General features: G+C 42.6%; 1 protein-coding gene and 3 long non-coding RNA genes across 5 annotated transcripts in view; 1 reads left to right on the plus strand and 3 right to left on the minus strand.

Moving 5' to 3' along the window:
* Positions 1–45,200: 45,200 nt before the first annotated feature.
* On the minus strand, positions 45,201–51,772 carry LOC135573408 (uncharacterized). Its single transcript, XR_010464730.1, has 2 exons — positions 51,129–51,772; positions 45,201–45,428 (listed from the first exon to the last, which is right to left on the minus strand). It is a non-coding gene; the product is annotated as an uncharacterized LOC135573408 (long non-coding RNA).
* Positions 51,773–64,351: 12,579 nt separating this feature from the next.
* Positions 64,352–73,480, minus strand: LOC115134431 (uncharacterized). The gene is made up of 2 exons (XR_003864333.2): positions 73,393–73,480; positions 64,352–64,569 (listed from the first exon to the last, which is right to left on the minus strand). It is a non-coding gene; the product is annotated as an uncharacterized LOC115134431 (long non-coding RNA).
* A 13,625-nt stretch (positions 73,481–87,105) lies between these two features.
* LOC115134433 (protein Wnt-7b-like) lies at positions 87,106–120,608 on the plus strand. 2 transcript variants are annotated; one of them, XM_029668390.2, is made up of 4 exons: positions 87,106–87,748; positions 95,111–95,337; positions 112,545–112,816; positions 118,451–120,608. In XM_029668390.2, the coding sequence occupies exons 1-4, from the start codon at positions 87,675–87,677 to the stop codon at positions 118,928–118,930; spliced, it is 1,053 nt and encodes a 350-aa protein (XP_029524250.1). In that variant the 5' UTR covers positions 87,106–87,674; the 3' UTR covers positions 118,931–120,608. The 2 variants fall into 2 exon arrangements, with proteins under 2 accessions (XP_029524250.1, XP_029524249.1); XM_029668389.2 differs by lacking the exon at positions 87,106–87,748 and adding an exon at positions 89,790–90,179.
* Positions 120,609–134,346: 13,738 nt separating this feature from the next.
* Positions 134,347–137,023, minus strand: part of LOC115134779 (uncharacterized) — a 2,882-nt gene continuing 205 nt past the window's right edge. Inside the window, exons 1-2 of the long non-coding RNA XR_003864375.2 lie at positions 135,012–137,023; positions 134,347–134,834 (exon numbers count right to left, since the gene is read on the minus strand). The exon at positions 135,012–137,023 is cut by the window's right edge and continues 205 nt beyond it. This is a non-coding gene — a long non-coding RNA (uncharacterized LOC115134779). The remainder of the gene's footprint in view (positions 134,835–135,011) is intronic.

Genomic DNA, 137,023 nt, shown 5'->3' on the forward strand with positions numbered 1-137,023 from the left:
ATGTTGTACTGACTCAATATCAAAATGCGTCACTTTTTACCACAAATAGCTTAGATTTACTACATGATTAATACGGAACGAATACATATTTGTACATATATTGATTAGATAGTAATTGATATCACAAAATAGGAGTGAATATCAATCGGGTAAGAAGAAATGACTCCTAACTTAAATTGGGCTATACAAAATAAACTGTTTAAATTTACCAAGCACATGAACAATTCAAATCCGCTTCATTATTGTGTAATAATAACACATTGTGGTTTATATATATATTTTTAAAGCTAAATTGTAAGTCATTATTTATTTGCCTGCCAACAAAAAGGCTGAGAATATTCCCATGATTGAAATTGCAAAAAGGATGAGAACAAATTATTTACACTTATTATATTGAACAGGGATTTTGAAAAACACATTTTCAAAATAGCATATTTTCCAATAAAACATTTATTCAAAGGAAAGAAGCTCCTGCGCACCCTTCAGGCAAAGTAGGACTCATCTATTTTCATGCCAACCTGTTTCACATTTCCAATGCGCCTGCAAAGCAACGAGTAACACTCCTTTTTTATTGAAATACAATTTTTACAAGTACAAATAATCATTGGATTTATGAAAATGAACTGCACAGGATCATTTGATATGGTAAGCAAGGCTGCAAATGATACGTATTCACTTACTACTGCAAAACGTATTAACATTTTATCAAAAACATTTAACACTTTAACATCTACATCTTTATATCTGAATTTATTGATCTGTGAAATTCCAGCAAACCAATATGCTGGCAGTCATTATGTAATGAGCTATGTGATAATCAAACCATGTATTGATGCTTTCTTTAGACAGAGATGCTTTTCATAAACTTGAAGTTTCCAATGAAAGGTCAAGGTCAAGGTATTTTGGTATAAAGTACAAGATTCAAGATTCATGAAGATTCATGATTCAATGTGAGCTTATAAATTGCTTTCATGCATAGAGTACTTCAGAGTTCAGTCATTCAAATACTTTAAACTATTTTACCATTGGTTTGCAGGGGAATATTCCAGATAAGTCATTTTTTGTTACATCTATTGCATATGTAAGTACTTACGCTATTACACAAATAAATGATTGTCCTTTTATCATCCAACTTCTGTTGCATTTGGCTGGTTCTCGCTGTGTTTAGTCACCTCCGTACGCAAAAACTTTCATCCAAAGCTAATAGGGAGGGACTCTAATACATAACTTCACAACTTACATACATATTATGTGAAATGAAACATAATAAACACACAAATAAACAGTGACCCGAATGTACAGTATATGGCCTTCAACATGTAAGAGCAAAGACAAATAGATATGATATTCCATCAGAGCTAAACTCACCTTGCTGTGCCTCACCGGATTCTGAGAAGACAATGAAAGAGAAAGGGAGAAAGAGGGAGAGAGGGAGGGGGAGGAGAGAGAGAGAGAGAGAGAGAGAGAGAGAGAGAGAGAGAGAGAGAAAGATTCTGCTTGAGAGCTTGCAAAACAAAATGGATCCCATCCGATATCAGATCTCAAAATGGACAACCTTCAGAAGCGGGAAACACCCAGATTGTAGGGACGACTCCTTATGCGTTTTGTCCAGAAGAGATAAAGCTTTTGTCAAAATGGATTTTTCGTAGCAGGTTAGGAGAACTTACGCAGCAGGTCGGGAGAATTAACGTAGCAGGTTAGGAGAATTAGGTTAAGGTTAGGAAAGGGGTTAGCTAAAATGACAAAAGCTGTATACCATCTAGACATGACCCTCCTCATGGCCCTTCGGGAAGCCGATATTGTGTGGACAGTACAGTCTAAGTATAGCAACAACACCACTATAGCAAAGGTCAGAGCTCCTCAACATAAAAAAGGCTATAACATATCAGGGGGTAGGTTGAAAGTGAATTTATCTTGACCTTGAGCAGAAAGGTTGACAGGAAATTCAAAATGAAAAATGACCTATGCAGCCTTTTCTAAATGAAGTTGCATGTTAAATTCTACAGTATTACACTGAAATGGATAGACATGAGTACGGTTTTCACAATGAAGATTACATTGTTATTTTATCTGATTAAACACTAATGATTTAAGCTCATATGATTTGAAATATATTTGAATAACATCAAGGGACCATTATATTGGGCCTTGTTGCCCATTCTCAGCTAAATCTAAACATTTATCAGTGATCATCGTTGACATGACGCAACAACACGTATAAAAATGCATTATTCAAAGACAATGCACACTCTTACAAAGAAAAATCAACTAACCTTAACTTACGGTAAAATACATAGATTCGAAGAACAAACACCAACAGAAAAGCAAAAAGAGAAATTCTCCTGATCTGTTGATAAAAAGTAAATTCTCCTTTCCCTCCATGCTTGACCACCACTACAACCAGTCGGTATGTGTCTGGAACCATGGTCTCCTTTCCCTCCATGCTTGACCACCACTACAACCAGCCGGTATGTGTCTGGAACCATGGTCTCCTTTCCCTCCATGCTTGACCACCACTACAACCAGCCTGTATGTGTCTGGAACCATGGTCTCCTTTCCCTCCATGCTTGACCACCACTACAACCAGTCGGTATGTGTCTGGAACCATGGTCTCCTTTCCCTCCATGCTTGACCACCACTACAACCAGTCGGTATGTGTCTGGAACCATGGTCTCCTTTCCCTCCATGCTTGACCACCACTACAACCAGTCGGTATGTGTCTGGAACCATGGTCTCCTTTCCCTCCATGCTTGACCACCACTACAACCAGCCAGTATGTGTCAGGAACCATGGTCTCTTTTCCCTCCATGCTTGACCACCACTACAACCAGTCGGTATGTGTCTGGAACCATGGTCTCCTTTCCCTCCATGCTTGACCACCACTACAACCAGTCGGTATGTGTCTGGAACCATGGTCTCCTTTCCCTCCATGCTTGACCACCACTACAACCAGTCGGTATGTGTCTGGAACCATGGTCTCCTTTCCCTCCATGCTTGACCACCACTACAACCAGTCGGTATGTGTCTGGAACCATGGTCTCCTTTCCCTCCATGCTTGACCACCACTACAACCAGGCGGTATGTGTCTGGAACCATGGTCTCCTTTCCCTCCATGCTTGACCACCACTACAACCAGTCGGTATGTGTCTGGAACCATGGTCTCCTTTCCCTCCATGCTTGACCACCACTACAACCAGTCGGTATGTGTCTGGAACCATGGTCTCCTTTCCTCCATGCTTGACCACCACTACAACCAGCCGGTATGTGTCTGGAACCATGGTCTCCTTTCCCTCCATGCTTGACCACCACTACAACCAGTCGGTATGTGTCTGGAACCATGGTCTCCTTTCCCTCCATGCTTGACCACCACTACAACCAGCCGGTATGTGTCTGGAACCATGGTCTCCTTTCCCTCCATGCTTGACCACCACTACAACCAGCCGGTATGTGTCTGGAACCATGGTCTCCTTTCCCTCCATGCTTGACCACCACTACAACCAGTCGGTATGTGTCTGGAACCATGGTCTCCTTTCCCTCCATGCTTGACCACCACTACAACCAGTCAGTATGTGTCTGGAACCATGGTCTCCTTTCCCTCCATGCTTGACCACCACTACAACCAGCCGGTATGTGTCTGGAACCATGGTCTCCTTTCCCTCCATGCTTGACCACCACTACAACCAGCCTGTATGTGTCTGGAACCATGGTCTCCTTTCCCTCCATGCTTGACCACCACTACAACCAGTCGGTATGTGTCTGGAACCATGGTCTCCTTTCCCTCCATGCTTGACCACCACTACAACCAGTCGGTATGTGTCTGGAACCATGGTCTCCTTTCCCTCCATGCTTGACCACCACTACAACCAGCCGGTATGTGTCTGGAACCATGGTCTCCTTTCCCTCCATGCTTGACCACCACTATAACCAGCCGGTATGTGTCTGGAACCATGGTCTCCTTTCCCTCCATGCTTGACCACCACTACAACCAGTCGGTATGTGTCTGGAACCATGGTCTCCTTTCCCTCCATGCTTGACCACCACTACAACCAGTCGGTATGTGTCTGGAACCATGGTCTCCTTTCCCTCCATGCTTGACCACCACTACAACCAGCCGGTATGTGTCTGGAACCATGGTCTCCTTTCCCTCCATGCTTGACCACCACTATAACCAGCCGGTATGTGTCTGGAACCATGGTCTCCTTTCCCTCCATGCTTGACCACCACTACAACCAGCCAGTATGTGTCTGGAACCATGGTCTCCTTTCCCTCCATGCTTGACCACCACTACAACCAGCCGGTATGTGTCTGGAACCATGGTCTCCTACATCCCTGAGCTCCCCCTCTGAGGAGAGGTCTGCTAGCTGCTAGTACACCCTTCACACAGGCTACAGCCTGGGCCACTCGCTTTCATTATTCCTCTGTGCCAAGCTAAGAGCGGGCGAGCCTGGCATTAGAATGGCGCTGTGGGGGTAATTCTGCCCGCCACTACCGAGAACGAGGACCACTCTTTGCCATGTCACAGCACCTTTGCCGGGCATATGGACAGGGCCGAGAGGACTCCGAGAGGATTTCCCGGCAACCAACCGAACCTTAGGCGCCCAATGGCTGCTACTAGCACTCTCTCTCCCGCTTCTTTACACACTCTCCATGTGCTTTTTCTCTATTTCAGTCACACACACACTCCCTGTTTGTAAAGTGGCTGTTCCACTGGATGTCATAAGGTGAATGCACCAATTTGTAAGTCGCTCTGGATAAGAGCGTCTGCTAAATGACTTAAATGTAAATGTAAATGTCTGTTTGCTGTCTCTGCTTCACAACACACACCTCTTAACACACATACACTCTGCATGCTCTTTCTCCATATCTTAACACACAGACTGTGCTTCCTGTCTACTTAGAACACTAACCAAACCTAAATCGCTCACTGTCTGGCAGATACATTGCCACTGTCTTAATCTGACGTGGCTTTATTACATGGGGGGGGTGGAACTAAGACTGTGGAACTAACACAGTGGAACTAACAGTGGCACTAACACAGCATATGAAACTGTGTCGCAGCAGCAGGTCCAGTTAAGAGGTGCCGTTGCTGTTTCATGAATGTTTCTGTCAGCTGCTGGTCTAACAGTGGCAGTGGGATGAATTACAGCAGTAACACTCCACCAGTGTTAACAACACCTCCAGAATGAGCTCATTTCATTGAGGAGAAAATCACAGTTGAAATGGATCAGAATGAATTTGACATTTCATTTCTGTACCAGGCAAAGACAGTAGATCCCGAAATGACTGTTGCAGGGCGGGTGCACAGACGTTTTGGGGGAGGCATGTGCTCAAACAAGAGGGCACACCCAAAACAGTTCCCGCAACCGCTGTCACAGACTTGTTGAGCAATTATTACCTTTAATATTTCATTGCATAAAATCAATAGGTTAAATACACTGAATGTACAAAACATTAGGAACAACCTTTCTAATATTGAGCCTCAATTCGTCAGGGCATGCACCCTACAAGGTGTCGAAAGCATTCCACATGTTGACTCCAATGCTTCCCACAGTTGTGTCAAGTTGGCTGGATGTCCTTTGGGTGGTGGACCATTCTTGATACACACGGGACACTGTTAAGGGTGAAAACCCCAGCAGTGTTGCAGTTCTTTGCCTGGCACCTATTACCATACCCTGTTCAAATTCACTTCAATGTTTTGTCTTGCCCATTCAACCAGTGAATGTAGCCTACCATTCCTATTTCCAACTTAACTCCGTTTGTTGCCACTATCATGTATTCTACCTGGCTGAACCTTTGATGAGGTCACTTCAGGTATGCAGCTGCTGCTCTACACTATCCCTAACTATAAACTGGGTGGTTTGAGCCCTGAATTCTGATTGGCTGAAAGCCATGGTATATCAGACCGTATACCACGGGTATGACAAAGCATTTATTTTTACTGCTCTAATTACGTTTGTAACCAGTTTATAATAGCAATAAAGCTCCTCGGGGGTTTGTGATATATGGCCAATATACCACGGCTAAGGGCTGTATCCAGGCACTCCGTGTTGCGTCGTGCGTAAGAACAGCCCTTAGCCGTGCTTAAATAAGCCACTAATGAGAGAAAATGAACAGAAAATGGTGAGAAATGCTCTAGCCAAACAGACATCACCTGAGCGCAAAGTCTGTTTGTTGTTGACCGTTGAACGAGACCTTGTATTTTTTTTGTGTACCTTTATTTAACTAGGCAAGTCAGTTAAGAACAAATTCTTATTTTCAATGACAGCCTGGGAACAGTGGGTTAACTGCCTGTTCAGGGGCAGAACGACAGATTTGTAACTTGTCAGCTCGGGGATATGAACTTGCAACCTTTTGGTTACTAGTCCAACAGTCTAACCACTAGGCTAACCTGCCGCCCTAAAAGCTGACAGTGTTTTTATATACTTTTGTTTTATGTTGGATCCTGCTGCTCTGTTGGGCATAGTTGCTGTGAGCGCTGCTTTCTGTCCCGGGATCCCTCCCGAGAAACACGGAAGCCCAGCTAGCCTAGCTGGCTCGGCGGTCTCAAATGGAGGTCGCTATTGAACATGTTCAACCTTTACTAACGACATGCCACTGGCTTTGAGTAAGGCCAGTGTGTCTGTGTATGCGGATGACTCAACACTATATACGTCAGCTACCACAGGGACTGAAATGACTGCAACACTTAACAAAGAACTGCAGTTAGTTTCGGAATGAGCAGCAAGGAATAAGTTAGTCCTAAATATTTCCAAAACTAAAAGCGTTGTATTTGGGACAAATCATTCACTAAACCCTAAACCTCAACTACATCTCGTAATGAATAATGTGGAAATTGAGCAGGTTGAGGTGACTAAACCGCTTGGAGTAACCCTGGATTGTAAACTGTCATGGTCAAAATATATTGATGGAGTAATAGCTAAGATGGGGAGAAGTCTATCTTTAATAAAGCGATGCCCTGCCTTCTTAACAACACTATCAACAAGGCAGGTTACAGGCCCTAGTTTTGTCGCACCTGGACTACTGTTCAGTCGTGTGGTCAGGTGCCACAAAGAGGAACTTGGGAACATTGCAGTTGGCTCAGAACAGGGCAGCCCGGCTGGCCCTTAAAAGTACACTGTGAGCTAACATTAATGACATGCATGTCAATCTCTCATGGTTCAAAGTGGAAGAGAGATTGACTTCCTCATTTACTTGTTTTTGTAAGAGGTGTTGATAAGCTGAAGTTACCGAGCTGTCTGTTTAAAATACTATCACACAGCACAGACACCCATGCATACCCCCACAAGACATGCCACCAGAGGTCTCTTCACAGTCCCCAAGTCCAGCACAGACTATGGGAGGCGCACAGTATTACATAGAGCCAGTACTACATTAAACTCTATTCCACATCAGGTAAATGATCCAAGCAGTAGAATCAGATTTTATAAACAGATGAAAAAAACACTTTATAGAACAGCGGGGACTGTGAAGAGACACAAACATAGGCACAGACACATGCATACACACACATGATAACACACGCACTATATACACACGTACACATTGATTTTGTGTTGTAGATAAGTGTTAGTGGAGTATGGGCCTGAGGGCACACACTTAGTGTGTTGTGAATTCTGTAATGAATGTATTGTAATGTTTTTTTTAAATCGCCTGTCCAGGTGTGACTGGCTTAAAAAACAAAAATGTGTGTGTGGGGGGGGGGGGGGGGCACCAAAAGGGCACTTTGGAGTCTGGAAGGGAAAGGGGCATGTGCTCTGCAAAGGTAGAGAACTATCTGTGCACATGCCTGTACGGTTGGATGAGTGAGGAGACTTGACAACGTGGCAATGTTTTGGTGAGCAATTCAACGAACGGAGTGTTTGTTATTAACTACTGGGCTATTGCGTGACATCAAAGTACTTTTAATATTTTTTTTTCTTGTGAAATAATATAATGGTCAATTAAAAAAGAGCATAAGATTCAGCATCACGGTTCAGCGGTGTACAATTTCTGTGCGGCAATCTGCATTGGGTGTAAGTTACCAACATTAAAAAAAAGTAAAACATCAAATTAAACTAAACAGCAAAAAACATTTTAAGTCTCCATACCATATTTTACAGTATCGTCCCAAAAACTCTTAAGATAAACACGTCTGTAATTTTCAATCCCTGTAATTTGTCTCACACTATAAATTAACCCACTAGACATACACCCAGTGTGAACTAAACCACTCTGTCTGTCTGTCTGTCTGTCTGTCTGTCTGTCTGTCTGTCTGTCTGTCTGTCTGTCTGTCTGTCTGACTGTCTGTGACGGAAAGGAGATGACTCCTTGGCCCTCCCATCAGGGTGTGGGTAGAGGTGTGGACAGGCTATCCCAGTCGGCTACATGGCAGCCCCTGACCTCTCACACCACACAGGGGTCAGGGAGGGGACATGGCACTGTTTGTACGGAAAACAGTTCCACTCCTGCATGGCACAGCTCCGGCACCAGCTGTGCAGTGACAGCAAGATGGGCTGGAGGAGCGTTCCAAAATCCACACTTATTTGGACAGAAAGCGAAGGCATCAGTGCAGTGTTTCGGAGGAACTGCTGAGGAGAGCATTTTTATGGCCCATGCACTTAACAGTGTGCGTGTGTCCCCACGGTCTCCTTACTTACACTCTCTACCCCTCCCCAACTGACTCTGACTCTTCCCCAACGGAATATCTATCTGTCATCATTCACTGCCAAAATGGCAGATATCCATTGGATTCAATTCTTGAGAAATCCAGCTCATTGGACTCAGGAAACTGCAGGAAAGCACCTTTGCTGAATGGCTGAATGTTTACATCAAGTATAGGACCAAATGAAATATGCAGTATTACATACATTCAATGTTTTTAAAGCAGGTGCCGGAGATCAAAACATATATGCTCAGTGAAATGTAAAGAGAGACTCCAATGCTCCAATGTACTTTGACGATTTGAATCGTTAGGTCTTTATTCAGGTCAGATCCGCGTCGAGACTTGTTCAATAAAGCACATTGGAGCATAGAGTGCAGAGTGCAGAGCAGAGTGCAGACGGCAGAGGCTCATAGTGGCACTAACTCTCTTCCTTTCTGACAGGCTCATACCAATTTGCTGTTTCTTCAGCTCTCACAACTACAGGACAGGAGGGTGAAAAGATAGACGGCTCCACAATGACAGTGTGAAAACCAGCAGCTCTCAGACAGTCTGCAATCCCAAGTGTGCCTTTTGCCACAGTAATGGGGGTGATAACCGGGCATGGTACCAAACACTAATGCCCATTCAGTTCACTTAAATGTCAGAGACGGGAGAGGAGGAGAGACAAAAACTAGAGCGCATTCATATTTCAGGACAGCAGATGCTGTAGTTCACTGTGACTTACTGTGAGAGCTGCACACAACAAGGTCCAAGGAGAGAGAGAGAGTGTGAGATATAGAGAGATAAACTGAGAGATAGGGAGAGTGAGAGAGCAAGAGAGAAAGAGGGGGGAGCGAGAGAGCAAAACTTGAAATGTACATAGCGAGAAATTGAGACTAAATCACTTAACAGTAATATAGCTCACTTATGCATCTCTTTATTTAAAAAAAGTGAGTGTTTAATCATTTCTGCTGCAGACGTAACTCTGGCAGGGAGGGAGTGGGGTTGGGGGGCTGGGGACGATTGGGGGTGGAGTTGGTTGACGGAGAGAGAGATTGGTATTTTTTTCCAGGGGTGAAAGGCGGACGGTCATGTGTGCAGAGCCCATGACAAAAGGCTCTTTTATGTGCAGCGTATGCAGATAGAGGAGGCTCCTTTGTGTACAGATGGAGATCCCATGCCTGAATCTGCCCGCGGTCGAAGGGAGGGAGGAGGAGAAAGGGAGTGAGAGAGGGAGGGGTGGGTCTGGCATCGAGTGCCATCATCTGCCGGCCATGGGTAGGAAGGGAACGAGGCGGTGTAGTAAAGATGACCTGGGTTACCCTGTCCTCATGCCCCAGCCAAGTTCAGATAATGAGGAATAACTGGGGTAAATAGCTAAAGGCAGTGTTATATTCGAGACCACCTAAAGCAAGACCGATTCAAGACCAAGACCAGAGTGAATTGCATAATTCAGACATTTGGAACCACACAAATACATAATCATAACATTTAAAACTATATAAATATATATACACAAATAAGACTCATAAATATCAAAAATAAGTAACTAAGACAAATATAAACGTATTGTAGTATATAAATACAAATAAAAGATATAATCAAATGATTACACTATTACCCTATTGCTAACAACAAACACACAAATAAAACTAAATTGCACAAATCTTACATCACACAAATACACAAATAGAATAACACAGTTATAAAGAAGAGAACCTGATTATTACTTCAAACAAGAAACACACAAACACTAATTGCATTAGTTCTGTACAAAGTTAGAGGTGCACTATTTGATAGATTCCTCCGCTCCCCCTACCTCGGGGTTCCAGTGGGGAGATCTGAGGTCAACCTACCTCCGCCCCCTCCGCATATTGTACTTCTGAGTGGGAGACCATCCCAGGCAGTAGCCTGCCTAGCTCACAAACAAGAATCAGGGCGCCCACTCTGACAAGGTTAATTGACCCACAGTCCTACACGGTGAAATTATATCACTGATGTGACGTGAAAATGAGCAATAGAAAACCGATCACGCAAATGTCACCATTTGGAATATACAGTGGGGCAAAAAAGTATTTAGTCAGCCACCAATTGTGCAAGTTCTCCCACTTAAAAATATGAGAGAGGCCTGTATGACAGACAAAATGGGGGAAAAATTCCAGAAAATAACATTGTAGGATTTTTAATGAATTTATTTGCAAATTATGGTGGAAAATAAGTATTTGGTCAATAACAAAAGTTTATCTCAATACTTTGTTATATACCCTTTGTTGGCAATGACAGAGGTCAAACGTTTTCTGTAAGTCTTCACAAGGTTTTCACACACTGTTGCTGGTATTTTGGCCCATTCCTCCATGCAGATCTCCTCTAGAGCAGTGATGTTTTGGGTCTGTTGCTGGGCAACACAGACTTTCAACTCCCTCCAAAGATTTTCTATGGGGTTGAGATCTGGAGACTGGCTAGGCCACTCCAGGACCTTGAAATGCTTCTTACGAAGCCACTCCTTCATTGCCCGGGTGGTGTGTTTGGGATCATTGTCATGCTGAAAGACCCAGCCATGTTTAATCTTCAATGCCCTTGCTGATGGAAGGAGGTTTTCACTCAAAATCTCACGATACATGGCCCCATTCATTCTTTCCTTTACACGGATCAGTCGTCCTGGTCCCTTTGCAGAAAAACAGCCCCAAAGCATGATGTTTCCACCCCCATGCTTCACAGTAGGTATGGTGTTCTTTGGATGCAACTCAGCATTCTTTGTCCTCCAAACACGACGAGTTGAGTTTTTACCAAAAAGTTATATTTTGTTTTCATCTGACCATATGACATTCTCCCAATCTTCTTCTGGATCATCCAAATGCTCTCTAGCAAACTTCAGACGGGCCTGGACATGTACTGGCTTAAGCAGGGGGACACATCTGGCACTGCAGGATTTGAGTCCCTGGCGGCGTAGTGTGTTACTGATGGTAGGCTTTGTTACTTTGGTCCCAGCTCTCTGCAGGTCATTCACTAGGTCCCCCCGTGTGGTTCTGGGATTTTTGCTCACCGTTCTTGTGATCATTTTGACCCCACGGGGTGAGATCTTGCGTGGAGTCCCAGATCGAGGGAGATTATCAGTGGTCTTGTATGTCTTCCATTTCCTAATAATTGCTCCCACAGTTGATTTCTTCAAACCAAGCTGCTTACCTATTGCAGATTCAGTCTTCCCAGCCTGGTGCAGGTCTACAATTTTGTTTCTGGTGTTCTTTGACAGCTCTTTGGTCTTGGCCATAATGGAGTTTGGAGTGTGACTGTTTGAGGTTGTGGACAGGTGTCTTTTATACTGATAACAAGTTCAAACAGGTGCCATTAATACAGGTAACGAGTGGAGGACAGAGTAGCCTCTTAAAGAAGAAGTTACAGGTCTGTGAGAGCCAGAAATCTAGCTTGTTTGTAGGTGACCAAATACTTATTTTCCACCATAATTTGCAAATAAATTCATAAAAAATCCTACAATGTGATTTTCTGGATTTTTTCTCTCTCATTTTGTCTGTCATAGTTGAAGTGTAGCTATGATGAAAATTACAGGCCTCTCATCTTTTTAAGTGAGAGAACTTGCACAATTGGTGGCTGACTAAATACGTTTTTGCCCCACTGTAAGTGCTGACAACAAACTGGCTCCCTATTTAAAAAGAACATGGAGAACAAGCTATGAAGGAAAAAAACCTATGATGAAAATTACAGGCCTCTCTCATCTTTTTAAGTGGGAGAACTTACACAATTGGTGGCTGACTAAATACTTTTTTGCCCCACTGTATATTTCCATGACTGATCAAAACTTGTTTTCTCATGGCTCTCTCTTGTTCGTCTGCAGCAGACATATGGTGAGTAATATGTTTGGAACATCAATTCGCAATAAAATCACAGTATTGTATCGCAATACATATAATCGTGAGAATCGAGAGGACCCTGGTAATTCCCAGCCCGAGCTCCCACTGTCACACTGTCTGCTGAGAAGACGTCACATCGTCCTTGTCAGCATCATCCACCAACTGACGAACACACACACACACGCACACACACACTGACGACGAACACGCTGCACAGCACAATACAGCACAGTGCAGCGTACAGCACAGTGCTGGAGACAGACACACCCCTATCCTGTCAACACACCATGTGAAATAGAGCACACTGCTTCTTCACTATATGGGTTCTATCGGGCTGCACTGCAGCAGACAGAAGAAGTACAACACACCAGCAAACCCAAACAAACATATCAACCCTTGTGTATGAGGTCCCGGCCACGCTCAAAAAAGTTCTCAGAGACTGGCATCCCCATGCGCACATGCAACACGCACTTGCACGCATGCACACACACATGCATGCACATGCACTCACACACTAGCAACACACAATAGGGAGCCCATAGAGCTTGGCAAATTAAAGGGATTAGTTGTGTTTGTCTGAGTGCTGTCTTGGTTTGCTGGCCTGGCACCAGCCTCCCTCACCCACCATGTCCAGCCTGTCTGTCTGTGGTCTGTCTGTCTGTCTGTCAGCCAACAGGGCAGGAATGGAAGGCTGGCACACCGCACACCTCTCTCTCCACTAACTGATCCCCAGCTGGCACCCTGGATGCCAACAAAAGTATTTCAGACCCGTAGCTCTATATAATCAACAGAGCGAGAGAGAGACAGAGAGAGATGGAAGGTGGGGAGAGAGAGAGAGAGATGGAGAGAAAGATGGAGGGAGAGAGATAGTGAGGGAGGGAGAGAGAGAAAGACAGAGAGAGGGAAGGAGGGAGAGAGAGACAGAGAGAGAGCGAAGGAGGGAGAGAGAGAGAGATGGAGAGAAAGATGGAAGGAGAAAGAGAGTGAGGGAAGGAGGGAGAGAGAGAGAGAAAGAGAGAGATGGAGAGAAAGATGGAGGGAGAGAGTGTGAGAGAGAGAGGGAAGGAGGGAGAGAGAGACAGAGAGAGAGGGAAGGAGGGAGAGAGAGATGGAGAGAAAGATGGAGGGAGAGAGAGTGAGGGAGGGAGAGAGAGAGAGAGGGAAGGAGGGAGAGAGAGAGAGAGATGGAGAGAAAGATGGAGGGAGAGAGAGTGAGGGAGGGAGGGAAGGAAGGAGGGAGAGAGAGGGGGAAGGATGGAGAGAGAGAGAAAAGAGGGAGGGAGGGAGGGAGAGAAAGATGGAGGGAGAGAGGAAGAGAGTGAGGGAGGGAGAGAAAGATGGAGGGAGAGAGAGGAGAAAAACACTCTCCTTGGCATGTGTTATTTTTCTAGCCTGCCTCAATTGACCTGTAAACCTTTGTGACAAATGCAAATAGCCCTGACTTGCTCACACAAAATACTGAAGGCTATTCAAATGAGCTTGCGCACACAATAGCAGTCTGCCTAGTCTCAGAACAGGGTGAATATACGGTCTAGGGCTGAATGGCACAATGTGTGAGAGCCAAACGAGGGGACGCTGAAGAGACTCAGAGAAAGAGAGAGCCTTACCAGGCTGCCACAGAGGTGCCAGTCTCTATATTCAGCTTCCTCTCTCTTCTGCTCCCATCATTACACACACAGCCTTTTAATGGACCAGCCACACCTCTATGACAGACAGATGAAGGCCCTTAAGAATGGCGAGACAGAACTATATAGCTACTGGGTAGCAAAAACCTGTTGTGGGACTCTTTCAAAGATTTTAAAATACAAAACTGATTTTAAAATATAATACTGTGTAGTGAATCTGAAGATCTGTAGATTGGGTTTAAAATAACTTGTGTTTCATCCCAACCTGTGTTGGAAGTTCCAACTTCCAGTGTTGATAGGATACATTATTCAATTGCATTAGGACTATTATTACATTATTCATCTTTATTGTGCACATTTGAATAACGTGTGTAACAATTGAATAAAATTATGTTACATAGTTTGCTGTTTGTGTATTTTTATACGAACATTAGATTTAAGAACAAATTCAAAATGAATTGTGATTTAAACCTTCCTCCTAGCTACATGCTACATCACTGCACAATGTAAATTGCTCGTGCAAATCTTTCAACTTGTCCATCTTCAGGTATAAAAGTTGTCAGTCCTATGTAACAACGTGCTACATTGCACCTTCCTATGTCATTTTGATGGGGGAAAGAATGTGTCAAATGTATTTAATTCAATTCGGGCTGTGGTAAAGGCAGAATAGTAAAAATGTCAATCATATTCTCCATCGAAAGAAGTAAACCAAAGTTCTACATGTTGTTTCTTCTGGTAACTGTACAGTCCCATGTCTCTCTCCATGCTTCAGGAATGCTTAGGAGCACACTCAGCTTTTAGCCATCTTTCTCTCTCTTTCTCTTTTGTTGCTCCTCTCATTTCCACTCTCAGTTTCAGCCTTAGCAAGAGTTTGAGCTGAAACTTTGCAGGCAATTTGTCTGGCAGCCAAACTTCCCAGCATGCATTGCGCAGGCCTGGCTTTGTCCCTGTGTTAACTGTTAAATTGCTCGACTCGACTCAGCACGTGACAGAACCTTTCTTTTTACTCTCTAATACAGTTCTACAGTACCTACTAGACAGACACGCAATAATCACACAAAATAAATGTATTTGCTGGCACACATACTGTATCATCACTGTCTGATGAAAACCTAAATTTCTGCCAATTTTCTAATATTTTACATTTATTGAAAGCAGTAACTAATTTCAATGTACTTTCATGACTCTTATCTATTTACAAAAAATCAAAATAGCTTCTGAAATATCATAATTGTATGTTAATTAATGGGAAAAAACAGTATTTTTCTCAAATTCTGTATATAATAAATAATACAAAATAGTCTACTGAGCCACAGCATATGGTATACTAACAAAATTAGGAAATATTATGATTTATACTAATACATATGCTCAGAGAAAGAGATTTTGTTTAACAAATAATAAAATAAAATCTCAAGATAAAGGTCACACTTACTGGCACCCTTGTTTTCAATACTCTAGCACCCTCCCCTTGCGAGGATAACAACACTGAGCCTTTTTCTGAAATGTATTATGAGATTGGAGAACACATTGGGAGGTATCTTAGACCGTTTCTCCACATAGAATCTTTCCATATCTTTTGTCTACCCTTATGGACTGCCCTCTTCAATTCAAACCACGGTATTTCAATGGGGTTCAAGTCCGGAGACCGAGATGGCTATTGCAAAATGTTGATTTTGATGTAAATTAACAATTTATTTGTGGGCATAGCACAGGTTCCAATCCAAGTGCCAACTCTGTTTATCAAAACCTTGGCGGTGCTGTGGTCGGAATAAATTAAAATAGAGCTCTGTGAAAACCCAGGTGTGGAATGTAATTCACAATATTTTACTTTGAAAAGCATAATTGACCTTAATTCAATTAAAACAGTCATGGTCTCCTGGATGTTTTTGTCTAGTTGCGGTGACAATACTGTAAATCTACAAGTAGTTACTGTATTTTTACAGTTAGATTCAGTTGTTAAGGGACAGACGATAATTAGTTGGGACTGAACCTCCCTTGGGATTTGAACTCATAACCTCTGCACTTGACATAATGGAGATGGGCAAGAACACATTTCTGGACTTTGCCGTAAAGATTAAATAAATATAATGAACAAAAATATAAACACAACATGTAAAGTGTTGGTCCCATGTTCCATGTTTCATGAGCTGAAATAAAAGATCTCAGATATCATCCATAAGCACAAAAAAAGTATTTATCTCAAATTTTGTGCACAAATTCGTTTACATCCCTGTTAGTGAGTTTATCTCTTTGCCAAGATAATTCATCCATCTGATCAGTGTGGCATATCAAGAAGCTGATTAAAAGGCATGATCATTACACAGGTGTGCTGGGGACAATAAAAGGCCACTCTAGAATTTGCAGTTTTGTCACACAACACAATGCCAAAGATGTCTGACGTTTTGAGGGAGTGTGCAAATACCATGCTGGAGGGTGCTGAGGAGTATTTATGTCTGTAATAAAGCCCTTTTGTGGGGAAAATCTGATTCTGATTGGAGGGGCCAGGCAAATGGTTCTCGAACTCATAACCTCTTGGTCGCTAGCAAACTCAAATGTCTAGGTACTGTACAGTACAGCTACACCACCAGATATGTGAGTGTGAAAAAGATATGGCCACAGACGTATAGGCAATAATGCATTTCTGCATTTTGCTAAAAGCTGCCCAGAATCAAGTAGATAATTGTCATGAAGCTGGTTGAGAGAATGCCAAGAGTGTGCAAAGCTGTCATTAAGGCAAAGGGTGGCTACTTTGAAGAAAATATATTTTGATTTGTTTAACACGTTTTGGGTTACTACATTTTTCCATATGTGTTATTTCATAGTTTTGATGTCTTCACTATTATTCTACAATGTAGAAAATAGTCAAACTTGAATGAGTACGTGTGTCCAAACTTTTGACTGGTACTGTACATGTTGGTTCTTTTGCTCAAGAACCCAATGGTCACTCGGACAGAGCTCCAGAGTTCCTCCGTGGAGATGGGAGAACCTTCCAGAAGCACAACCATCTCTGCAACACTCCACCATTCAGGCCTTTATGGTAGAGTGGCCAGATGGAAGTCACTCCTCAGTAAAAAGCACATGACAGCCCACTTGGAGTTTGCCAAAAGGCACCTAAAGGATTCTGAGACCATGAGAAACAAGATTCTCTGGTCTGATGAAACCAAGATTGAACTCTTCGACCTGAATGCCCAGTGTCGCATCTAGAGGAAACCTGGCACCATCCCTACGAGGAAGCATGGTGGTGGCAGCATCATGCTGTGGGGATGTTTTCAGCGGCAGAGACTGGGAGACTAGTCAGGATTGAGGGAAAGATGAACGGAGAAAAGTACAAAGAGATCCTTGATGAAAACCTGCTCCAGAGTGCTCAGGACCTCAGACTGGGCGAAGGTTCACCTTCCAACCTGACAACAACCCTAAGCACACAGCCAAGACAACGCAGGAGTGGCTTCGGGACAAGTCTCTGAATGTCCTTGAGTGGCCCAGCCAGAGCCTGGACTGGAACCAGATCAAAAATCTCTGGAGAGACCTGAGAATAGCTGTGCTCTCCATGCTCCCCATCCAACCTGACAGAGCTTGAGGAGATCTGCAGAGAAGAACGGGAGAAACTCCCCAAATACAGGTGTGCCAAGCTTGTGGCGTCACTCCCAAGAAGACTCGAGGCTGTAATCGCTGCCAAAGGTGCTTCAACAAAGTACAGAGGAAAGGGTCTGAATCCTTATTTAAATGTAATATTTACGTTTTTTTTATTAGAGATTTGCTAAAAATTTTCAAACCTGTTTTTGCTTTGTCAGTATGGGGTATTGTGTGTAGATTGGTGAGGGGAAAAAACTATTTTAGAATAAGGCTCTAATGTAACAAAATGTGGAAAAGGTCAAGGGGTTTGAATACTTTCCGAATGCACTGTATCTCCTAGATATAGGACATACACTTCAGAACAAACTTTCTTAAGATTATTTTCTGGGACTATATGTTGTTCGACTGAAAGGGCTGTCTCGCTTCTAGTCCTTAGGAAAACTTTGCAGAGCGATGTCAACTTACCAGCACTACGACCAGGAATACGACTTTCCCGAAACGGATCCTTTGTCCGAACCACGCAGGGCATTTGAACTGATTCCAGAGGTTGACCCAAAACAACACTGCTGGAGAAGAGGCAGACGGAATGCGTACACCACCAACCACAGTGGCTCGCACACCACCCACCACTTCCAAATATATTACTCGCTAATGTCCAGTCTCTAGGTAACAAGGTAGATGAAATTAGGGCAAGGGTTGCCTTCCAGAGAGACATCAGGGATTGTAACATACATTGTTTATGGAAACATGGTTTTCTCTGGATATGCTGTCGGAGTCGGTACAGCCATCTGGATTCTTTGTGCGTCGCGCCGACAGGAATAAACATCTCTCCGGGAAGAAGAAGGGCGGGGGTGTATGTTTCATGATTAACGTCTCATGGTGTAATTGTAACAACATACAGGAACTCAAGTCCTTTTGTTCACATGACCTAGAATTCCTAACAATCAAATGCAGACCGAATTATCTCCCAAGGGAATGCTCCTCGGTTATTGTCACAGCCGTGTATTTCCTCCCTCAAGCCGATACCACGACGGCACTCAAGGAACTTCACTGGACTTTATGCAAACTGGAAACCATATATCCTGAGGCTGCATTTGTTGTAGCTGGGGATTTTAACAAATCAAATTTGAGAACAAGGCTACCTAAATTCTATCAGCATATTGACTGCAGCACTCGCGCTGGTTACAAGCACCCGCGATGCATACAAGGCCCTCCCCCGGCCTCCTTTCGGCAAATCTGACCACGGCTCCAATTTGCTCCTCCCTTCCTATAGGTAGAAACTCAAACAGGATGTACCAGTGCTAAGGGCTATTCAACGCTGGTCTGACCAATCAGAATCCACGCTTCAAGATTGTTCGCACGGACTGGGAAATGTTCTGCGTAGGCTCAGAGAATAATATCGAAGCATACGCTGATTCGGTGACATGATTTTATAAGGAAGTGTATTGGAGATGTTGTACCTACTGTGACTATTAAAAATTGAAAAATAAGAGTAGCGAGGCTATATACAGTAGCGAGGCTATAACAGTAGTGAGGCTACATACAGGCACCGGTTAGCCCGACTAACCGGTGCCTGTATGTAGCCTCACTACTGTTATAGCCTCGCTACTGTATATAGCCTCGCTACTCTCGCTACTCTTATTTTTCACAGTCATTGTACTGTTGTCTTTATTTCCTTACTTACCTATTGTTCACCTAATACCTTCTTTTCTCTTAAATTCCACTGTTGGTTAGAGCCTGTAGGTAAGCATTTCACATGAATGTATAGTTAAAGTGACTATGCATATATGATAAACAGAGACTAGCAGTACCGTAAAAGAGGGGTTGGCGGGTGGTGGGACACAATGCAGATAGTCCGGGAAGCCAATGTGTGGGAGCACCAGTTGGCCGGGCTAATTCAGGTAGTATGCACATTAAAGTATAGTTAAAGTGACTATGCATATATGATAAACTGAGATGACCAGCATTGTTCCTGTACCCAAGAAGGCAAAGGTAACTGAACTAATTGACAATCGCCCGGTTGCTCTCACTTCTGTCATCATGAAGTGCTTTGAGAGACTAGTCAAGGATTATATCACCTCCACCTTACCTGTCACCCTAGAGCAGGGCTGGGCAATTCCAGTCCTCGAGGGCCTGATTGGTGTCACAGTTTTTCCCCAGCCCCAGCTAACACACCTGACTCCAATAATCACCTAATCATGATCTTCAGTTTAGAATGCAATTTCATTAATCAGCTGTGTTTTCTAGGGATGGAGCAAAAGTGTGACACCAATCTGTCCCCTGAGGATTGGAGTTGTCCACCCCAGCCCTAGACCCACTTCAATTTGCTTATCGCTCCAGTAGGTCCACAGACGATGCAACCGCCAATGAACACTGCCTTATCCCATTTGGACAAGAAGAATACCTATGTAAGAATGCTGTTCATTGACTATAGCTCAGCATTCAACACCATAGTACCCTCCAAGCTCATCATTAAGCTTGAGGCCCTAGGTCTCAACCCCACCCTGTGCAATTGGGTCCTGGACTTCCTGACGGGCCGCCTACAGGCGGTGAATGTAGGAAACAACACCTCCACTTTGCTGATCCGCAACACTGAGGCCCCACAAGGGTGCGTGCTCTGCCCCCTCCTGTACTCCCTGTTCACCCATGACTGCGTGGCCATGCATGACTCCAACTCAATCATCAAAATTGCAGACAACACAACAGTAGTGGGCTTTATTACCAACAACAGCGAGACAGACTACAGGGAGGAGGTGAAGGCACTCGGATTGCGGTGTCAGGAAAACAACCTCTCACTAAAAGTCAACAAAACAAAGGAGATTGTGGACTTCAGGAAACAGCAGAGGGACCCCACCCTATCCACATCGACGGGACAGCAGTGGAGAAGGTGGACAGTTTTAAGTTCCTCGGCGTACACATAATGGACAAACTGAAATGGTCAACCCACATAGACAGTGTGGTGAAGAAGGCGGAACAGTGCATCTTCAACCTCAGGAAGCGGAAGAAATTTAGCTTGTCACCTAAAACCCTCACAAAATGTATTTTAATTTTGGGGGCAACATCAAGGGATATTAACTAAATCAAATAGCAAAATGGTCCTTGGTATTAACTTCTTAAAACAATTCCATATAGCTTAGTAGAATCCCCCCTCTTATGGGTTAAATGAGGAAGACGTATTTTGGTTGCATGCATTCAGTTGTGCAACTGACTAGTTATCACCTTTCATGTCATACTAATTGCTTTAAAATTATATTAACACACTTGAAAATTACGGGTATGGTTGGGGTACAACAAGCTCACAGGTATACATACACTTAGGTTAGAGTCATTAAAACTTGTTTTTCAACCACTCCACAAATTTCTTGTTAACAAACTACAATGTTGGCAAGTCAATTAGGACATATACTTGTGCATGACACAAGTAATTTTCCCAACAATTGTTTACAGACAGATTATTTCACTTATAATTCACTGTATCACAATTTCAGTGGGTCAAAAATGTACATACACCAAGTTGACTGTGCCTTTAAATAGCTTGGAAAATTCCAGAAAATTATGTCAAGGCTTTAGAAGCTTCTGATAGGCTAACTGACATTATTAGAGTCGATTGGAGGTGTCCCTGTGGATGTATTTCAAGGCCTACCTTCAAACTCAGTGCCTCTTTGCTTGACATCATGAGAAAATCAAAAGAAATCAGCCAAGACCTCAGAAAAAATGATAGACCTCCACAAGTCTGGTTCATTCTTGGGAGCAATTTCCAAACGCCTGAAGGTACCACGTTCATCTGTACAAACAATAGTACGCAAGTATAAACACCATGGGACCACGCAGTCGTCATACCGCTCAGGAAGGAGACACGTTCTGTCTCCTAGAGATGAAAGTACTTTGGTGCGAAAAGTGCAAATCAATGCCAGAACAACAGCAAAGGACCTTGTGAAGATGCTGGAGGAAACAGGTACAAAAGTATATAAATCCACAGTAAAATGAGTCCTATGTCAACATAACCTGAAAGGCAGCTCAGCAAGGAAGAAGCCACTGCTCCAAAACCTTCATAAAAAAGGCAGACTACAGTTTGCAACTGCACATGGGGACAGAGTATGTACTTTTTGGAGAAAAGTCCTCTGGCCTGATGAAACAAAAATATAACTGTTTGGACATAATGAACATCGTTATGTTTGGAGGAAAAAGGGGGAGGCTTGCAAGCCGAAGAACACCATCTCAACCGTGAAGCACTCTGTCATGCTGATTGAGTTTGAATAACATACTGGAAGCTTCAAAAGGAGGGTGGTGCTTGGAATCATTGTTCTTCCTCTGTCAACCATGTTTACCTGCAAGGAAACACGTGCCATCATCATTGCTTTGCACAAAAAGGGCTTCACATGCAAGGATATTGCTGCCAGTAAGATTGCACCTAAATCAACCATTTATCGGATCATCAAGAACTGTAAGGAGAGCGGTTCAAATGTTGTGAAGAAGGCTTCAGGGCGCCCAAGAAAGTCCAGCAAGCGCCAGGACCGTCTCCTAAAGTTAATTCAGCTGCGGGATCGGGGCACCACAAGTCCAGAGCTTGCTCAGGAATGGCAGCAGGCAGGTGTGAGTGCATCTGCACGCATAGTGAGGCGAAGACTTTTGGAGGATGGCCTGGTGTCAAGAAGGGCAGCAAAGAAGCCACTTCTCTCCAGGATAAACATCAGGGACAAACTGATATTCTGCAAAAGGTACAGGGATTGGACTGCTGAGGACTGGGGTAAAGTCATTTTCTCTGATGAATCCCCTTTCCGACTGTTTGGGGCATCTGGAAAAAAGCTTGTCCGGAGAAGACAAGGTGAGCGCTACCATCAGTCCTGTGTCATGCCAACAGTAAAGCATCCTGAGACTATTCATGTGTGGGGTTGCTTCTCAGCCAAGGGAGTGGGCTCACTCACAATTTTGCCTCAGAACACAGCCATTAATAAAGAATGGTATCAACACATCCTCCGAGAGCAACTTCTCCCAACCATCCAGGAACAGTTTGGTGACGAACAATGCCTTTTCCAGCATAATGGAGCACCTTGCCATACGGCAAAAGTGATAACTAAGTGGCTCGGGGAACAAAACATTGGTATTTTGGGTCCATAACCAGGAAACTACCCAGACCTTAATCCCATTGAGAACTTGTCTCGCCTCTCCTCAAGAGGCGGGTAGACAAACAAAAACCCACAAATTCTGACAAACTCCAAGCATTGATTATGCAAGAATGTGTTGCCATCAGTCAGGATGTGGTCCAGAAGTTAATTAACAGGATCTTTTCAATGTTGTATTGTAGTCACCCGCAATCATTTTCGCCATCAGGTAAGTACTATTTCATCACGCAGAATGTTTATACTTCAAAAAATATATTCTTTGTGCAGTATCTACAATCTAAATGTGTTTGTCCAACTTTCCTGTTGTTTTTCTGTTTGACTTTGTATGGTCATTTATTTGACTTAATGGGATACTTTGGGATTTTGGCAATCTACTTCCCCAGAGTCAGATGAACTCGTGTATATCATTTTAATGTATCTATGTCCAATATGAAGGAAGTTAGAGGTAGTTTTGATTGCGAGTCTATGGGTATCTGCTAACATGCTAGTTAACAAGGTCCTTCAAACTGAAAGCAGACATAAAAATAGTATCCACAAGTTCATCTGACTCATTGCCAAAATCCCAAAGTATCTCTTTCAGGTTCATAGGTCAAATCAGTGGTCATGGTTGTAATGCAAAAAAAAAAAAGGTGAAATCAGTTACTGACACAGACATTGTGGCATAGCAGCAAGATCAGAATGCTGTGAACCAAGAGGTTGTGTGTTCAAATCTTAGGAAAGGTCATGTTGAATAAAAATGAATGTATAAATAAACATAAACAAACTTTGTATGTTAAAAGCACTGTGTGTGTATCATAATAATACATATATGTTTGCAGGGAATTTACCTGTGAAAATCCACATGTGAAATATCATCATGTCATGTGTTCCAAAAACACATGATTTCTCATGTGCAAAACATGTGGATATGTCACGTGAAATCAGATGATTTTCCACATGTGAAATCATGTGGTTTTTCCGCAAAGGCTCTGTCTGCTTGCAGCATCTGGTGGACACCTGCAACAGTGCAAGTCACTGGAGAGAAAGAAAGAAAGAAAGAAAGAAAGAAAGAAAGAAAGAAAGAAAGAAAGAAAGAAAGAAAGAAAGAAAGAAAGAAAGAAAGAAAGAATGAAAGAAAGAGAGGCTAATGTGTTTGCATATGGCTGGTTTTGATATGTGCATAGGAGGCAAGTTCAGTACTTCATTCAGAGGGAGCTGGTTTGGCCAGCTCAGTACTTCGTTCAGAGAGAGAGAAAACTGGTTCTAGAGCCATCTGATGATTAATATGAGGGCACATTATGAGACAGCACTGAGAATCTCTGTGAACATTCTTCTTATTAATCTTTTACCTGTATTGCTTCATTCAAGTCCATTTCATCTGGACTTCTTGCCACCCTCTGTAACACTGAAAAACAAAAACACACATCGTGAAATACAGTATCTAACCACAGCACAAAGGTCTTTGAACACAACAGTCAACGCTAACAATCCATTGGACGTAATACAACGGCACAAAGAGACAAGATATTTTCCCTTCACAACAAAGCACAATGCTCCATACTGCGGGCCAGTTCATTATGCAATAGCAAACCAAAGAAGCGCTTTCAAATGGTATCAGATACTCACGCGCTCTTTCATTTAACAAGGCTAACAGCTCCAAGTGAACCCGATCACACAAAGAGAGAGACGCTCACTGACACCACAGCAATTAGGCCGTACAGCTAATCTTATAGGGCACTTAGGACATCTTTAACAGCCGTCAGGGCACCAGGGTTGATGTGTCCTGGTCTCTCCTGGCCCGTGGGGCAGCAGGGTGACTGTTTTATGGCCGTGAGGGTGCGGGGTTGATTGTTAACACAGGGAAAGTGATCCCTGGAGTCAGGCCACTAAATCTGCTCCGTCCCTGTAACCATGGCAGCAGACAGGTAGTGTCTGGGTCACAGGGCAAAACATTGCCAGCCTCGAGCGGTCTGCCGTCGGTTAATAAAACTCTAGCTCAGTGTGAGCGAGGGCGCAGAAGCACACACACAAACAGACACAGCATGTGCACACACACACCCGTCTCGGGTGACTGGTGCCAGCTGACCTGAGGACAAACATTAATATACAGGGGAACAGGCTTCCATTAATCAACGACAGCTGAGTCATAAGGTTAGATGCCCATTTGAGGTCATAGACTCTTATGTACTACTACGTGTATATTCCAACATGTACATATCCAGCATGTGTTTGTCCCTGGTTCATTTGGGAAGATCATGGCAAGAAATAAGTGGAACAGTGTAATGGAACATTGGTTGACAACATGAGAGCTGTGACGCCAGACAATGACACAGCTACAGTTTTATTTTTTGTTAAATGACAGTGTTATCTGGAAGTAATAGATCACATTATACAAAGCAAATAGGTTCTCCTCCTCTTTGCATGTTAAGTATTCTTCAGTGTGCTTGGACTGAGCCCTGGTCTGTCTGTCTGCCCCACGAGAGACAGACATACGCCCGTGATTGTCTCTGCCCTTCTCTCGCCTCGCCTCGCCACTCTGTCTTCAGTTGCTATGAGACAGGCCGGCTCAAGCCAAGGCCTCCGCAATTCATTATTAAAAGGAACAAAAGCCAAAGCAGTGGACAAAGCCGTCCCGACCAACCCAAACCAGCTCCCACTTAACACACACATCACACTTCACTGTGCTCTCTGACTGACTGACATACAAATGGACAGTTCAAGGCCTTTACGTGTCTCCTTTTGAAAATAAATATGCCCAGTAATATACAGAGACACATCTCATAAATGACCACTACGAGAAGTCAATAGAGGGAGAATTCTGCACTTATTTCAATAACCTCTAACAGGCCTCCGATGGATATCACTTTGTCTCTTGCTGCTTAGAAGCCAGCACCTTTTCACCTCAGCTGGTTTTACTTCCTTATTACTTCTTTATAACACAGTATAAATGACACGGCTGTTTTAGGAAACAGTACACCATGCAAAAGATCACCCAATTTCATTCATAATCCAGAGTCTGTTCCCTACGTGATATTACTTTAAGAAAACTAACAAATGTAATATATTTTAGCTCTAACACAGCACAGTAAGACTGAACAGCAAATCTACATTTTATTTTTTACAAAATCACCTGTATTTCTGGCTTCTAGCCTCCTCACACCAGTTCTGTCTGGCGCCAAATGTCATTAAAGAAAACACACACATCTGAATCTGCATCTGTTTCTGTCCAAAGTAAGTGAGGCAAGCTAATGAAAAGCCTCCCTCTTCCTCCTCCAGGTCTCCAGACCTGCTCACTCACATGACAATCACTGTCTATGAAATGCCAGCAGAGAGGCAATCAGTCATTGTAATTAGTCTGCTTGCCATCCCTGTTGTGTCATAATTCAGACTGGGCTGGAAGGCTGGGGCTGGAGGCTGGGGCTGGAGGCTGGGGCTAGAGGCTGGCTGGGAGACATAGTGAGACACTAAAGACCCAGCTGTTGCTGACTGGGTCCACCACTGCCTCATCTAAACCCCAACACAGGCCACTCCCTCTCTCCCCTTTCTCTCTCTCTCCTTTCTTCAGTCTTATCCCTGGTCTCTTCTCCTCTCTCAGGGGGGGAGACAGCAAAATGATTTTGTGGTGGGAGAAGGGACTGACTCCCTCTCCCTCCCTCCCTCCCCCCTCCCTCCCTCCCTCCCATACCCTTCTTACACTTTCTTTTTCTTCTTCACTGCACTGCAGACATTTGTTTTCCAAACTGCTTGAGTGATAAGTGCATGAGCAGCCGATAAACTCAAGGTTCTTTCTGAAATCAAAGGCAACATCTTTAGTGTGGAAATTCACTTACCAAAAATAAAGATCTGAACCAAAACCCACACCACGTATTAAACATGTAATGTCCATTTGACCAACATTTAAATCCTTTTAAAAAAGGGGTGTTCTTCAAACTGCCTCTTAAACGCCAACTGACTAATTCTCCCTGGGCGCTGGATGGATGCAGACTCGGAGAACCAGCTCAGTTCCCCTTGGAATTCAGAGATAAACAGGAAGCTATGGCAGCATTCTACTGAGATTTATTTTATTTGCTTAAAGGACGTGGTTTGCCTGCTGTATCTTTAAAGGACCTGAAGTTTTCTTGGCAGTAAAACGAAGATCTGTGAGTTCAGCCAAAATAGACAATAAAGTAGAATGGAGAAACATGCCAAATTGCTGGGGCAATTCAGTCCAGAGACTCATTTTTCCAAAATGATTCACACTGGAAAGAAAAGCATTTCCCTGTCCTCAGATGAACTTAGTGTGCTCTCACTACCCCCTCTCTCCCTTTCTCTCCCTCGCTCTCTCTCCCTCTCTCTGCCGGCTCATACAAGGAAACGTTGAGGGCGGGTGGGAGAGAGGGAGGGAGGGAGAGTGTATGCAGGCACACACACACACACACACACACACACACACACACACACACACACACACACACACACACACACACACACACACACACACACACAGACACAGAGGAAAGCCTTCACTGCAGATTATTTGCTCGCTGCAGAATTAGGTCATGCACATAAAGGCCTGAAACACAGACACACAGATAAACATGCACTACTTTGAAAGGCCATTTTCAAAGTCATCGGAAAATCACATGGAAACCCAGCAAGAAAAGCACACACAGTAAAAACCATGCCAACGTAACGCGAACGGCCATTTCTAAGCACCCAGTACTGTCAGTAAAGTAACTAGTCATACTGTATGTGCTGAGCTTGGACTTTTCACATGTATTTGACTTGGACATTACACAACACAGAGACAGATGACTTTAGGAGAGGAGAGTGGGCTACACAGAGGATGTGCCCCACCAGTCAGCTATGGTCAATAGTCTGAGTCTGGTCTACGGGTTAGTCTGGCAACGCACATCATTCACCAGCTCTGTCTGTCTGTCTGTCTGTCTGTCTGTCTGTCTGTCTGTCTGTCTGTCTGTCTGTCTGTCTGTCTGTCTGTCTGTCTGTTCTCCACTGAAGGATGACAGTCAATAGTCAATTGTAGCAGGGTCAACGACCCCGAAAGCCGCATCACACTTTGTCATTTCCTAGGTGAGCCAGGGCAGGAACAGCAATGAAAATAGTTTGAATGTGACTTACTGGAAATGATGTGACATGGCTATGAAAGTTAAATACCAAAGCAGAAATACATATCTCAATATCTCACACACCAAATTATTTACATTAGTCAGCCATCAACTCAATGACATTCAGTGACTGATAAGTGTTTGGTAGCACGTGGGAGAGTACAGCCTCAGTTGATGAGTGAGTTCAACGTTAATGAGAGCGTACTGCAATGCCGGCTAATACTTGCAATTATATGGCGAGTCTAAGTCTTTATGCAAAAGGCAAATTAATACTACAGCCATCAACTTTCTGACCTACAGTCATAGGAAGCAACCAAGCAATCTCAGCTCTGCACTGTTACAATTGGCAGTACATATTAGTCAGCTTTTGTGCTGACACACATTATCTAGGTGTGGCAGGCTCTCAGGCCACTGACGTACTGCTAGTAAAAGTCATGTCAAATCTCAGGAACTATCAATTGAAAATAAGAATCTGCCAGAGCTTTTCCCAAAGCTAAATGAGGATCCTGAGAAGAGTGCATGTATGTATGTGTATGTGTAAAATGTATGTGTATGTGTAAGATGTATGTGTAAAAATGAACAGTTTAGATTAGATTGTTTCCCTTTGCGATGTGTGTGTGTTTGTTAATATTGCTATTATTATGTCTTGGCGGCCAGCAATATTCTCTGGACAGAAATCCCAATTCCCTCCCCTTCCCAACCTCGCCACGGCCTTGCTGGAAGGAGGTAACAGGGGAGAACAAGTCATTCGTACACAGACCAGAAGTTTACTGTTACACTCCCCTATGTATTTATTTGGACAGCGAAGCTACAACTCTGTACTCCGGCATTTTGGATTTGAGATCAAATGTTTTATATGAGGCGACAGTACAGAATGTTACCTTTTTTTAAAGGGTGTAGTGTTTTCGTACGTATGTGTTTTACCATTTATAAATAAATGCACTTTATGTTTCTAGGACCTCCATTTGAAGGTGTCATAAGTATTTGGACAAATTCACTAATAGTGTACACTTCTACAGTAATGTGGACGCTAACATGATTATGGATAATCGTGAATGAATCGTGAATAATTATGAGTGAGAAAGTTGCAGAGGCATAAATGTCCCCAAACATGCTAACCTCTCACCATTCCCAAATAACACGGGAGGCTAGCATTTTGGGGGGGGGGGGGGGGTGACATTTATGTCTCCCTTCATTATTCTTGATTCATTCATGATTATCCGCAGTAATAGTAGCATCCACATTAATGTAGAAGTGTTCCGAATCATATTCTATTCTTATTTAGTTTAAAAGTGACTCCAAAATGACAATACATTATTTACCATTCATTTTTATTGGGCACAAAATAATCTGAAACACAACTGAAACAAATTGCAAATGCATCCAAAAGGTTTGTAGTCACAAGCTTGATGTGGTCATTGCGTGCTAGGAATATGGGACCAAATAGGTTCTATCGCGAGTGACGCAACGATCTAAGGCACTGCATCTCAATGCTAGAGGCATCACTACAGACCCTGGTTCGATTCCAGCCTGTATCACAACCGGCCGTGATTGGGAGTCCCATAGGGCGGCGCACAATTGACCCAGCGTCATCCGGGTTTGGCCAGGGTAGGCCATCATGGTAAATATGAATTTGTGCTTAACTGACTTGCCTAGTAAAATAAAGGTTCAATAAAAAAATACTAACCTTGTGACTAAATTGAATACACTATAAGTGAATTTGTCCCAATAGTTATGACACCTTCAAATGGTAAATGGTAAAACAGATATGTGTGAAAATACCCTCAAATAAAAGGTGATCTTCTGTATTGTCGCCTCATATAAAACATCCAAAATGCTGGAGTATAGAGCCAAATGAAAGGTTTTAGCGTCACTGTCCAAATAAATACATAGGGGAGTGTATGTGTTAAGGCTTTCTTAGAAAGAGGTCTGGCTGTGTGATTGTAGGAAACATGCCCTATATTTTAAGATTATTCCACATCTACCAATGCACACCTGGCCATATGTGACACTGTTATATGACATGTTTCTCTCCCATCTTGAAGGCCCTCTCTAGTTTGACAAAGGTACACCATGTATACCTGTACTGTATATAAAACCTGTATACTGTACTTCAGTCAGAGGAATGGTCAAGGCCAAAGTTGCAGGGTCTTCTGGCGTTCTAGTTTGTCATATGAGCTTCATTCAATGAACTACTAAGTACATGTAATAAACGGATAACTACAGTAGCCTTGGACATTCTAAATGCACGCCTCAGACTTTTGAGCACACAGCATACAGCTACCTCAGGATATTGTGTTTGGTTACACAACATACACTGTACTACTGACTGTTTACACCATGAACTACCAGAGAAAGAAGGAGCAGCATGAAAATTCCCAATGTTGCCATCTTATTTTCCTATAGGCCTAATATACTAAGGAAATTAGTCAGGGAAACACAAAAATGTAAATGAAAACAATTATAAGCTACATTAACTGCATATTTTTCAATAACAAATGGCTAAAATTGTAAACAGTCAGAATCGTGGACAGTCAGAATAATGGACACTAATAATTAAGCAAGGCATCAACAACTAAAGAATCACAGTCCAATGTATCATTTTAAAGTATAGGCTATTTTCAACAAGAGGCTATTCTCATAGTGCAATACATTATAATAGGCTGGCCTACATTACAATGTAACTGACTTGCCTAGTTAAATAAAGGTTAAATAAAAAATAAAAACATGATTTTAAATAAGGAGAGAAGGCTATTCCACCTCAATCATATTTAAACCTTTGGTTTCAGCACCAAAGATCTAGGCCTACGTATTGCAACACTGTATTTCCCACATATTGCAACACTGTATATATTTTTTTAAACACATATACATAAAACAATGTATAAACCTTAGGCTATGTCAATAGCAAACATGCAAACAGTATATCAGTGTCCAATGGCAAGGGAAACACAACACTTACCATTTGTCCGTTGTTGTTATCAGGTCTCCCATCTGACTTCCACGTGTTAAAAGACCTTAATTAAAACCCAATAAAACATTTCAAGCACACCATTTTACGTGTAGTTGTGCTTTGTGTGATTTTTCGCGCGTGTAAGAGAGCACTGTACAGAAAGGAAACCGACGCCGACTAACGACGACCGACGATATAGAACCTTTCAAGAGGACGGGTTTTTAATCCCGGGGAAAGCTTCTCATCTGTGTTTTTTCCCCCCCATCCCGATTCGTGTTCACTAGCGTGATAGCCACGAGCTGTGCATCATGCACCGGCTGGCGAAACGGAACCATAGGCTGAAACTGCGGTAGTCACTGCACACAGTCACACATAATAATAAAAAAGTAACGTTTGAACATCACTAGGCGACCAATGGAGAGGTGTGATAGCCTATCTGAGCATGATCATGTCCGGCTCTCGGAATGATAAAGGACAGTTATGCATTACATATTTTGAGCCATAGAAATAGAGTAGGCTGACAGAAACCCCCAGTAGACAAACGTTGACGTCAGGTGCATTTTGTGTGCTGAATGAAAGGTGAAAAATGTTTTCTGTATATCGAAAATACATGTCTATACGTCTTTTACGGAAGTCGAAAAGACGTGTTTTCAGGACATTGAAATAAGGTGCATTTAAGGTGCCGAGTGAAAGGTGAAAATACGTGTTTCTCCGGATGTTTAAAATACGTAATTTACAGACGTTGAAAATATGTATTTTTCAGTCATTGATTGTATGGCCAAATTTCAACCGCTATACATTCTTAATGACGTAAGCATTATATCACACTCGTTGTTCCGTCCTCTTAATATAGGAAAGAAGAGCTGTAGGTCACAGCGTACTATATAATTTATAACATGCAAAGCCATCTTTATCAAAAGCTTTAAAACTAGCAGCAATTATGTTTAAAGGAGGCCAACCAACCGCTTTAACCAACAGACCACATTAATCACAATAAAATTCTCAGAAATGGTTACAGATTTTTTTGCTTGCTATGACTGTGATAAATTGTTGTTTATCTACCTTAGCTGAATGCATTGACTCGGCATAGAGCGTCTGCTGAATGACCAGAATGTAAATGTTAAAACAAACACTTGTAAAGCATGCTGGGTATTAGTTTAATGAGCTCCACCCCCAAACAAGTACACATTTGGTGGTGAGGACTAGATCCAAAGCTCACAAGTTTGAACATCACAGCACGGCACGGTTTAATTCATTAGAGTACAGTAGAGCACTCTATGGTAAAATACAGTAGCGTTTTATTCATAAGAGTAGAGTAAAGTACAGTATAGTTTAATTCAGTAGAGTACAGTACAGTTTAGTATAGTACAGTATAGTACATTTGAGTAAGGTAGGGGACAATACAGTACACTATACTTTATTTTCTTTACTTTACTATACTCTACTGTGCTCTACTATACTCTACTCTACTGAATAAAATGCTACTATCCTATATCATACCATACTGTACAGTATTCTACTGTACTCTACTCAGTGGTGTAAAGTACTTAAGTAAAAATACTTTAAAGTACTACTTAAGTCGTTTTGGGGGGGTATTTGTACTTTACTTTACTATTTATACTTTTGACTACTTTTACTTCACTACATTCCTAAAGAAAATAATGTACTCTTTACTCCACGTATTTCCCTAGCACCCAAAGTACTTGTTACATTTTGAATGCTTAGCAGGACAGGAAAATTATCCAATTCACACACTAATCAAGAGAACATCCCAGTCATCCCTACTGCCTCTGATCTGGCGGACTCACTAAACACATGTTTCATTAGTAAATTATGTCTGAGTTGGAGCATACCCCTAGCTATCCGTAAATAAATCAAAACAAGAAAAAGGATGCTGTCTGGTTTGCTTAATATAAGGATTTTTTTATGGTTAATACGGGTATGAAAAATGTTGTGATATTATATATTCTGAAATTGAAAAAAAATGGGTATTAAGAATTACCCTCCAAGTCCAGGAAAATTTACAAGCTGAACAAGCATTGTTGGAATGATGAATTAAGGGATCTATGGTCAGTAATGCACAAGGCTGAGTACTTATGTTTACAGTGTAAAGATAGGAATACAAGAGTGTAGGAAGGAACTTAAGAAAAAACAGCATGTTTGATAAAAGACTGTGCCTATTGAAACGGAGATATCAGAGAGGGCAGTTATTACACCTTGAGGAAATACAGACAAGAAATCCGCAACAGTTTTGGAGCCAAATAAACAAGTTAGGACCAAAACGACATTCCAATGGAAGAGCGGGGGGGCTGAACTCTGATATTACACAGGAGTGGGAGAAGGGGTTTGCTAGTTTGTTCTCAGGTAATGTAAATGTGACATATTTTGAGGAAGAATTTTATATAGACATATGTTCCCTAAGAACTCAAATGGAAAATACAACGTTAGAACCCTCTTATATATGTAACCCGTACTTAAATGAGGAGCTGTCTGTGGCAGAAGGTGATTGACGCTGCAAAAAAATGGGAAATTATTTGATATTGATGAACTGCCTAGTGAGGTTTAAAAATCCCCTAAATTAATTGATGTCCTATATGATTTGAGTACAGTATACAGCCATTCACTTGGTATAAGTCTATAGTGAATCCCATTCCCAAATCTTCAAAAAATTACCCAAGAGTGCCATTGAACTATAAAGGCATACGTTTATTAAGTACGGAATATAAATTATATTCATCCATCCTCAACAATAGGCTAATTACAATTTCATTACACCAAAACATTCTGGTGGAAGAACAAAATGTTTTTCATAAATCCAGAGCCTGTATAGATCATATCTTCTCAGTCTGTACAATAATCAGAAATAGATTACATGACGAGAAGCCTACTTTTGCATGTTTCATTGATTTCCAGAAAGTTTTTGATTTTGCAAATAGGGATCTTTTAGCCTATATTTTGTTGACAGGGTTTGATGGGAAATTTTATCAAGCAATCCACTCTTTACAAAGTACCAATTGCTTGTGTGTGTTAATGAATATCGTACAGATTGGTTTCCCACCCCCTCGGGTGTAAAACAATGAGACGCCCTATCACAGACTTTGTTGGCTTTGTTTATAAATTATTTGTCAAAAGAAATTAAACAGTTAAATATTGGAGTAAGATATGATGATGAAATGCTAAGTATCCTTTTACATGCTGATGATATTATTTTGAATGCAGAAACTGAACAAGACCTGCAGAACATGTTTTTTATTATGTGCAGTCAATTGGTGTAAAAGATGGAGACTCATGATCAACCAGACAAAAACACAGATAATTACTTTTAGAAAACCAGCTACTAAGATAAGTGTTTATTCCGTTTTGTTTTGGTGAAGACATTCTTGAGTTTACTAGCATTTATAAATATTTGGGTATTTTTATTGATGAACATATTACCTTTCTATATGCAACATCTGCCCTGGCCGACTCAGCAAGTAGAGCCCTTGGGGGAGTTATAGGACAAACTAAAACACTCAAAGATACTGGTTATGCTACATATTCCAAACTGTATCAGACGTGTGTGTGTCCTGTTCTGGACGACTCAGCAGGAGTGTGGGGTGCTAAGAGGTGTTTTAAAAACGAACATGTTCATAACATATCAGTATGTTACTTTTAGGTGTCCACAAGTTTGCACCTATATTTGCAATAAATGGGGATGTGGGCTGGGATCCCTGTGAGGTGAGATGGAAGGTGTGTATGGTGAAACTTTGGAATAAACTGTTGGATTTGCCGACTGCCAGAATAGCAAGTAACGTTTTCCAATGGGATCTATCCATACGGGGAAGCCTGGGCAACTGAAATGTCTGACCTTTTACAACAGTCTGACTATGAACATCTGTATGAAAACCAAATTAAGGGATACGTAGATATGATTAAAAAACAACTGCTGATGCAATCTGAAGCATACAAATGGATGGAGGAGATGAATCATAAACCACAATTGAGAACCTTTTGTTTGATTAAGGGTTTTAATTTGTGTGTGAGATGTATATTAGGTATAACCTACCTAAAAATAAGAGATCGCTATGTGCACATGTAAGATCAGGGATATGGCCTCTGCATATTGAAACAGGTCAGATCAGGGATATTGCCTCTGCGTATTGAAACAGGTAAGATCAGGGATATTGTCTCAGCGTGTTGAAACAGGTCAGATCAGGGATATTGCCTCTGCATATTGAAACAGGTCAGATCAGGGATATTGCCCCTGCGTATTGAAACAGGTAAGATCAGGGATATTGTCTCAGCGTGTTGAAACAGGTCAGATCAGGGATATTGCCTCTGCATATTGAAACAGGTCAGATCAGGGATATTGCCCCTGCGTATTGAAACAGGTAAGATCAGGGATATTGCCTCTGCATATTGAAACAGGTGAGATCAGGGATATTGCCCCTGCGTATTGAAACAGGTAAGATCAGGGATATTGCCCCTGCGTATTGAAACAGGTAAGATCAGGGATATTGCCTCTGCGTATTGAAACAGGTCAGATCAGGGATATTGTCTCTGCGTATTGAAAAACGTAAGATCAGGGATGTTGTCTCTGTGTATTGAAACAGGCCAGATCAGGGAAATTGTATCTGTGTATTGAAACCGGTCAGATTGGGGATATTGTCTCTGTGTTTTGAAATTGGTCAGATCGGGATACCGTCTCTGTGTATTGAAACAGGTCAGATCAGGGATATTGCCCCTGCGTGAAACAGGTCAGATCAGGGATATTGTCTCTGCGTATTGAAACAGGTCGGTATTGTGGTGAAATAGAAGAGGAAAGACTATGTAACTATTGTGACCTCTAAGAAATGGAGAATGAAACTAATTTGATCCTCTATTGCCCTTTCTACCTCGATATACACTTGCTCTTATTCCAGAAAGCACACCAGATATACCCTGGCGTTATGTAGCTGAGTGACGAGGAGAAATGTAAATGTTTTTTTGTCCATTGTGTATTTCCGTTTGCGGAATATTTACATAAAGCATGGAATAAAAGAAAAAGGGATACCTATAATGAAATTGTACAAATATTTAGCTTCTATGTGGTTGATGGTGTGTGTATATATATTGTGTAACCATTTCTGTTATAACCTGATCAGTAAACAGTAAAACTGTTGGTTCTCTCAAGGTCTAGACTATTTGCTTTGTCCTTGCTCTCTTCCCTTTAAAATAGGCTATTGCATATCAAACTATACACATATGAAATATTGTATGTGCATATAGCTTTTCCCATTTATTTAGTTTTGTTTAGGGTATTCCCGTAGGCCTAAATCCTGTCTCTCAAAACGTGGTTAATTACAATGACTATTACAATTATTTATTAAATATAAATGAATTATTAGACAAATTGAAACAATTATAAACTAACCCATTACAATTAAGGCCTATGCATGATTCTTTTTATATCACTGACCCCTTTCCCTTTCAACACAGACCTGTTTTAGGGACAATGCTGTCATACCATTCGTATGTTAATAAATTAAAGCACAATTTTAATTTACATGTGCCCAGAAACTCTTTAGTGAACAATGTGACGTGGTTTGTTATTTTATTTTATTTTCACCTTGAAATGCATCTCCTGTAAGAAATATGCTCTATAAATACAGTTTGATTTATTGATTGTTGAGTGGGAAGGCTTTAAAACATATTTGTGAAGGTATGAATCTTAAACTGTTGCAGTTGCTGATACATTTTCCTGGAAGAACTATGTTGACCAGGACTACTGACAAGAGACCTGAGATTTGATGAGATTTTCTAGATAATTGATTGTTAGTTTTTGAATGAGCAACTTCTTGTTTGGGTGGCAGGTAGCTTAGCGGTTAGAGCATTGGGCCAGTAACCGGAAGGTCATTGATTCAAATACCAAAGCCAACAATGTGGAAAATCAGTTGATGTGCCCCCGAGCAAGGATATTAACCATCATTTGCTCCAGGAGTGCCATACTACTATGGCTGACCCTTTGAAACAAAATACTTCACTGCACCTATCCACTGTATGCGACAATAAAACTTTGTTATTATTATTGTGCAAATGTGTGTCTTTAGTTGTAGTTTTATGGATACTATCTATACTTATACATTGTAGAATAATAGTGAAGAAATAGAAACGATGAAATAACACATATGGAATCATGTAGTAACCAAAAAAGTGTTAAACAAATCAAAATATATTTGAGATTTGAGATTTTTCAAAGTAGCCAACCTTTTCCTTGATGACAGCTTTGCACACGCTTGGCATTCTCTCAACCTGCTTCATGAGATAGTCACCTGGAATGCATTTCAATTAACAGGTGTGCCTTCTTAATGCGTTTGAGCCATTCAGTTGTGTTGTGACAAGGTAGGAGTGGTATACTATTTGGTCCATATTATGAAAATAACTGTTTAAATGATCAAAGAGAAACGACAGTCCATCATTACTTTAAGACATGAAGGTCAGTCAATGTGGAAAATTTCAAGAACTTTTAAAGTTTCTTCAAGTGCAGGCGCAAAAACCATCAAGCGCTTTGATGAAATCATGAGGACCACCACAAGAAAGGAAGAACCAGAGTTACCTCTGCTGCAGAGGATAAGCTCATTAGAATTAACTGCACCTCAGATTGCGGTTCAATTAAATGCTTCACAGAGTTCAAGTAACAGACACATCTCAACATCAACTGTTCAGAGGACACAGCGTGAATCAGACCTTGGTCGAATTGCTGCAAAGAAACTACAATTAAAGGACACCAATAAGAATAAGAGACTTGCTTCGGCCAAGAAACAAGAGCACTGAACATTAGAACGGTGGAAATCTGTCCTTTTGTCTGATGAGTCCAAATTTGAGACTTTCTTTGTGAGACGTCGAGTAGGTGAACGGATGATCTCCACATGTGTGGTTCCCACCGTGAAGCATGGAGGAGGAGGTGTGTTGGTGTGGGGGTGCTTTTCTGGTTGACACTGTCAGTGATAAATTGGAATTCAAGGCACACTTAACCAGCATGGCTACTACAGCATTCTGCAGCGATACACCATCCCATCTGGTTTGTGCTTAGTGGGACTACATTTTTTTTTCAAAAGGACAATGACCCAACACACCTCTAGGCTGTGTAAGGGCTATTTGACCAAGAAGGATAGTGATGGAGTGCTGCATCAGATGACCTGGCCTCTACAATCACCCGACCTCAACACAATTGAGATGGTTTGGGATGAGTTGCCAAGAGTGTGCAAAACTGTCATCAAGGCAACGAGTGGATACTTCAAAGAATCTCAAATATAAAATATTGTTTTTATTTGTTTAACACTTTTTTGGCTACTACGTGATTCCATATGTGTTATTTCATACTTTTGATGTCTTCACTATTGTTTTACAATGAAGAAATAGTTTTAAAAACAAAAAACCCTGGAATGAGTAGGTTTGTCCAAACCTTTGACTCTTGTATATTGTATATTGTCTGCAATGTCTATTTTAATGTTTTTAAATGTATGTACATTGTAAAGTATTTTTGTCTGTAATGTCTTTTTCGTTATGTATCGGACCCCAGGAAGACAGGTTGTCACCATTGTCGTCGGCTAATGGGGATCCTAATAAAATAAAATCAAGCAATTCAATTTATTAAATGTCAAACTTAACCAATTATTACTTTAACTGACAGGCCAAGCTGATGCAAATGTGTTACAGAGATGTTTATAGAGGCACAAATAGAGTACCTTCATTACAAGTACGCCTAAAGTCTACATACAACCGTTGGAAATGCTGCAAATCTTTCATGAAATGTGGAATCAAACGTTTTCTACAGACATTTTACAATATCTTGATCCATGACTACACAATAAGCCACAGTAGTATTTCAGTGACTATAGTTATGATTGTTGGTGTGTACACTGTAACTAGTACAGTGATTTTAAGCTACATTATGGCCAAATGTATTTAATCTATCATGGTTACAAGTTTGTCAATATCCACTCAGACTTTTTAGGACATGCACCCTAAATTAATTTATATGAACTATTATGAACTATTATACTATTATACTTCTCATTTTAAAAGGTTTCTACTATTGACAAGATACCTATTTGTTGTTTGTTTCAATATTCTATTTTCAGTAGCCATATTGATTTACTTAAAATAAGTCTGGCAAGGTGCAATTCAAACATTGTACAATCAATGACAAATGGGGGGGGGGGTCTCTTCAGTGGCCACGGGGAGCTCAGAGGAAGGAATGACGAGTCACACAGATATTTCTCAGCTTGCCTACAGTAACCTACACCTGTAGTACTGCATGAGCAGCCTCGTTTAAACCAACCAGGGCCCCGAAAAACAGGAAATGCAGGCCCTAGCAGACTTTTCCTGCAGGAGGATAAGTTCAAGGCTGCTTCTGAAATGGTACTACTTTAGTGAACAATATAGGACATAGGAGGTCATTTCGTGCAACTTCTCCCGTTGTTTACCACCAAAAATGTCCCCCAACTGGTACAACACCAGACATGTTTTCCTCCCATGCAGAGTGAATGTAAGTCCACTCAAGCTGCTTCATCATTCTGGCAGTAGTACTAACATGCCCAGCCACTTTAAACTGACCGACTCATGTTTTGCACTTAAATACATTATAATTTTGATCCTATTGTAGGACAAGACACACAACAACCCCGTTGACCGTAGCAGTGACATCGAGAGACAAGATTTAATGAGATTACCAAGGCAGAGTGTGACAGTCTGTTGGTGACGTCTTTTATCAGATTCCGCATTCAGGCAGCCATTCAGCCCCCTGGTCATGTGACGAGATCACTGAGGTTAGGAGAGGGGGATTACTTGGCGGGCCAGGGTGATCGGGTTCGCCCAGCCTGGGACTCAGGGCAGAGTTACGTGCTCTGTATAAAGAAAGATTGTAAGGACTTACAGAGCTAGAGGTTCTGAAAGGAACACACTGTCTCTCTGTGTTTGTCATGAAATACTAATACATGGGAATCAACCGTTCACATCGCTTTTGGATCATTCCAATGTCGCAATTCCTGACGCTCATGTAAAATCCTTTGTTGATAGCTATGCTTTTTCTTAGAACTGCATGAATGTGTCTTAATGTGTCTTAAGTTAGTCAGGTTGTTGTTGATGTGCTCAGGGTGGGTGCAACAGCCCTGTGGTGGTGTGACCGGGAAGAAACACTGGGGCGTCTCGTCATCACTGGTCAGGATTAAGAGGGTCTCCCAGACCTAAAGCCCTATAGCCGTAGTCTTAGCCGATGCTGCATGTGATCCAGGAACAGATGTGGTGGGAGAAAGCATGGATTTACGGAGTGCTGACACAGGCTCCACAGGGAAAGTCTACTTTGGAAGCTCCACAAGGCTTTGCTTTGCCCCACCATGCGCCCGCCCACCCCACAGCCGCTCCGGCTCCCTGCTTCCAATACAGTCATGGAGCCATCCGGAAGAATAAAGACAACTGTGGAGCGTCTTGTCAAACCAAGGCACTGCTGTCAACAGGACATGCTGTTGCATATTCAGGAGATTCCAGCTGTACATCAATACGTCTGCCTGGAATGTCAGTTTATTTCCGTGTTAAGCCTTGTAGTCAATGTTGCAGGAGCGAATGAACGCCAAGTACAGAACAAAATGAAAGGGGATGGAGATCAAGAGTTTCCGCCTTGTTGATTTCCTTGACGTTGAAATAGAAATAAACGTGAATTTAGACCTAATACATATTTGTTATGGTTGAATACAAAGCCTGTTTTTCTAATGCATGGACAGATGCTTCCCCTAGCCCCATGTGCTGTGCAGCTCTAACTATAGACAATGAGCTTCTTATACTGCCTAATCAACAGGTCAGACAACATGCTTACATACCAAAATGCAAAACCACTAGATATTTAGTTTAAGGATTACAACTTGCTGGCTCAGAGTTCTTACCTGCTATTCATGTCACTCATGTGAACACCAACTCTGGGAAGTGGTGAGGTCTATTTTTAACTGTGGTGAGATGTTTGCCTTAATTACCGCATGACCCCAGACTGTCTGGAGGCTCTATACACAAGTCACATTAAGCCATACTTACTTGTAAAGTTCTCCATGGCTTCCCCTTGTTGAGGAGATTATTGACAGGGCCACAAGTACAAAGTTACCGCTCTCTATTGAGTTTGGGCTCTCTGTCTGCTGCTTACTACTAATCAGTATAAGTGATGAAGGCTGAAATTGTGTTCCTTTAGTAACTCTGACATTCGCGTGAATTGCACGTTGATGGGAATGGTTTCTGCATACAACAGGTTGAATAACAAGCATCCCCATTTGGGGTTTCACCTGAAGAATCTATCTGCAATAACTGTCCCACCCACAGACCACAGGGGAGCGTTCTAACACCAGATTGCATGAAGATGAACAGGACTGTAAACCAAAAAACTGGCACCAGATCCAAGTTCTGAATTCAAATGAAAATCCAATCAACATTCATTTGTCACATGCTTTGTAAACAACAGGTGTAGACTAACAGTGAAATGCTTACAGTGAAGTTATTGGCATTTAACTTTCTCACATAAACCAATAAACACATCATATGCTAGTCTGTTAACTGGGAGATAGCATCTTATGGAAAACACGCTCAGTAGACTCCCAGCAGGGTCCCCTACATGGGGCTTCACCCCTGTCAATGACAGATGCATGAATGACTCAATATGTGTCTGGATTTGTCAACCTGCAAAGGCTTAAGCAAGAACCAGGGAGACAATAGGCAACTTGAGGGGAAAGCTGCGTAGCCATGCAGTCTAAACAAAATCTTATTGTTCCTGTTTTCCATAGCTGGGGGAGTGGGGGCAGACATTCCCTCCCCGAACCCTCCCTAATACACTCCTTCTCTGTCCCAGTGTCCCCACTGCCTCCACAGTCTCCACAATATGCTCCCCCAGCTCAAAGACTCCCTCTCCGCCCTCTCCCTCCCTAGTCCTCTGTCCATGCTATGCTCCCCACAGCCTTCTCTTCCCTCTCCCTCCCTCCCCAGTTTCTCTCCGCGTTACGGTCTGCCAGCTCTGAGGCAGTTACCAGACTGGTAATTAAACAGTGCCTCCTCTCAGTGTCTGTGTCTGTGTCTCCGTGGGGGGGGAGTCCCTCTCTGTAATGCACCCTATTATCTGCTGGTGGAGGTACTACCCTGCCATAATCTTCAATTAGTTAAATTCACGGCAGGCACGTTGGGTGGACCTGCCACTATCTTTCCCACGGCTCCTCATTTTCAATGCTTTATTGAATCCACCAATCACATTTCATCACAAAGGGCTCAACAATTTCAAGGGTCATTGAGACAAGGACACTCAAGGGAACAAAAAAAGCACCATTCTCCAGACAGCTAGGCTGCCCATAACCGCCGAAACAGAGCAGTACCCACATGAAAAAATACTATCGTATACTACTATGGTATAAATAATATTCTCTGTAGTGTTTTTTGCAGACTTTACTGTAGTGTTCACTGTAGTGTTTTTGCAGACTTTACCGAAATATTCAGTACAGTGTTCATGTTTCATTACAATTTTATTGAAAAGTGGTGTCAGAGTTTTGATTGACGCTACTCCCCCTTTTGTTTCATGCTGGCTGAAGACCTAGCTAGCCAGTAACTAGCTAACACCAGACACAGATGAAGACCTAGCTAGCCAGTAACTAGCTAACACCAGACACAGATGAAGACCTAGCTAGCCAGTAACTAGCTAACACCAGACACAGATGAAGACCTAGCTAGCCAGTAACTAGCTAACACCAGACACAGATGAAGACCTAGCTAGCCAGTAACTAGCTAACACCAGACACAGATGAAGACCTAGCTAGCCAGTAACTAGCTAACACCAGACACAGATGAAGACCTAGCTAGCCAGTAACTAGCTAACACCAGACACAGATGAAGACCTAGCTAGCCAGTAACTAGCTAACATCAGACACATATGAAAGGGGAAACATATAAGTGTCTTTGTCAAAGATGAAGAGGGTAAACTTTTAATTAATTCTAGTCACATTAGCGCACGTTAGCAACAACCGTCCCGATTTAGGGACACCCATCCCGTAGAGGTTAAAAAAGTGTAGTGTTTTTGTGGACTGAAGTGTTTTTGCAGACATTGCTGTAGTATTTACTACATTATTTCTTTGGCGGATAATACTGCAGTATTAACTATATCATACTACAACATTCTATAGGAAGTACTGCACATGATCGAGGGATGCTACAGTGTGTAGTATAGTATTCTACTGTATTCTACAGTTTACAATCAAATTATATAGTAAGTACTGTAGTATTTTATAGTAAACTGTAGTATTTTTTCATGTGGGTGCCTAGCCAGCTGCCTTGCTCTGGTCTTAGGCAGGCCTGCAATCTGGAGGCCTTGTACAGTAAGCTTATGTACGTGACCGAGACTGCCAAATAACAGTGCCACCTACCTTCCTCTGTATCCCAGGCTGTCTAGGCATGATATGAGGGGCTGGTTTTGAGGAGCTTGTCTGCAAAAGCAAACAGTCGAGTGAGCAGCCCACTTCCAAAATCACCACCTCCTTCTGGCCTCCCCCCAAAACAACAATATCTTGCTTATTCGGCAATACAAGAAAATCATCTACACATCATCTACATCAAACCAGGCTCCTCTGACAAGAGAATGTACGTGTATGTGCGCTGTTGGTGAGACAACCTGACTCACCTCAGTAGCTACCAGGTCGGCAAGGTGGTCATACCTTGCAATGCACAGGTCTTTGTATGAACGGCAACCATTCACAACATGTGCAACAGACTCCATTACATTTAACTCAGGGTGTAAAAATACCGAACGGATCATGGTTCGCAGGGTACTACAGTGCTAGGTTGTATCTTGTTGGTAGAACCAGCAGCCTTGCCATTCAATACACACAAACACACTCTCTTCATCAGCGGAGTACTTTTTCTGGTACCAGATACTCCCCTGGATTTGGCCAACAGGCCTCTAGGCTTAACTATACTCCATCACTTACTGAATTGATCAGTCTCAGAGTTTCACGTTTTAATGTCACATGCACAAGGTCCAGTGAAATGCCTTTAGGCTGTACTCTATTAGGCTATATAATACAGCATGACGCTCAATATGGATGAAATTCATAGAGTTTTGCTGATGAAGATGTTTTTTAACATGTCATACTTTAGGCTGTATGCCCCTTCATACATCAGTTGATTATTATATGGTTTTCATCTTATTACTGTAAATTGTATGGTAACATTGGCTTGCAGGCATGCACTCCACTATAATTTTGCAGGCCTCGGAATGCCCAGAAATCCTTTAACTTGGTGATATTAATAATCAGTCTTTCAGCAGGGCTCTCATGTTCTAGGAGTTTGAATGTTAAAAGGAAGTTGGTTCTGGATTGAATAAGTGGCAGTGTTTGGAAAGGAACACAATCTTTCCGTGCACCTCTTCACACAGCTATAAACCTGGCCTGGGTTAATATGGGAGAGCTCTGGGTTTGATGTGTCACTCAGAACGATCTAATGCCGACAGATTGTTTCCCAGTGAGGGAATACAGTGTTTCTGTCACTGCGGGACAAACACATGACCTGAATCTCCAAATCCTTCATATCAAAGGCTGTGTCCCAAATGGCACCCTATTCCCTATATAGTGCACTACTTTAGACCAGGACCCTATTCCCTATATAGTGCACTACTTTTGACAAGGGCACCCGTTTTTTTATCCTTCTGAAATTGTAGGACTTTGTCAAATCTGCATTTAGCATGATTTCTGTGTTAATACGGAGGTTAGAAAAATGATCTAAACGTTGTATATGTGAACACAATAGTAAACTTTGCGATAAAAGCACAACATTTGGCACAGAGGTAGATGTATGGACGCTGAAAAGGTATGGAGCCACCTCAGATTTGGCCTCTGGGGGTTGTGGCAGCCACCATAACAAAAAAATTATAAATACATATTTAGCTTACAGTCAACATATCTACACCAAGTCAAGAGTCTCATCTTTTAGATGCAATTAGATCGTAGTTGATAGCCCATAGCGTTCCAAAGTTAGAACTAAAAGTCTGACGCCACCAGCTCCCATGCCAGCGGCCATCTTAGGTCCTACTGGTATGTCAGATTAGCTCAAATCGCCAATTTCTCAGCCTCTGAGTATCACAGAAACGCAACACTTTGAATGAATAATGGACAAATAAATGTTCATAACGAGTGTCTGTGGATAGACATATAAATATCTGTTCAAAACAAACATGCAAAATCGTATATTACAGTGCATTCGGAAAAGTATACAGAACACTTGACTTTTTCCACATTTTGTTACGTTACAGCCTTATTCTAAAATGTATTAAATCTTTTTTTCCCTTCAATCTACACAAAATACCCCATAATGACAAAGCAAAAATGTTTGCAAATTTATTAAGAATAAAAAAGTTAAATACTGTATTTACATAAGTATTCAGACCCTTTACACAGTACTTTGTTGAAGCACCTTTGGCAGCGATTACAGCCTCGAGTCTTCTTGGGTATGACGCTACAAGCTTGGCACACCTGTATTTGGGGAGTTTCTCCCATTCTTCTCTGCAGATCCTCTCAAGCTGTCAGGTTGGATGGGGAGTGTCGCAGCACAGCTATTTACAGGAGGAAAAAAAATGATTTAATCAATTTTAGAATAAGGCTATAACATAACAAAATGTGGAAAAAGTCTAGAGGTCTGAATCATTTTCGAATGCACTGTACAGTATGCTTATTTTTTTATGGAATTTAAACCATTTACTTGAGTTACAAAAAGTTAATAAAATAAAAAGTGTAACTGATTTACTCTTTGCAATCATTACCAAATTGGGGTCAGAAATGACTTGTATGGTTAAAAGAGGTCATTTCAAGAGTTTTTTTCCCAAATGAGACGAAAGTGGGACAACAGCTTGGACTGTGTCCTCATATAAGTTCACTGGTTCATATACTCTAATTAAATCACTTGATGTGATTTTGAATCCTCGAAAAGGAGCTCTATCTTAGAAGATCTATGTCCTCATTAAATGTCACTGTTACAGATGCATGAGACTGAAGGATGGACAGGCAGAGAGCAGCTTAGGAAGATTATCATATTGCAGGTTAAAGTACAGATGCATAGAAGACTGAGACAAAACAACAGCTTGGACTGTGACCTCACATAGATTCACATTCAATTATAGTAATGTGCCAGCTGGTGACTTGGCCACTTATGTCACAAGCCTGGTGACTGTGCCCTCGCAAAAAGTCATGTTTAGTTTATGTATAAGACAGACCAAAGGAAACAGACAGCAGCCTAGGCACTGTGTCATAACTTTGTTGGAACAACCAGTGCACCAGGTCCTCACACAGGTTCATCAAGTTCAATAATTACATCTCAACCTGCCTATATAGCTGCTATAGGGTAAGCTGCTATTGTGCCAACAACGTTATGACACAGTGTAAGCTAGTGGTTGAGCCCTAAGGTGTACAGTGGCTCAGATTACATTATCATAATTATCATAGATAAAATACATCACATAAGCTACAGGCAGAGTTTCGCATAGATGAGTCATCTATTCTTCTCTGGTGGGGTTATCTCAGGTGAAGAAGAGATAATGCAGGCACACAGGGAGGGACCTTATCCAATGATGTGGCAGTGGCAGAACTTGGCCCTGTATGCCGTGGGTGGCTACATTAGCGCTCAGGCTGACAACATGGGTTGATACACAGCCAAAAGCCAGGACATTCAGACAAGTCAGAGGACTGTCCACTATATCAGTGGTTCCCAACTAGGGGTACTGACCCCTGGGGGTGCTTGGACTATCCAAAGGGGGTACTTGAGACCATAGGCCTACTGGTAAAATGCACATGAGGGGGTACTTCAGGGGTACTCTGGGAAGAGCAAGATTCAGTTTGTGGTCCAGTAACCAAAAAAGGTTGGGAATCACTGCTCTACATCAGGTTTAAAAAAATTAAAAAAAATTAAATCAGTGTTTTCCTGGGACCCAAGCACATCAAAACATGCCTGCTTTTGGGGGCCCTAAGTGAGATTCAGTTTCTAGACTAAGTTAACAATCAAAAGATTGTTAGCTGACACAACTGATTGAGTAACTGTCAGTAAGAGAAGAGGAAAAACTGCTGATGTACAACCACATTTTGAAATTGCACCTTGTGTTCTACTATTCTAAATCAATGAGAATGACAGATCTATAACTCACATTTCTATGTTGCCCAAACAGTTACATATTGTAGCCTTAAAGGTGGACTCAGTAGGGCAGATACTGTGTGTGACTATGAAAGCGAAGTCTTGTATCTCGGTCATCTGCGGTGCTGCTCGTGGCAACTTAATTTCACTGAGTCTACCTTTAAAGCTACGATATGTAACTGTTTGGCTGCCCGAACAAAATTCACATAGAAATGTGCGCTACAGATCCATCATTCATATGTTCTATGTGTGCTATTTCTATGCTTCCCGTTCTTCAGTTCAGTTTGGTGTCTTTTACTTTCATTTTTGTACACCAGCTTCAAACAGTTGAAAATACAATATTTTTGGTTCTGGAAAACATATTCCACAACGGTTTAGATGGTACAATGATTCTCTACACCACGCGTGCTTGTTTTCTCAGATCAACTGAAATTAGGCAAACTATTAGAATTTTTGCAACGAGGAAATGGCAGAGCGGTTTCTGCACAGTGCATCTTTAAGAAAGGCTGCTCTATATCCTTATTCTCTGCTTCCTGTGACCTATTTTAAGGATAACTCCATAGGCTCGCACACATCAGACCGAATGTTGACCTAGCGTTTGTTTGCTGAGGGATCATCCGCTGTAGATGTCTGACTGCAGACATTTTTCACATGGTTCTACAAGTAAAATCGGTGGGCACTCGGTTTGCAAATTACTTTCTGCGGCGCTAAGTACTCTCGGCCAGCAAACACTACTGGTGTGTCTGAGCCCTAACAGTGAGCTCCCGTAGGCTGCTGCCAACTGTCTCTCCTAGTTGTCTCTGCTCTCTCTTGTTTGTTACCCCTAACTACACAACACAACGACAGGCTTAGGCTGGTTGGCAGATGTGTCTTAACAAGATATCAAGCCCCAGTAATACAGTCAAATGAGCTCACAGACACTCTGGGTCATCACGGGACTCCACGGACTCGCTCACCCCTGGAAGTAGCAGCTCAGGGAAATCAAACGATTTGCAAGTTCTCTGCAGGTAAACAAATCATCCAAATAAACTGGAACCTCAGTTTTACTAGGCCTTCACCATAGCTATAACTCTGTTGTTTCAACACTTGAAAACTCACAGTGGTAGAAAAGAGTATTGAAGAGAATCATAAACAAGACCCCAATAAAAGTTAGACAGAAAGCAAATATGTATCACTTCATTCTAGACTTGGCTTGCACGTGCTTGAGGGGACTCTGTCTGTAATGTGTGCATACACGTGTATAAATGTACGCGTGCGTCTGCGTGCACGTGCACGTGTGTGTGGTATGGGGTTGTTCATCCTAAACAACCTTGATCTGTTCTTTCCAGTGGCATTTCCCGCCTCGTCCCCATGTGAGACTCAGTCCTAGGCTATAGCTCAGATCTGCTCCACTCCAGGGTATCCTCCAAGCATCAGACCCGAGATCTGCAGAGCCTGAGGCTCGCTGACTGGCCAGCTCCCAGCCTGGCTGCAGTCGTTGCACAACACTTTGCGTGTCATTTGTCATACCCTGTCATGAGCTGTCAAAGACGCCTTTTGCAAATGTCTAGCATTCTGTTTACCGATTCGTTGGCTTGGTGGTTTGACTGAGTTATCGTATTTAATTTGAGTTGAATTGATTGTTCATGTTAACTCCCTTTTGAGGATACACTGTGTTATAACTCAAAGGCAGGAGGACATTTCAATGTCTAAGTTGACGTGACATAACAGATCGATGACGTTGTATCCTTGCCTGTACTTACAATAAAAACCCTGCTTATGAAACTCACAGGCAAGACAATGGTGTAATGAATGGTTATGCTAAGCCTGCTGTGGATTTGTAACTGGGCTGAACAACACTCTCCCTCCCTACAGTAAATGACCTCTCTGAACGTACAGTATTGAGCCAGACACACCCATGGGTACACAATAGCATTACTGTATGTCCCATACACTCCCTCTTTGCACCCAGTGATGACAAACATGCATTGTACAAGTGCAGAACCAGAACACTCACTTCCTTTGTGCTGCAGACACTCACGGGTCCAGCAAGGTCAGAGAACTTTTGAGAGCTTCAAAACATTTAATCGTGTCAACAGAATCATAGCCATCCACTGTGTGTTTATGAAGAAAATGTGTTTTTCCCAAAATGATGGCTGTGACTATTACTGGTTTATGATTCTGTAGGTATGCTAATTATAAACAACAACGTAAAACTCTTATTTCCATATTACTTCTAACATTTGTTGTACGAATTTGGCTAATAATACTATTTATATTAGATCATCAAGATACAGCTATGAACCTTTCTCTAACATTCTCAATACCCAAAGAAATACCCAGAGCACCCATCTCACGCTTTAATTGTTGCATTTCCACACAAGTAGACTGTTGTAGACTGCTGAGTAAACTGCTCATTGGCCAGCTCATCCTCCTCATGAGGATGACATAATCCTTTATGAGGAAATAGCAGGCATTTTTGAAACGGTGTGTTTGAAATAAAAGTTTGAGGCGGGTTTTTTTTAAGTGTTTTTTTTCTCTCAAAATGTATGCTTTGGTCACAAATATGAGCATAGGATAAGTCAACAACACTATTTGGGTATGAGTTAATATAATATTCACTTTTAAAAGTTAGATTTTCACTGGACAGTTGCTTTAAGAGAGCATTCCCTCCCTCCCTCCCTCCCTCCCTCCCTCCCTCCCTCCCTCCCTCCCTCCCTCCCTCCCTCATTCTCTTTAGATCACACATCTGCCCTGCTGTGCTGGGCCCTTGCATCAGCGACAGAACTCAGTCTCCCCCAATGACAGAGACAGGAAGGACAAAGGGGTGGAGTAAGATGGTGTGCTATATCAGCAGAGCAGGCTCTTCACAGAGCAAAAACTTGAGGGGAAGTAGACAATAATTTTTAAAAATGTATACCAGGCACAGACGGCACATCGAGATGCAGAAACGGTATACCTGCTGTGTCTTTGTAATGCTGTTTTCCCTATGGGTCTCTGAACAATTCAAAGGTTATATCCAGATCACCCAAGCTTTCATCTCAGAAGTACTCCATTCAAGACAACTAAATGGGTTATGACTGAATACATGTTGAAAGGGTTTGATCTCACACTGCATGTTGGAATGCTAGATCTGAACAAAGGATGGAACACATCATTCAAACCTGCCAAATGTACAGTTGTTTTGAGCTGAGCTTCCAGCTGGCCCATATGATTAAAAGTAAGATCAAGTGGCTGGGCTAACACATTTGCTGAAAGTGATGTGGTTGACTAGGTTATGGCTCTGCTGAAAGGTGCCAAAACTAGATTGCGAGCGAGAGGAATTTGATTATGCCGGGGTAGTGGAGTGTGCACTTGTAGTACAGTTTTTGGGGTCATCAAAAGACCTAATTTATTGCAATCATTCAAAACCTTGTGTCAAGACACCCTCTGTACACTCAGAAAAAAGGGTTCCAAAACGGTTCTCCGGCTGTCCCCATAGGAGAACTCTTTTGGTTCCAGGTAGAACCCTTTTGGGTTCCACGTAGAACTATCTGTGGAAAGGCTTCTAGATGGAACCTAAAAGGGTTCTACCTGGAACAGAAAAGGGTTCTTCAAAGGGTTATCATATGGGGACAGCCTAAAAACCCTCTTAGGTTCTAGATAGCACCTTTTTGTCTGTGTACTACCAGTATTGTTTCATGTCTGGCAGACAATTCATTTCAGCTATTTAGGGACGGCAGGGTAGCCTAGTGGTTAGAGTGTTGTACTAGTAACTGAAAGGTTGCAAGTTCAAATCCCTGAGCTGACAAGGTACAAATCTGTCATTCTGCCCCTGAACAGGCAGTTAACCCACTCTTCCTAGGTGTCATTGAAAATAAGAATTTGTTCTTAACTGACTTGCCTAGTAAAATAAAAAAGTATTTCTTCCCCTCTAGTGACTCCCCATCCCGCATGCGGGAGTGTAATCATTGCCTGATACTAATTAGCATAATGCAACGGACATAAATATCCCTAGAAAATATTCCTATTCATGAAAATCACAAATGAAATATATTGAGACTAGACAAGCATTTGTGTAAGTTTATCGATAGCCTAGCATAGCATTTTGTCCAGCTAGCAGCAGGTAACTTGGTCACGGAAATCAGAAAAGCAATCAAATTAAATTGTTTACCTTTGATGAGCTTCGGATGTTTTCACTCACGAGACTCCCAGTTAGATAGCAAATGTTCCTTTTTTCCCAAAATATTATTTTTGTAGGCGAAATAGCTCCGTTTGTTCTTCACGTTTGGCTGAGAAATAAAGGTCAAATAAATAAAAAAGTATTTCTTCTTAACAGTGGGGCCTCATTTCCTTCCATCTGATTGTGTTAGAAATTCCCTCATACAGCAGAGAAGGAAAGGATAATGAATTATACAGTGTACGTGTATTGCATGATTTCAATCAAAGATATAAGAGGGGACAGCCTAGCCTTTTCATTCCGGTACAGAATATTCTAAGATAGTTGATTTCCTCCAGAGTGAAACAGACCCTTTGGTCCGCTCTATCAATAATAACATGTGATAGCCAACACATTAGCATACTTCACCTTATAATGGATTCTGTCTTCATGCAGTGTGTGCAGCGTCAATCTTTGATCATTGTAAAGTCTTTGAACCCTTATCGAGGTTAGGAACCCAATCTGCACAGTGGGAATGGTGAATGGTGTGGGTGTCCCAAGCATGCATTGTTCTCATCACAGTGGAAGGATGCAATTGGAGGAGATGTGTTTTCTGAACCCCAAGGGGTGGATGCAATCAAGAGAACCCCCTCTTGCTCACACACATGCGCAGACACACACATGAATGTAGGCATGGATCACACAAACACATGCATGCACAGTGCGTTCACACACACACACACACACACACACACACACACACACACACACACACACACACACACACACACACACACACACACACACACTTAGCTAGCAATCCAAACCATGGCCTTGGCTGTAGTCAGGAAGCACTAATGAAGTTATTAATGATATGCATGTGTGCTGCGGTGCTGTGCAAGCCCTGGCTCCATGCCGTGCAAGCCCCAGGCAGATGGTAGCTCCTACTCAGCTTTGGTTAGTGGTGATTAAAGAGCGACTGAATAAAAAAAAGTATCTGGCTGTAGTCATAGTAGTGAGCAATGTTCCCTCTAAACTGCACGCGCTCGCCCCAAGACTGCCGCATAGAAAAATAAGCCCACAGAGAGAAGCACGAGATTGAACTTCACTCATCTTTCTAGAGCAGTGATCACGAACCGGTCGATCTCCAAACATTTCTGTAAAGAACCGAAAGATAAAGCCTTGGGTTCGTATTTTTTAAAATTAATCTCGGGCTGTTGTCAGTCCACTGCACGCCGGCTAGGCAAACTGTTGCCATTTTGAAACATTTCATGTGTCTGAAGGTACAAACTCAGCCTTCCCGGGCGGGCCCAAAGAGCAAATCAAGTGCACTAAAGGTCTACCGCTGGCCAATCGGATGGCTCAGATGAATGTGTCTGCAGTAACGTAGCACACATAAAATAAAGCTACAGCAGTTTATACGGTGAGATTTAAAAACGTTTAAAACCATGGCTAGATAGAAACTGTCATGTATGTACATGTACTTACCTGGAGTGCCTGAGGGTGGCGCTATTACTAATTACTACGTGTGATCATCTGTACTTGCACTTGACATCTGGTAAACGTTGCTCTTCCACCCGCATCCCTGCCTCAGGGTGCTAACAAATATACATGGTGTCAGAAGTTTAAAAGTTATACAAGGAAATCGCAATAATCGCAACATCTGCTCGTGCAAGTGAAGCGATTCATAAGGTGCATAAACAAAAGAAAACACAGCAATGGCAAAGAGACATATACACTGTACAGCTAGTAAAAGAGAGGCCGCAGGGAGAATGCTCACGTTGTGAGTACAAACATGAACCAAAAAAAGTGTCCAGATACGGTCAGATATGCAAAGCATGTCACAGAAAAAAATAATGACGCCAAAACGTGCTCCACACGCACGCAGAGAGGTCATCTTAGGATTCGGCCATTGACGGGGAGATGACAGCAGGAAATGAGGACATTGGGACAATTGAAGTGAAACAGAACAAAGTACAATGTGTAGATCAGCTAGTGGATGTCAATGAGACAAATACAGAGGAAGAGCAGTGGACAGAAACACTGAAAATAATCGACCACAAATGTACTGTTGAACTGGATACAGGAGTCTGTGAGAGACTTGAAAACGCGGGAAGTGAACGTGACAGGGCGATTCCATGCGAAAATCCAACTGCAAGCTAGTGACATATTCTGACCACCAGATGGAGCCAAAAGGCAAGACGGCGCATGAATGTCAATTTAAAGAGAAATTGTTTGAACTGGAATGTCAAGGGATAGAACAAGATGCACCTGCAATACTTGGAAGATCAGCTTGTCTGCAAATTGGGCTTAATAGAGAGAACATTCAAGCTCGAACACAGGACAGAGACTGACATTTTGAGTGAATATGAAGATCCATTCACAGGGCTGGGATGTGTTGCAGGGGTCCATCACATACAAACAGACCCAGACGTCACCCCAGGGGTTCACTCACCCAGAAAAGTGCCTGTAGCACTAAAAGAAAAACTGGGAAAGGAACTGAACTGCGTGGAAAAGATGGAAGTTGTCGTCAGGCAAACTTAGCCTACTGAGTAAACAGCTGGGTGACAATCGTGAAGCCAAAGAAAATATGGGTACGCATGGACCCACAGGATCTAAACAAAACCTTCAAGAGAGAACATTATCCTTTGTGTACCATTGAAGAGGTAGTTGCTGAAATGCCTAACGCAAAGGTCTCTCCAGTAGCTGATGCAAACCAAGGATTCTGGCAAATCCGACTGGATGAAAAGGGACTGCCGTTCGGAATCTCGTCCGCTCCAGAGGCGTTCCAGTGTAGCCTTGCCCAGCCTTTGGAAGGTCTGGAAGGTGTCGTTAACATCATGGATGACATTCCTGTCTGGGGTGATGACACAGAGCAGCATGACCGGGGACTGAGACAGCTACTAGAGAGACTGAGAAGCATCAACTTGAAACTGAATAAGGACAAGTGCAAAATCAGAATGACAGCAATTCGCTACATTGGACATGTTTTACGCAAAAAAGGCCTGAAACCAGATTCCAAAAAAGGTCCGATCGATACAAGAAATGCCAGAGCTAGAGGACGAAGCAGCGCTTCAGAGGTTCATGGGAATGTTGCAGTATCTCACGAAGTTCATCCCAAATCTCTCAGATGTCAGCGCACCACTGAGACAACTGCTGGAACGAGAAGTTCAGTGGCACTGGGAGTCAGAGCATCAAAAGCTTGAAAACACTTGTCAGCAATGCACCAGTGTTAAAGTACTACGATGTAAAAAAAACTACATTTAAAAAAATAACAGGGACTATCTGTGGGTGCAAGCTCAGAAGGCTTGGGAGCTGTGATGCTGCAAGATGGTCAGCCAATCGCATATGGGTTAAGATTCCTCACAGACTATCAAAAGAGATTGAAAAAGATCTACTGGCGATTAGTGTAATGACTGCAAGAAGTTTCATCAATGCCTGTATGGAAAACCGATCCTGGTGAAGTCACCACAAGCCCTTGGAAACAATCTTCAAGAAGTTGCTCCAGAAAGCACCAGCCAGACTGTAGAGCTGATGAGACTACAGAGATACAGTTCACATGTGACATACAAACCAGGAAAGGTGAAGCACATCGCCGATCCACTGAGCCGAACGTGCCTGAAGGAAAAGAGAGAGAAATTGCTGGATGGTGAGATGGATGTAAACTACATCGCTCATCATCGTCCTAGTTTCTGAAGAGAAACTGCAGCAATTCAAAACAGCAACAGCAGAAGATGAAGAGGTAAGCCTGGTCACAGAAACAGTTAAGAAATGATGGCCATAAACGAGAGGGAAAGTTGCAAAGCAAATACAGCACTACTGGACCTTCAGAGAGGACTTGACATACTCGGATGGACTGCTGTTCAAAAGTTAAAAACGTGTCATTCCTCAGAAAATGAGAGATGAAATGATGGGGGAAAAATCAATAAATCAATAAACCACACAAATGTAAGGAACGAACAAGTGATGTTCTGTTCTGGCCAGGCATGCCTAAACAGATTGAATATGTTGTAACAAAATGTGCAGTCTGCAACACACACAAAAACAACAGCCGCTCATGTCTCATCCAGTCCCAGAGAGAGCTTGGCCCAGAATTGGAGTGGACCTCTTCCATTACAGCGACACAGAATATCTTCTATGCGTGGATTACTTCTCAAAATACCCAGAAATCTCCAAGCTCAGTAGGACAACAAGTAAACACATCATTACAGCACTAAAGTCACAAGGCATATTCGCATGGCATGGGGTGCCAGTCGTTTTGTGCTCTGACAATGTAAGACCGTTGGTGAGTCAAGAAATTTCAAAGTTCTCTACCCGCTGGGAATTCAAACATTTGAATTCACCAACTGTCTTCACAGCTAAACGGCCACGCTGAGAGAGCAGTTCAGACTGTGAAGAACCAGTTGAAAAAAAGCACAAGACAGCAACGGAGACCCTACTTACCTCTCCTTCAGTACAGAAACACACCCCTGGATGAAGTAGGTCTCTCACCTGCACAACTACTAATGGCAAGAAGGCTGAAGACAACGATTCTGACATCAAAGAGATTGTTCAGGGCCTGTTGTCGGACCTCTGGCACTCTTTGGGAGTACCACAGGGTTCAATTCTCGGGCCGACTCTCTTATCTGTATACATCAATGATGTCGCTCTTGCTGCTGGTGATTCTCTGATCCACTTCTACGCAGATGACACCATTCTGTATACCTCTGGCCCTTCCTTGGACACTGTGTTAACTAACCTCCAGACGAGCTTAAATGCCATACAACTCTCCTTCCGTGGCCTTACAACTGCTCTTAAATGCAATTAAAACTAAATGCATGCTATTCAACCGATCGCTGCCCGCACCTGCCCGCCCGTCCAGCATCACTACTCTGGACGGTTCTGACTTAGAATATGTGGACAACTACAAATACCTAGGTGTCTGGTTAGACTGTAAACTATCCTTCCAGACTCACATTAAGCATCTCCAATCCAAATTAAATCTAGAATCGGCTTCCGATTTCACAACAAAGCATCCTTCACTCATTCTGCCATACATACCCTCGTAAAGCTGACCATCCTACCAATCGTCGACTTTGACAATGTCATTTACAAATAACCTCCAAAACTCTACTCAACAAATTGGATGCAGTCTATCACAGTGCCATCCGTTTTGTCATCAAAGCCCCTTATACTACCCACCACTGCGACCTGTACGCACTCGTTGGCTGGCCCTCGCTTCATACTCGCCAAAAAACCCACTGGCTCCAGGTCATCTACAAGTCTCTGCCAGGTAAAGCCCCACCTTATCTCAGCTCGCTGGTCACCATAGCAGCACCCACCCTTAGCATGCGCTCCAGCAGGTATATCTCACTGGTCACCCCCAAAGCCAATTCTTCCGCCTTTCCTTCCAGTTCTCTGCTGCCAATGAACAATCTGCAAAAACCTCCCTCACTAGCTTTAAGCACCAGCTGTCAGAGCAGCTCTCGGATCACTGCACCTGTACATAGCCCATCTGTAAATTGCCCATCCAACTCCCTCATCCCCATACTGTATTTATTTATTCATCTTGCTCATTTGCACCCCAGTATATCTACTTGCACATTCATCTTCTGCACATCTATCACTCCAGTGTTTAATTGCTATATTGTAATAAGCCACCATGGCTTATTTATTGCCTTTACCTCCCTTATCCAACCTCATTTGCTCACATTGTATATAGACTTTTTCCTACTGTATTATTGACTGTATGTTTGTTTATTCCATGTGTAACTCTGTGTTGTTGTATGTGAAGAACTGCTTTGCTTTATCTTGGCCAGGTCGCAGTTGTAAATGAGAACTTGTTCTCAACTAGCCTACCTGGTTAAATAAAGATGAAATCAAAAATAAATAAAGAATAAATTGTTAGGAGCCGTCTCACAAGCTTTTGGTCATGAAGGAAGGAGAACGAGTCAGATAAGGATCAGATAAGACAGCAAATGGCAACCAGCAATTGTACCTGAAAAACATGACCAGCCAAGGTCATACGTAGTACAAACACCAAACAAGAGAGAATCTACAGAAGGAACCGGAGACTCCTGTTAAAAACACATGAAACAACACACCCAGAGAGACACCATAATAATTTCATTTTTTTTTCACCTTTATTTAACCAGGTAGGCTAGTTGAGAACAAGTTCTCATTTGCAACTGCGACCTGGCCAAGATAAAGCATAGCAGTGTGAACAGACAACACAGAGTTACACATGGAGTAAACAATTAACAAGTCAATAACACAGTAGAAAAAAAGGGGGAGTCTATATACAATGTGTGCAAAAGGCATGAGGAGGTAGGCGAATAATTACAATATTGCAGATTAACACTGGAGTGATAAATGATCAGATGATCATGTACAGGTAGAGATATTGGTGTGCAAAAGAGCAGAAAAGTAAATAAATAAAAACTGTGGGGATGAGGTAGGTGAAAATGGGTGGGCTGTTTACCAATAGATTATGTACAGCTGCAGCGATCGGTTAGCTGCTCAGATAGCAGATGTTTGAAGTTGATGAGGGAGATAAAAGTCTCCAACTTCAGCGATTTTTGCAATTCGTTCCAGTCACAGGCAGCAGAGTACTGGAACGAAAGGCGGCCGAATGAGGTGTTGGCTTTAGGGATGATCAGAGAGATACACCTGCTGGGGCGCGTGCTACGGATGGGTGTTGCCATCGTGACCAGTGAACTGAGATAAGGCGGAGCTTTACCTAGCATGGCCTTGTAGATGACCTAGAGCCAGTGGGTCTGGCGACGAATATGTAGCGAGGGCCAGCCGACTAGAGCATACAAGTCGCAGTGGTGGGTAGTATAAGGTGCTTTAGTGACAAAACGGATGGCACTGTGATAAACTGCATCCAGTTTGCTGAGTAGAGTGTTGGAAGCAATTTTGTAGATGACATCGCCGAAGTCGAGGATCGGTAGGATAGTCAGTTTTACTAGGGTAAGCTTGGCAGCGTGAGTGAAGGAGGCTTTGTTGCGGAATAGAAAGCCGACTCTTGATTTGATTTTCGATTGGAGATGTTTGATATGGGTCTGGAAGGAGAGTTTGCAGTCTAGCCAGACACCTAGGTACTTATAGGTGTCCACATGTTCAAGGTCGGAACCATCCAGTGTGGTGATGCTAGTCGGGCATGCGGGTGCAGGCAGCGATCGGTTGAAAAGCATGCATTTGGTTTTACTAGCGTTTAAGAGCAGTTGGAGGCCACGGAAGGAGTGTTGTATGGCGTTGAAGCTCGTTTGGAGGTTAGATAGCACAGTGTCCAATGACGGGCCGAAAGTATATAGAATGGTGTTGTCTGCGTAGAGGTGGATCAGGGAATCGCCCGCAGCAAGAGCAACATCATTGATATATACAGAGAAGTCGGCCAGAGAATTGAACCCTGTGGCACCCCCATAGAGACTGCCAGAGGACCGGACAGCATGCCCTCCGATTTGACACACTGAACTCTGTCTGCAAAGTAATTGGTGAACCAGGCAAGGCAGTCATCCGAAAAACCGAGGCTACTGAGTCTGCCGATAAGAATATGGTGATTGACAGAGTCGAAAGCCTTGGCAAGGTCGATGAAGATGGCTGCACAGTACTGTCTTTTATCAATGGCGGTTATGATGTCATTTAGTACCTTGAGTGTGGCTGAGGTGCACCCGTGACCGGCTCGGAAACCAGATTGCATAGCGGAGAAGGTACGGTGGGATTCGAGATGGTCAGTGACCTGTTTGTTGAGGTCACTTACCTTATCCTGTGGAAAGAGAACCTGAAACAAGTGTTAGCCTGGAAGAAAACTACTCATTAGTGTGTTCTCCAGCACCAACAACACGAAAACAAAACAGTGGAAAGCAACAATGTAAACACTGACACACCAGTGAAATCAACTCGCTATGATTTCGCTATCAGAATCCCAAAATGCTACCAGTACTGAAAATACTATATTGAAAAGACTGTTAAAATAATAATAATAATAATAATTAACATTGAAAATACATTAACAATAACAATGTGATGACAATTTTGATGTCTTAGGTTATGTTGAAAAAAGATGATTGTTTTACATATTGTTTGCAATGTGAAACACTGAGTTGAAAGAAAGAACATTAAATAGTTTAAAAAAAGGGAAATGTCATGTATTTACATGTACTTCCCTGGAGTGCATGAGGGTGGCGCTGTTACTAATTACTACACGTGATCATCTGTACTTCCACTTGACCCATGACATCTGATGTTGCAACCACATCCCTGCCCTCAGTGTGCTAATATATTACAGAAACCGTCAACGAATACAGCAAAGAGACGCTGTTCTTATGAGCGAGTTCAAGTTTCTTACTCAGCGCTGTCAACACTTTTATAAGCCCAAAAATGCGAGTCCTTCTCCTTTCCACTCAGCGCTACAACAAGCAGTGCAGCAGTCATGAATGAGTAGGGAAGTGTATCTACTCGACAGGCTTGCGTTGTTATTATTATTAGCCGCTTGAGTCTTTTTAAATATCGAGGAATATTTGACTTTCTCTGTTCATAGGAGTAATAACATGAATTTGTGCATGAGGCAGATGCTTCTTGAGTTTTGCCATCAGCTGGAGGATAGGGATACTTTCTGGTCAGTGTCAGTGGAGGAATGGAAGAGCGGAGGGATGTTGAGAGGCGGACCCCTCAGTCTGCTGCTCTTTTCCCTCCACTGAGACTGACCATCAGATGCAGGCATATAACAATAAAAAGCTAATTATTTAAGTGTATGCTCACTCAGCTGTGCTTCACAAGTAATACAACAACAGATCTACTACCTGTGTAATCATATAGCCTACCTCATTTAAAAAAATATAATTTACAAAAATAGCCCGAACAACATTGCTTTGACAGGGCAATTCAATAAATATGAGGTGATAATGTATTGGACCTATAGCTTACTCCACAAACCTCATTGCTACAGTACTGTTTTTCATTGGTTAATATCACATAGGCCTACGATTTTTAAGTCACGTTAATAAAAAATCTGAGCAGTAGATCTCGGCTTGCATTCTGACTATTGACTCAGAAAAGGTTGGTGACCACTGTTCTAAAGTTTTCCCTGTTAACACTATTTATGTTTCCCTTTACTGTGGCAATTGTGATCGAATCAACACAATATTAGCCACTTTCAATGCAACATACCGAAACAAAACAAAGTATGCAAGAGATGTTGTTGTAGGCAGAATACATTAGATAGGATTCTATTGCATTGACACGCACTACGCAGCCCATACTGTACATAGACCAGTGCAGCATAAACATTCAAAGCTGCAGTAAACCTATATAAAAATAGACCATTGCCATATATGGATCTGTGATATTTACTTTGAACTGGACTGTGTTTACAGCATGAGCGGTCGTGAGTAGATTGTTTTAGGATCAAAGCAAGAGCTGCATGTGGCCACGTGTGCACATTTTGTTAAAATACATTGCTATTTAGTGAGTTATTATCCCAGTTATAGATAATTTGTAGTCAGCAATAGGGGAGTGATTGCTTCTTACAAGAGCTCAAAATGTGTACATTTAGATTTCTTTTGTCTTGTGTTGTATTTTGAGACAGGCTTGAATAAGTAGCCAATAGGCCGAGAGTAGCATCATTTGTGATTCTCTGTAATAATTTATTTTGTAAAGTGGTTTCTTACAACAACATTTTCAGTCACCTCCTCATCTGAAGGACAAGTGGATGAACAAGTTCATGTTTTTGATTGTTTTTGATGGTAGGACACTCCGGTAGGCCTACAATACGATCAAATAGCCACAGTAGCCTACATGGCCACTGTTGAAACTGTAACTTAAAGCAGGTACAGCCTCAGTGTTCACAGCCAACGCACGCTGGAAGTTGCACAGAATTTTCACAATGTTCAAGTTTGCATTCAGCAGACCTTCAGAGGGAAAATTAGAGGTAATATTGGTTGTGAGTTTTATCTCCTGGGGTGCTTTTTACATGATGAATTTGTCTTAAACATGAGTTGGTTAAAAAAAACTGGTTATTAAAAGAAGAGGAGGACAATTATTCACTGTTCACTGGTGCAAGTTGAGAAACGCTGTACTATAGCGTACTGCCTATGTTATGTGTCAGTAGCATGCATGTAAGTAGCTAGTTAGGAACTGCCCCTGTTGACGGTTCCTAACTAGCCACATAGAGTCAGCTCCAACTCTGCCACGGTTGCACACCGGCCCGGCTGAAGGTAATTGGAGAAAGAAGTTGGCTACTTCCAGACACAAACTGTAGTTAGGCTGTTTCAGGTTATCTAGAAGGGTGAATGACTGTAACTGTATACTGTTTTGGCAGAGTGAATGTACAAACACTTCCCACATGCAAGCACACACACACACATAGGAGACACCCACATCAAAACACGCCTTCGTGACCCAAATCTCGTTCTCAGTTGCATTTCCTAGTGAGGAACGATTGAAACCGAGGCTAAATCTGTAAGTTTAGACCCACTTTAACAGTGAGACAGAAAGAGATGGAAGGGGGAATCAACGTGCCCAGTCAGGGGGAGAGAGGAGTTGAGGGTGGGGGAGATGAGGCTTTCACCAGACTTTGTGTTATGCAACACCAGATCTGCATCCCAAATGGCACCCATTCTCTTAATAGTGAACTACTTTTGTCCAGGGCCCATAACACTATAGGGAATAGTCTGCCATTTGACGCACACAACAGCAGTCTCAGAGAAATGTCTCAACGACCAACTGAGAAAATACTGGGGTTGATATACAGTTTTAAATAGTAAAAAAAAAAAATCCAGATACTCTGTGAGCCTGAGGACAAGGGAAGGTAGTGCTTACTATACATTAGTGATAAATGATCACATGCAGACAGTGAGTTCAACCCAGCCTCCACATGTTGCCTGACTGTAGCAAATAATAACAAGAATATGGAACATATGTGCTCTTAACCAGAGTGTCTTTAGTGTACAGTAAGCATATGCTATGATAATAATTGACACAGACGATGTCAGAAGTCAACAGAACCCCCACCCACCCCACCCACCTATTCACACTTCATAGAAATTAAGCCCCAGTTATTACGACGAGTTAGCCGTCGATGTGGCGTGAAAACGCCTCGATAATGGCGCCAGGCGTTCCTACTAAGACCGCTGCAATTAAGATGGCGGAGTGACTGGAGGACGGTTGTAACTCCAGCTCAGATCCACTCCACTGTTGGGGGCGTTTGAATCAGGACCTCCTGTTCAACTTACTGTGAATACTTAGGGTATAGCACCCTCAAGTGGGCATTGTTAATAAAACTTCATATGAATTCAAGGCGTTAAATCAAATCTTGTGCTGAAAATAAGTTGCATTGTAAAATCTAATGGATATTGTCTTCCATTGTGTGTATGTGTATGTGTGTGTGTGTGTGTTTGTGTGTGTGTGTGTGTGTGTGTGTGTGTGCGTGCGTGTGTGTGTGTGTGAGAGAGCAGGCGTGCTTGTGTGCTTGTGTGTGTGTGTGTGCGTGTGTGTGCGCGCGCGCGTGTGTGTGTGTGTGCGCGTGTGTGTGAATCCTGTATGATCTGCCGTTTGAATTTCCTGCAAAGGTTCATCCACTTTGCTTCCCAAACTAGAACACATGCAAAATCATCCCACCTATAGCACATAATACACATCACCTTTCTTCATCTGTGGTGATATTACTGGCTAGGCATACAGCGTTCTCCCTGAATAAATGTTGGACCATTTTAGTCCATTTTAGATCTGTTCGCCCTACTCTGTCTTCATCTACGGGGAGGGTTAGGAGCTTCTTCTTTACTTCCGTTTCTCTCTGACGACCTGGTTTTCTCTTTCGAGCCATTACTCAACAAGCAGACTGACTGATCTCTCAATGCAACGGTGGAGGACATTCCATGGGTGATGAGGACAGCTCGAATGGAAAGTATTTGACTATGGCAGTGGGTGTGTGTGTTACTATGGCGTTACAGAAGCGCGCATTCACCAACATACAGTAATGGCCAGCTACTCAAACATGGCAACAAAATACAGAGGTTAAATATCGAAACATATAGTGTACAACATATTGCTTTAAGACTTCTCTGTATTGAACCACACAGACATGATGAGATATATATTATTTTAACATGCATAGAATGACAATGTGCATGAAAGGCAGGTCTGAATATCATGTAAGACTGCCAGGGTTAGACCGACCACCCGCTAGCTTCAATATATCCCTCAAATTATTAAATCACTTGGTTATGAAATTATTCATCTGTCCAACAACACTCGGCGCCAGATCTGTGTACGTTTGGGAGCCATTACAGCCATGTTTTCAGTAAAACATTATGATAAAATAAATACTAGTTTATTGCCCTGTTCTGTTCTGTTCAATACTATATAAAAGAGAACCTCATTGTCCACAGACAGTCCTATTTGCAACTTCCTGTGAGCTTTGTGTCCATGTACATCACTGCCAACGACTCAGCGCTAGCTACAAATTCCATTGGATTCCAGTAAGTAACATTTGACAGCTTTCCTGGGCTTAACGGGAAATCACTCAATGGGACCCAAGATTATAACCTCTGTAAACCGCTGGTCAATGGAAAAGTCTTAATCCACTCATAGCCAACCACTCCCTGGTGTAACATTGACTTCGCCAGATACGGAGGTGGCCGATTTGACCATAAAGCAAATAAATTCTGTGAAGAAGAAATAAATTCCCAGGGACACAGTGTTTGGAGCCACTGCATGCTATTTCTAGCCTCTCTTCACAACAGTCACTTCAGCATTTATATGTGCATCTGTATTTATTTATTCACAGCAACAGAGGCTAAATGAGGTATTATCTAAACTAACCGTTTCTTAGACAGTGTAAGGTAAGCTGTGTTTTGTATATCGCCGTCTGGTTTTAATAGGTTACTGTGGGCCTCAGTATACGAACTATACTAACTATCGGGCTATAGAGCTTGTAAGTAAGCATTTCACTGTAACCTGTTGTATTCGGCGTGTGTGACAAATCAAATCTGATTTGATTCGTTGCCTAGTTATGCTTGCTATACTAATTATTGATCCCAGCTTGTTTTACAGCGTAAAAAGAAGGCCTCAAGAGGGCCTCTGGAATAAAGTCATTGCAACGTATTCCACATAAACATATCACACTGTAGAACAACATGGCTCCCCCAGTGAGTCTCTCTAGACGGGCCTCATGCATGCAGGACCTGACGGTGGTCTGTTTTACACTTGAGTGTGGCCTCTGAGTAATTGTTTAACTACAGACCAAACTGTCTTCTTAATTGTCAAAGAAAACACATGTATTGAACTCATGCACCACAGCAACATAAAACGAAATGGATGCCTTTCATATCAAACAGCTCCAGTTTATAGCTGAGTTACGCGGTGACTGAAAATGTCATTGTCATCTCTGTGGTAGCTGAGGTAATGGCTTCAGTGTAGACTTGAAAATGGCTCCCTCTCCGAGTCCGTCTCCATCTGTTGTCACCTCGGCCACACACTGGAGAGAAACAAGATGGAGACAGCAGACTGAGCGACACAGATGAAAATAAGAAACAAAATAGCCAAGGAGAAAATAATCGTCACCGCAACCACAGACAAACTCCAACAACAGAACCCAAATGTGTCCTTTGACCTTCAGTCACCAAAACCCCCAGCATGCTTTCTGCTTGCAGTTCCACTAGACTTCAGCCTCTCGGTGGGGAATCTGGGTCGCCCATAGTGACTGTCACTCTTCTGTCACTGCGGAAACTGAGGATGGAAAATCCTCAGTCTCACATGGCTGAGGAAAAGCCAGGGGGCAAATAGACAGACAGGAGGACAGACAGACAAACCACAAGCACTAAACTGTCTTGAGTTGAAATAACAGTCATTTCTGTGAGGAAAGCTCAATGTGACGCTCCATTACTGAAACACAACAAAGCAGCCTTTTCATCAACTCACAAACACTGGGAGAGGAACTTGGGGTTCACCACGGGCCATCTACAAGACAGGGGTTGAAATAGGGTGTGTGTTGAGTACAAATGGTAGCTAGAAGACATTGAGAACTTTTTGTGTCTTTTTTAAAGTCATGTCCTCACATTTAACATCAAATCCCGTGAAAAAGGTTCAACATTCATTCTACTGTAGAGGTTGAAATCCTTCCCTGACTTGACTGGGATATCGTCAGGTTGCTATTGCGAGGTCCCAGACAAACAAGCAGTCAGTGTGTAATATATCCCTCTAAACATTCCTTTGTGTGTGAAGCCCTGTGGAGGCAGAAGCACTCTCCTGGACTGCAGACAGACACAACAAAGGCACCTGTGTTTGACATACAGCACCATACCAAACCTGAGGCCAGAGAGAACACACACACTAGGTCACACTAGAACTAAAGAAGGCTAGGACATCCACCTTACATATAATACTGTAGGTCAGAAGCACAATAGCACAACTCAGATACTGCAGTGTCAAATATTTAATATCAATATTTTTACAGTCAATTACTGGCAGCACAGAAGGCTTTATTGAAACACAAATTTACAGCACCTGACAACAGCAACATGTTGTATTTCAAGAATTTACAGTGCATTACTGGAAACGCAGTAGATTGGAAACCGTTGCAGATTTACAGTGCAGGCAGCTAGTGCCAACGATGGGCAGTATTTCTGTGACATGCGTTTGATAAAGGTATTTCAATAGTTTATATACTTATTATGACATTGGTCTTAATTGCAACTTAAGTATGGCATAACAGTTTAATTTGAATACAGTAATTCAAATACATGTATTTTATAATATAGCAGTAAATTTACAACTACAAAAACATTCTCGGTAACAGAAATGGTATTTTTGCTTGCTATGAGTGAAATGTTCTTGTTTATCTGCCATAGTTGAATGCCAGAGTGTAAGTCGCTCTGGTTAAAGAGTGACTGCTAAATGACCAAAACGTAAATGTAAACATGAACACTTGCAAAGCACACTGCTGGGTATAAATCTAATTACCACCCCCAAAGAAGCCAAATGTGATCAAAATACAAATAGTTTGAGGGCGGAGCTCGTAAGAATTATACCCAGCAGTGTGCTTTGTAAGTGTTCATTATTACATTGACATTTTGGTCATTTAGCAGACGCTCTTGTCCAGAGCGACTTAGCTAAGGTTGATTAAAATAACGCATTGATATGTCATAGCAAGTAAAACGTTCCTGTAACCGTTCTTCAAGGTGTTTTGTATTTGAGTCAGAGTCTTTACCCGACAAGGTCGTGTTAGTTATCCTGTTAGAGCGTTTGTGGCGAATCAGGTGCAACGTTTATGGTCGTAGAAGTGTGTAGGAGGGAGATTTCAAGATGTGGGAACTGCGCAGGAGGGCATGGGATAGAGGATTTTGTCGTTTCGGTGAATAAAGTTGCGTGTGTCAACTGTAGGGGGTGCACATTTTGCTGGGGATGGGAAGTGTCCGGTGCGAGAGAGGCAGGTTCAGGTGGCCAGAGTCAGAGTAGTGTAGAAGGTGTCGTATACTGAGGCAGTGAAGAAAGTAGAGGACGAGTCAAGGGTGAAGGATTCTGAATAGTAGATATGTGCCAGCACAGAGGGATAGGCCAATGAGTGGTATATGCTTCAGTAAGATTGGCTTCTTAGCGTTCATAGGAATGGCTATCAACAGTACCGCAGAAATGGAATGTAAATAACAGAAAATAGATGTTGTGGTGGCAGCTGCAGAGAAGTATTTGGGGGTACGAGATTTGACATCAGAAGAGTTACAGAGTGTGTTGAGTGGTGGTGTCCTGTCCTCTCAGGCCATTGGCGATGGGTTTTAATGAGTATTGGTAGGGAACTTAAAATGTATGTATATTTGAACTTAATTATATTTTTGCATCCCAAAGTGTACTAGATCTATACTAGTAACTGCCAACCGCAGTTAAAACTCACCGAATAAGATGCCCATCCTTGGCAAGTGCCAAGTAAATTACTGTAATATTCACAGTCACCATCTTCCTGTAATTTACTGTAATATCAGAACAACGATACAGTACAATACTGTACAATTATTCAACTATACTGTTAGAAAGTAAATGTTCTTGATGTTACGTTTGAGGCATGTGTCAAAATCACTAAGCAGTTTACTTCGAAGCAGTGTGCCGATGCCTGTATCACTTTATCAGAAGCACATGATGAATGACGTCTGAAGGTTACGCTGCGCACGTGCTATGGAGTGTGGGATGTCATCTATAATAAATGGCTGCTCTAAATTATTTTGACCAGCAGGTGCCACTAGTGTACACAGTGTTGATCAAAGCCTTGCGTAATGAACCTATTTTCAACACAATTGGCTGTAAAGCGCCAATGCTTCAGGACGCTTCGTTTCCCACTAGGAAATGCTACTGTAATCATGTTTTTATTTTACTGTAATTACATGGGATTGGTGCATGCAGGTTGGCTGTTGGTTATCTGTATTTTAGAGCATATGTATGAACACTTTTGTTTTAACCACTTGCACTTCTAGAGGCCTGAACAAAGGCTTTCAAACTGGCTCTAATTACAGGGTAAAACACTCAACCAGTAACAGTTTAAGACTCGCTGCCACTAATCTGATCCCTATACACATGGAATTGTTAGGGCACGACTGCCACATACAGTTTAAGTCAGAAGGTTACATACACCTTAGCCAAATACATTTAAACTCAGTTCCTCACAATTCCCTGTCTTAGGTGAGTTAGGATCACCACTTTATTTTAAGAATGTGAAATGTCAGAATAATAGTAGAGAGAATGATTTATTTCAGCTTGTATTTCTTTCATCACATTCCCAGTGGGTCAGAAGTTTACAAACACTCAATTAGAATGTGGTAGCAGTGCCTTTAAATTGTTTAACTTGGATCAAACGTTTTTGATTGCCTTCCACAAGCTTCCCACATTTAGTTGGGTGAATTTTGATCCATTCCTCCTGACATAGCTGGTGTAACTGAGTCAGGTTTGTGGGCCTCCTTGCTCGCACACGCTTTTTCAGTTCTGCCCACACATTTTCTACAGGATTGAGGTCAGGGCTTTGTGATGGCCACTACAATACCCAGAATACATTTCTCCAAAAAGTACGGTCTTTGTCCCCGTGTGCAGTTGCAAACTGTAGTCTGGCTTTTTTTATGGCGGTTTTGGAGCAGTGGCTTCTTCCTTGCTGAGCGGCCCTTCAGGTTATGCCCATATAGGACTCATTTTACTGTGGACATAGATACTTTTGTACCTGTTTCTTCCAGCATCTTCACAAGGTCCTTTGCTGTTCTGGGATTGATTTGCACATTTCGCACCAATGTATGTTCATCTCTAGGAGACAGAACACGTATCCTTCCCTGAGCGGTATGACGGCTACATGGTCCCATGTTGTGTATACTTGCATACTATTGTTTGTACAGATGAACGTGGTACCTTCAGGCATTTGGAAATTTCTCCCAAGGATGAACCAGACTTGTGGAGGTCTACAATTATTTTGTAGATTGATTTCTTTTGAGTTTCCCATGATGTCAAGCAAAGAGGCACTGAGTTTGAAGGTAGGCTTTGAAATACATCCATAGGTACACCTCCAATTGACTCAAATTATGTCAATTAGCCTGTCAGAAGCTTCTAAAGCCTTGACATAATTTTCTGGAATTTTCCAAGCTGTTTGAAGGCACAGTCAACTTAGTGTATGTACATTTCTGACCCACTGGAATTGTGATACAGTGAAATAATCTGTCTGTAAACAAATGTTGGAAAAATTACTTGTGTCATGGACAAAGTAGATGTCCTAAACACCTTGCCAAAACTATAGTTTGTTAACAAGAAATTTGTGAAGTGGTTGAAAAATGAATTTGAATGACTCATACCTAAGTGTATGTAAACTCCCAACTTCAACTGTTTCTGTTCAATTGGTACAGCATTCCCACTAACGGGTGCAACAAAAATATAGCCACTTAAAAGGCGAAACACACTGCATGACCAAAAGTATGTGGACACCTGCTCGTCGAACATCTCATTCCAAAATCATAGGCATTAATATGGAGTTGTTCTCCCCTATGCTACTATAACAGCCTCCACTCTTCTGGGAAGGCTTTCCACTAGATGTTGGAACATCGCTGTGGGGACTTGCTTCCATTCAGCCTCAAGAGCATTAGTTAGGTCGGGCATTGATGTTGGGCGATTAGGCATGGCTCGCAGTCGGCGTTCCAATTCATCTCAAAGGTGTTCAATGGGGTTGTAGTCTGGGCTCTGTGCAGGAAAGTCAAGTTCTTCCACACTGATCTCAACAAACTATTTCTGTATGGGCCTCGCTTTGTGCACCGGGGAATGCTGAAACAGTCAAGGGCCTTCCCCAAACTGTTGCCACAAAGTTGGAAGCACAGAATCGTCTGGAATGTAATTGTATGCTGTAGCATTAAGATTTCCCTTCCCTGGATCTAAGGGACCTTCGCCGAAACATGAAAAACAACCCCAGACCATTATTCCTCCTCCAAACTTTACAGTTGGCACAATGCATTCGGGCAGGTAGCGTTGTCCTGGCATGCACCAAATCCAGATTCATCCATCGGACTGACAGATAGTCCGATGTGATTCATCACTCCAGAGAACACGTTTCCACTGCTCCAGAGTCTAATGGTGGTGAGCTTAACACCACTCCAGCTGACACTTGGCATTGCGCATGGTGTTCTTTGGCTTGTGTGTGGCTGCTCGGCCATGGAAACCCAATTCATGAAGCTCCCGATGAACAGTCCTTGTGTTTCCAGAGGCAGTTTGGAACTCAGTAGTGAGTGTTACAACCGAGGACAGACCATTTTTACGCTGTTCTGTGGGCTTGTGTGGCCTACCACTTCGTGGCTGAGCCTTTGTTACTCCTAGACGTTTCCACTTCCCAATAAGCAGCACTTACAGTAGACCGGAGCCGCTCAAGCAGGGCAGACATTTCATGAACTGACTTGTTAGAAAGGTGGCATCCTATTAAGCTGCCACGTTGAAAGTAACTGAGCTCTTCAGTAAGGCCATTCTACTGCCAGTGTTTGTCTATGGAGATTGCATGGCTGTGTGCTCGATTTTATACACCTGTCAGCAACAGGTGTGGCTGAAACAGCCAAATCCACTAATTTGAAGGGGTGTCCACATAGTTTTGTATATATAGTGTATGTTAATGAGCCAGTGATTCCTCCCACAATTTTTTTCCACAATGCACCATCATTTACAGAATGGTGCAGTACATACCTGTATACAGCAAAACGGCAATACAGTACTGTATTGTAATACAATTACAGTATTTACTAGAAGTGAATTTGTAATTATATATTACAGCATACCAATTAATATTTGGTATTTTATATCACTTGTACTAGAGGCCTAAACAAAGGCTTCCAAACTGGCAGTGACTAAAGGGCAAAACAGAACAGAACGACAAGGCTAAACACTCAACCATTAAAGTTTAAGACTTGCTACCACTCTGATCAGTCCACAATAAATTGCTAGGGAATTACCATCACATTTCAGTTAACTTGGTACAGCGCTCTCACTAACAGGTGCAACAAATATAACCTCTTGCGAGGCACGCCTCAAAATATTTTTCCTGAGATGGAAATAACAAAACCATGCACCCGCTAGCGTTCAAAAGGTTTTTGGCGCTGCCAAAATATGGTAACGCACTGTATTCTGTGGGGTGGTAGTGAATTACAGTGAATTACTGGCAAGACAGTAGCCAGTAAATTATTGTATAGTTACAAGAAAATAAAAATAAATTTAAAAATACAGTACGGTGTTCTGTGGGGTACAGCATTCTCACTAACAGCAACAAATATAACCTCTTACGAGGCACTTCTCCAAATATTTTAATGAGCCAGAGTTTTCCCCCCACAGCAGTGTAGTGGAATGCCATTGAGCCCCCATAATGCATTGCTCTTTACAGTACTGTACTGTAATATTGAATTACAGTAGATAACTGTAAATGTGTTGCTGTAAATTAACAGCAATTTGTTACAGTGTGTTGTGTAGACTGCTGTGATGTACAGCACAGTATATTCAAACTATGTGTTTAAGCATAGGAATAGCAGTTTTGTCTGCCCATGTGACCTGACCATGAAAACTTCTGTTGGCTCTGTGTTGGCTATAACCTTTGCCCTGTAGCAATAGTATACTGTAGCATAAAAGCTGGCTTAATCATGGTTTTGAAGTAAACTTGTTAAACAAATTGTCGACTATGTATGCAGTGTACTGCGCATGACCCTTGAGCTTTGAGAATGGCATGGGCTTAGAAGTCAGGAAAAACTGGCTGTACTTTCTCAATCCTGCAGTAATACGTTAGTCCAATAGAAAGTTCCCTATCTTGCTGCGTTGCCAAGCCATCGCTGGACGTGAGGCAATAACAGAGGACCTGCCGGCCGTGATATCAATGTTATGATTATATAAATGAAAGTACCTTTTCGCAATGCCAAGAAAGAAAATCACAATCTTATTGCTAAACATATCAGCCGCCCATACCATATTGGAATAAGATCCTTAAAAACACCCAAGTACAATGTTAAAGATAAACAGTGAGAATCAATTAAGGAGAGGGTAGATGTTACAGTAAGAGAGTGAGACGGAGGGAAAAGAGAGCAAACCGTATGCTGAAACAAGCTGAAAAGTAATATAATTTATTTGACCTAGCGCTGTACATATCTCTCTTCTGCAGAGCACCCAAGACATACTCAGCATGCTCATATGGTGTGAGAAAGTTCTTGGAATACCAACACATTGTCAATAGATGACACCGAACGTTGAGAGAACATATTCGGTACATGAACTGAGGCTCTTGTTTTTCAAGTAAGTCTGCTCTTAGGCTTTCTCTCTCTCGCCGCAGTGCGTGTTAGCAACAAAAGCCAGGCTTTGAGTATGGTTGAATGAGCTGGGGATGGAAACATTGTCTGTTTGAACTGGAACGCGGAGCAAACACAGACGGTACACGGGGCTATGGTGTGAGAGAGAGTGGAGAGGAGGTGACCCACTCACACAGCAAACACCCCCAGCTGTTCAGAGGGAGTAGAGCGGGAGGGGGGTGCGGGTGTGTGTGTGTGTGTGTGTGTCGAGGTCCATCCGTAACTGCGGCCAGGCACGATTGCAGGGCCGCACCGGAGTCAATGAAGTCTGTTAGACTTTTTCAGGTATGTAAAACTCATGCGGACTCCCATTCATCTGATGTATGTGTAACTATTGCCCAGGGAATGACAAAGAGTTCAAAGTTAGCACTGTGACCTACCTGGCAAAATCCGCTGAAATAAATCAATACCAACAAAGCAACACATTAATATTACTTGGATGACAGTCGGTTTGTTTCATTGACATTACTTTACTGGATAGCCTTAAGACTTGCAACGGTGACACAACTATGGAAATCAGCACAATCTATTAAATGTAGGTTATTATTGTCTATCTCCGTCATTCCGTCTACAGGTATTTGAAAATAAGACTAAAATTAATTATATAAGGCTGGGGGAGGGTAGGATTGTGTGTGTGTGTGTGTGGGGGGGGTTAAGCAGGTTTTAAATGCTAATTTGTAGTGACTTTCCAGAAAAGGATAGAGACAAATTGTTAACTTACAAATGGGCAAAGGTACAAGGAGAAGGGGGGCCTTGCAGAGGGGCACTTACTCTGATAGTCCATCAGTCTGAGGGCCATTCATACTGTACCGAATACCAGTGTGACTGTGTGACTTAATGTGGATATATTCAATTAAACAACCATTTTGAACTCTTTCTCTGCTACTGTATCATTCATTTCCTAGTATTTTTATACCGCTGCTCTATATACTTTTTGGTTTGAAACTTAACGTGATATTTTCAACTTAAAATACAGTTATTATACTGTAATAATAACCCGCAACACACACAGTTAACTTTGAAAAAAAAAACATGTTAAAGTAGGTATTAAAGTTCAAACTGAAAGGAATCAATCTCTGCTCTACACAATTATCAAAAATGTAACATCATCATGGCTGCCTCTCTCCTGCATGAAGTTGACACATGCAATACATACCTTCTTGACTTAAGATGCTATCATTTCATCAGAGATCATATATGATAACTCAGATGTATTCACGCTATGACAGATCATCTATCCATGAACTCTATCAGCTTGGAGAACTGAGATGTATTCAAGCTATGCCAGAACTAGCCAGCGTTAGCTTGTTAGATATATCCTGACACAGCTAAAAATTACTCAACTGTAAATGTAAAGCTAACAAGCTACTAGCCAGGAGAAAGTGTATGTTTGCTCATGTTTGTTCTATATCAAAGTTTATTCACATCCATAAACTTTTTAACTTAAACTGACTTTGTTGTTGCAAAAACAATTACTTTACCCGGTGCGGTGAGTAATGAAGGTGGTGCTGCACAGTGCTTTTTCTCTCATTCACACACTGCCACACTGCTTGTAGAGTGAGAACAAAGCAGTCAGTGGGGACTGAGGAAGTGACACAAGTTCCAGCAACAGAGGCTTTTTCAAAATAAAAGTCCCTCGACAAATCTGGCGAATCATTTTTCTAAATTAAACTCTTGTCTATTATTATTATTATTTTTGGATAATTATTCATTTGACCTGCTTCTAACATTGGGGGACATGTGTCTCCCCCCTGTCTCCCTAGGGCTTCTACGCCATTGCCTCTGGACATAAATAAAAGATGTATAATGCTCGGAAAATGTCATTACATGTAATTTTACTTCACTAAATTACATTTATTTGTCTGTTCTAAAACTTTCTCTCATATACAGTGAGTTATTAACATAGAACAGAGATGCATTGGTCGTATTTTCTCAACTGCACATAATACTCTGGCCCTTAAAGACATAAGCCACGTCTGTCAGATTTTTTTGTGAATGTAAATTCTTCAGTTCCATTTGCAGACCAGCAAATGAATGCGGTTTCAGTTTTTGGGTAAGTGCAATCATTTTTTGTTTAGTTTTTTGAATGATGAACTCACATATGACTACAGTTAGTGATTTCTGCCCGTGCCCACTATTAGACGAACTGGACCCTGTCCATAGGCAGCATATGAAAACAAGAGTAACTAAAGCTGAATGCAGTCATTTGTCTACCGCACATCCCAAAACACAACACACATGCTCCTTTATGGACGTCCTCATTCCATCAGACAATCCCTGTCCACAAATGTGGCGATGGCCTCTTGTCCATCTGATCTCAATTGAAACATCTGCATACAAATTGTTTCTCTAACTATTGCAGAGGCCCTGCGAGCAGAGATAGGAGACTTCTCTCCCTTGAATGAATTGGAGTATTGATACATAATGACGGGATCTAAGGGGCTTAAGAGAGGCACATTATATCCGGATGCGGCGGGCGCTCACATATTCAACATGGCCGGGAGACGATGATTAAGTGGAGGTCTGGTATGCTGCAGGGAGTGGGACTCATGCAGTACTTAATAGGGCCAAAGTGTTTGTTGAGTCTATTATCTCAGAGCTTTGGGGAGGACACGTCACACAATGGACTCCCAGATGGGATCATAAGTCATCAACTGACTGTTTTCCCCTTTAATCACTATGACTAGTCGGGGTAATGTGGGATGTGACCAGTCCATCACTAGAGAGTAGGGTGTCCAATCAAAGCGCATCTTTTACCAAATTGCAGGGCTGCAAGTAGCCTAGTGGATAGAGTGTTGGCCTAGTAACCAAAAGGTTGCAAGGTCAAATCCCTAAGCTGACAAGGTAAAAAATCTTTGGTTCTACCCCTGATCAAGAGAGTTAACCTCTTCAGTCGACCCTCTACTTTTTTGAACATTCTGTTAAAAATCGCGCAACATTTCAGCGCCCTGCTACTCATGCCAGGAATATAGTATATGCATTTGCTTAGTCTGTGTGGATAGAAAACACTCAGACGTTTAAAAAACTGGTTAAATCACTGCTGTGGCTTTACCAGAACGGCATTTACATCGAAAAGCACAGGAAAAACTGATCACTGAAAATGGGGAAAATATATCCATGCGCTACTTGAACCCATTGATAAACGTGAACCACAATTAATTGACTGAGGTTGCAGTACCTACAGCTTCCACAGGGTGTCTAGAGTCTTGTCATTTCCCTTCGAGTTTTTTCTTGGTCAAACACATACAGGACACCGTATCTAATCCGGTCTAGGACCGGATATTTTCGTTGAGTTTCTAGCTGGACATTTTTCCAGACGGACAGCTAATGATCTTTACATCGCCTCCTGATGAATTTTATCGCTTATTAACGTTTACTAATACCTAAAGTTGCATTACAAACGTATTTCGAAGTGTTTTGTGAAAGTTTATCGTCGACTTTTTGAATTTTAAAAAATGACGTTACGTTTTGAAACAATGTTTTTTCGTTTATCACACAGTCTACATATAACGATATCTAGGCTTTATATGGACCGATTTAATCGAAATAAAGACCCAAATAGTGTTTATGGGACATCTAGGAGTGCCAACAAAGAAGATGGTGAAAGGTAATGAATGTTTTCTATTTTATTGTGCGGTTTGTGTAACGCCGAAATGCTAATTATTTTGTTTACGTCCCCTGTGGGTCTTTTGGGGTGTTGCATGCTATCAGATAATAGCTTCTCATGCTTTCGCCGAAAAGCATTTTAAAAATCTGACTTGTTGCCTGGATTCACAACGAGTGTAGCTTTAATTCGATACCCTGCATGTGTATTTTAATGAACTTTTGAGTTTTAACTAATACTATTAGCATTTAGCGTAGCGCATTTGCATTTCCAGAGCTCTAGTTGGGACGCAAGCGTCCCGAGTAGAAGCAACAGGTTAACTGACTGTTCCTAGGCCATCATTGAAACTTAGAATTTGTTCTTAACTAACTTGCCTAGTAAAATTTTAAAAAATTGACCAATGGGTAAAATAATATGTTAATTGTGTAGATAAACCTCTACGAAAGCCAATGGTCCAAACCTTACGTCTCTATCATAATTTGTTCAAAATGTATTGGAGTATTACCCTTGTAGGACTGCCAGAATTAAGGTAACTAAATCAATGGAGGCCAGAGAAAAAAAGTGGTCAAAAATTAAGAAAATTGCATAGCGTCAGCTGGGCTGAAACGTCTTAGGGATTGTCGTCTCGTCAACGGGAAAAGTTGTAAATCATGCAGTGCCGTGTGTCATGATCGCAGATTTTAGAGAAACAACAAATGTCGGTACATATAAGTGTCTTATATCGGCTGAAAGCTTAAATTATTGTTCATATAACTGCACTGTCCAATTTACAATAGCTATTACTGCGGAAAAATGGCATGCTATTGTTTGAGGAGAGATCCTAACAACAAAACACTTTTTTCTCCGCGATAGGTTTGATGAATTCACCTCTGAAGGTGAAATGTGTATTTACATTCTGAAATATTGCTCTGATTTATCATCCAAAGGGTCCCAGAGATAACATGAAGTGTCATTTTGTTAGATAAAGTCCTTTTTCATATCCTAAAAAGGTCCATATAGCATGCATGATCGATTTTGTATTTCCACTTGTTCAATTTGCAAAGAAAGGAATCTGTGAAAATCTAACCATAAACGTTGTTTCAACCAATCAAATCACTTTCCTATTTATTCCTCAGAGATCCTAGACTGTAACCAGACTTCACTATATCATTAGGAGTGTAGTATGTCTTATAGGACACCACATTTTGGTAAGTCAAAGTCCAAGTATACAGATTTGACGATATTCTTGCAAAAAAATACAATATAAATGTAGATGTCTCCGTCATGATTTTCCCAAATGTACCTGGGTGACTTCACACTAAATGTCATGTAGTTTGCTCATACTTCAAGTTATATTTCTGAAACTTTGCAAATATACTGCTGCCATTTTGTGGACACCATCGGAATTACAACCAGAGTGATGGCTAGATTTGGGACCTTTCTGTTGCATTTCAAATATGGTGGTAAAAATATTGTATTTTCTTCTACCAGATCTATTGTGTTATATTCTCCTACATTCAACTCACATTTCCACTAACTTCAAAGTGTTTCCGTTCAAATGGTACCAAGAATATGCATATCCTTGCTTCAGGGCCTGAGCTACAGTCAGTTAGATTTGGGTATGTCATTTTTGTCAAAAATTGAAAAAATCCATACTGGCTATAGGCTACAGACTACAGCCTACAGGCTCACGTTCGCGTTGAACTCGCAATCTTTCTTATCAAAACCGCAGGACATAAAACAATAAAGAGGTAAAATGGATTCTGAGACATGACATAGTTTACTATATGCTTGTCACGCCCTGACCTTCTTTAGAGAGCCTTTAAATTCTCTATTTGGTAGGTCAGGCTGTGACTGGGGTGGGAAATCTATGTTTATATTTCTTTGTTGGCCGAGTATGGTTCCCAATCAGAGGCAGCTGTCTATCGTTGTCTCTGATTGGGGATCATACTTAGGCAGCCCTTTTTTCCCACCTTCTGTTGTGGGATCTTGTCTTTGGTTGTTGCATGTGTTTGCACTCCTAGCTTTACTTTCGTTGAGTTGTTTATTGTTTTTGGTGGAACATTTATAATTAAAAGGAAAATGCAGGCCTACCACGCTAAACCTTGGTCTTCATTTAACGACGAGCGTTACAATGCTTTTCATATTAATTCTAAATTCCTGTTCTTTTTCAAAGATTTAGAACAAAAAAGAAGCGTATCTCTGTAAAGAATGTACGGAGCACTGATTGCATACCAAGCTTTTAAGTCTTTTACATTTCATTCAGCTTCCGTCATGCTATTTTTGGTCACAACTTGCAGACTTGTTTACGTGTTGATGTGCGTTTTGTTGCCAACCTTACTTTGCTACCTGACAACTTTACGGTTTTTACTTTTTAATTACCATTTATATTTTTGTTTTTTCTCCTCCTCACGCAACTTTTTTTCATTCAACTTTTTCACTCCGGATGCTTTATCTGGACATGGTTCGTCAGGACCTCTAACAACCGAAGCTAAGTAGTAACATTAACATGATGCCTTCTAATTGCAGTCGCTGTACTCATAATATAGAGGAGAATGATCGCCTTACGGCGAGGACAGCTGTGCTACAAGCCCAGCTTCAGACGCGATCGTTAGGCAAGGGTCATTTCAGTGTAGGAAAGGGTGAAACAGCGTCTGTGCCACCAGTAAGTACAGATAGTAAAGTTAGTATAAATCCCCTCGCACGGTCCCCGCAGCCGGACAACTTTCTCACGGTTTCTGTAGGAATGCTCAATGGGTGTCGCTCATTCAGCTGACAGAAACTTTCAACCGGTTTTCCCCACTAAGCAATGAGTCGGAGTCAGAGGCCGAGCCTTCTCTTGTCTCTACTCCTCCCGTTACGGGGTCTGAGACGTCAAAGCTTCCCACCATTAGCTCTGACAAATTGAAAACTCTAGTCATTGGCGACTCCATTACCCGCAGTATTAGCCTTAAAACGAATCATCCAGCGATCATTCACTGTTTCCCAGGGGGCAGGGCTACCGACGTTAAGGCTAATCTGAAAATGGTGCTGGCTAAAGCTAAAACTGGTGAGTGTAGAGAGTATAGAGATATTGTTATCCACGTCGGCACAAACGATGTTAGGATGAAACAGTCAGAGGTCAACAAGCGCAACATAGCTTCAGCGTGTAAATCAACTAGAAAGATGTGTCGGCATCGAGTAACGGTCTCTGGCCCCCTCCCAGTTAGGGGGAGTGATGAGCTCTACAGCAGAGTCTCACAACTCAATCGCTGGTTGAAAACTGTTTTCTGCCCCTCCCAAAAGATAGAATTTGGAGATAATTGGCCCTCTTTCTGGGACTCACCCACAAACAGGACCAAGCCTGACCTGCTGAGGAGTGACGGACTCCATCCTAGCTGGAGGGGTGCTCTCATCTTATCTACCAACATAGACAGGACTCTAACTCCTCTAGCTCCACAATGAAATAGGGTGCAGGCCAGGCAGCAGGCTGTTAGCCAGCCTGCCAGCATAGTGGAGTCTGCCACTAGCACAGTCAGTGTAGTCAGCTCAGCAATCCCCATTGAGACCGTGTCTGTGCCTCGGCCTAGGTTGGGCAAAACTAAACATGGCGGTGTTCGCCTTAGCAATCTCACTAGGATAAAGACCTCCTCCATTCCTGTCATTATTGAAAGACATCGTGATACCTCACATCTCAAAATAGGGCTACTTAATGTTAGATCCCTTACTTCAAAGGCAATTATAGTCAATGAACTAATCACTGATCATAATCTTGATGTGATCGGCCTGACTGAAACATGGCTTAAGCCTGATGAATTTACTGTGTTAAATGAGGCCTCACCTCCTGGCTACACTAGTGACCATATCCCCTGTGCATCCCACAAAGGCAGAGGTGTTGCTAACATTTACGATAGCAAATTTCAATATACAAAATAAAAATGACGTTTTCGTCTTTTGAGTTTCTAGTCATGAAATCTATGCAGCCTACTCAATCACTTTTTATAGCTACTGTTTACAGGCCTCCTGGGCCATATACAGCGTTCCTCAGAAAATATAAAAAACTATCGGCCTATATCGAATCTTCCATTCCTCTCAAAATTTTTAGAAAAGGCTGTTGCGCAACAACTCACTGCCTTCCTGAAGACAAACAATGTATATGAAATAGTTCAGTCTGGTTTTAGACCCCATCATAGCACTGAGACTGCACTTGTGAAGGTGGTAAATTACCTTTTAATGGCATCAGACCGAGGCTTTGCATCTGTCCTCGTGCTCCTAGACCTTAGTGCTGCTTTTGATACCATCGATCACCACATTCTTTTGGAGAGATTGGAAACCCAACACGGACAAGTTCTGACCTGGTTTAGATCTTATCTGTCGGAAAGATATCAGTTTGTCTCTATAAATGGTTTGTCCTCTGACAAATCAACTGTAAATTTCGGTGTTCCTCAAGGTTCCGTTTTAGGACCACTATTGTTTTCACTATATATTTTACCTCTTGGGAATGTCATTCGAAAACATAATGTTAACTTTCACTGCTATGCGGATGACACACAGCTGTACATTTCAATGAAACATGGTGAAGCCCCAAAATTGCCCTCACTAGAAACCTGTGTGAAGGACCTCGGCGTTACTCTGGACCCTGATCTCTCTTTTGACGAACATATCAAGACTGTTTCAAGGACAGCTTTTTTCCATCTACGTAACATTGTAAAAATCAGAAACTTTCTGTCCAAAAATTATGCAGAAAAATTCATCCATGCTTCTTTTACTTCTAGGTTAGACTACTGCAATGCTCTACTTTCCGGCTACCTGGATAAAGCACTAAATAAACTTCAGTTAGTGCTAAATACGGCTGCTAGAATCCTGACTAGAACCAAAAAAAATTGATCATATTATTCCAGTGCTAGCCTCCCTACACCCATGTGAGAGATGCAGACTCGGTCTCACCCTTTACGTCTTTACTGAAGACTCATCTCTTCAGTGGGTCATATGATTGAGTGTAGTCTGGCCCAGGAGTGTGAAGGTGAACGGAAAGGCTCTGGAGCAACGAACTGCCCTTGCTGTCTCTGCCTGGCCGGTTCCCCTCTTTCCACTGGGATTCTCTGCCTCTAACCCTATTACAGGGGCTGAGTCACTGGCTTACCGGGGCTCTTTCATGCCGTCCCTAGGAGGGGTGCGTCACTTGAGTGGGTTGAGTCACTGATGTGATCTTCCTGTCTGGGTTGCCACAGTGTCTCCTGACCCCTCCTGTCTCAGCCTCCAGTATTTATGCAGCAGTAGTTTATGTTTCGGGGGGCTAGGGTCAGTTTGTTATATCTGGAGTACTTCTCCTGTCTTATCCGGTGTCCTGTGTGAATTTAAGTATGCTCTCTCTAATTCTCTCTTTCTCTCTTTATTTCTCTCTCTCTCTCTCTCTCTCTCTCTCTCTCTCTCTCTCTCTCTCTCTCTCTCTCTCTCTCTCTCTCTCTCTCTCTCTCTCTCTCGAGGGACCTGAGCACTAGGACCATGCCTCAAGATTACCTGGCATGATGACTCCTTGCTGTCCCCAGTCCACCTTGCTGTGCTGCTGCTCCAGTTTCAACTGTTCTGCCTGTGATTATTATTATTTGACCATGCTGGTCATTTATGAACATTTGAACATCTTGGCCATGTTCTGTTATAATCTCCACCCCTCATAGCCTGGTTCCTCTCTAGGTTTCTTCCTAGGTTTTGGCCTTTCTAGGGAGTTTTTCCTAGTCACCGTACACCTGCATTGCTTGCTGTTTGAGGTTTTAGGCTGGGTTTCTGTACAGCACTTTGAGATATCAGCTGATGTACGACGGGCTATATAAATCAATTTGATTTGATTTTATTTGAATTTGGCTTTTTGCGACCCACAGACTACAAAATGTTAAAAAAATATATATACAGTACCAGTCAAAAGTTTGGACACACCTACTCATTCAAGGGTTTTCATCCGTTTTACAATTTTCTACATTGTAGAATAATAGTGAAGACATCAAAACTATGAAATAACACATATGGAATAATTTAGGAAGCAAGAAAGTGTTAAACAAATCAACATCTATTTTATATTTGAGATTCTTCAAAGTAGCCACCGATTGCCTTGATGACAGCTTTGCACACTCTTGGCATTCTCTCAACCAGCTTCAACTTAAATGCTTTTCCAACAATCTTGAAAGAGTTGTGATGAGCACTTTTTGGCTGCTTTTCCTTCGCTCTCCGGTCCGACTCATCCCAAACCTTCTCAATTGGGTGGAGGTCGGGTTTTGTGGAGGCCAGGTCATCTGATGCAGCACTCCATCACTCCCCTTCTTGGTAAAATAGCCCTTGCACAGCTTGGAGGTGTGTTGGGTCATTGTACTGTTGATCAACAAATGATAGTCCCACTAAGTGAAAACCAGATGGGATGGTGTAGCACTGCAGAATGCTGTGTTAGCCATGCTGGTTAAATGTGCATTGAATTCTAAATAAATTGCAGACAGTGTCACCAGCAAATGACCCCCACACCATCACACCTCCTCCTCCATGCTTCACGGTGGGAGCCACACATGGAGCGATCATCCGTTCAACTACTCTGCATCTCACAAAGACATGGCTGTTGGAACCAAAAATATCAAAACTTGGTCTCATCAAACCAAAGGACAGATTTCCACTGGTCTGATGTCCATTGCTTGTGTTTCTTGGCCCAAGCAAGTCTCTTCTTATTATTGTTGTCCTTTAGTCGTGGTTTCCTTGCAGCAATTCGACCATGAAGGCCTGATTCACGCAGACTTCTCTGAACAGTTGATGTTGAGATGTGTCTGTTACCTGAACTCTGTGAGGTGCAATCTGAGGTGCAGTTAATTGCCGATTTCTGAGGCTGGAAACTCTGATGAACTTATCCTCTGCAGCAGAGGTCACTCTGGATCTTCCTTTGCAGGTGGCGGCCCTCATGAGAGCCAGTTCCATCCTAGTACTTGATGGCTTTTGCGACTGCACAAACTATCCAAGTTCTTGAAATGTTCCGTATTGACTGACCTTCACATCTTAAAATAGTTATCTTTGCTTATTTGAGCTGTTTTTGCCATAAAGTGGACTTGGTCTTTACCAAATATGTCTATCTTCTGTATACCACCCCTTCCTTGTCAACTGATTGGTTCAAACGCATTAAGAAGGAACTGTATATTATGAGACACCTGCACCGCTATGTCAACAGAGCGTGGTGCTTATTATCGGATGTATTAGGATATGTTCATGACAGGGGCGCAACTTTGGTTTTCAAAGTGGTGGGGACATTATATATATATTTTTATCCAGTCAGATAAATACTCCAAACAGCCTACCCTACCGCTCGGAGGCATCTGCATGGTCCTAAAGCACACCATTGCCGCATTTTTTTATCACATTCCGATGATAAAACTGGGGAAGACAAAAATGCAATGTCCCCCCCCGTCCCCAGTGAAAGTTCCACCCCTGGTTAATGATATGTTAGACATAGACCCCACTGAATGAAGTGAAATGTCATAACCAAAGCGCTCTTGGCAGAGTGGGTGGACACCAGTGGAGACTGCTGAGGGGAGGATGGCTCATAATAATGGCTGGAATGGAGTCAATGGAATGGTATCAACCACATGGATACCACGTGTTTGATGCATTTGAAAGAATTCCTTTGACTCCATTCCAGCCATTACTGTGAACCGTCCTCCCTTCATCAGCCTCCACTGGTGGACATCCTATATAGAGTCACCACTCTACATACGAGGCCTTCAGTTAAATATTGGGACCATTCTGTTATACTGAGTTGAGAAATCTCTGGTCACTCACCTCAGAAGAGAAACTCTTGATGTGACCTGACCAGGAAGAACAAGCGTTGTCTCCTAATCAGGTCATTTGTTCTCAAAACACTTCTGAGCCTACTCAACACACAGCGCACCATGACCAGGACAGAGTAGTAGTAACCCATCCTAATATCATCTCAGACAGAGAGAGCTCCTCTCCAGCTTGAAACCCAACGCTTTTTTCCCTCTAAGCCACCAGACCATTTCTTGTGAATGTGCTCTTGAAAAAAGGGCTTTGGCTTTGAGTCCCAGACTGTCAGTTCTGGGTAAATCGATCCGGGTCTCTCTGCACTGTCTCTGAGATCGGCTGATCAGAAAAACACACTTGAAAGGTTGGCAAGGGGCTCCGGTGAGAAGTGAGCCATATTTAAAATAGCAACATCGCAGATTAGCGTTTGAAGGTTTAACATGAGCAAAAACACCACTGACTTCAGATTTTTTTTTATTAATCTTTATCCAAGCGCTCGATGTGGCATTCGGCTCTGGCAAGCCACGGTGAACCTCAGAAAACCTGCTTTCCATCGAGAGGGCATGATTGAGCATTTCAGCTTGCACTAATCAGCCAGTGGAGCTAGCCGGGCCGCATGTGGACACAGTCTGGCATATCTACACACGCCCAGTCAGGCCCCTTCCTCTCAGGACCCAAAATATAAGTGGGCATGTTGGGGAATTAATCAAGCCGCACTCCACTCCACACCCCCATACGGGCATCCACAGCTGTGCCCGACCAGAAAAGGAGGAGTTCAATCACATCTGTCTGGTTAGGAGGAGTGGAGGACCTGTTGGGGCAGTTTTTGACATTTGACCTTTGAATTGTGAAAATTCCTCACTGTGTGATGTACGAGGTGATGTTGTCTGCCAAGGTCATCCAGGTCACGCACTCTCTCGCCCATTCTGTCTCTGTCCCTTTCTATCCCTGTCTCCCTCTTTCCCTCTCTCTCCCATTCTGTCTCTGTCCCTTTCTATCCCTGTCTCCCTCTTTCCCTCTCTCTCCCATTCTGTCTATGTCCCTTTCTATCCCTGTCTCCCTCTTTCCCTCTCTCTCCCATTCTGTCTCTGTCCCTTTCTATCCCTGTCTCCCTCTTTCCCTCTCTCGCCCATTCTGTCTCTGTCCCTTTCTATCCCTGTCTCCCTCTTTCCCTCTCTCTCCCATTCTGTCTCTGCCCCTTTCTATCCCTGTCTCCTTCTTTCCCTCTCTCTCCCATTCTGTCTCTGTCCCTTTCTATCCCTGTCTCCCTCTTTCCCCCTCTCTCCCATTCTGTCTCTGTCCCTTTCTATCCCTGTTTCCCTCTTACCCTCTCTCTCCTCTCTCTCTGATGTGATCCATGTCCTGGTCTCAGTCTCTTCTCTCTCAGGGATAGGAAGCCCCCTTTTCATCCAGACCTTCTCCGTGCCAAACGAAATCTTCCCTGGGCTAATTGAGGGAAGTGTTAAAATCTGGAGGCAGACAGAGTGTGGAGCTGATGGAGCCCGGGCCATCAGGGAGCAGCATAATAGCCGGTTGGTTCCCCCTCCTGCCTGTGTCTGCCTGGGGCCTTGTGTAGATGTGGCGGACCCAGCCCCAGACGCCGCTCCATGGTTTGGCATGTGCTGCATTCATCAGTTTCAGTGCATTGCTGCAGCCGCTTTCCAGCTGACAGGGCTCCCACACAAACATATGGATGCCTGGTGGGTTTTCTTATTTAGTTGTCGGTCAAGAGTACTTAATAATATTCAAGAAGACAGTACGACATATCATCTGACATCTGCCAAAATACAGACCAATATTTTTTTTCACTTTCCTTCTACCCTCCTGCAGTTTTAAAAGATCGTAAATTTAAAGAAGCAGATACAATTGTGCAATCTTCAAACTTGTTTTGCTTCACATTGCAAAGCAATGCTGGATAGAGGAGAAAACTGTAGAGATAGCAGAACCTTTCACGGGACAGCCTTTGGAATTTAGTAACGCAATATAAATGGGCCAAAACGGTCCATACAATTTAGTGTATTATATGTGCAACACAATGTTTGTGATTGGGTCAAATAGTGACTCTATCTACAAGTAAGAGGAAGTGGTCAAAAAGAATCATCAAAACCAAATAGGTCTAGGAGTTTTCCTGATTACGTAGTTGGGACCCAAGGTTTTGTGGTCAGGAAAAACTCCTGGCCCTACATATGATATGCACTGTAAATATGTAACTAACATCAATATCTAAATGTTCTTGACTGTCTGCAACTGTCATGACTGTCTTAATTAACTTTCACATGAACTACAGTCACACGAATATCACCACAGTTTCCCCTTTAAACCACTGGGTGCGTTGTGTTATGTGGCATATGACGTGGCTAGATTGATGAGTCCTCCCTGTCCCAAATGCTCTGTGTCTGTCTGTCTGTCTGTCTGTCTGTCTGTCTGTGTGTGTGTGTGTGTGTGTGTGTGTGTGTGTGTGTGTGTGTGTGCGTGCGTGCGTGCGTGCGTGCGTGCGCGTGTGACATGTCTGCAATGACAGTCGCGGGTGACAAATTGTGTCCCTGCTGGTCTTTGATGATCGGGGCTTAATAAAAATCGCTCCTTTGAACATTTTAATTAAACTAAACAGGACCATCCCCACCCAGCCTTTACCAAGAGTTACATTTGAAGAGAGAGAAATAAGTCCATCTTTTACAGGAATACATCAAATACGTGTCTTTTTTATGTCACCCTGGGTCTTTATGTTGACATTCATTATTTCAGAAATCCATCTGGAATTTGGATGGGCATGTTTTGAAGAAAATGGCCTGGAAACCACAAAGCAGGGATGTCTTGAAACAAAGGTTTCTGTGGTTTGTCTGTCTCTTGTGGTCAACAACAACTCTCAGAACCAAAGAGAAGGGTCTGATGTCTGTCATTTTAGTTTATGCTGTAATTATTATTCCAGTTTAGACATTTTCATTGCTTATAGTTTTGTTCTAATATGGTATATGACTTACGGTTTATGTGTTGTTTTAACAAAGTGCGTTATATAATCAAAAATCATATATAGAATCTTGAAAAAGGAATTACATTTATTTGCAAGACCATTCAAATGCAGCAATAAAACACAGAAATTAACAGGACCATATTTAAATACATTTGCATATAGCATATTTATGGTGATTTACACTTTCTAAAGATCACTCAAGTGCACATCATGTTAAAATATAAGTGCAGGAACTTAGCCAAACTGCATACAAAAGCTCACTCACTCACATCATACAGGCCTCTATAGTCACACAGAAGACACCTCCCCCTACCAGTTCGACAGCAGTTGTCTACTGTAACCACCAGGGGGAGTATTGTACACCAAAAGGGCACCACAGGGCACAGACACTCAAGAAGCATCAAGATTGTGCGCATCCTGAAATGATGTTCCGTCCCCCTGTGCAAAGTCAACTGGCTATTTTTACATGTTGTTTTAAAACGCATTTGTCATAGTAGGCGATTCTGTCGCCTATTTGTTGAAAATGAGCCCCGTGATTTGATGTAATAAATAATAAGAAATGCATTTCCTTAATGATCTTTAAATATTGTCTATAGATTCATTCATAACAGGTGGCAAACAAGTATAATTTATGATCGGTTAAGCTATACATATGAAATGCCACAGAATACTCTAGAATTCTACTCAAGGTTCATATTGTAAACTGGTGCGTGGACTAGTCGCTAGAATTACTTGTCTACTTGATGAGAGTAGTCTAGTATCTCTTGTTGTGCAATACCCAAGGTTGCAACCTCAAATAGCCTATATAAGGAAGTTTCGGTGAGTTTCGCTGTATGTTACTGTAGCTGTACAACAACTGCACGTGTTCAGCTCAACCCAGAAGCCCGTCCCAATCCTTGCATATCCATACCAGCTCAAAGGAGGAGGCGTGGATAGGGCTTTTGTTACCTGCATTAGAATACCTGCAGCTACATGGAAAGAATTTAAGATGTCGTCAAAGGAGAGGAACTGCAACCGATGTGTTACGGCCTCAATACAGACGAGGGGAGGAAAAGGAGGACATTGCACCGGGTGTAAATGTACCTGGCGCACGCAAGAACAAATGAGAATACATAACTTGTCCTACTTTGATACAAAGGACGAAATATAAGAATGGTTCACCCGAGAACTCATCTTACTCCTCGACCCATCGCTCTCTCATAAGTGTTTTGTTGTCGAACTCTTTAACAACCACGTTTTGGATCACCATCACTCTCTGTCTCACCTGTTACCCGTTGACTATGGATTTGAAACGGATAAAGATTTCAAAGGAGTTTAGATTTGATATTTTGGAAAAGAGAAGTTATATCTGCATCTGGAAAGGTTAGGATACTGTAGTGTTGCCAATGTGAACGCAAGAATGACCACTTCATTCTAGTGAATGGCCCGTCCCAGAAGCGGTAATGATCATGCACAGACCCCTCCGAAGGTGGAATTTGTACTTCTTGTGCTTTGGCATCATCTACTTAAGGCTTGGGTAAGTGTAAATGTAATACTTATATCAACTGCTTATACGTTTATGTTACTTTCTTGTCAGTATTATTATTGTTGTTTTAAATATAACCTCATGGGTATTATGAATGCCCAGCCACATGTATATTCTGAATGCCCATATAAATGCAGTGTTCTTCTGCGGGCGGCAGACGGAACTGCCCTTTTGACCTCACTAACTTTTACAAACAATTTCTGACTTTTACAAACAATCTCAAAAACTCAGTGTGATGGCAGCCAAATCCATCCATGTCAGTGTTTAAATGAACCTGACACCCATAGCCATCAAGGGACAACGGCTGGATGTGCGTAAAAGCTGTGCCCATGTTGTTGTTGTTGTTGTTGCGCTTGACCAAATATTAGATGAATTCATATTCAGTCTCGGTTGTGGTTCATCTGATCAGAGTCTTGTTGGTTTTTGTCGCTCTATAGATCGTTTGACCCCCTCAGCCGGGCTCGTGCTCACTGCGGCATACCTTCATTAATAGAGGCAGCCTGGCTGAGTTGTATTTCCACATTCCACAGCCCAGATGGAGTTTTTACTTGTTTTGCAATAGCTCATCTTGATGTATAAAAAAAAACAGAGGAATTATATATGCTGTGTGTGTGCAAAAAGAAAAATCGGGTATTGTTGTTGCATATATAGAAATTATATTACACAAACGGTTAGGATCATTTTGTTTACCTGACTCTGTTGTAGGTCTGTGTTGTCTGCAAGGTAGCCTAGCCTGATGGTTTGGAGTGAATTGACAAGAGTACAAATATATACGACCAGTAAAAAAAATGTTTTATACACAAAGTATGTAACGTTAGGATATTTTATCAAGAGTCAACCCTTTGACAGCTCAAGGTCCTGTTTTCTTTACCCACACATTTTTCAGGCTAGTGTTCCTCATCATCCATAGCCATTCGTGGTTATCTAAACAAAAACAACAGGTGTCATCTCCCAGCGCGTTCCATTGGTGGGAGCTCACCTTTCCTTCTCCTACACAAGCCTTAAGTGAAATAGGCCTAACGGGTAACCTCCACAGGTATTCATATCTTAACAGTTCAAATAGGGAGAAAAAAAATCACACCAAGTGAAGCGTGACGAGATATCTCAGGGTTTTATCAAGCCAAACCAGTTAGCTCATTCCCGCCGCGTTCTCCCCCCTTCTTTAGCCTGGGAAAATCTTTCATGATACCCTCTTCACACACAATGACTGGAGTCTACAGGTGACGAGTGACATCACTTTGTGCTGACGCATTGATGCAGACAGAGTCTTTCACTCACCGGGTCCAACACCGAGATCGCCCTGTAGATCCTGTGTTAAAACCGCAGGTTGATGTTTATTGTCACGAATCTTGTCCCAGAAGCAAAACTGAGCGATTTCTCCTTATATAGGCCAGCTGGAAAGTCAAAATTGTCGATATTGTAACTTAAATGAACCTTTTGGTCTTAATTTAATGATAGGTTTAGACATTAGATTTAGCAGTGTGGTTAAGGTTAGGGTTAGGTTTAAAAACGGATTGTATGACTTTGTGGCTGTGCCAGCTAGTGACCACCCTGCAGTGCTGCCTCCAGTACAAGATGAAAAACGCGAACCTGCTTTAAAACCTGCAGTAGCCTGCTCATTTATTGACAGGATAAAGTCATTAATAACACAACATACCAGGTGTTCATTTCTGTGTGGTTACGTATTAGGCTATCCACACCGTTTTAATTTTTTAAGCATTGGATAAAATGTGTGCAAGACCAATTGCTTTATGCACATTACGCACATACGTTTTTTTGTTGTTGTTGCCTGATGATGTGTTAGTGTGAAGCAGTAGGCCTGAAGATGAAACAGTCAGTGAGTGCGCCAGTGTTTGTTTACCTTTGGGCCTGATTTGATGAATGAAAGGCAGCCCTGTCCAGGGGAGCAGCGGATCACTGTCACACTATTGTCCCGCTGTGGCGCAGAAGTGGGCGGATAGCAGTGTCTCTCTCTGCCCAATGGCAGCCACGACACTCATGAGTGTGGAGAAAAGCACTTTTCTGCCATCCAAAATCCCTAAAACCATCATCATTCCGTCTCGGGAACCACACTCTGTAACAGCCTCTACCGCTGAGAGATGACAGAGCCAATCTCCGCGCCCGCTGCACACTCACGGCCCTGGGACTGGGAGCTAGGAGCTGCATAGTACCGCCACTCAAGCGAGCACCGCAGACGCATCGCACCAACCCGGGTGTCAGCTCTTTGATTTTGGAGCAAAGGGGAACTAAAACGCGCGACATCAAGGATTTAAAGAGGACTCTACTATCCCACCATTTTTCTCACTCCACTAGAAAGCGGCCATTTGTTCAATGTCATCATGATCATCTTCTCCTCGCGCAGTGTACTACTGTCAGTCTACTATCCACAGATCTTCCTCATACTTACAAGTGGGAGCTACCTGTAAGTTGACTCAATCACCCGAACCCTTAGTTGCCTCACTGGTGTGATTTCGTGTTTGGAGACATACAAAGAATGGATTTCATTTTCGATTATATATACTCTGCTTTAGAATTGGTATTGTTGAATCTTTCTCCGAAATATTACCGCAGGTTGTTGGTTACGGTAGCCCATGTTTATGATGGATGTTTACTTCACAGTGCACATGCTAGTCTAATCCAAACTGTTTTAATATAAAATATAGCCCACAACATGCTTGACTAGAACTAGTCATATAAGACAACTAGGCTTTAGCAAAATGGAGATATTAAACGATTTCGATCATTTATTTGTGTGCACTTGGGTGTGTATTTTACGCACCGACTTTGATGTATTATTTTGTATTTCCCCACATTCGATGATGTTCTAGACGTTACCGTTTAAAATGACTAAAGGATACTCGAAATACATTCATTATCAATGCGTATGCTTCAGGTAGGTAGGGCATCCCTCCGGTCCACGTGGGAAACAACGGATGAAGTCGATGTTAATTACCTGACGTCTTATTTTATAGGCCTGTAGTTCGATGTGACACACTACAGTATTTTTTAAATTTGAAGTTAGGATCCAAATCCTCTTTTACAACATTGTAATGACGGTTGGACACGGTTTCATTTGGCCACAGAGTGGCAGAGATGTTCAAGACAATTGAATGAAGAGTGAACGTTATTTCATTATTTCCCCTTTATGAATAGCTTTTACGCATGCGGCGTACCTGTCACAATTTGTGAATAGGGATTATGCTTTATGCATTACATCACCATAGTATTATGCAGATTTACCAAGTTACAATTTAAAGCCACATCTGGAAAAGTAGCTGTAAAACACCGGTCTATGACACGCACACGATTGACAGTGGTCATAATTGTATCATTGAATTAAAATAAGGAGTTGCTCACGCAGGAGAACGTTTTATTTTTTCCTTAAAAATAATTACCGAACCATACGTTGTATCCATCCCCGTGCTGGAGACCCCAAACTTAATGTTAAAATAGATGTGGTTTATGGTTGCAGTTAAACGTGGCTATGATCTATGTTTCGTAGCCTATTCGTTTGCACATTATAAACTACATATATCATTTTGTTTTCATAATTTAAACATGCTTTATTACATTACAGTACCGCAAATGAAATAGGTTTTTAGGGATGAGGATGATTTTAAAGTGGAATAAGAAACACGGAGGAATGTGATCCCCATCATCCACAGTGTTCCTTCCTCTCTCATTACATGTGCAGCTAAATGCGTGTTAATCTAACAGTGAAATTCGGTTAACTACATGGGTGGCAAATGACTCATCCTCAGACAGAGGTATTAGTCAGAACACGCTGTCATTCCATGAAGAAATATGCAAATGTTAGGTGAATCGTGGCTTTAAAGTTGTGTTTATTGCACCACCTCACCAATTATGATCAGTATAAGGTTTTTAAAATGGGGAACTTTGGAAATACGTTTTCGATTTCCATATGAAACCCTAGTAACATCAAAGTGGAATAAGACATTTCATATGAAAACAAGCTGCACTGTTAATTTGTTTAACTTGCCCACATATTTGCTATAACCTACATATATAACACAAATACATACAAGGGTGTTAGACTGGACAGTCAAGATTTAAAATCTTTTCACTACAGAAAGATTTGTTTTGACTTAAAGTAAATATTATGAATTGATATCATATCTTTAGTTTAGACAAATCTTGTAGATTTGATTCGTTTTCACAATTGCTATTTTGGCAAATTTGCCCAAGAAGCAATTCTGACAAATCTCACCAAATAAATCCACTTGAATTACCTGCATCGTGAGACAATTGTGGCTGAGATATTTCTCAGTGAAACATACCTGTGAGCTTCATTCTGTGTCACATCAAAGGCATTCGTCTGATGGAATAGGTGTGTGTGTGTGTGTGTGTGTGTGTGTGTAGAACCATGCATCCCTCCCCCTTTACAACACCCTGTCATCGAACCCACCACCTTAAAATGTAAGGTTTGGGGGAAGGTTATTTCGCTTTGGTGGCCCGCGTGCACTATAAAATACTGTGGGAATCTCTGGATTTGCTATTGTTAACGTCGCTACATACTATAGCCTATAGCATATGGAGAATAATTGTTTGTAGCTATCATAGATGATATAGCTGTATTATATATATATATATATGTATATAATGTGCATTATACAGCATGGTTACCAATTTACATATTTAGCTTGTTTTCTCCCTTTGTATCTGTCTATTGGAGTACTAGCTGTTCCTGGACTGACACTGTGCACACAGCGTCGCCACTAAGCAAACATAATCGCATTTGTGCACTTTGATGCTGCAGGGATTTAACAGCTTAACTGAGGAATGCTCTGTTTTTGCATTGTCTCATGCTTTTGCCAGCCCATGTTAGACAGTGATGCTGGGAATTGGCAGGTGAAAATGGCCAGGCTATGATGATACAGGAGAGTAGTAGCAACATCATCATGTCCTCATGACCATTTTAGCAGACAGTGAGCTGCACAGTGACTTGTTGCTGACCGAGGAGATACCCGAGAGCCATTACGGTTGTTGCTGTTGTTGTAGGACATTTAGGATCTATGCACATGATGTGATCCAGAGCATCTGTGTACATTCCGAGAGCATCAGTTGCAGTGCACCTGACCTCGTGAATAGTAGCATCACACAGTGTATGAACCACACATTTAAACCACAAGCTCCATGGGGGTTGTTTTGCGATAGAGGAAGGTTGGTGGAGCATGTTGATTGTTTTGTTCGGCAGACATCAAGGAAACAGAAGGTTTAAAGAGTTACGTTTCGAGCTTTGTGCTTCACTAATTCTTTGCTTTATATCTCAATTTCAGGTTTGAACGGATTAAATGGAAAATATACTGTATTTTCAATGACATTTGAGAGCGTTCTAATGGCATTTACCAGACATTTCACCTAATTCTCAATGCCTGGTAATGGTGATTATCTTTGCAAAGGTCAAAGCATTGGTGAGCCTAATTCATCATCTCATTTTGGATATGGAAAGGGGAGAGGTCTATGCTGCGTATGGTGCGGCAGATTGGAAGCAAGAAGGGATGTCTGAACCGTCTCCCTTGTACCATTGAAATGCTTTGCCGTTCCTTTTGAATTCACTGGACTCAAATGTTTGCATTTTTAAGCATCTTCACAACTTTTGCAAGGATGGAAAGAACTGACACTTACTCACATGACATCCATAGTACATTCTCCTCTAGTGCAGATGAAGTAGCAAATAGTGTGAATAAGAAAAAGCTCTGTTTTTGCCAAAGATACATGTTACGTTGCAGTTATAGTTTAATTTGAACATGTCATGTCGTTTTGCCATCAAGGTTAATTTTTTGGTCTGGAGGCAGCTAATGGAGTAAGAGGCATAAGCTTTAACCAGCACGAAAAAGAAAAACGCATAGAAAATGTCTGCACTCACTATTGTAAGTGGCTCTGAATAAGAGTGTCTGCTAAATGACTCAAATGTCAATGTAAGCTGACGCACAACCCAAATTGTTTTAAGGAGGTGTTGACTAACGGAGAGTAAACTATTAAAAGAAAGAAAGACAGAAAGAAAGAAAGACAGCTAATCAACAGAAGAGGAACATGTTAGGTCAACATTCACTCTTTTTGTTCTTCTAGTCATAAGGGCAGTATGGTTTTGTTCCTTAATCCTTTTGAAGGGTAATCCTCAAATGCAGTCGACCTCTTTCTCTCCCTCTCTTCTCTCTCTCCCCCTCTCTTTCCCTCTCCCCTCTCTCCTTCTCTTCCCTCTCTCTCTCTCCCTCTCTTCTCTCCCCCTCTCTCTGACCCCCCCCTTCTCCGCCCTCTCTCTCCCTCTCTGTCATTTTTTGCTGACACACAACTTGCCTGCATCAGCCTGCCCTGCTTGTGGTAAAGCCCTCGGAGGCCCTACGTCATACATCAAAGCTGGCATTCGCCTTTATGCTCTTTTTACTGCTCCTTGTCTACTGACATGTTTGAAAGGCATGTATCTGCAGGGTTTGGATGGCTATAAACACACTGATGGAGAAATAACCCCATTTGTTAAGCCGTCTGTTTTCAGCTACGTGACTCTTCCAAACCCATCCAACATGTGTCACCCCCAAAGTGACGATCAGTAGTAGAAGCTCCATGGTGTCTTGTCATGGGTTAAATGACTGCTTCATCTTTACGCTTGGAGGAACAACACTTCGTCGGGCATTCAGGAGGGCTGGTGTCGGAAATCTTGCGTACTTGCCAGGCATACCGTGGCATTGCTCTGTGTGGATAAATGAACGAAGTCTCGCACGGGAAATATATTTATAGGCGGTGTGTTATGCCGCATGTGAGCTTTGAAATCATACATATCAAATGAAATAAGGATAGCATAGTTGTGTGACGTCTTGGTTGAGAAGTGAACCATGTCCAAATTTCAGAGGCCCAGTTACAAATGGAAGGCACGGTTGTGCCGGCGCGCGGCTTGCCCACGCCCGGAAACAATTCTAACCACGTTACCTAACAATGACCGCAAAACCCCAACTCATTTCTCTACGATCACGAGCCAAACCAACGCGGAGAGGCACATGGTCAGCAAGCAAATAAACACAATGTCACTTTCTGCTTTGGATCTGTTTTACCATACGGTGTAGTTTTATTATTCAGCTTCACATTGGATAATATGGTTTCAGATGCTCTCTTTGTTTCACCTCTGATCCATGAAATTGTAATATTTTTAGCAAGACAGCACTGAGTGCCTAAGAATGCTCATCAAGGCTTTGCTTGAATTGAATCCTGGTCTGGAGCGGCCTAAAGTCGATGTAATGTGACTCAAGTCTATGTGTCCTCCAGTACCGCTAACTGACTATGTTTGTGTGTGTGTGTGTGTGTGTGTGTGTGTGTGTATGTTTACCTCTCCATCCATAGGGCCCTGTCTTCCGTGGTGGCGTTGGGTGCCAACATCATCTGCAACAAGATCCCTGGGCTGGCCCCTCGCCAACGGGCCATCTGCCAGAGCCGCCCGGACGCCATCATCGTGGTGGGGGAGGGCGCTCAGCTGGGCATCAATGAGTGTCAGTACCAGTTTCGCTACGGCCGGTGGAATTGCTCCGCCCTGGGGGAGAGGACTGTCTTCGGACAGGAGCTGCGAGTAGGTTAGTCTGGGCACCTTGGGAGAAGTCGTTGTCTTCTGTACCGTGGACTGACGCTGTAATGTCCACAACTCTGAAAGGCATGTTTGCGGACATAGACCTACTGTAAAGGTGTGGCGCAATACGTTTGCTACATTTGTGGGGAGGCATAAGGCTGACGTTTGAAGAGTTACTTCAAATCTTATTTGCAGGGAGGATTGGATTGCAATGGTAGTCATTGATCATTTGCTTTCGGGCAAAGTATTGAAGCTGTGATGTAAAACAGGTTACATTTTGGATTGAGGATGTCACCATCTCCTCCAAATGGTAGCCTGAGAGGAGAACTCAATCCACTACCAAGCCCCGACCACCCAAGCCTCTTCACAAGCCAAACCCAAGCTGCACACATCACAGAGTCAAACATTAACCAACTGCACACACAAGTCTTTGACTCTCTATTGTATAACAATACACGTTGGCAAACTCAAACTCAAGATGACTTCATATGTTACCGTTACGACAGATTGCAGTCCGATGTGTCCTCATTTCAATTCACACCGTTACATTTCTGCAGCGTGGCTTGATTTCTTTTGATTTGCATTGAACTTCTGGTTAAAAGCTGGCTGCAGCAAAGTTATGGAAAGGTTACCAGAAGCACCAAAGTCTAATGGGGAAAAAGTATGGTTGAAAAATGATATAGCAAATGAGGAGACAACTAATGGTATTATTGTAGAGAACTTTGTTGAACAGAAATAGATGGACACATCTGTTGTTAATCTTAGGAAATTGGTTGTGTCCATTGCTTGGTTCACGTGTGTGTGTGTGTATGTGTGTGTGTGTGTGTGTGTGTGTGTGTGTGTGCGCGCGCGTGTACAGACAGTCAGAACAAGCTACAAGCAGACAAACATTTACGGGGCTTTTGTTTGAAACTGAATTCCGCAGACCTCTTTTTGTATGGCTTTTTTTTTACAGACTTTTATACATTTGTTTCATTTAGAAATGTTTGTCGCTGTTAAAGTGCGGTTCGACTATGCATTTAATCCAATAGCTCTGTTAACAATCACTGCTATTTAGGAGCGGCTGACTTCGCTCCAACCCCTCTAAAAGCGTTTCTCTTTGTTGTAAATCTGGCACTTTTGTAATGGATCTCGTCTCATTTTCTTCTGCGTTCAGCATCTCTTATGCACTCCTTTTTTTCACATTTTCTTTTTTGCTTAGTTTCAGGGAGACTTGAACTGAACAGTACCACATGTCACGCCTTGCTTTATCACTGAGAAATCGATCAGGTCACTGATACTGCATGTGAACTACGCTTATGTTTTTAGAACATTTGTATGAACTATTCAAACTACTTGACTCATGAACCAGCCACATCTCTGGTCAAAGCCTTTAGTTAGTCGTGCGATTTAACTTTAGGCGGATGTTTTCCTCCATCCTACACCCCCGGAGAGAGAGAGAGGGAACCTCTTCTCTAGAGGAGGCAGAGATGAGGCATATTTATTTTTTCTCTCGTACTGTGCTACCATACTTTCCTCCATGATACTCACTGACAGCGAAGCCAGGGATGTTTCACTACACTCTCTCAGAGCTACAGCCAGACAGTGGGTACTGGTACTGTAGAGATTGACTCATACTGGTTAGTGATTGGCTGCTGCCATGGCCAATTACCCGTGAGCTCAACCACTCCAGTACTGTAGGCAGAAAGGTCAGTGGATGGATGTGACCATTTATTGAGTATTTATCTCAGGGCTTTATTGTCAATACACCATAGATTGTTTTTGATACTAATTTGATTTGTGCATGATGAGAGTAGCCGTGTTCTTTAAATATGTTGTATGCATGACAGTGTGACATATGAAGTGATGGAATTTACACCTCCTCAATAGACAAATGTTACAGTCCGTCTCCTCCCGAATCTGCAAAATCCCACATGATCATAATCAACTGCAAGGAGAAAAATGCATATTCCACTCCCACTGAAGTTTTTCATTCAAATCCCCCAAATTATGAACACTAAACCTTTCCTATTCTCAGTGATCCAGTCTTAGTTTTGGATCGGGGGAGATGCCGTTGTTTTCTGAAGAGTTAAAGATCAGGGAACCACAAGCCTAATGCTTTCTCTCTGCGCTGCTTGCACTTGGATGGAGTCGGTCAGTTTGGCCGGGTTCCGTGGTATTACATTCGGTTTCCAAGAAAGTACACATTAATAGCTGGGTTATTGAGTAGGACAGAACCCCAAATATCTTGATTCAAGGAAAGATTCTGTTTAAAAAAAGGCCATTCATTTGATATTTATTTATGTGTTATTATACTGTAAATATAGATATATCCTGCATATATATATATATATATATCCTTTATCTGCCGATGCTACCGCAGCCTTCCTTGACACTGGCATCTCTGTTAGTTCGATGGGACTTTAAAGGATGGATGGAAACATGGATGGAACCATACTCATTACGGTCACGTCCTTCAACAGTTCCTCTGTTGTGCAAAGAGTCGTTGGCTCTCCTGTTATGCTCTAACTGACACATTGGAGAACAAGGCCATAAACACTGGATGCTGGGTATTAAAATATGTTTGTGTTTCCTCCTCTGGACACAGAAGCTATAGTAATCTCACTCACTCACGTTGTCATGTGCCTTAGCAGAATGATATTGGCACTGCTCTGTACCTTGAGCCCATAAAATGTGGAGTGAATTATCCCGTGCTAACAGAAGTGGGTGTTATTGAGTGGTATATTACCCTCTATTAACAGTAAATAATACAACTGAAGTCAGATCCATCATCAAGGCAGGGAGGGGCTATGGATAGGCAAAGCAGATTGTTGCACTAGGGCTGGTCGGAGACGTGGAAAAGGCCAGGATAAATGGCAAGAGAGTGATACTCAGAAGTAAGGTTTTAATACAGCGCTGAATAAAAGTGATGTATGGTGGGGTTGACTACAACCATAATTCCAACCTTAGTTTCTCTTCTCATAACCTGTGGGAAGTCAACACCTTATCAGTTTTAACACTGCTGTCTACTTTGGCCTGTTGCTTCCTGGTCATTTAGGATGAAAAATGCCATCTTCAATTGGAAATAGTTGATGTGATATACGGTAGATTGTGGAGAGCATCTACACCAGAGATATCCTGAGCCCCCGAGCCTGAGCACCTTCAGCTTTAACAGCTTTCACAGCCTGAACAGAAGAGCAGAGCACTTGAGGTTAGCGATTATAGTATGAAAATAGACACCTTTCAACGGCTACACTCAGCATCAAAGGCAGACGTAGGCCCCGTCGTATAACTGCCCTGCTCTGGTTACTTTCTGTTTAACTTTCCAACCAGTTTGTCACCATAGTGATTCATGCTTTTCATCTCAAAGAGGTTCTTGTTGTGCTCAGCGGTGAGATATTGCAAAAGTTCAATTACTCTGGCCCCTGGCTCATTGCACAAGAATGGAGAATGGATGCAGGACAGGGGCAGGTGACCCTCTCAGTGCACGACATAGGAATGCTGCTTTAATTTCATACCAACACTAAAAGCCCGGGCTGGGCTGGGGAATCCACTTGTTAGAATCTATTAGAGACTGGAGAACTCAATCTACATCCTACATTTAATGACAAAGCAATGCAGTAGTAGTCCCTTCGTTTTTTTTGGACCAGATTGCTTTTCACACAAAAACATCTCTTCAATCATCAGAGAGGAGAAGCTGTCAGACTAGCAGGCCGTTCTGCTCTATGGGCCACATTGCATTGCCTCCTGCTCTCGCTGCACCTTTTCTTAGAAGCAGCAGCCTGAAGGCAGCCGACAGACAGACAGGCAGGCAGTGAGTTGAGTTATAGCGCTGAGCCTGACTCCATGAGTACAACTCTGGAGAGAGGCACTCCAAGGCACGACCAGCTAGGAGGCAAACGGACGGCATGAAAAATGCCTAGCAGCTCCAACCGGCTGGTTAGCAAGCGAACGAGAGGTCTGGGGGCTTTTAAAAGAGGAAAAAACTTAACTGGGGTGGAATGTGAGAGCTGGTGGGGGGTATCAGGGAGGGGATGGGGGTGGTTCCGTCTCTATTTCCCACTCGCCTGGGTGCATACAATACAGTATCGTCTCCACAATGAAGCGCTCTCTCACTCCCCCACATCCCCCAGGGGGGTGGGGTGAGGGTTGTAGAGGGGGAGTGCTACTGCTGCCCAGCGGCCGGGCGGCTGGGGTAGGGCCGAGCCAAACAGACGTCTATACAGATAAAAGATGTGGAAGTCAGCAGGTTCATTGGAAGCCACTTGAGAGGAAAGGGTTAGGACAGGCACATACTTGATCAGGAGCTGAAGATGCAAACTACTACTCCCATAGACAGACCATCTCCCCGGATCAGACATCAGACAGGGAGGGGGAAGGGTCACAGTCAACAGATCGCCTCGCTCCATAAGTCAGACTGATTAGAGTGTTTTTAAAAATCTCTGTTTAGAAGTGGGCTGAACAGAGGAAAGGTGAATAATGTTCAAGTTTAGACTTAAACAGGTGACTCACAAGCAAAATGGTGTACATTTTTGCCACTGGTCAGATGCAGAAGATTCTTCTCAATTTTCTATGTGTTTATTTAAAGGAATGCTGTGCCTGTGCACAGAGCATGCATTTTCTGCAGTATTTTTGGCAAATGTTATGCTAATATCAGACCGCAGCATAAATGTATAAAATCAGTGATGAGTTGGTTCGGTTTGTCTCTCGTTCCACAATGGAGGTTGTTTTCATGAAAATCATGATTTTCTACAAGTTGCTTATGCATCTGTACATTGACAACTCTTGGAAGGAGTGCTATCGGCTATCATCAGTTTAAAGGATTCCACTGTTATACTGTGATGTACTATATGAGATTGAGCTGTCGTAGGCTAGCTAAGCTCAAATAAATAATGTCTTTATTGGCGATTCAGTCCAAATGAATTCATTGCCATGTAATGTCTCCCAATTATGTCACATTATTTCCTGTGGTCCTTTTAATGAGATAAGATGCTATCATTGAAGTAGCAATACATTTCAGGTGTAGATTTGTTATTCTCGGTCATTTGCGGGTTTCAGTGCCAACAAAGAAAGTATAGCTTTGTCTCATGTACTGTAATATAGCTGAAGGTCACAATTGCAGGACAACTAAAGACTCCAATTATAAATGAATTGGTAAGATCTCCTTCCTTTTCTCAGAATCACTTCGTAATTTGTGGTGAAACTGTATCTTAAAAGAATGCAAACACAGACAGTATCGCCATAGAACCTGATCCTAATTATGAGTGACTATCCTCCCAAACCTAACAATGTATTTAAATGCACTGCTATGATCAAAACATACACATATGGTTTAATTTATGCATGTGTTGCATGATTTCATCCAACTTTACGAAATTAAAGGAAAGGCATTTTGGGATATTCATTGTGACCAGCTGAAGTTTTCTACAACCACTCATTTTTTCATTTAAATGGGAAAGTCAAATACAAATTCGAAAATAAACACATTCCCTTCAAATATAAACTTGTGGGAACCCCCCCCAAGGCATTCTAAATGTAAAAGAGCATAGAGAGCCGGTCAGAAAATGTCAGCCTTTGCAAAGTAAACACTATATATTAGTCATTGAATCCCAGGAAGGAGTGACTATACATTATCATATGATAGTGGTCATCTATTTTTTTTCCTACGTTTATTGGCTTGTCTTCCCTCCCCATATTTGACATCCAACATGACTGGTGGGGAGTGAAATGTAGTAATTAAATTCTTGCTAGAATAATGATTTGATGCCCCATCTGATTGCACAAGTCTCTGCTGACACACAGCTCGTAAGCGAACACATTCCATTCCACAGCCAAGGGTTTAACCAACCCATCCTTGTTTAATGTAGAGAGGAAAAACACATTTTTTAAGACTGTAAGAGCAACGTAAGTGGCTGCTTTGACACCGATGAACTCTCCCAAAATATCATTCATCACTTCAGTAGTACACAACTACCGAGCCCATTCCTTTTAACTTCACTATTTATAATAATATATGCCATTTTGCAGACACTTTTATCCAAAGCAACTTACAGCAATGTGTGCATCCATTTTTACCTATTTGTGGCCCCGGGAATCGAACCCACAACCCTGTCAGTGAAAGCACTATGCTGCACTAACTGAGCAATACTGGACCACTCTCCTCTTCCTGTTGGCTATATTACTCTCAAGCAAATGATTGTAATCAAAGCTGATATGCTATCAGACTTTCTACAGCGTTATCATGGAAAGATGAGAACGCTGTAGAACTTGATTTAATGTGCAACGTAAAGCCCGCACGGCGCTCAGTAAACAGAGACAACCATATAGCCAAGTAACTCATGTCATGTGGATAACCCTGTGCAGATGATGCGTGCATTGTGCTATGCGAGACTGGTGGCGAATAAAATACCTATGTTTGGAGCCATCATCATGTGGGTAGGCCTAATCCGCTGGCCACGGAGGCCAGGGGAAACAGAATGGGGCGAGGAACTTCTGATGGAAACATGTAGAATGTGTATCACCATCTGTAGGCTTTATCAGGGTCATTGGAGTTGATCATTGGAGTTGATCATTAGAGTTTATCACATTGGAGTTGATCATTGGAGTTGATCATTAGAGTTGATCATTAGAGTTGATCACATTAGAGTTGACCATTAGAGTTGGTCACATTATAGTTGATCATTGGAGCTGATCATTGGAGTTGATCATTAGACTTGATCATTGGAGTTGATCATTAGAATTTATCACATTAGAGTTGGTCATTGGAGTTGGTCATTGGAGTTGATCATTATAGTTTTTCACTTTAGAGTTGATCATTGGAGTTGATCATTGGAGTTGATCATTGGATTTGATCATTGGATTTGATCATTAGAGTTGATCATTGGAGTTGATCATTTGAGTTGATCATTGGATTTGATCATTTGAGTTGATCATTGGAGTTTGTCATTAATAGTTGATCATTGGAGTTGATCATTGGATTTGATTATTAGAGTTGATCATTAGAGTTGATCAGGTACTGTGCTGTTATGTGGTGAGTCTGGCTGTGTTCCACTACAGTGTGGGCTGTATCTGTAGCCTTCATCGGGTACAGTAGTCGGTGGGTGTGGGTTGACCTTCGGAGAGTGGGTTAGTCCCCAAGGCATGGCAAAGGTTGATATGTGTATCACCATCTGTAGGCTTTATCAGGGTCATCAGGATCTCTTCCGCCTTAGACACTGGGCAGTGTTTTCCATAATGCGTTTGTTGCCTAGGCAGGCCTCACCTCCTACGTCGGGGAACCAGTTGTGTCTGGTCCCCACGGCTGCTCTCTCTCTCCACCTACCCCTCTCCCCCTCTCTCTCAGACAGCATGGGGGTCCACTCTCACCTACAGAGTATACTGTTTGCTGACAGGAGCTGCGTGTCCCGGCCTGCCCTACCCCTCGGCCCCCGGGGGCCTGATGCCGTGGGCCGGAGTCGGTGGATAACCCGCGTGGTGTTATCGTCCGCTGGGATCTGTGTCCGTCTGTGTCCGCCTGTGTCCGTCTGTGTCCGCCTGTGTCCGCCTGTGTCCGCCTGTGTCCGTCTGGCCGCCAGACGCAGGGGAACAGGATGTGAGAGGATCAACTGTAATCTCAAAGCGCGCTTTGTTCCACACAATCCCAGCACGGACTGTATCCACTACACGCAAGTCGGCAGAGCACATTTACATGTGCCAACAATCACAGCACTATTGAACATTAAAGAGAGTTGATTGAGAGACAGATACGGAGAGGTTTTGGAGGTGGAAAATGTTCAAGAGGCTTTAACCCCTTATCGAGGTGACAATATGAAAATGGGAGACTTTGCATGTTGTTAATGTCAGGACGATCAGATATCCTCTGAGACTCCAGTGAGTGATTGAGTTACAGTTTAACCAGTACATTGGATATCTAGGCAGCGTACTACTTAACAGTTGACACACAAACAAGATGCCAATCATTCAAATGGACTAGAACCTCTAACAATGACATCAAATGAATGACTTTCTGAGTTGCTCAATTAGATGAGGTCTTGAACTGTCCCGACTCATTACGGGATTTTCCGTTCAAGTCTTTTTAATGGATTTTGGCACGTTTTTTTTGGGCAGAGTCATCATTGTGTCAGAATCTTTATCTTCACCTCGGGGAAGATAGATGGGAGAAGTGCGGGCACATGAACAGTGTTCCAACTGTAGGTCTTAGAGAGGGAGATTGGTTGGCATCCCAGTATTTAAAACCATTACGCCCCGAATGCACTCACATTGTTTTTCAGTTCTAACTAACACTTAACTCGCTCTCTCTTCGTCATCGTCCTATGGACCAGAACTTAAGACTTATTCCGCCTGCCTGAGTGTGTGACTCCCACAGCATTACAGTATATATACGCGCTTTGCAATGTGAGTGTATTCAGTATGTACTTCTGGTAAAACAATATTACTTTATTGTACAGGAACATGGCTGCACTAATTCCTCTAGCTGCAAACCTCACGGACCACAACTTTGTCTATAATTTGCTCAGAGCATATGTTCATAGCAACGGTACATAAAGCGGAACGAAAAACAGTAGTACAGAGTGCATTAGTCAGCTCGGGGAGAGAGAGATAGAGAGAGAGAGCAAAAGTGAGAGAGAAGGAAAGAAAGAAAGAAAGAAAGAAAGAGAGAAATTGGTTGGTATACAAAGCAAGGGTTTTCCTCTACTGGGGCCCTGGAGAGAGGGGGGAAGTAACAGCACCATGTATGTACAGTGGGATGTACAGTGTGGAGTACATACATGTATGGCATAAACTTCTTGGGTTATCATTGGAAACACTGATTTAGTATTAGTATTTAGTTGCCTTTCCTTTTTTCGGGATAATGCTCAACCCTTTTCCTAGTGGCACTCTGACTCTCTGAAACCGCAATGCCTTTTCATGCCTGTGTGGTTGCAGTTGAATTGCAAACACAAGCAAACACAAACCACACTGCCTAACTGCAGCACCTTGTGGCTACCAGCAGGTGCCACCTTTTTTCTTTGTTCCAAGTCAATGATTACATGTGTGCTGTACATTATGGGCTCTCAGTCTGTGCTTTAACAGATTACTTCAAACTAGAACTATATAGAACTGTCCTCCTCAACTGTAATGCTTCCATGCTGTAAGCAAGACACTCTTCATCTCTCCTCCTCCAACTCCTCTCCCTCTCTGAGTGCATTTAGAGACAGGGGCCTTCCTCTCCGGCAGCCAAGGCCTCCCCCCCTCTTTTACAGGCGCTTGGCTTGTGTGTAGAGGCCACTGGTCTGCACTGCTGAGCTTAGTGTGTGTGTGTGTGTGTGTGTGTATGTGTGTGTGTGTGTGTGTGTGTGTGTGCGTGCGCGTGCATGTGTGCAAGGCTATATCGATGTATCTGTATCTGTCTGTGTGTATGTGTGTGCGTGCGTGAGTGTGTGTGTGTTCTTGATTCCGTCCGGGGCCCACTCCCCTCTCCCCAGCTCCTCCTCCTCTCTCTTTATCCCTATGCCCCGCCCCAGAGCAGTGATTAAGTCATTTGTGTGCTCTGTGACTCTCTGTCTGACCCACTGAGGTATAAAGAACTGGAGACCGCGTCCAAGATGTCCGACCGTTGTTGTCAACGTAATCTACTCACGTTCACATATGCCGATTCATGGACCGTCTATGTCCAGGTTGCATCCGGTTTATGCAGCCCAACTTTACATGTGCATACAGGGGCTGCGGCCCAAACGTGAATTAGACAGCCCTCGGACCTCAACCCTCAGCCCTTGAATGATGTTTGCCATCGTCACGACCGAGTGTACCTTAAATGTCCCTTGCCCAAGCGAGGGAGTGATGATCGGTGGGAATCTTGTTGAGCCTAAAAACAACCAATCTGAAGCTATTGATGTACCTAGCAAGCTAACATAGCTAGCTAGCACTCCTGTCAGGTAGCTGGCTAGCTAGTTTTATGGTCTTTTATTCCAGAATTCCAAAAATATGTTTATGAAGTCACTTTGAGCATCATATCTCCATTTGCCACCGCTAAAATAAATGTCATCTATAGATTTTTGTCTCACGTGCCGAAAATGCAGCGTGTTGATTCAATTTGACACTTTGCAGCCACTGGAGTTTGACATGTGACTACAGTTTGCTTTGAATTGTTGGTCTCATCAACCCCAGAAGTGATTAAAGTTGTTCACTCTCGCCCTCGAGCTAATTTGAGGGCCGATTGAGAAACTTTTGTGAATTGGACCGCCACATAAGATGTCAATCAAACTGCATCCAGTTTCGACCGGGATTCTCCTGAGGGAAAGTGGCTAGCGCGAGGGCTGAGGGGGTAAAAATAACACGATTGGACCGCAACCAGGGAGGGGAGCGACGATGTCATCACGTCATCCAAAAACATGGCAGACATTGGATGAATATAAAATGTTAATGATGGGGGGGATAATCATCCTCAGCGACAATTATTTGAATAATTAAATGGATGTTTTGTGCACATAGGTAATGTCTAAAGTGTCTTATTAGGAATTTTCCGGTCTGACTTCTCTAGGTGGCCACCTATAGAAATTCTTTCTGAACCCGGGACTCAGTTAAACTGCAGTACAAGACTGAAGGAGCAGTCGATGCTTCTATAGACCAGAACCCTGGCCCCTTGGTCTGATCCCCTGTCCCCCATCACGTACACAGCACCAAACAAACACAGGCTCTAAAGAGGAAGCACATTGCCAGTCCATAGCACAGCGATGGTTAGTTGTAGTGTTTCCAGGCAGCACAGTGTCCAGACCAGAAGCTCACCAGAGGGCCAGGGGTTGGCAGTAACCTCAGTACTTGTGAACCAACTGTGGTTTCTACGGCGACTGTCCCCAATGTGTCATTTCTGTGTCCCTTTGTGTCCTATTTTCCTCCCTTGTCAACAAAATCAACAAAGGCCAAATGCTTACTTACGAGCCCTTAACCAACAATGCAGTTAAAAAAAATACTGATAAGAATAAGAAATACAAGTAACAAGTAATTAAAGAGCAGCAGTAAAATAACAATAGCGGGACATTATTCAGGGGGTACTTGTACAGAGTCAATGTGTGGGGGCACCGGTTAGTTGAGGGAGCAAGTACATGTAGGTAGAGTTATTAAAGTGACTATGCATAGATGATAACAACAGAGAGTAGCAGCGGTGTAATAGGGGGAGGGGGGCGACACGGCAATTTAGGTGTTCAGGAGTCTTATGGCTTGGGGGTAGAAGCTGTTTAAAAGCCTCCTGGACCTAGACTTGCTGCTTCGATACCGCTTGCCGTGCGGTAGCAGAGAGAACAATCTATGACCAGGGTGGCAGGAGTCTTTGACAATTTTCAGGGCCTTCCTCTGACTCCGCCTGGTATAGAGGTCCTGGATGGCAGGAAGCTTGACCCCAGTGATGTACTGGGCCGTTCGCACTACCATCTGTAGTGCCTTGCGGGTTGAGGCCGAGCAGTTGCCATACCAGGCAGTGATGCAACCAGCCAGGATGCTCTCGATGGCGCAGCTGTGGAACCTTTTGAGGATCTGAGGACCCATGGCAAATCTTTTCAGTCTCCCCAGGAGGAATAGATTTTGTCGTGCCCTCTTCACGACTGTCAAGTAACTTGAAGCTCTCAACCTGCTCCACTGCAGCCCCGTCGATGAGAATGGAGGCGTGCTCAGTCCTCGTTTTCCTGTAGTCCACAATCATCTCCTTTGTCACCAGGAGAGCTTTGCTAGTGTAGCCTAGCACTGTCTGCAGTGTCTGTACTCTCTCCGGCTGTATAACTCCATTGCTGTGTCATGTGAAATGTTTGTGGTGCACTCGCCTCCGGTTTAAACACAGATTGATGTAAAAGCGTCCTGCTACCACATACAGAAATGTTTGGGTTCATTTGATACGGCAAGACATGACAAACAAGCAGAGGCCAGGCAGTGGTCCGCTTATGCGAAGGCCACACTCTCACACCCACTCCATACAAGGTGTATTCCTCCATACAGGGTGTAGCGAGCCATCCTGTATCGCCCTGGGATGTTGACTGGTACCTGCTCTCAGGGAAGAGCTTGTGCCTTCCTTCTCTTTATGGCCCTGGGATGTTGACTGGTACCTGCACTCAGGGAAGAGCTTGTGCCTTCCTTCTCTTTATGGCCCTGGGATGTTGACTGGTACCTGCTCTCAGGGAAGAGCTTGTGCCTTCCTTCTCTTTATGGCCCCGGGATGTTGACTGGTACCTGCACTCAGGGAAAAGCTTGTGCCTTCCTTCTCTTTATGGCCCCGGGATGTTGGCTGGTACCTGCTCTCAGGGAAGAGCTTGTGCCTTCCTTCTCTTTATGGCCCCGGGATGTTGACTGGTACCTGCACTCAGGGAAAAGCTTGTGCCTTCCTTCTCTTTATGGCCCCGGGATGTTGACTGGTACCTGCACTCAGGGAAAAGCTTGTGCCTTCCTTCTCTTTATGGCCCCGGGATGTTGACTGGTACCTGCACTCAGGGAAAAGCTTGTGCCTTCCTTCTCTTCCTTAGTTTCCATCTTGGACACTGTCACAGACACTTGCCACTAAACTCCATTAAACATCTGGTTTAATATTCCCCTATTCTTCTCCCCAGACTGTTCCAAGTTCATTGAGGTTTTTCTGGTCAGTCCAATTTTCCACTGGCAGCAGAGAAGGCTATCCCAGGGTGGTTCTTCCTGGAATCCTGTCAGGACTCTGGGGCCTGCTGCCTCTTTAGCCTTTTTCTCTTTCATAAACCACATTCCTATTCATCAAGCGGGGTCTCCGTGTACACAACTCCCATTCATACTGTACATATATTTGAGCATCGCGCCCACAGCACAACAACACAGCGTTGAACGTCTGGCTTATCAATACAAAATAAATCACCTCACGGATCAATGATGAAACTTCATCACCAAGACTACTCCATCAAACCTTACACTCACTGATACTCTGAGACTCCAACACAGAAATGGAGCACCTGAAGGTTGCAGCATCAACCATCTCCTCCATGGAAGCAGTGCCAACACTTGTTGTTCTGCTAGCTAGTCCAAGCATCAAGCAGCTCCCTAGGGTCTTGGGTCTGCAAACATTCCTTGCACAGTTGTAAACAGTCTGATTCAAGACTACCAGTTGTGTGAATTAAAATGTGAATAAAGACATGCAAGCATGATGTTGACATCATTGTGTGATGGATAATGCTGATTCCCACAAACGGAGCTCCCGCATGTGCATAGGATTACTGCAGCAGAACAAAGTGGGTGCTGCTTTCCTACCATTTTCTCTCGTTACTAGACTAAGCCCTCTTAGCGTTGGCTGGCAGTTCCGTGCAGGGCCATAACTACATATGAGGACACCGAGGTTTGGACCTCAGTAAAAAATATATTTAAAAAATAGAGAAAATATACATTTTTACACATCTAAATTTTGCTCCCAGCGTCGATCAAAGCTCAGAACACTTATACTCATGATCTACTGACTTCTGATTGCGCCTGCCTCTTTGCGAATGAGTGAGACACGAAACAAACTACCCCAACTACCTCAAATGTCTCCGGGCTCAAGTTGGCAACTAGAGACGCTGCTGACAGTGTGTTTGCGAGATGCTGGACAAAAGTCCATTTTAAAACCGACCCACGACTTCTGTGTACAGACATCCACCAAACAAAACTGCCTCTCGGAGAACGAGTCCACAACTGGTAAATAGTAATTTATATGTCAGTCAGTCAGGTGGCTAGCTGCCGTAGAGACTTCTATGGTAGTAACATTTAAGGGCTCTGGCTAGTATTACTTAGCCAGCTAGAAGGAAGAACTAAGCAGCTAACATTAACCAGAGCCTACCTCAGCAGAAGCAAAAAAAATGGCTACTAAGTACTCATAATAACTTTGCTTTACAGAGAGTAGATTACTGAGACAGACAGTGATGTGGCGCTCATTGGTGAGGCTGAGGCAGACTGCAATGCATGCAGGAGGAAGCACAGGAAACAGAGAGAGAGAGAAGCAAGCAGAGAGGGAGGTTTGTATAGTGGCTCCTAAACTGGGGGTCAGTCCCCATGTGGGGTCCCCTGAGAAAATCTGTACTAATCTTATCAAACAGGTTAGTAACTTAAAAAAAAAATATATATATATATATATATATATGTTTCAATATGAACATCTCGACATGCAATCAAAATGCAAACAATACAGTTCAAAAGTTGTGATGACCTTTTCGTTTATATCGGTGGTTGTTCATCTTATCTCGATCACCCACTGCAGTTCATAGTTTATCCACCTTTTGTTTTTACCACTACATCACTGATATTAATACAGAATCGTAAGTAATATTGTAATCATTCGTGTTAAAGTGATAAAACGATCATCTGTGTGCTCCGTTGACGTCTGTTTGTGCGGAGCTTGATCAGTGTTGCCTAGGAATAGACACACGTGAACACCATGCAATTTGAGCAAAGAGATATCTATGCAAAGATTTGATGATTTTATGCAATTCATCATTACAACCGACTGAACAGTTGCTGATGCTACGTGTCAGTGTGAATCACATCTCATATTTCCCCTCTTTCAGGGGTATAACATTACAATTGTATAAGTAATAGGTTATGTGTTTGTAGATCGACTGAGGTGAATGAACCAAGGTGATAATGGCGGGGGTAAATTTCGCTTGTTTTTCCTGTTTTCCAAATAGCATTTTAAAGTTGTTTCATTGTATAGATATGCAGTAAATGAACTTCAACATTCAAAAACAAATCCTGGGACCTCACTAAAACTCAAACCCTGGTTCCAGAGCCAACAGGGGGTGTCAACCAATACCAGCCCACCCAATCATCATCGTTTTCCCCATGAGCAGTTTTAGTGCAGGCAGAATGGCCCCAGAAACAGGCCTGCATCTATGGCACAGGGAACCACCCTTCCTACGCTGGAAACTCCCGTATCCATTCTGTTTTTACCATCACACTGCCCCGCGTGTGTGTGTTCGGTGTGTGTGTGTATTCTGAGTATGTGTGTCTTTGTGTGTGTCTGTGCACATGTGACGTTGTGTGTGCGATTCTGTGTGTGTTTCAGTGTGTGTGACTGTGTGCGTGAGGTGGGGATAGCTCAGCAACAAGATCTCACGGTTTGACCCGTTTTAATTCACATTCTGATGTTTAAACATGTTTCTCCAAGCGTCAAATTTCAAAGTGTTTTAAACATCCCAGATTGCTCCTCCTACTCCACATCATTTCAAATAGTTAGGTTAAGGGTTACAGTTTTTGGATTAAAACATTAAGTTTAGGCATTCATTCCCGAATGGTTAAGTTAAGGGTAAGGTTTGCGATATGGTTAATACCCCAAAATGCAAAACCAGTGTCTACCACTCTGATTGAACACACATATTCACAAATTGGGGGTGGGAACATTGTGGTGATTTTCAGGTGGACATGTAACAACACCCTGAGTGCATCGGACACAAACAAAAACGTCAATACAAATGTAACAGCACAACAAAATAGACAAACACGTTTGTGGAATCTATTTCCCCACAAGTTCATCTGACTCTGGGGAAATAGATAAAAGGTCCTCATTGCCAAAATCCCAAAGTATCCCTTTAAACCCAAACCTACTTGATGGTAATAGTGCTCACCGTTGCCCCTAGTGGCCAGTTTTGAAGGCAATTCCCGACGTCCTCAGGACATGCACAGACATCCAATTTCGAAGTCAATCTGAGCTGTAAGTAACCACAAGCTGGCAGGTCACATCTCTGTTGATAACCAGGAAGGCTGGTGGTTGTGAGTCATTCCTCATACAGTACATACGGCAGGCCAGTGGGCAGGCAGTCCAGGTCATTAGCAATAGCAGCAGTCATGGCCGGGGCTAGCTCCTGCACGGACTAGCAGCCTCCACTAGCTGTGACCACAGTGTTTGGGGCTGTAAAATAAGGACAATTAAGCAGTGATTTTACGTCTAGTAAGTTTCTAAACTGTAAAATATTTATTTGCTTAGGCAAATAACCTACCACTTTTCACGTTTGAGGTATGTCGTGTTTTTTTTCTGTAATTTGGCTAAATACATTGCAATATGGAGTGGCCACACGTTGCTGAACGTCAAGATATTTTCCCCTTCCCTCATGCTGGTAGCCTGGTACAGTAGGCCATGTGGACCAGACAGCAGAAAGTATACCGGACCGATCATAAAATCTCCTTGATATCTGAAATGCTTGATTAATAGTATTCACATGAAACAGAAGAAACGTTAGAGTAAGATGAAAACACAACCATGAGTTCTACAGTGTGCTTCCTGTGACGTTACAGGCAAAATATGTTACGTAAAAGAAACAGGAACAGCCATGGGTTTTTTTTTAAAGAAGAAAAGATCCCCCACTCCCCCTCATGAATGCTTAGAGGCCCACTAAAACACACTGGTTAGTCACCAGTAGCGTTTGTTCTCCCTCCGCCCTCTTTCTTTGAAGCGCAGATCCTCTCTACTCTCGCTCACATTAAGGACGGCTCAGGGGACACCTGGGTCACTGGCAGTGACAGCACAGCGCCCACGGACCCTTTTAGAGCACAGCAGTCTTTTAAAGGCACTGCCTACTGACCATGGGACAGCACTAGGGGATGCATACTTGAAAAGGGATGGTAGAACAAAACATCTGTGTTGACGGCCCTGAACAATAACTCTCATTGGAGGAAAGACTACATGTGTCACTTTTGCCTGTTGATTGTCCTCTGACCTTATGCGTACATGGCCTTAGCCTTTACCAGCAATACTGAAATCCTAACCACTGCAAACTGTACTGTCGACAGAGAGAACACCAGAGAGGGAAACCTTTGCTGCCAGGCTACTACAGACAGAGAGAGAGAGAGAGATAGCCAAGAAAAGGAAAGTAAGTGCACTAAGCAGCCAGGCAGACCTGCAGACCACAGCTGTAGTAATGTGGGCAGCAGTACAAGGTGCTCGAGGAGAGGAATTCAGCACTTTGGACAGCACCTAGCTAGAGTACTCTCCTCTCTCCACTCTGCCTGGAATCACAGCACCGCATACTTGGAGGCTGTGCTTAAGGACTTTGTGGTCTGCACTGTGACCACGTTACTAAGGTGCAGGAGGGGAAGGAGGGAGGGACGCAGGGGAGGTCTTGCCTGGAGGGTTATGCCGGATTTCCGTGTCTAGATCAAGTGGGAATAGAATACAAACGGGAGCAACGAGGTCACAGTTCACACCAGCTTCTATAGTGTTCAGTTGTCATCGTTGTAGTTCTACAACTATTTAACGACCTTACTCTCTCTCCCGTCTCCTCTTCTCAGGTAGCCGGGAGGCTGCATTCACGTACGCTATCACGGCCGCCGGCGTAGCCCACGCCATCACGGCGGCGTGTAGCCAGGGCAACCTGAGCCAGTGTGGCTGCGACCGGGAGAAGCAGGGTTACTATAATCAGGAGGAGGGCTGGAAGTGGGGAGGCTGCTCGGCGGACATCAAGTATGGCGTGGAGTTCTCCAGGAGGTTCGTAGACGCCCGTGAGATCAAGAAGACCACGCGCCGGCTGATGAACCTCCACAACAATGAGGCAGGGAGAAAGGTAAACACCCACATAGAAGAAATGCATCTTTGTCTTTTTAGTTTGGTGTCTGTGCGCATGCATCCATGTGTAAACACCCAGGCCTGAGAAAGAGTGGAAACCTACAGACTGGTGGCGGGAACCCCTGATTGGGTGACGTGCTGATTGACAAGTCCCAGTTAGCCTCTCAGCAGCTTGTTTTGCTTTAGCTCAATTACTGTTTTTTTCCCCTACCATAATGGGGTGTATTTTTCTCTAGGAGTGATCTGGCACACTTGGGCTATGTTTGTTTGCTATTAGTCATCTCAGAACACAGAACAACATGAACCATAAGGGAGGGAGGGAGGGAGGGAGGGAGGGAGACAGAGAGGTGAAGTGAGAGAGATGTAGAAAGAAGGAGTGAGAGAGCGCAAAAATGACATAAAGATGAGAGAGAGAGAGAGAGAGAGTGAAAGAAAGAAAGAGCGAGAGAGCCTGACTGCCTGCCTGTGCTTCTCTGGCATTCTGGTGACAAATGGATCTAATTAATAAGTTCAGGGTTTTATCGTGTGCTCGCTGCTTGCTAGGGAAGCGGAGTGCGGCCGGCCGCCAGCTGCCAGATGGAGTTCTGCCATGGCCCTCCATCCAGCCCTTTCATGGAATTATGAAGTGTAAAGTCAGGAACAGGATATTATTGCAGTTCTCTCAGCCGTACCAAAAACACAGCACTGCTATTTCACTGCACCCATTCTGTTTCTGAAAGCACAGCGACAATGGTGGAGTTAACGCATGCAGACTGATATGAGGGGATCGCGGTCAGGTGACCTGTCTGAGTCTGAGTTAGGCCTGGCAGAGGTTTGGTATGGATGATGGGATTCAATCAAACACACGCTGTGGAAACTGGAGTTGTGGGGGGAAAATGACTTTTTCTAGTGCAGTCTGTTGATTAACGAGACAAGAGGGAAACTCAACTAAACATATTTCCAGTTTGAATGGCTGCATTTTCACAGCACAGGAATAATGTCCTTTTCTTTAAGTGTTTGGGGTTTGATTGAAGCTGGCCCTAGACCATTTAACGAAATACTCTGGTGTCTAACAAGTTTGAGAGTCTACTACTCTACCACTACAAAGATCGCTTTGCATCTAGAACATTCCGACACAAACACTGTCGGCTCCAGTTCTGTAAATCCCAAATAAATACAGACAAACCCATGGAATTATTTAGTCTCTCTGGAAGTTTGACCAGATTCTTTTCGAGGAAATCTGGTCATATCTGACTAATTGGTAGCAGACAAGAGGTTTGACGGACACACTGTAAAGTAAATGTTTCCAACCATTCAGTCAGTCTGTTTCACATAGACAATCATTGTGGTTTGTGCCGACAGTATGTTTTTGGAAATCCTCATTCTGAATCACCATGTGTGATGAGATTCTTGGTTGACCCTCAAATCTTTTACCTTCTCCCCTCTCTTTCAATCAGATATCTGCTAATGAGGGATTTCAAATCACACACCGTATCAAGAGTAAGAGTCTAACGGCATGTATTAATCGATAACTCAGCGTACAACGTGTCTGATAGAAGTGTCTGTGAGTGTCTGATAGAAACGATGACTACTGCTGGCAAGGCATCGTGCCTGGAAAAAAAACGGCTCTGGAAAAATGCCCTGCCAACAAAACGGAACATCTTATACAACAAATACATGCTTGGTTCTTACAAGTAGAAGCGCCCAATTAGGTTGAAAGAGTCATGTTAAGAGTACTACAGAAGTGTTTATGTATTCCATGTCTCATACAAGAGCCACGGTCTCTTATTTCTCCATGACTTTACCCTCTCTGTTCTCTACAAAATACAGTTTGTACTGTAGTGGTGGAACGCAGTACTACAGTAGGTTACTGGAAGCCTGTTGTAGAACAAGGATTGTCTCATTCCTGACACTAAACTGCTGTGGACACCACACAATATTTCCCAGATGCCCTAGGATTAGGCATTTTAGTAGGAGTTCTCTACTACACTGTGTGCCACATGTTGGAGCTGAAGATGAGCTGGGTGAGGGCGTGGGGTAGGGGAAATTAACCAGTGCTAGTGCATTTCCAAAAGGATTCCGTTTCTGCTATTTGAACATGTCAGAGTGTTTTGATTCAAGATAAGAGACTTTGAAGTGTTGGTTTTGGAGGATCTGTTTAATTGCGACATCCAGTACTTCATGCATCGAGCTTGTTCATTTAAACACCATGCTTCTTTACTTAATAAACCAAACCATGCTCCCAGTGTACACCGTGATCCAGATGCAAACAGTTAATGGTCATCTGTCGAGGATGTCTGCCCAACGTATCTGCAACAAATAAAATAGCCGAATGATCCACATTTAACTCAAGTGTAATGGTGTATGGTTATATGAGATTTAGATTTATTTTCCTCTGCTTTTGATGTGGTGTTCAGGAAGGTAGGGATAATTACATGGTAGAATATGACCAGAAATGGCATTTTTCCTCGCTCTACGGCCCGTGAGGGGGTCTTATCTAGCCAGGGGGTGGTTTAAGTTAATAAAATATATTGAAAAAATACATATTGTTTTGAAAAAAAAATTGGTGGTGGAAAACAAACTCAATAGATTTTAAAATAACTAAAACCAACTCAAAATTGTGTAGTAATGATAATGGACCTACATTCATACAGTTTCTGGACTGTGTCCAGTTCACTAATAATCACCTAAATGAAAGCAAGACAGTCAGGGACAATAGAACATTTAAAAAAAACTATAGATATAGAACAATTTCTTCAGATTTTGATGGCGAGGGAATATAACATATTTTCAGTGCGGCCCTCCAGACCTCGTTGAAGACCGAATACGGCCCCCGGGCCAAATTGTTTTGACACCCCTGTTCTACGCTTAGCCAGGATGCAAATGTTTGACCCTTAGACGTAAGTGGATGTGGCACAACGCACAGAACAAACAACAAGTGTGAATTCAGATAAAATAAAACTCCCCATTCTATAACACAATATTAAGTCAAATACTTCCAAACAAATGTGTTTGGAATTCCACAGATCTGTCATTGTGGACATCCGTTTCCACTTACAGGGACCCCCTCCAAACAAAGAGGGCATTTACCAACCATCTGCTGCCAACTCTTGGTTATTCATTAATAGACCCAATATTGAACTCAAATAAATATGTCCTCTTCACTCAGATTGTCTCTTGGTCTTTCTCTAAAATATGTATATGTAACACTGAAGAGAAAACAAACTAGGAAAGCACTGGTGTGAACTGTGAAGCTGACGTTATATCAGAGAAATACCAGCATCCATAGAAACATGCCATCCAAACAGTGCTGCAAATACAACATAGACAACCGTTGTCTTTTTTGGCCATGCAACAGTGTGGTATGTTCCCAGACTTTTATTTAAATAATATTAAGTAAACTCTTATAAGGAGAGATGTTTAAACTTGATGGTTTCAAGTATTCAAGTATGATTACTATCTGAGTATGTCCTTTTAAAAATGTCAAGGAAGGCTGTAAAGCATTTTGTAAGTATCATTACATTTTCTCATACTTTTACCAAAAGCCCAATGGAGGATTGTTGGACAGAATCCTGTCACATTTCACCTTGCATTAGACGACTGTGTTTGGGAGGTCAGTACAGTGGCTTGCCAAAGTATTCACCCCCCTTGGCATTTTTCCTATTTTGTTGCCTTACAACCTGGAATTAAAATTAGATCTTTGCGGGATTTTTATCATTAGGATTTACATAATATGCCTACCACTTTGAAGATGCAACATACTTTTTATTGTGAAACAACCCAGAAATAAGAAAACTTCAACTATTCACCCCCCCCCCAAAATCAATACTTTGTAGAGCCACCTTTTTCAGCAATTACAGCTGCAAGTTTTTTTGGGGTATGTCTCTTGGCACATCTAGCCACTGGGATTTTTGCCCATTAAAAGGCAGAACTGCTCCAGCTCCTTCAAGTTGGATGGGTTTCGCTGTTGTTCAGCAATCTTTAAGTTATACCACAGAGTCTCAATTGGAATGAGGTCTGAGCTTTGACTAGACCATTCCAAGACATTTAAATGTTTCCCCTTGAACCACTCTAGTGTTGCTTTAGCAGTATGCTTAGGGTCATTGTCCTGCTGGAAGGTGAACCTCTGTCCCAGTTTCAAATCTTTGGAAGACTGGAAAAGGTTTCCCTCAAGGATTTCCCTGTATTTAGCGCCATCCATAATTTCTTCAATTCTGACCAGTTTCCCAGTCCCTGCCGATGAAAAACATCCCCACAACATTATGCTGCCACCACCATGCTTCACTGTGGGGATAGTGTTATCGAGGTGATGAGAGGTGTTGGGTTTGCGCCAGACATAGTGTTTTCCTTGATTGCCAAAAAGCTCAATTTTAGTCTCATCTGACCAGAGTACCACCTTCCATATATTTGGGGAGTCTCCCACATGCCTTTTGGCGAACACCGAACGTGTTTGCGTAATTGTTTTCTTTAAGCAATGTCTTTTTTCTGGACACTCTTCTATAAAGCCCAGCTCTGTGGAGTGTACGGCTTAACGTGGTCCTAAGGACAGATATTAAAATCTCCACTGTGGAGCTTTGCAGCTCTTTCAGGGTTATCTTTGGTCTCTTTGTTGCCTCTCTGATTAATGTCTTCCTTTCCTGGTCCATGCGTTTTGCTGGGCGGCCCTCTCTTGGCAGGTTTGTTGTGGTGACATGTTCTTTCAAATGATTAATAATGGATTTAATGGTGCTCCGTGGGATGTTCAAAGTTCCTGATCTTTTTTTATAACCCAACCCTGATCTGTTCTTCTCCACAACTTTGTCCCTGAGCTCTTTGGAGAGCTCCTTGGTCTTCATGGTGCCGCTTGCTTGGTGGTGCCCTTTGCTTATTGGTGTTGCAGACTCTGGGGCCTTTCAGAATAGGTATATATATATATATGTATATATATATATATATATATATATATATATATATAATGAGATCATGTGACAGATCACGTGACACTTAGATTGCACACAGGTGGACTTTATTTAACTAATTATGTGACTTCAGAAGGTAATTGGTTGCACCAGATCTTATTTAGGGGCTTCATAGCAAAGGGGGTGAATACATATGGCCGCACCATTTTTCAGTTTTTTATTTTGGGCGATTTAAAAAAAACAGGTTTCTTATTTTGTCTTACCAATTTTTACTATTTTTGTCCATTACATGAAATCCAGATAGAAATCCATTTAAATGACAGGTTGTAATGCAACAAAATAGGAAAAATCCCAAGGGGGTGAATACTTTTGAAAGGCACTGTAGTTATTGCCAAACACACTAAAATAGTATCCATTTGTTGGCTCAAGAGGTAATTAATTAGGAGTTTTGGTGCGGATAAAGGTGTGGTGGTTCAACAACATTTGAGAACAGCTTGGTCTTTTATTACAGACTCTGATCTTAAAATGATATTATACCAAGGGCCATCTTTTCTCACTGACCTTCTGTTGACTGTTTTTCCATCATTCATTTAGCAGAAGAGCTAGGAACCTCTTCACCCTGGCCTTGATTTCTGTTTCCACCCTAGTCAGGCCATTCCAGTATTTTAACGCTGGGCCTGCCACAGGAATGCAATGTAATGTCTTGTAACGCCATGTAACCTCTTACATCGCTCTCTTCCTGTGTGTCCATGCAGGTCCTGGAAGAGCGGATGAAGTTGGAGTGTAAGTGTCACGGCGTGTCGGGCTCCTGCACTACCAAGACTTGCTGGACGACCCTGCCCAAGTTCAGAGAGATCGGCTATATCCTGAAGGACAAGTACAACGAGGCGGTTCATGTGGAAGTGGTCCGGGCCAGCCGACTACGCCAGCCCACCTTCCTCAAGGTGAAGAAGACCCAGGGCTTCCGCAAGCCCATGGAGACCGACCTCGTCTACATTGAGAGGTCGCCCAACTACTGCGAGGAGGACGCGGCCACGGGGAGCGTGGGTACCCAGGGGAGGCTGTGTAACCGCACCTCGCCCCACACAGACGGCTGCGACCTCATGTGCTGCGGCCGGGGCTACAACACGCACCAGTACACCAAAGTGTGGCAGTGCAACTGTAAGTTCCAGTGGTGCTGCTTTGTCAAGTGCAACACGTGCAGCGAGAGGACGGAGGTGTTTACCTGCAAATAAAGGGGTTTGTCATAACGGACCTACAGTACGGTACTATGACGGGGAGGGGCGTAGCAGGACTAGTTGGATGAGGAGGAAGACCCCCAGAGGAAAGATAAATGGACATGTCTTGGAACAGGAACAATGAGACTTTACAATAAAAAAGGAATGGAATTTTTCATGTCAGCTCTTCATGGCATCGTTTTGCACAGCAGAATCAAAATTTGCTTTTCAAGAAAGTAAAGGCTAAATATCAATAGGTAATAATACTACCCCAAATCTTTGGCCGACTGAGACAAAATAATGTGTGCTCATGTAGTGATGTATTCAAAGTGACTCTAAAAGTTGGGACTACAGGAAACAAATAGTGCCTGGACGGGAACTGTGCATTGCACTCTGGGATTTGTAGATCTTTATTTCCCGGAATGGCTTCTAAATGGACCAGAAAGAGACTGGAGATGTGGTAGAAATTGACAGTAACTGTTGAGGGATGAGACTCTGAGAAAGAGTCATCTAAAAGTCTTCTAGTAAGAACTCTTTGGAGTTTTCTTTTGTTTTTCCACAGAGGGAGAGAGCAGAGGTGAATATTTTAGCCCCCAAACAGGAGGTGTTTTCTTTTTGGAGTTGTGTAGACATGAAGAACGCTGTGTTAGCGTGGTGCCTTGGGGCGCACCGAAAGCTGAGTCTCTATAGTAAGCCCTCTGCTGCCAACTGGAACAGAGTATGTCCGTTTTCCAGTCACACTGGAACTGTCTGTTTGAACACTGAAAATAAATGGTTTATTTATGTTATAGTATCTTAAAACAAAGCACTAACGGGTAGAAATGTCTTTTTTGTACTAAGTGTAAAAAATACTTTTTTTTTTGAAAACTCTGACTGAAGATTATGCGTGTCTTTTAGAAAATGGTACCCATCCCACTATCAATCCCCCTTTTTTCTAAAATGGTTCCATTGCTATTGGTGTGTTGACTACAACAACGACAAAAATCAACATTAAAGTGTATTTTACAAGTAGAATCAATCACGTTGGTTCTATTCTGCTGTAGCATAGCTTTTGTTTGCAGTCATTTATGAACCAGATGGTAGGCCTACATCCTGCCTGGGTTATGTTGCATTTTCAAGCAAAGACAGTAGAAAGAGCACTCCTTTCTTAACCGCAAAGATCCTTGCTCAATTAATTGAACGTGATATTGACATGTTGCCGCGTGTGTTGTCGAGATATGCCTCAAATGAAAATCATATCAACTCCAATTTGACTGAGTTTGAAGAAAAACAAGACTGAGAATCAAAGTGAGTGAAGGTCTGCTGGTCTCGAGGGGAAATGCAAGGCGTCAGCCAATGGCTTCATTCATTCACTGCATACAGAGCTGTGATCTCATTCTCATCTGTGTTCATTGGTTGCGGTTATACAAAAGTGTCCGGTTACATCAGGTTTCAGTGACGTAAAACATCAGAACACATCATTTTGGCACTTTATCATAATCGATCATACAGCTCCTCCTCTATTTTCTGTGTGTTTAAGCTTCATATGTTGATATGAGACCATTTGTTTTTCTGCTGATTTGAGACCACGACGACGCAAGGTTGACTTCTCAGACAGGCCAGTTTCTTTCTTGTTTCATTTTCTTGGTTTTTCATGAGATCGACAGATCTGTCATTGTGTGCACAGTGAATAATAAACGTTACAATTTAGGTGAAAGGTGCTGTTTTATTGTAGTGACGATGTAAAATTCAGTGCTTTCGTCGTTTTCAATGATGGTAATCAATGTTGGTGCTACTCAAATACAATAGTAGTTTAATTAACCGGATAGTCTGCTGACTAAAGCAAACTATTTAATGTCGCCTAGACGTGAAAGTTTATCAAATGAGTATGTGTTCTAATATTGATGAAAACCACTGCAGCCTGTTACTATTTCAGGATACAGTATAAACTCACAAACAAGGGGATAAACATGTGAAAATGATCCGATTTATCTCTCAGATAGTTTCTCATCGCTGCACCCACATATTAGAACGACTAATCCTGGAGTTACTGATTAACATAACTGGAGTCAATTGTTTACTTTGCTATGTTTAAGTTCCCTACAATATCCAGAGAGTTATCTCAAACTTTTATGGCAGAAGACCATATATTGTTTGGGCCAAGTGCAAGTTGATTCACATAATATTGCTTGTCAGTGCTCATCTCAGTTGCCCATGACAACTGTTCCACCAAATATCCAAAGGGCTTATTATTTGGGCTCTGACTCCCTGCAATGGAACACATTTTAATATGTCTGGCCATTGTATGTAGAGATTTTAAGCCGCCATTGTCTATATAAAAAATGTCCCTTATTCAGAAGTTCCAACCACCGTGAATATGGCTATTGGCGTTGCGAAGGAAGCGTAAATCATTAAATATCATAAATAAATAAATCAACCAGCTTGCTAACTTTGACATTATTTTGTACACAGCACATGTTCATAATAATCTGTGGTTCGTCTGTCTTGATTACGGTGCGCACAAAACAAAAGTCAATTATCTCTCGCGGCCCATCGCTGAGTCAGTCGGTCACATGTGTGCAGCGAGTGGGAGAGCAAGTGGAAGAGAGAGTCTTTGGGGTTTCTAAAGCTTCATAGGGAGTTATTGTGTTGCCGTTTCTGGGTAATTGGGGTTGTCTGTCTTGGATTGTCAGAGCAGCATGTGAAGCCACATCTTCTCACTCTATCATTGAATAATCGGTCTAACTCAGTCACCATTTGTTGCACATGTTCTTGACTGCATGCCTGCTGTAGTCAATATATCACAATTTGATATGAGATACTATTAAATCAAAATCAAATCAAATGTTATTGGTCACATACACATATTAAGCAGATGTTATGGCGGGTGCAGCGAAATGCCTATAATTGATAGTGTTAGGGTAGCTACTCTAGAAATGTAGTTTACCAATCTACCAATTACTTCACACTGGAAGAAGTTAAGATACCCGTAAAGAAAGATATAGTTTACTTAACTAAAGTTACTTTGAAAAAGTAGTTCACGACATCCAAACGACTTTGTGAGAAATTGTCATAACTAAATCTTGGAAGTGTCATAGAATACAGATTGCAAGAACGGTTCTCTTTGCCGTCAGATGTTAACAGGGTAATTTAAACTATTAAACACTAACTGTATGTTTCCCGGGAGAATTAGGCAGATCTGATGCCGAAAAAGAAAGGAAATGGTTGCCTACTTCACACGTATTTGATTTCATTTTTGCAACAGAAAAAAGTAGTGTGTAGGAGTTCCAGTAGGTAGCGTGGCAAAAGAAAGTAGTGTGTAGGAGTTCCAGTAGGTAGCGTGGCAAAAGAAAGTAGTGTGTAGGAGTTCCAGTAGGTAGCGTGGCAAAAGAAAGTAGTGTGTAGGAGTTCCAGTAGGTAGCGTGGCAAAAGAAAGTAGTGTGTAGGAGTTCCAGTAGGTAGCGTGGCAAAAGAAAGTAGTGTGTAGGAGTTCCAGTAGGTAGCGTGGCAAATAAAAGTAATGAACTGCTGAAAACACTATCTAGATTTAGATGAACTACCACAAAGCTACTCCAAAATGTAGGTTATTACTAGTTGAACTACATGTAACTCACTATTACCCAACACTGATTATTGATATCAATAAGTACATTTCAAGTGTTATGGATGCCTTTACATGTTGATGGAGTACCTGTACAGTGATTACCTCAACTCTCTGTACCCTCGCCATACTCTCTGTGTTGGCAGCATTGGCCCCTAGAGTCACTAAATACTATAGGCCATTTAAGCAGACACTTTTATCAAAAGCTACTTTACAGTCATGCGTGCAGACATATGGGTGCCCTGGAAATCGAACCCACAACCCTGGCGGTGCAAGCGCCACTCTCTACCAAGTGAGCCACACAGGACCACAAGTGGGAAATTGGAGCTCCATGCAAATGACCTGTGCTGAATAAGAAGTGCCTCATTTTCCCTCTTGCTTTTTGGACACAAACGAGTGTCATTCTTTTGTGAGTGTGTTTTTCTAGATGGATGGAACAAGGATGTGCATGTGCAGTCGGAAACAGCAAGTGAGAGAGAGTGTGGGGATACTGTTAAGGAAGTACAACATTGGGTCAAGGGTAGCAGCTCTGTGGAGGAGAGAAATTGGTGTGAATCGCATTTGTATTGTCTTTTCATGAACTGAAATTCTTGTGTCCTCTAATAGTTAATAGTCAAATCCACTTAAGATCAGATCAAAAAGTAAGATAAAAAACGAATAGCCCACTCGTCTTTGAACCAATTCATTTGTTGGTACTTGTTAGTTCCCTTGTTGGTACTTGTTAGTTCCCTTGTTGGTACTTGTTAGTTCCCTTGTTGGTATTTGTTAGTTCCCTTGTTGGTTGTTGATGGTTAATTTGAATGTTGAATGGATTCTAATATGGACTCTGAAAGTCAGTCACCCAGACTTGGGTTTGTCTACTTAGCCCAGCTTGAAATTAGCATTTGAGGAACTGAAAATGTCATTTTCTAAATATCCATTTACAGATTGATGGAGTAATTTGGATGAATGTTGCATTTAAAATTGAGAACTTGATGTAACAAATTAGTTATCAAATCAAATAGTTTTTGTCACATGCTTTGTAAGCAACAGGTGTAAACGAACAGTGCAATGCTTACTTAGGGGCCCTTCCCAACAATACAGAGTGAAATAATAGAATAATATCACAAGGAATGAATTGATAACTTGGCTCTATACACAGGATACCAGTACAGAGTCAATGTGCAAGGGTACGAGGTAAATGAGGTAGATATGTACATATAGGTAGGGATAAAGTGACTAGGCAACAGGATAGATAATAAACAGTAGCAGCAGCATATGTGATGAGTACAATGAGTTAGTGCAAAAAGGGTTCAATGCAGATAGTCCGGGAAGCTTATTGGTTAACTATTTAACCAACTATTTAGCAGTCTTATGGCTTGTGGGTAGAAGCTGTTTTGGGTCCTGTTGGCTCCAGACGGTACTACTTGTTGTGCGGTTGCAGAGGGAACAGTCTATGATTTGGGTAGCTGGAAAATCTACAATTTTTTAGGGCCTTCCTCTGACAATTCCTGGTATAGAGGTCCTGGATGGCAGGGAGTTCAGCCTCTGTGGTGTACTAAGCCCTACCCTCTGTAGCGCCTTGCGATCGGATGCCAAGCAGTTTCCATACCAAGCGGTGATGCAGCCAGTCAAGATGCTCTCGATGGTGCAGGTGTAGAACTGTTTGAGGAATCTTTTCAGCCTCCTGAGAGGGAAGAGGCGTTGTCGTGCTTTCTTCACGACTGTGTTGATGTGTGTGTACCATGTTCATTCCTTAGTGAAGTGGACACCGAGGAACTTGAAGCTCTCGACCCGCTCCACTACAGCCACGTCGATGTGGATGGAGGCATGTTCGACCCTTTGCTTCCTGTAGTCCACGATCAGCTCCTTCATCTTGCGTTGAGGGAGAGGTTGTTGTCGTGGCACCACACTGACAGGTCACTGACCTCCTCCCTTTAGGCTCTCATCGTATTCTTTTATCAGGCTTACCACCGCTGTGTAGTCAGCAAACCTACTGATGGTGTTGGAGTCGTGCACGACCACGCAGTCGTGGGTGAACAGAGAGTACAGGAGGGGACTAAGCACGCACCCCTGAGGTGCCATCTGTTGACGGTCAGCGTGACGGATGTGTTGCTGCCTACCCTCACCATATGGGAGCAGACCGTCAGTTATCCCAGACATAACAAAAATAAACATGACATTTACTTGGGCCAAATTGAGATAAAAAACGAACTTACCAGAAAATTCCAATACATAAAAATGGTGTCAACATGACTATTTTTATACATGATTGTGAGTCATAATCAATATTTCCATGGTTGTTGTTGAGTTTTATGGTATATTTTACATGTGCTATATTTATATCTACTGCTTTAGAACAGACAAGTGTCCACCTTTATTTGTACATATTATGGATAAATTGATATAAAGACAATATTTATGAATAAGTCTATTACAGAACAGTGGAATATTTTGACCTTTGTACAAAATATACTCCAGAACGATCAGTTGTTTTTCAAAAGTACATTTTATCGAAAACAAATCTCATATATATATATATATTTTTTTTCATGATGTGAAAAGTATAAATGGTTGCTGTGTGTTAAACATCATTTTGATTCAGATCTTTTTATAAAAGGGCGCTACATACTGTGAAAAGAGCCATGCTACTTTATTCATTTGGTGGGCGCTCCCACTCGTTCTCCTGTATGTGAAAAGCATAACAGCCGAGCAGCAGAGCAGAAGTAAGATGTGTTTTGTTAGTTGTCTGAAACCCTGGGGACCGGAACCACATACGCTCCCCATACTATACCCTTGATGGAGAAAAATAAATCCATTTGTTTCTGAAAAACATTAAAAAAATATGAGATAGATAAACAGACTGCTGTGTGCGTGCCTTCTTGTAAAGCAGCTATTGTTTAGTTGACAGAATCATTAGTTCATTGGGTTATATTCTGCAAGCTAATGCATCTGGTCTAATTCACACTGGGAGAGCGCGACGTGTCTGCTTTTCCAAATCAGGGACCGGCCGGGGGAGAGAGAGTTGCAAAGTAACACAGCCATTGAAACAAGTGAGAATGGACACTGGTTGTATCTGCTCCCATGTATCTGTAACCAGCCCACATCTATGGTCATGATTAAGCGTTTAGAGAGGGGACAAACAAGAGGGGGAGGTCCGATCCGATGTACACCATTTTGGCAAGAGAAGCGGATCCTTTAACTCAAAGATGGCGGAACATGTGTCCTAAATGGCACCCTATTCCCCATGGGGCCTGGTCGAAAGTAGTGCATTTTATAGGGAATAGGGTGCCATTTGGGATGCACACTGAGTCTAAAGAGCATAAGAGCCCAAAAGGCTGCCAAGTCTCATTTGAACCCAGTCAGATGCCACAGAGCAAAGGGAGGATGAAGAGAGGACAGGAAGCTGGACGCCCACCCTCGTGAGGTCCTGATCAAAACGAGGGAATGTTTTCGCTCCTTTTCTCTGAAAGTCTTTGCTGCTCAATGCCAAATGAAGTGCCTCCGCAGATTGACACTGCAGTGTTATCCTCCTTCAGCTGACAAACATCCTGATTCACTGCTGCTGGAAATGGGGCACCGTTACCACCTATGGTCTAATGGGCCTGAGCCAGAGGCACATGAACCAACTGTCAGCCTCAAGTATCAGACCAGCTCAGGCCTCAGGGAGGCCCTATGTAGAATAGATATGGGGTGGCCACTAAAGAGGTAACAAAGACACACTAGGCGGTCCTGCCTCACACAGAACTCCCGGAAAAACACCAGTCTAGATGCCAGGGTGTCCTGTCTTTTCCTTTAACATTTCTGAATTCACAAAAGCACTATAGATTCCTCTAGCTTGGCTCAGGGGATCTGACTCCACCCAGTCATTTGTAACTTCAGTGAAACAGAAGAGAACCTTTGGATCAGAGACCCGGCCCTTATAGATAAGACACAGCTGCAGCGAGGGAGAGAGGAGAGGGTGGCGAAAAATAAATTACCTCAAAACCAGGAGGAGGAGGAGGGGGGGGGAGTTAAAATCAAGGAGTCGTTGGAGTTGACGTTTGAGATTATCCAGGGATCCAGGGAGAAGAAAGGAAGGACTGTTGTCTTCCAGACACTGCACATCAATTACAGTGTGCCTGGGAGACACATAGAGGACATATGTAAAATTCCCTAGAGTGATGTATCATTCTAAGGCATTCTTCCCTGTCTTGTTTGTTATTCGAGGAACATGTTGGCTGTGGATGAGCTCATAAGAGTGTCTGAAGGCACTACCGGGCTGCTAAACCCCTCCGTCCTGGTGTGATAGCACACTGTAACAATGATTTGGGAAGTTTTACAGCATGCCATGCAATTTGATTGTGAGCTTAGTTTGACTTCAGTGTTTCTGTAAGAAAGGTAAATCAGCTGAAGTCCAAGGATCACCATTAGCTCAAAAAAAAAAAAATTCAGCTCTAAAATGCATGCTGTCCTATTATGTGATCTAAGAACACACCAAAACTCATGAAGTCTACTTGCGATAACTGGAATCAACAGGAAAAAAGGTACCTATTGGAGTGCAACAAAGATTGCAACAGTTCTAAAATCAACGTGGTCTTTCATCTGCTGTTCGGTTAGAACGGTGTTTCTCATCCGTTCTTTTACATTGTTATGACTGCTCGTCGTATTGAAAGACCGTCATTTTGAGGTTTCACATCATCTGTTTGATATTAGTGGCGAGGAACACATGGCTATTCAAAGGCAGAGGCCTAAGTGACATCATAGACCGCATGGCGAAGCCAGGATCATATCGTCAGACCCCAGTCAGAGACTTCTCAAACATACCTGACAACCAACCCCCCTACCCTGCGTCTTACTACATTGATCTATTGGTGTAGTCTTCATCTATGGGATTTACCTTGGATTCTCCCTCAAAGAGATTTCAATGACCTGCATTTATTCAACAGTACCACGTACTACAGTATATGTAGTCTTCTTGAGTACAAACCTCACCACACAATACTTGTGTTCAGAAGGCTACATCCCTACATGCATAATTGCAGGAAGTGGTCAACCAATATCAACGAATAGAATATTCATCCTGAATAATCATTGCCTTGTTGAGACTAACAAAAACACGAGGTGAGGCTTTGTGATTGAATAACAGTCTGAACAAAACTCTAGAATGTTAACATGAATGTGTAATTCATTGATATATTGCATACAAATGCAGCAGGATTTACTCATCTGTTTCAGGGGGAATATGTTAAATAATGGATGTTTAATAACTATATGTAACTGAAACTGTAAATAATTTCAGATTGGTAGATATTGTGAAAGTGAAAGTTATATGTACTGTATTTGTGGAGACGAGACATTAGCCTAGGGAGTAATGACGCCCAATTTGGCCAGCACACCTGTTTACGTTGGACAGGGGCGGTAAGCGGTGCTTGTAAAATACGAGCGAGGTTAATACTTATGCTGTGACGCCCTCAGTCAGGCCCCACAGCTACAGTAAGGACAACATCAGCGCTCTTACACGACAGGATGGGTCTAACCCCAGGCTGAGCAGAGGGTGTGTGTGTGTGTGTGTGTGTGTGTGTGTGTGTGTGTGTGTGTGTGTGTGTGTGTGTGTGTGTGTGTGTGTGTGTGTGTGTGTGTGTGTGTGTGTGTGTGTGTGTGTGTGTGTGTGTGTGTGTGTGTGTGTGTGTGTGAGAGAGAGAGAGAGAGAGAGAGAGAAAGCGAGAGATAGAAAAATTGAAAGAGAGAGAAGAGGAGGGAATAAGAAAGCGAGAGGAGGGATGAATTAGAGAGGGGAATGTGTGACTGTATCTACAGTTAGTCTGTATCTCTTAGTGTCGATATGCATGAGTGTCGGTATATGTGTGTTAGTGTGTGTGTCTGTGCGGAACAGGCAGACAGATCCCTTAGGGAAGTGGGTTTCTACATGGAGACATTGGTGGGGAGAGTTCGAGGACAGCCCACACGCGCTTTGTGCAGCGCGGCTCGGTGTCCAGTGGTTGGCTAGGCCACGGCTTCTCCTTGAGGATATTTCCTTCCTCGCGTTTTGTTTTCATGAAGTGAGGTCGGGGTTCTAAAAGCAGACTCCACCTAGGGAAAACTCAGAGAGACCCTTCACAACCCTTTTCATAGCACATCCATTTAAACTGCCCCCCTCCTCTAGACCCCAAGCCCACCCTCCTCAAAAGAAACAGAGGACAAAATGCTTTGGAACTCACCAGTGACTGTTTGACCAGTAACAGGCATGTAAAACACCAGAAAACAAAACACCATTTTGTCAAAGGTAATAATGCTAGAATAAAACGGAACCAGAAAGAGAGACAGAAGGAAGGAAGGAAGGAAGGAAGGAAGGAAGGAAGGAAGGAAGGAAGGAAGGAAGGAAGGAAGGAAGGAAGGAAGGAAGGAAGGAAGGAAGGAAAGAAGTAATGCTGTGTTTTCTAGCATTTACAAACCAAGTCCAAACCAGAAAATGGCCCAGAACGCCATGCTCTGAGTGATCTGTTCTGAATTGATAAAACAACATCAATGTGCTACACAGCTGAGACCACAGAACTCGATACCCCACAGCCCAAATCCCTGGACATTTGGAAAATATTTAAATTTTCAACATTTTGGTTAGCTCTCACAGCACGCGAGATGTTGTCAACAAGCAAAAAAATGATCTGCCGACATTGAAAAGACATCTGACTTTACATTCATTTCAATGAGGCACTTTTGGCAAACTAGAACTCAGATACAGTTTAAGTGTATTGTATTAAACACTGATTAAGGAATTGATTTACAAAACATTGTATATGACAGCGCTACATGCCGTTGCCTCGTGCTGGTGCTGGGTTGGAGTAACTGGGAGCTTGTGTAGCGAGATGGGTAAACTCCAGTACTGAGCATCCTCCTTCTTTATGGGTCTGACTGGCCTGTCTGTGGAAAGAATAACGGCGGAGGTGGGGATTACAGCCGAAGCTACTGATCTGGGTCACTAACTTGGAAATAACTGTTTAACCCCCTGCACAGTTCAGCATGAGGTTACCACGGCATATAGGCCCACAGTATACAATGGAGGTTGTGTCATCTCACCATTCAACTCAACTGACTCCCTATACTACATGATTCCCTTGCCGTCAGTACTTTTTTGGATAACAGAGACATCGTTCGGATTCAAACCGTTGTCTGCTTTCAGCCAGTTGGCGGTGTTCCGTATGAAAGTAAAATACGAGTGGACTTGTCTATCTCTATCTTCAGAAGATTGATGGCGAACTCTTTCTGTCAGCAGAGCACACCACACCGATGGAAACATCAGAGAGACCGGTCGCCGCCCGGCGCTTGTATATTTCGGTCTCCATCTGTGTCACAGGGTTGGAGCGGGCTGGAGTACATGCCTTTGAATATGTAGGGCATTGGACATGAGCGTCATGTGGTTTTGGAGAAGTGAAAGGATGGTTGGGTTGTAATCCAGTCCCCCCCACTCCTCCTCCACCCAGTTTTCCCCTCTTGTCTATGCTGGTCCTATTCACCCCCTAAATCCCTCCGCCCCTCCCCCCCAAGCCCAACCTCACCAACCCGTCCGCTTCTAGCCGCAATCCAGAACCCTAATGCCTGACGGATGCACAGAGGTCGTACTGATGATCTAACAGAGCCCTTTGGTCCATCGCTGGGCCTTTGATCACAGCATTGAACCCCAACTCCCTCCCCCAGCCGCCTCCCCCTCTCTGCCCTCCGTGGATGAGTGTGTGTGGGGGATCGAGTTACACACTGCTGAGGAACAGGCTGCTGACATCTTCTGGCAACACGTGTCTTTGTTTAAGGCTCTCCTCTCCGCAGGCGGACAGCTCTCGTTCGCTCTGGCACAGTAGACACTGCTTTGCCAAGCTCTGCTGTGCCCTGCCCTGCCTGGTTGCTACAGAGGTGGGATTCTGTACTTGCCTGTACAGCCTGGGGAGGACAAACCTTAATGCTCAAGAAAGGCCTAATACCTATGTGTTAACTTGTTTATATTGTGTCTGAAAATGTAACTTCACTGATCAGTGAAACCTGACCAAACAGACTACTTGAATGAAATTCTGGTGCACAGATAACATGAACTGGACACAAATCAGATCCTGCGATACAGTATGTGATTTGATGCCCCCCCCCCCCCCCCCCCCTGCACACATCCCTCGCCCACTCAAGACTCACACAAGAAGGGAATAAGCCGCTACTTGTTTCTGGATTGCTCTGGCAAGTCACCCGGTGATGGGTGAACTCACAATGAACTATTTCACATCCTCCATAATACATATTTCCTTCAATCTTGTGCCACAAAACATCCAGTACACATGGCTTTCTGCCACTGTTTGAAGTCAAATGAAGATGCACACTCTCCTGCGGTCTCCACTTGTGGTGCTCTGACAGCTTAGCAATGGATGCTGTTTGGTCAAAGAGATACACAAGGTTGAGTCGGGGAGGCAAATTCATTTGACTGTCTAATTTGACTGTTTGTTTAGACTTGAAAAAAATCATTTGTATTTATTGGTTTTAGAATCACAACCAATAATAAAATAAAATAGAGTCTAAACAGGCCAACAATCAGCATTTCATAAGACACTCTGAATTGATACTATGGTACAAGTCATTGTTGACCCTAAGAAATAATAATAAAATATTGCAACCATTTATATCCTTTGTTTGGCGTTGTCTTGGACATTGCCCATGTATCTGAAGTGTTCTTTCTTTCATTTATGTATTTATTTTTTGGTTAAATCTCCTGGTGTTGTGTTGGCGTCCTTGCATCCCTATCTACATTACGTTTTCACCATCCTGTGGCACATCATCACACACATGCACACACACGTGCACACACACACACGCAGATGTTTAGACTTTTTAGTTCTGTGGGTGAGAGACTGTAACACATTCAAGAATATGCCACCATGTGTGATGGAAATGTAAACCAAGGTAATGCGTTATTATGGAGTGTTAGTCAACTCCTTTGTTACGAGTCCTCCTGACACAAGACGGCAAATACAATGTGGGGCTTTAAGCCATTTGTGAAAATAAATATCATAAAGTCTTTGAGTTGACAGACTAATTGACTTTCAAAGTCGTGCCGATGCTTTTGACTGCAGATGTGTCATCTTTCAATGCATGGCTATGTGTTCATTTTAAAATCACCTTACCAGTTGTCGGATATGTTTGTTCAATTAGCGGCTTGAGGCTGAAAAGCAAGGGAAAACTAATGTGTTTCTAATTTTAATATCTTCTGGTTTTTACATGTATGTATCATCTTTCCAAAGAAAACTTCTGCCCTTACGTTTCTCTGTTTTATTGAGCCGAATTGCAATAAAACCGAATCCACGAATACATAAACGCATTAGACCTCATTGGGAAGTGCCATTAGGTCTCTGCAGCAGCAGTAAAATCCATTTTTAACTCCCAGCCAGTTAGTTCACTGCTCCCTGCCTAGCTGGGCTGCCCTGCGACCCACAGCTTTACCTCTCATCACCCCGGCCATAAAAGCCTGCTCCCTGGGCCATGTGGATAACTATGTGGACAGGATGATGGGGCTCAGAGGCAGGCCCAGTCAGACACAACCAGCCAGGCAGCCCAGGCCCTGTCTGTCCTGTCCCCTGCCCAGCATCTGCCTGGTTGGCTCTAGCCAGGCTTTTCCGATGAGTCCAGGTTGGTTTGAGAGGGGAGCTGTCAGACAGTGGTTGTAGGCAGGGCGTGGTGCCTGACCAGAGGGCCGACTGGTCGACCATACAACGCGTGCTAGCTGAGACGTGACCTGGGAAGCCTGTCTACCGGGCGGTGGGGGAGGCGGCAGTGTGGTTCTCATCTCCAGATGGATGACAGCATGGATAGAACTCCTCAGCCTGGACGGACAGAGGTCTGTCTGTCTGTGGCCAGGTTTCCTAGTGTGCTGCCTTCATCAGAGAAGGCTAGGAAAGAGGTGAGGAGTCTTCTGAACATAGTTCAAACTATTTCAGAAAGTACTGGTAGTTCCAAAGACATTTACAGTGCTGATCAAATGGTTCTGTAGAATATTCTGTCTTGACTCTTCAAACACATATTTGTGCTGCGATTGACTCAAACATCAATAGACTGAATGAAACCTAAGCCTCCTACTTTTTAATCATATTCCTACTACTCACTTTTATGAATGATATACATTAGACTTCCCTTTTGGCTTCCTCCAAGAAACGTGCCCTGATTTGGCCAGAATACAAAAACACTGCCGCGAAATGGAGGTGGTTAGAGTAGTGTGTGAGTGATGACTCTCACTATGGCAACCTCCTTGTGTTTTCAGTTTGAAGCTGCCATCTCAATAGCTCCTGTTGTGCTGACATGTGGGACAGTTAAACGTTCTGTATGCCGGTCATTCCACGAAAAGAGTGCCTTTTTCACCCCTTTGATATTTTAAATATAAATTGTGCACCAATATTGCATTTAAAAAAAAGCCTCTTATATTAAATGAAGTGCCCTTTTATATAGACCACACGGAGAATTCAATAAATAATTATTTTTTTGTATGAATAAAGACTGGCAAACAATTAGCATTTTGACATTACCCTCCGTGCCCTCTCTGTGATTTTACCCCACTTAACACCAACATTTCACCAAGTTCTCATTGTAAAGCCCTAGTTATTTTGTTGCTTTCCAAAGTCCTTCCTGAAGATCATGTCGTGATTAGTGGTTAATTTATGTCTGTCCCTCATTTTAAGGTCAACACCGTTACGTGAACTCGTTTAAGGTGAAACTATTTATTTTTAAATGTATTTTTTTCAAAGGATTGTGCAAACATTTCTGATGTTTTGTGGTGGAAAACTGAGCGAGTCGAGCATAACACGTCATCTCTATTACCCCTAGATAGACAGGCTAGAAATGATTGAACAGTTTAAATATTTTGGTGAAGCTTGCATTCAATTGTCGCACACAACAAGCTTCCATTCCTCCTGTCACAACGGGATTTATGGCCTATTTAAGATGAAGTTGTCAACCCTGTTACTATATTTGCACTTAATAGGCACTTACACTTTTTTTTAAATGTATGAGATGGGAAACATGATTTTTATTAAGTTGAACATGTGCTATTTATGACAGAATGTTAAAATTAGGTGAAATCAAAAGTTTTGTTTGACCAAGTTACACTTCTCAAAAGACACCAAATTGGTGGAATGACCCACGTACAGTATAGTATGAGGTGAAGTATTAGGAAGCCTGTTAATTACAGGGGTAGAAAAGGGTATAAATTACTCCGATTACAGGCTGGATGCAGAAGCAAAACAAACCGTGAGCCCAGACACTTCTTACATTCAGACCAAGCTTTGGCAGATGGATCTAGCCTCAATATCAAGGTTGGAATGGAGAACTTAACCCCTCATTTCACAACTGAATACAGAATTAGCTAGACTGCAAACCCCAATCTACAGGGTAGTGATGGCCATACAGTCTTAGAAAAAAAGGACGCTAAGTAGAACCATATAGGGTTCTTCGGTTTGTTGTCATAGGGGACCCCTTTTTGGTGCTATGTAGAACTCTTTGTAGAACCCTTTGAATATCAAACAGTTTGTGCTATAGCTTGGAAAATAAATAAATGTGACTCCGGATGACAAAATAATGATGTTTTCATTCCTTAACATGATACTAACGTGTGTCGCAATACTGGTATCGTCCCGAACCCTACTAAGAACCTTAATATATTTGAAGGGTTCTTTCTAGAACCCTCTATGAATGGTTCCACCAGCCTTATTAGCCTTTAAAATGTAACTAATTACAGAATACATTACATATATCATATCATAAGGCCTTTCTTTGAGGGCCTAGTTATACCCTAACACAGTGGTTGTAGTAAGCTCCTGGTTTACAGGCCACACGAGGCCATCTAGTCACATGAAGCGGCTTGCAAAGTGCTATGTAATTCTATTCTGCTGTGTAATTCTATTTTATTTGTTTTTTCCAAAATTCGTTACAGTTTAAAATGTTCAACAAGTTCAAATTCAATCCATCATTAAGTTTAAATTCCGAATAATAAACAATTCAATAAGTAATCAATTCAAATGAGTTAAAACAAATGGTTATCCAATCAAACAAAAGCAAAGTAAAGGCAATCAACTAATCAAAAATAATCAGAACAATCTGTCAGTCCATTCAGTCCATTCCATCAGTCAATCAGTCAGTTAGTTAGTTAGTCCACAATGTTTCTTTGTGTTGGGGGAGGGGTGGGGTCTGGGCTGGGCTGGGCTGGCAGTGGCTGAAAGGAAAAGGAATTTGGTGCTGTGTTCAGGATTGGTGCTGGTGTTGTGGCTTGGACCGGAAAAACCTGGGTTGGTACTTCTGTTGGAACCTGGACTGGAAATTGTGCTGGGACTGGAGGCCAAGTGTTGGATCCAGCACCAGTCCACCAACCTGAGAAAAAGTATACAAATGTTATTCAAAACAAATAACAGGAACCGGGAACTGGGGCTGCTGCAGGTGCTAAGTTGGGATATGAGTCTGTAGAGGGTAGGAAAGACAACCTGAGGAGCAAGCAGACATACAAGGGAGTCTTAGACCCAGAGGTCAATTGTGGTACTTCTCTGTGACCTGCTAGCTCCGGGTGAAGATGTGATTTTTGGTCCCTCTTTCACACCTCGTCTGGTGGTCTGGTGGTGGACTGGTGCTGGATCTACAGAAGGGAGGAAGACGTGGAGGTCAAATGTTGCACTCCCCTGTGGTCCGCTTGCTCCGGGTGAAGGTCTGGTGTTGGACCCTCCTCTGTGCCTCTTCCGGTGTTCTGGTGCTGTGACTGGGTCTGATACTGGAACTGGGTCTGATGCTGGGGACAGGACTAGAGTTGGATCTGCAGATGGAAGGAAGGACAACCTGAGGATCGAGCAGACACCTGGAAGCACAAGACCCGGAGGTCAGTGATGGTACTCCCCAGTAGCCTGCTCGCTCCGAGCATAGGTCTAGAGATTTGGTCCTTCCTCATTGCCTTATCTGATGTGGTGATGAAAGGTTCCTGGATCTGTGAGAAGGATAAGTGTAGAGGGATGAAGGCAGAAAGGGATGGAGAGGGAGCAGGAGTGGTGAAAGGTTTGTCCATAGGCCTTTGTTGGAACAGGAGCAATTTGACATTAAAGGCTAGAAGACAGAGGAAGCAAACAGGGCACAGACCAACCTGGACACAGAGCACTCACAAACAGTTGGTAGGTGTGTTCAATGCAAGTGCCTCCATGGGGGGCTTATTAATCACCCACAACCTGGATTCAGAAAGACTGCCAAGGCACAGCAGATAGTCTCATTTATCAATCTAAACCATCTGGAACAACCGTCTCAGTAACGGGTTGAATAAGTCCAACTACTAACAAATTTGATTAGTTGAGAAAAATGTATGTTGTTTATCTTTGTGTAGAATAAGATCAATCAATCAATCAATCAATCAATCAATCAATGTATATGCAAAAACACATTCATTGGTTGTGGTTTTGAGTGTTTTACTCTACACCGAGTCAAAATGACACAATCACGCTCAGGGCCATTATGCACCCCAAAAATCTGAGGGGCGCAAAGTACGTGAGGATGGCTGGGGGGGGGGGGGATGGTTCCGAAGGGGGCTAGGCCCCCCGACAATAAGTTGGAGAATTGTTTTGAATTTTTTAAACACCTGAAACAATAGTTCTGCATAGCTAAGCATACCTCTTGAGCTGTCTGTGTCCTGACTGTTTTTTTAAAAAGAAACTAAATATGCTTCTGTACGTCTCTGCTCAAATCTGGGTAAAAGATTGAAAGGAATGTGAGTCTTATTCAGTTCATTTAGTTATTGCTTACTTTTAAAAAAAGTCTACCAACCTTGCCAGCAGGCATGCCAGCTAAGACAGACAAGCGAGTTACTCGATCTTGATTGACACATGACAAATCTGATGGGGCACATGCCCCTGTACCCCCTATGGACATGACACTTCTGATCACACTCACCTTTGGTTAACACCAACACTTGGGTTATTTTACACCACTGAGTGTAAATTTAACTCTTTACAGAGTTCATTTCATTTAACTCCTGAATCAACTCTACAAATATTTCACTGAAAAGTCAACTAGGTAAAACTGGCCAATTTGCTATGTACAAATATTCCCGTGTAGGTACAGTTTAAATAATCTCACACCTGTCCTTTTAAACTCTAGAGGGTTAAAGTTTAAACACTGGGGTAAACAGTAATACTCAGGCACTATTTAAAATAAAGGAAAAAAATACAATACAAAAGCTTATTCCGATTCTGAAGTGTCCTATGTAGAACCCTTCTTACCTTCCAAAGAATCTTTCTTGCCATCCAAAGAATCATCAAAGAACCCTTTCTTCCAAAAACAGTTCTTAGGATGAGAAAGGTTCTAGGTTGAATCCTTTGCCTTACAAAGTACCCATGTCTTCCAGAAAGGGTTCTTCAGATGAAAATGGATCTTGGTAGAAGCCTATCCTTCTCTAAAGAACCCCTTTGGAACCCTTTTTTTCTAGGAGTGTAGTTATGAAGGATGAGAAAAAAAGAAAAAAAATCTACACGTCTTGAATTTAAGCTCAGAAAGTAAACTTAAAGTTTAGAGATGTGTGTAGACAAATG

This window comes from Oncorhynchus nerka, linkage group LG9a (assembly GCF_034236695.1).
Source record: "Oncorhynchus nerka isolate Pitt River linkage group LG9a, Oner_Uvic_2.0, whole genome shotgun sequence".
In the NCBI taxonomy this organism is placed as follows: Eukaryota; Metazoa; Chordata; class Actinopteri; order Salmoniformes; family Salmonidae; genus Oncorhynchus; species Oncorhynchus nerka.

What these genes read in the sequence shown, in the direction of transcription:
- LOC115134433 (XM_029668389.2), top strand. Translation starts at nt 90,097, where the DNA reads ATGATCATCTTCTCCTCGCGCAGTGTACTACTGTCAGTCTACTATCCA. An exon ending in CTTACAAGTGGGAGCTACCT is followed by an intron (nt 90,180 to 95,110) that starts GTAAGTTGACTC and finishes CTCCATCCATAG; the next exon opens with GGCCCTGTCTTCCGTGGTGG. An exon ending in ACAATGAGGCAGGGAGAAAG is followed by an intron (nt 112,817 to 118,450) that starts GTAAACACCCAC and finishes GTGTCCATGCAG; the next exon opens with GTCCTGGAAGAGCGGATGAA.